Source organism: Taudactylus pleione, unplaced genomic scaffold, assembly GCF_031769625.1.
Source record: "Taudactylus pleione unplaced genomic scaffold, aTauple2 ptg001047l, whole genome shotgun sequence".
NCBI classification, from domain to species: domain Eukaryota; kingdom Metazoa; phylum Chordata; class Amphibia; order Anura; family Myobatrachidae; genus Taudactylus; species Taudactylus pleione.
The window spans coordinates 123057-267235 of record NW_028285448.1 but is presented as its reverse complement, the minus strand read 5'-3'; the positions used below and the strand labels follow the sequence as shown (position 1 = coordinate 267235).

Below are 144179 nucleotides of genomic sequence, written 5' to 3'. Positions count from 1 at the left end.
CTCTCTTTGTATGTTATGTGCTGTTCTCACAGTGCCAACACATCCCTGCCTCTCATTGTATGTTATGTGCTGTTCTCACAGTGCCAACACATCCCTGCCCCTCATTGTAAGTTATGTGCTGTTCTCACAGTGCCAACACATCCCTGCCCCTCATTGCATGTTATGTGCTGTTCTCACAGTGCCAACACATCCCTGCCCTTCACTGCATGTTATGTGCTGTTCTCACAGTGCCAACACATCCCTGCTCATCATTGTATGTTATGTGCTGTTCTCACAGTGCCAACACATCCCTGCCCATCACTGTATGTTATGTAATGTTCTCACAGTGCCAACAGATCCCTGCCCATCATTGTATGTTATGTGCTGTTCTCACAGTGCCAACACATCCCTGCCCCTCATTGTATGTTATGCACTGTTCTCACAGTGCCAACACATCCCAGCCTCTCATTGTATGTTATGTGCTGTTCTCACAGTGTCAACACATCCCTGCCCTTCATTGTATGTTATGTGCTGTTCTCACAGTGCCAACACATCCCTGCCCCTCATTGTATGTTATGTGCTGTTATGTGCTGTTCTCACAGTGCCAACACATCCCTGCCTCTCATTGTGTGTTATGTGCTGTTCTCACAGTGCCAACACATCCCTGCCTCTCATTGTATGTTATGTGCTGCTGTCACAGTGCCAACACATCCCTGCCTCTCATTGTGTGTTATGTGCTGTTCTCACAGTGCCAACACATCCCTGCCTATCATTGTGTGTTATGTGCTGTTCTCACAGTGCCAACACATCCCTGCCTCTCATTGTGTGTTATGTGCTGTTCTCACAGTGCCAACACATCCCTGCCTCTCATTGTATGTTATGTGCTGCTCTCACAGTGCCAACACATCCCTGCCCCTCATTGTATGTTATGTGCTGTTCTCACAGTGCCAACACATCCCTGCCCCTCATTGCATGTTATGTGCTGTTCTCACAGTGCCAACACATCCCTGCCCCTCATTGCATGTTATGTGCTGTTCTCACAGTGCCAACACATCCCTGCCCCTCATTGCATGTTATGTGCTGTTCTCACAGTGCCAACACATCCCTGCCCTTCATTGCATGTTATGTGCTGTTCTCACAGTGCCAACACATCCCTGCCCATCATTGCATGTTATGTGCTGTTCTCACAGCGCCAACACATCCCTGCCCATCACTGTATGTTATGTGCTGTTCTCACAGTGCCAACACATCCCTGCCCATCATTGTATGTTATGTGCTGTTCTCACAGTGCCAACACATCCCTGCCCATCATTGTATGTTATGTGCTGTTCTCACAGTGCCAACACATCCCTGCCCCTCATTGTATGTTATGTGCTGTTCTCACAGTGCCAACACATCCCAGCCTCTCATTGTATGTTATGTGCTGTTCCCTCAGTGCCAACACATCCCTGCCCCTCATTGTATGTTATGTGCTGTTCTCACAGTGCCAACACATCCCTGCCTCTCATTGTATGTTATGTGCTGTTCTCACAGTGCCAACACATCCCTGCCCCTCATTGTATGTTATGTGCTGTTCTCACAGTGCCAACACATCCCTGCCCCTCATTGTATGTTATGTGCTGTTCCCTCAGTGCCAACACATCCCTGCCTATCATTGTATGTTATGTGCTGTTCTCATAGTGCCAACACATCCCTGCCCCTCATTGTATGTTATGTGCTGTTCTCACAGTGCCAACACATCCCAGCCTCTCATTGTATGTTATGTGCTGTTCTCACAGTGCCAACACATCCCTGCCTATCACTGTATGTTATGTGCTGTTCTCACATTGCCAACACATCCCTGCCTCTCATTGTATGTTATGTGCTGTTCTCACAGTGCCAACACATCCCTGCCACTTATTGTATGTTATGTGCTGTTCTCACAGTGCCAACACATCCCTGCCCCTCATTGTATGTTATGTGCTGTTCCCTCAGTGCCAACACATCCCTGCCTATCATTGTATGTTATGTGCTGTTCTCACATTGCCAACACATCCCTGCCCTTCACTGCATATTATGTGCTGTTCTCACAGTGCCAACACATCCCTGCTCATCATTGTATGTTATGTGCTGTTCTCACAGTGCCAACACATCCCTGCCCCTCATTGTATGTTATGTGCTGTTCCCTCAGTGCCAACACATCCCTGCCCATCATTGTATGTTATGTGCTGTTCTCACATTGCCAACACATCCCTGCCTCTCATTGTATGTTATGTGCTGCTCTCACAGTGCCAACACATCCCTGCCCCTCATTGTATGTTATGTGCTGTTCTCACAGTGCCAACACATCCCTGCCTCTCATTGTATGTTATGTGCTGTTCCCTCAGTGCCAACACATCCAGGCCCTCATTGTATGTTATGTGCTGTTCTCACAGTGCCAACACATCCCTGCCCCTCATTGTATGTTATGTGCTGTTCTCACAGTGCCAACACATCCCTGCCCCTCATTGTATGTTATGTGCTGTTCTCACAGTGCCAACACATCCCTGCCTCTCATTGTATGTTATGTGCTGTTCTCACAGTGCCAACACATCCCTGCCCATCATTGTATGTTATGTGCTGTTCTCACAGTGCCAACACATCCCTGCCTATCACTGTATGTTATGTGCTGTTCTCACATTGCCAACACATCCCTGCCTCTCATTGTATGTTATGTGCTGTTCTCACAGTGCCAACACATCCCTGCCTATCACTGTATGTTATGTGCTGTTCTCATAGTGCCAACACATCCCTGCCTCTCATTGTATGTTATGTGCTGTTCTCACAGTTCCAACACATCCCCTGCCTATCATTGTATGTTATCTGCTGCTCTCAGTGCCAACACATCCCTGCCCCTCATTGTATGCTATGTGCTGTTCTCACAGTGCCAGCACTTCCCTGCCCCACATTGTATGTTATGTGCTGTTCCCTCAGTGCCAACACATCCCTGCCTTTCATTGTATGTTATGTGCTGTTCTCACAGTGCCAACACATCCCCTGCCTATCATTGTATGTTATGTGCTGTTCTCACAGTGCCAACACATCCCCTGCCTATCATTGTATGTTATGTGCTGTTCTCACAGTGCCAACACATCCCTGCCTATCACTGTATGTTATGTGCTGTTCTCACAGTGCCAACACATCCCTGCCTCTCATTGTATGTTATGTGCTGTTCTCACAGTGCCAACACATCCCTGGCCCTCATTGTATGTTATGTGCTGTTCTCACAGTGCCAACACATCCCTGCCCCTCATTGCATGTTATGTGCTGTTCTCACAGTGCCAACACATCCCTGCCCATCACTGTATGTTATGTGCTGTTCTCACAGTGCCAACACATCCCTGCCTCTCATTGTATGTTATGTGCTGTTCTCACAGTGCCAACACATCCCTGCCTTTCATTGTATGTTATGTGCTGTTCTCACAGTGCCAACACATCCCTGCCTATCACTGTATGTTATGTGCTGTTCTCACAGTGCCAACACATCCCTGCCTCTCATTGTATGTTATGTGCTGTTCTCACAGTGCCAACACATCCCTGCCTCTCATTGTATGTTATGTGCTGTTCTCACAGTGCCAACACATCCCTGCCTATCATTGTATGTTATGTGCTGTTCTCACAGTGCCAACACATCCCTGCCCCTCATTGTATGTTATGTGCTGTTCTCACAGTGCCAACACATCCCAGCCTCTCATTGTATGTTATGTGCTGTTCTCACAGTGCCAACACATCCCTGCCTCTCATTGTATGTTATGTGCTGTTCTCACAGTGCCAACACATCCCTGCCCCTCATTGTATGTTATGTGCTGTTCTCACAGTGCCAACACATCCCTGCCCCTCATTGTATGTTATGTGCTGTTCTCACAGTGCCTACACCTCCCTGCCCCTCATTGTATGTTATGTGCTGTTCTCACAGTGCCAACACATCCCTGCCTATCACTGTATGTTATGTGCTGTTCTCACAGTGCCAACACTTCCCTGCCCATCATTGTATGTTATGTGCTGTTCTCACAGTGCCAACACATCCCTGCCTATCATTGTATGTTATGTGCTGTTCCCTCAGTGCCAACACATCCCCTGCCTATCATTGTATGTTATGTGCTGTTCCCTCAGTGCCAACACATCCCCTGCCTATCATTGTATGTTATGTGCTGCTCTCACAGTGCCAACACATCCCTGCCTCTCATTGTATGTTATGTGCTGTTCCCTCAGTGCCAACACATCCCCTGCCTCTCATTGTATGTTATGTGCTGTTCCCTCAGTGCCAACACATCCCTGCCTCTCATTGTATGTTATGTGCTGTTCTCACAGTGGCAACACATCCCTGCCTCTCATTGTATGTTATGTGCTGTTCTCACAGTGCCAACACATCCCCTGCCTATCATTGTATGTTATGTGCTGTTCTCACAGTGCCAACACATCCCTGCCTATCACTGTATGTTATGTGCTGTTCTCACAGTGCCAACACATCCCTGCCTCTCATTGTATGTTATGTGCTGTTCTCACAGTGCCAACACATCCCTGTCTATCATTGTATGTTATGTGCTGTTCTCACAGTGCCAACACATCCATGGCCCTCATTGTATGTTATGTGCTGTTCTCACAGTGCCAACACATCCCTGCCCCTCATTGCATGTTATGTGCTGTTCTCACAGTGCCAACACATCCCTGCCTCTCATTGTATGTTATGTGCTGTTCTCACAGTGCCAACACATCCCTGCCTCTCATTGTATGTTATGTGCTGTTCTCACAGTGCCAACACATCCCTGCCTATCACTGTATGTTGTGTGCTGTTCTCACAGTGCCAACACATCCCTGCCTCTCATTGTATGTTATGTGCTGTTCTCACAGTGCCAACACATCCCTGCCTCTCATTGTATGTTATGTGCTGTTCTCACAGTGCCAACACATCCCTGCCCCTCATTGTATGTTATGTGCTGTTCTCACAGTGCCAACACATCCCTGCCCCTCATTGCATGTTATGTGCTGTTCTCACAGTGCCAACACATCCCTGCCCCTCATTGCATGTTATGTGCTGTTCTCACAGTGCCAACACATCCCTGCACCTCATTGCATGTTATGTGCTGTTCTCACAGTGCCAACACATCCCTGCCCATCACTGTATGTTATGTGCTGTTCTCACAGTGCCAACACATCCCTGCCTCTCATTGTATGTTATGTGCTGTTCTCACAGTGCCAACACATCCCTGCCCATCACTGTATGTTATGTGCTGTTCTCACAGTGCCAACACATCCCTGCCTCTCATTGTATGTTATGTGCTGTTCTCACAGTGCCAACACATCCCTGCCTCTCATTGTATTTTATGTGCTGTTCTCACAGTGCCAACACATCCCTGCCCATCATTGTATGTTATGTGCTGTTCTCACAGTGCCAACACATCCCTGCCTATCACTGTATGTTATGTGCTGTTCTCACATTGCCAACACATCCCTGCCTCTCATTGTATGTTATGTGCTGTTCTCACAGTGCCAACACATCCCTGCCTATCACTGTATGTTATGTGCTGTTCTCATAGTGCCAACACATCCCTGCCTCTCATTGTATGTTATGTGCTGTTCTCACAGTTCCAACACATCCCCTGCCTATCATTGTATGTTATCTGCTGCTCTCAGTGCCAACACATCCCTGCCCCTCATTGTATGCTATGTGCTGTTCTCACAGTGCCAGCACTTCCCTGCCCCACATTGTATGTTATGTGCTGTTCCCTCAGTGCCAACACATCCCTGCCTTTCATTGTATGTTATGTGCTGTTCTCACAGTGCCAACACATCCCCTGCCTATCATTGTATGTTATGTGCTGTTCTCACAGTGCCAACACATCCCCTGCCTATCATTGTATGTTATGTGCTGTTCTCACAGTGCCAACACATCCCTGCCTATCACTGTATGTTATGTGCTGTTCTCACAGTGCCAACACATCCCTGCCTCTCATTGTATGTTATGTGCTGTTCTCACAGTGCCAACACATCCCTGGCCCTCATTGTATGTTATGTGCTGTTCTCACAGTGCCAACACATCCCTGCCCCTCATTGCATGTTATGTGCTGTTCTCACAGTGCCAACACATCCCTGCCCATCACTGTATGTTATGTGCTGTTCTCACAGTGCCAACACATCCCTGCCTCTCATTGTATGTTATGTGCTGTTCTCACAGTGCCAACACATCCCTGCCTCTCATTGTATGTTATGTGCTGTTCTCACAGTGCCAACACATCCCTGCCTATCACTGTATGTTATGTGCTGTTCTCACAGTGCCAACACATCCCTGCCTCTCATTGTATGTTATGTGCTGTTCTCACAGTGCCAACACATCCCTGCCTCTCATTGTATGTTATGTGCTGTTCTCACAGTGCCAACACATCCCTGCCTATCATTGTATGTTATGTGCTGTTCTCACAGTGCCAACACATCCCTGCCCCTCATTGTATGTTATGTGCTGTTCTCACAGTGCCAACACATCCCAGCATCTCATTGTATGTTATGTGCTGTTCTCACAGTGCCAACACATCCCTGCCTCTCATTGTATGTTATGTGCTGTTCTCACAGTGCCAACACATCCCTGCCCCTCATTGTATGTTATGTGCTGTTCTCACAGTGCCAACACATCCCTGCCCCTCATTGTATGTTATGTGCTGTTCTCACAGTGCCTACACCTCCCTGCCCCTCATTGTATGTTATGTGCTGTTCTCACAGTGCCAACACATCCCTGCCTATCACTGTATGTTATGTGCTGTTCTCACAGTGCCAACACTTCCCTGCCCATCATTGTATGTTATGTGCTGTTCTCACAGTGCCAACACATCCCTGCCTATCATTGTATGTTATGTGCTGTTCCCTCAGTGCCAACACATCCCCTGCCTATCATTGTATGTTATGTGCTGTTCCCTCAGTGCCAACACATCCCCTGCCTATCATTGTATGTTATGTGCTGCTCTCACAGTGCCAACACATCCCTGCCTCTCATTGTATGTTATGTGCTGTTCCCTCAGTGCCAACACATCCCCTGCCTCTCATTGTATGTTATGTGCTGTTCCCTCAGTGCCAACACATCCCTGCCTCTCATTGTATGTTATGTGCTGTTCTCACAGTGGCAACACATCCCTGCCTCTCATTGTATGTTATGTGCTGTTCTCACAGTGCCAACACATCCCCTGCCTATCATTGTATGTTATGTGCTGTTCTCACAGTGCCAACACATCCCTGCCTATCACTGTATGTTATGTGCTGTTCTCACAGTGCCAACACATCCCTGCCTCTCATTGTATGTTATGTGCTGTTCTCACAGTGCCAACACATCCCTGTCTATCATTGTATGTTATGTGCTGTTCTCACAGTGCCAACACATCCATGGCCCTCATTGTATGTTATGTGCTGTTCTCACAGTGCCAACACATCCCTGCCCCTCATTGCATGTTATGTGCTGTTCTCACAGTGCCAACACATCCCTGCCTCTCATTGTATGTTATGTGCTGTTCTCACAGTGCCAACACATCCCTGCCTCTCATTGTATGTTATGTGCTGTTCTCACAGTGCCAACACATCCCTGCCTATCACTGTATGTTGTGTGCTGTTCTCACAGTGCCAACACATCCCTGCCTCTCATTGTATGTTATGTGCTGTTCTCACAGTGCCAACACATCCCTGCCTCTCATTGTATGTTATGTGCTGTTCTCACAGTGCCAACACATCCCTGCCCCTCATTGTATGTTATGTGCTGTTCTCACAGTGCCAACACATCCCTGCCCCTCATTGCATGTTATGTGCTGTTCTCACAGTGCCAACACATCCCTGCCCCTCATTGCATGTTATGTGCTGTTCTCACAGTGCCAACACATCCCTGCACCTCATTGCATGTTATGTGCTGTTCTCACAGTGCCAACACATCCCTGCCCATCACTGTATGTTATGTGCTGTTCTCACAGTGCCAACACATCCCTGCCTCTCATTGTATGTTATGTGCTGTTCTCACAGTGCCAACACATCCCTGCCCATCACTGTATGTTATGTGCTGTTCTCACAGTGCCAACACATCCCTGCCTCTCATTGTATGTTATGTGCTGTTCTCACAGTGCCAACACATCCCTGCCTCTCATTGTATGTTATGTGCTGTTCTCACAGTGCCAACACATCCCTGCCTATCATTGTATGTTATATGCTGTTCTCACAGTGCCAACACATCCCTGCCCCTCATTGTATGTTATGTGCTGTTCTCACAGTGCCAACACATCCCTGCCCCTCATTGCATGTTATGTGCTGTTCTCACAGTGCCAACACATCCCTGCCCCTCATTGCATGTTATGTGCTGTTCTCACAGTGCCAACACATCCCTGCCCTTCATTGCATGTTATGTGCTGTTCTCACAGTGCCAACACATCCCTGCCCATCATTGTATGTTATGTGCTGTTCTCACAGTGCCAACACATCCCTGCCCATCACTGTATGTTATGTGCTGTTCTCACAGTGCCAACACATCCCTGCCCATCACTGTATGTTATGTGCTGTTCTCACAGTGCCAACACATCCCTGCACATCACTGTATGTTATGTGCTGTTCTCACAGTGCCAACACATCCCTGCCCCTCATTGTATGTTATGTGCTGTTCTCACAGTGCCAACACATCCCAGCCTCTCATTGTATGTTATGTGCTGTTCCTTCAGTGCCAACACATCCCTGCCCCTCATTGTATGTTATGTGCTGTTCTCACAGTGCCAACACATCCCTGCCTCTCATTGTATGTTATGTGCTGTTCTCACAGTGCCAACACATCCCTGCCCCTCATTGTATGTTATGTGCTGTTCTCACAGTGCCAACACATCCCTGCCCCTCATTGTATGTTATGTGCTGTTCCCTCAGTGCCAACACATCCCTGCCCCTCATTGTATGTTATGTGCTGTTCTCATAGTGCCAACACATCCCTGCCCCTCATTGTATGTTATGTGCTGTTCTCACAGTGCCAACACATCCCAGCCTCTCATTGTATGTTATGTGCTGTTCTCACAGTGCCAACACATCCCTGCCTATCACTGTATGTTATGTGCTGTTCTCACATTGCCAACACATCCCTGCCTCTCATTGTATGTTATGTGCTGTTCTCACAGTGCCAACACATCCCTGCCTCTCATTGTATGTTATGTGCTGTTCTCACAGTGCCAACACATCCCTGCCTCTCATTGTATGTTATGTGCTGTTCTCACAGTGCCAACACATCCCTGCCCCTCATTGTATGTTATGTGCTGTTCCCTCAGTGCCAACACATCCCTGCCCATCATTGTATGTTATGTGCTGTTCTCACATTGCCAACACATCCCTGCCTCTCATTGTATGTTATGTGCTGCTCTCACAGTGCCAACACATCCCTGCCCCTCATTGTATGTTATGTGCTGTTCTCACAGTGCCAACACATCCCTGCCTCTCATTGTATGTTATGTGCTGTTCCCTCAGTGCCAACACATCCAGGCCCTCATTGTATGTTATGTGCTGTTCTCACAGTGCCAACACATCCCTGCCCCTCATTGTATGTTATGTGCTGTTCTCACAGTGCCAACACATCCCTGCCTCTCATTGTATGTTATGTGCTGTTCTCACAGTGCCAACACATCCCTGCCCATCATTGTATGTTATGTGCTGTTCTCACAGTGCCAACACATCCCTGCCCATCATTGTATGTTATGTGCTGTTCTCACAGTGCCAACACATCCCTGCCCCTCATTGTATGTTATGTGCTGTTCTCACAGTGCCAACACATCCCAGCCTCTCATTGTATGTTATGTGCTGTTCTCACAGTGCCAAAACATCCCTGCCTCTCATTGTATGTTATGTGCTGTTCTCACAGTGCCAACACATCCCAGGCCCTCATTGTATGTTATGTGCTGTTCTCACAGTGCCAACACATCCCTGCCCCTCATTGTATGTTATGTGCTGTTCTCACAGTGCCAACACATCCCTGCCTCTCATTGTATGTTATGTGCTGTTCTCACAGTGCCAACACATCCCTGCCCATCATTGTATGTTATGTGCTGTTCTCACAGTGCCAACACATCCCTGCCTATCACTGTATGTTATGTGCTGTTCTCACATTGCCAACACATCCCTGCCTCTCATTGTATGTTATGTGCTGTTCTCACAGTGCCAACACATCCCTGCCTATCACTGTATGTTATGTGCTGTTCTCATAGTGCCAACACATCCCTGCCTCTCATTGTATGTTATGTGCTGTTCTCACAGTTCCAACACATCCCCTGCCTATCATTGTATGTTATCTGCTGCTCTCAGTGCCAACACATCCCTGCCCCTCATTGTATGCTATGTGCTGTTCTCACAGTGCCAGCACTTCCCTGCCCCACATTGTATGTTATGTGCTGTTCCCTCAGTGCCAACACATCCCTGCCTTTCATTGTATGTTATGTGCTGTTCTCACAGTGCCAACACATCCCCTGCCTATCATTGTATGTTATGTGCTGTTCTCACAGTGCCAACACATCCCCTGCCTATCATTGTATGTTATGTGCTGTTCTCACAGTGCCAACACATCCCTGCCTATCACTGTATGTTATGTGCTGTTCTCACAGTGCCAACACATCCCTGCCTCTCATTGTATGTTATGTGCTGTTCTCACAGTGCTAACACATCCCTGGCCCTCATTGTATGTTATGTGCTGTTCTCACAGTGCCAACACATCCCTGCCCCTCATTGCATGTTATGTGCTGTTCTCACAGTGCCAACACATCCCTGCCCATCACTGTATGTTATGTGCTGTTCTCACAGTGCCAACACATCCCTGCCTCTCATTGTATGTTATGTGCTGTTCTCACAGTGCCAACACATCCCTGCCTCTCATTGTATGTTATGTGCTGTTCTCACAGTGCCAACATATCCCTGCCTATCACTGTATGTTATGTGCTGTTCTCACAGTGCCAACACATCCCTGCCTCTCATTGTATGTTATGTGCTGTTCTCACAGTGCCAACACATCCCTGCCTCTCATTGTATGTTATGTGCTGTTCTCACAGTGCCAACACATCCCTGCCTCTCATTGTATGTTATGTGCTGTTCTCACAGTGCCAACACATCCCTGCCCCTCATTGTGTGTTATGTGCTGTTCTCACAGTGCCAACTCATCCCTGCCTATCACTGTATGTTATGTACAGTTCTCACAGTGCCAACACGTCCCTGCCCCTCATTGTATGTTATGTGCTGTTCCCTCAGTGCCAACACATCCCTGCCTCTCATTGTATGTTATGTGCTGTTCTCACAGTGCCAACACATCCCTGCCTCTCATTGTATGTTATGTGCTGTTCTCACAGTGCCAACACATCCCTGCCTATCACTGTATGTTATGTGCTGTTCTCACAGTGCCAACACATCCCTGCCTCTCATTGTATGTTATGTGCTGTTCTCACAGTGCCAACACATCCCTGCCTCTCATTGTATGTTATGTGCTGTTCTCACAGTGCCAACACATCCCTGCCTATCATTGTATGTTATGTGCTGTTCTCACAGTGCCAACACATCCCTGCCCCTCATTGTATGTTATGTGCTGTTCTCACAGTGCCAACACATCCCAGCCTCTCATTGTATGTTATGTGCTGTTCTCACAGTGCCAACACATCCCTGCCTCTCATTGTATGTTATGTGCTGTTCTCACAGTGCCAACACATCCCTGCCCCTCATTGTATGTTATGTGCTGTTCTCACAGTGCCAACACATCCCTGCCCCTCATTGTATGTTATGTGCTGTTCTCACAGTGCCAACACCTCCCTGCCCCTCATTGTATGTTATGTGCTGTTCTCACAGTGCCAACACATCCCTGCCTATCACTGTATGTTATGTGCTGTTCTCACAGTGCCAACACTTCCCTGCCCATCATTGTATGTTATGTGCTGTTCTCACAGTGCCAACACATCACTGCCTATCATTGTATGTTATGTGCTGTTCCCTCAGTGCCAACACATCCCCTGCCTATCATTGTATGTTATGTGCTGTTCCCTCAGTGCCAACACATCCCCTGCCTATCATTGTATGTTATGTGCTGCTCTCACAGTGCCAACACATCCCTGCCTCTCATTGTATGTTATGTGCTGTTCCCTCAGTGCCAACACATCCCCTGCCTCTCATTGTATGTTATGTGCTGTTCCCTCAGTGCCAACACATCCCTGCCTCTCATTGTATGTTATGTGCTGTTCTCACAGTGGCAACACATCCCTGCCTCTCATTGTATGTTATGTGCTGTTCTCACAGTGCCAACACATCCCCTGCCTATCATTGTATGTTATGTGCTGTTCTCACAGTGCCAACACATCCCTGCCTATCACTGTATGTTATGTGCTGTTCTCACAGTGCCAACACTTCCCTGCCCATCACTGTATGTTATGTGCTGTTCTCACAGTGCCAACACATCCCTGCCCCTCATTGTATGTTATGTGCTGTTCTCACAGTGCCAACACATCCCAGCCTCTCATTGTGTGTTATGTGCTGTTCTCACAGTGCCAACACATCCCTGCCCCTCATTGTATGTTATGTGCTGTTCTCACAGTGCCAACACATCCCTGCCTCTCATTGTATGTTATGTGCTGTTCTCACAGTGCCAACACATCCCTGCCCCTCATTGTATGTTATGTGCTGTTCCCTCAGTCCCAACACATCCCTGCCCCTCATTGTATGTTATGTGCTGTTCTCACAGTGCCAACACATCCCTGCCCCTCATTGTATGTTATGTGCTGTTCTCACAGTGCCAACACATCCCAGCCTCTCATTGTATGTTATTTGCTGTTCTGACAGTGCTAACACATCCCTGCCCCTCATTGTATGTTATGTGCTGTTCTCACAGTGCCAACACATCCCTGCCTATCACTGTATGTTATGTGTTGTTCTCACAGTGCCAACACATCCCTGCCTATCATTGTATGTTATGTGCTGTTCTCACAGTGCCAACACATCCCTGCCTCTCATTGTATGTTATGTGCTGCTCTCACAGTGCCAACACATCCCTGCCCCTCATTGTATGTTATGTGCTGTTCTCACAGTGCCAACACATCCCTGCCTCTCATTGTATGTTATGGGCTGTTCCCTCAGTGCCAACACATCCCTGCCCCTCATTGTATGTTATGTGCTGTACTCACAGTGCCAACACATCCCTGCCCCTCATTGTATGTTATGTGCTGTTCTCACAGTGCCAACACATCCCTGCCTCTCATTGTATGTTATGTGCTGTTCTCACAGTGCCAACACATCCCTGCCCATCATTGTATGTTATGTGCTGTTCTCACAGTGCCAACACATCCCTGCCCCTCATTTTATGTTATGTGCTGTTCTCACAGTGCCAACACATCCCTGCCCATCATTGTATGTTATGTGCTGTTCTCACAGTGCCAACACATCCCTGCCTATCATTGTATGTTATGTGCTGTTCTCACAGTGCCAACACATCCCTGCCCCTCAATGTATGTTATGTGCTGTTCTCACAGTGCCAACACATCCCAGCCTCTCATTGTATGTTATTTGCTGTTCTCACAGTGCTAACACATCCCTGCCTCTCATTGTATGTTATGTGCTGTTCTCACAGTGCCAACACATCCCTGCCCCTCATTGTATGTTATGTGCTGTTCTCACAGTGCCAACACATCCCTGCCCCTCATTTTATGTTATGTGCTGTTCTCACAGTGCCAACACATCCCGGCCTATCACTGTATGTTATGTGCTGTTCTCACAGTGCCAACACTTCCCTGCCCATCATTGTATGTTATGTGCTGTTCTCACAGTGCCAACACATCCCTGCCCATCATTGTATGTTATGTGCTGTTCCCTCAGTGCCAACACATCCCCTGCCTATCATTGTATGTTATGTGCTGCTCTCACAGTGCCAACACATCCCTGCCCCTCATTGTATGTTATGTGCTGTTCTCACAGTGCCAACACATCCCTGCCCCTCATTGTATGTTATGTGCTGTTCTCACAGTGCCAACACATCCCTGCCCATCATTGTATGTTATGTGCTGTTCCCACAGTGCCAACACATCCCTGCCCATCATTGTATGTTATGTGCTGATCCCTCATTGCCAACACATCCCTGCCTATCACTGTATGTTATGTGCTGTTCTCACAGTTCCAACACATCCCCTGCCTCCCATTGTATTTTATGTTCTGTTCTCACAGTGCCAACACATCCCTGCCCCTCATTGTATGTTATGTGCTGTTCTCACAGTGCCAACACATCCCTGCCCCTCATTGTATGTTATGTGCTGTTCCCTCAGTGCCAACACATCCCTGCCCATCATTGTATGTTATGTGCTGTTCTCACAGTGCCAACACATCCCTGCCCATCATTTTATGTTATGTGCTGTTCCCTCAGTGCCAACACATCCCTGCCTCTCATTGTATGTTATGTGCTGTTCTCACAGTGCCAACACATCCCTGCCTATCATTGTATGTTATGTGCTGTTCTCACAGTGCCAACACATCCCAGCCTCTCATTGTATGTTATGTGCTGTTCTCACAGTGCCAACACATCCCTGCCCCTCATTGTATGTTATGTGCTGTTCTCACAGTGCCAACACATCCCTGCCCCTCATTGCATGTTATGTGCTGTTCTCACAGTGCCAACACATCCCTGCCCATCACTGTATGTTATGTGCTGTTCTCACAGTGCCAACACATCCCTGCCTATCATTGTATGTTATGTGCTGTTCTCACAGTGCCAACACATCCCTGCCTATCACTGTATGTTATGTGCTGTTCTCACAGTGCCAACACATCCCTGCCTCTCATTGTATGTTATGTGCTGTTCTCAAAATGCAAACACATCCCTGCCTCTCATTGTATGTTATGTGCTGTTCTCACAGTGCCAACACATCCCTGCCCCTCATTGTGTGTTATGTGCTGTTCTCACAGTGCCAACTCATCCCTGCCTATCACTGTATGTTATGTACAGTTCTCACAGTGCCAACACGTCCCTGCCCCTCATTGTATGTTATGTGCTGTTCCCTCAGTGCCAACACATCCCTGCCTCTCATTGTATGTTATGTGCTGTTCTCACAGTGCCAACACATCCCTGCCTCTCATTGTATGTTATGTGCTGTTCTCACAGTGCCAACACATCCCTGCCTATCACTGTATGTTATGTGCTGTTCTCACAGTGCCAACACATCCCTGCCTCTCATTGTATGTTATGTGCTGTTCTCACAGTGCCAACACATCCCTGCCTCTCATTGTATGTTATGTGCTGTTCTCACAGTGCCAACACATCCCTGCCTATCATTGTATGTTATGTGCTGTTCTCACAGTGCCAACACATCCCTGCCCCTCATTGTATGTTATGTGCTGTTCTCACAGTGCCAACACATCCCAGCCTCTCATTGTATGTTATGTGCTGTTCTCACAGTGCCAACACATCCCTGCCTCTCATTGTATGTTATGTGCTGTTCTCACAGTGCCAACACATCCCTGCCCCTCATTGTATGTTATGTGCTGTTCTCACAGTGCCAACACATCCCTGCCCCTCATTGTATGTTATGTGCTGTTCTCACAGTGCCAACACCTCCCTGCCCCTCATTGTATGTTATGTGCTGTTCTCACAGTGCCAACACATCCCTGCCTATCACTGTATGTTATGTGCTGTTCTCACAGTGCCAACACTTCCCTGCCCATCATTGTATGTTATGTGCTGTTCTCACAGTGCCAACACATCCCTGCCTATCATTGTATGTTATGTGCTGTTCCCTCAGTGCCAACACATCCCCTGCCTATCATTGTATGTTATGTGCTGTTCCCTCAGTGCCAACACATCCCCTGCCTATCATTGTATGTTATGTGCTGCTCTCACAGTGCCAACACATCCCTGCCTCTCATTGTATGTTATGTGCTGTTCCCTCAGTGCCAACACATCCCCTGCCTCTCATTGTATGTTATGTGCTGTTCCCTCAGTGCCAACACATCCCTGCCTCTCATTGTATGTTATGTGCTGTTCTCACAGTGGCAACACATCCCTGCCTCTCATTGTATGTTATGTGCTGTTCTCACAGTGCCAACACATCCCCTGCCTATCATTGTATGTTATGTGCTGTTCTCACAGTGCCAACACATCCCTGCCAATCACTGTATGTTATGTGCTGTTCTCACAGTGCCAACACATCCCTGCCTCTCATTGTATGTTATGTGCTGTTCTCACAGTGCCAACACATCCCTGTCTATCATTGTATGTTATGTGCTGTTCTCACAGTGCCAACACATCCATGGCCCTCATTGTATGTTATGTGCTGTTCTCACAGTGCCAACACATCCCTGCCCCTCATTGCATGTTATGTGCTGTTCTCACAGTGCCAACACATCTCTGCCTCTCATTGTATGTTATGTGCTGTTCTCACAGTGCCAACACATCCCTGCCTCTCATTGTATGTTATGTGCTGTTCTCACAGTGCCAATACATCCCTGCCTATCACTGTATGTTGTGTGCTGTTCTCACAGTGCCAACACATCCCTGCCTCTCATTGTATGTTATGTGCTGTTCTCACAGTGCCAACACATCCCTGCCTCTCATTGTATGTTATGTGCTGTTCTCACAGTGCCAACACATCCCTGCCCCTCATTGTATGTTATGTGCTGTTCTCACAGTGCCAACACATCCCTGCCCCTCATTGCATGTTATGTGCTGTTCTCACAGTGCCAACACATCCCTGCCCCTCATTGCATGTTATGTGCTGTTCTCACAGTGCCAACACATCCCTGCCCCTCATTGCATGTTATGTGCTGTTCTCACAGTGCCAACACATCCCTGCCCATCACTGTATGTTATGTGCTGTTCTCACAGTGCCAACACATCCCTGCCTCTCATTGTATGTTATGTGCTGTTCTCACAGTGCCAACACATCCCTGCCTCTCATTGTATGTGATGTGCTGTTCTCACAGTGCCAACACATCCCTGCCTATCACTGTATGTTATGTGCTGTTCTCACAGTGCCAACACATCCCTGCCTCTCATTGTATGTTATGTGCTGTTCTCACAGTGCCAACACATCCCTGCCTCTCATTGTATGTTATGTGCTGTTCTCACAGTGCCAACACATCCCTGCCTATCATTGTATGTTATGTGCTGTTCTCACAGTGCCAACACATCCCTGCCCCTCATTGTATGTTATGTGCTGTTCTCACAGTGCCAACACATCCCTGCCCCTCATTGTATGTTATGTGCTGTTCTCACAGTGCCAACACATCCCTGCCCCACATTGCATGTTATGTGCTGTTCTCACAGTGCCAACACATCCCTGCCCCTCATTGCATGTTATGTGCTGTTCTCACAGTGCCAACACATCCCTGCCCATCACTGTATGTTATGTGCTGTTCTCACAGTGCCAACACATCCCTGCCCATCACTGTATGTTATGTGCTGTTCTCACAGTGCCAACACATCCCTGCCCATCACTGTATGTTATGTGCTGTTCTCACAGTGCCAACACTTCCCTGCCCATCACTGTATGTTATGTGCTGTTCTCACAGTGCCAACACATCCCTGCCCCTCATTGTATGTTATGTGCTGTTCTCACAGTGCCAACACATCCCAGCCTCTCATTGTGTGTTATGTGCTGTTGTCACAGTGCCAACACATCCCTGCCCCTCATTGTATGTTATGTGCTGTTCTCACAGTGCCAACACATCCCTGCCTCTCATTGTATGTTATGTGCTGTTCTCACAGTGCCAACACATCCCTGCCCCTCATTGTATGTTATGTGCTGTTCCCTCAGTGCCAACACATCCCTGCCCCTCATTGTATGTTATGTGCTGTTCTCACAGTGCCAACACATCCCTGCCCCTCATTGTATGTTATGTGCTGTTCTCACAGTGCCAACACATCCCAGCCTCTCATTGTATGTTATTTGCTGTTCTGACAGTGCTAACACATCCCTGCCCCTCATTGTATGTTATGTGCTGTTCTCACAGTGCCAACACATCCCTGCCTATCACTGTATGTTATGTGTTGTTCTCACAGTGCCAACACATCCCTGCCTATCATTGTATGTTATGTGCTGTTCTCACAGTGCCAACACATCCCTGCCTCTCATTGTATGTTATGTGCTGCTCTCACAGTGCCAACACATCCCTGCCCCTCATTGTATGTTATGTGCTGTTCTCACAGTGCCAACACATCCCTGCCTCTCATTGTATGTTATGTGCTGTTCCCTCAGTGCCAACACATCCCTGCCCCTCATTGTATGTTATGTGCTGTACTCACAGTGCCAACACATCCCTGCCCCTCATTGTATGTTATGTGCTGTTCTCACAGTGCCAACACATCCCTGCCTCTCATTGTATGTTATGTGCTGTTCTCACAGTGCCAACACATCCCTGCCCATCATTGTATGTTATGTGCTGTTCTCACAGTGCCAACACATCCCTGCCCCTCATTTTATGTTATGTGCTGTTCTCACAGTGCCAACACATCCCTGCCCATCATTGTATGTTATGTGCTGTTCTCACAGTGCCAACACATCCCTGCCTATCATTGTATGTTATGTGCTGTTCTCACAGTGCCAACACATCCCTGCCCCTCAATGTATGTTATGTGCTGTTCTCACAGTGCCAACACATCCCAGCCTCTCATTGTATGTTATTTGCTGTTCTCACAGTGCTAACACATCCCTGCCTCTCATTGTATGTTATGTGCTGTTCTCACAGTGCCAACACATCCCTGCCCCTCATTGTATGTTATGTGCTGTTCTCACAGTGCCAACACATCCCTGCCCCTCATTTTATGTTATGTGCTGTTCTCACAGTGCCAACACATCCCGGCCTATCACTGTATGTTATGTGCTGTTCTCACAGTGCCAACACTTCCCTGCCCATCATTGTATGTTATGTGCTGTTCTCACAGTGCCAACACATCCCTGCCCATCATTGTATGTTATGTGCTGTTCCCTCAGTGCCAACACATCCCCTGCCTATCATTGTATGTTATGTGCTGCTCTCACAGTGCCAACACATCCCTGCCCCTCATTGTATGTTATGTGCTGTTCTCACAGTGCCAACACATCCCTGCCCCTCATTGTATGTTATGTGCTGTTCTCACAGTGCCAACACATCCCTGCCCATCATTGTATGTTATGTGCTGTTCCCACAGTGCCAACACATCCCTGCCCATCATTGTATGTTATGTGCTGATCCCTCATTGCCAACACATCCCTGCCTATCACTGTATGTTATGTGCTGTTCTCACAGTGCCAACACATCCCCTGCCTCCCATTGTATTTTATGTTCTGTTCTCACAGTGCCAACACATCCCTGCCCCTCATTGTATGTTATGTGCTGTTCTCACAGTGCCAACACATCCCTGCCCCTCATTGTATGTTATGTGCTGTTCCCTCAGTGCCAACACATCCCTGCCCATCATTGTATGTTATGTGCTGTTCTCACAGTGCCAACACATCCCTGCCCATCATTTTATGTTATGTGCTGTTCCCTCAGTGCCAACACATCCCTGCCTCTCATTGTATGTTATGTGCTGTTCTCACAGTGCCAACACATCCCTGCCTATCATTGTATGTTATGTGCTGTTCTCACAGTGCCAACACATCCCAGCCTCTCATTGTATGTTATGTGCTGTTCTCACAGTGCCAACACATCCCTGCCCCTCATTGTATGTTATGTGCTGTTCTCACAGTGCCAACACATCCCTGCCCCTCATTGCATGTTATGTGCTGTTCTCACAGTGCCAACACATCCCTGCCCATCACTGTATGTTATGTGCTGTTCTCACAGTGCCAACACATCCCTGCCTATCATTGTATGTTATGTGCTGTTCTCACAGTGCCAACACATCCCTGCCTATCACTATATGTTATGTGCTGTTCTCACAGTGCCAACACATCCCTGCCTCTCATTGTATGTTATGTGCTGTTCTCACAGTGCCAACACATCCCTGCCTCTCATTGTATGTTATGTGCTGTTCTCACAGTGCCAGCACATCCCTGCCCCTCATTGTGTGTTATGTGCTGTTCTCACAGTGCCAACTCATCCCTGCCTATCACTGTATGTTATGTACAGTTCTCACAGTGCCAACACGTCCCTGCCCCTCATTGTATGTTATGTGCTGTTCCCTCAGTGCCAACACATCCCTGCCTCTCATTGTATGTTATGTGCTGTTCTCACAGTGCCAACACATCCCTGCCCCTCATTGTATGTTATGTGCTGTTCCCTCAGTGCCAACACATCCCTGCCTCTCATTGTATTTTATGTGCTGTTCTCACAGTGCCAACACATCCCTGCCCATCATTGTATGTTATGTGCTGTTCTCACAGTGCCAACACATCCCTGCCTATCATTGTATGTTATGTGCTGTTCTCACAGTGCCAACACATCCCTGCCCCTCACTGTATGTTATGTGCTGTTCCCTCAGTGCCAACACATCCCTGCCCCTCTTTGTATGTTATGTGCTGTTCCCTCAGTGCCAACACATCCATGCCCCTCATTGTATGTTATGTGCCAACACATCCCAGCCTCTCATTGTATGTTATGTGCTGTTCTCACAGTGCCAACACATCCCTGCCCCTCATTGTATGTTATGTGCTGTTCTCACAGTGCCAACACATCCCCTGCCTATCATTGTATGTTATGTGCTGTTCCCTCAGTGCCAACACATCCCAGCCTCTCATTGTATGTTATGTGCTGTTCTCACAGTGCCAACACATCCCTGCCTCTCATTGTATGTTATGTGCTGTTCCCTCAGTGCCAACACATCCCTGCCCCTCATTGTATGTTATGTGCTGTTCTCACAGTGCCAGCACATCCCTGCCCCTCATTGTATGTTATGTGCTGTTCTTACAGTGCCAACACCTCCCTGTCCCTCATTGTATGTTATGTGCTGTTCTCACAGTGCCAACACATCCATGCCTATCATTGTATGTTATGTGCTGTTCTCACAGTGCCAACACATCCCTGCCTATCATTGTATGTTATGTGCTGTTCTCACAGTGCCAACACATCCCTGCCTATCATTGTATGTTATGTGCTGTTCTCACAGTGCCAACACATCCCCTGCCTATCATTGTATGTTATGTGCTGTTCTCACAGTGCCAACACATCCCTGCCTATCATTGTATGTTATGTGCTGTTCTCACATTGCCAACACATCCCTGCCCCTCATTGTATGTTATGTGCTGTTCTCACAGTGCCAGCACATCCCTGCCCCTCATTGTATGTTATGTGCTGTTCTCACAGTGCCAACACATCCCTGCCTCTCATTGTATGTTATGTGCTGTTCTCACAGTGCCAACACATCCCCTGCCTATCATTGTATGTTATGTGCTGTTCTCACAGTGCCAACACATCCCCTGCCTATCATTGTATGTTATGTGCTGTTCTCACAGTGCCAACACATCCCTGCCCATCACTGTATGTTATGTGCTGTTCTCACAGTGCCAACACATCCCTGCCTCTCATTGTATGTTATGTGCTGTTCTCACAGTGCCAACACATCCCTGCCTATCATTGTATGTTATGTGCTGTTCTCACAGTGCCAACACATCCCTGCCTATCACTGTATGTTATGTGCTGTTCTCACAGTGCCAACACATCCCTGCCTCTCTTTGTATGTTATGTGCTGTTCTCACAGTGCCAACACATCCCTGCCTCTCATTGTATGTTATGTGCTGTTCTCACAGTGCCAACACATCCCTGCCCCTCATTGTGAGTTATGTGCTGTTCTCACAGTGCCAACACATCCCTGCCCCTCATTGCATGTTATGTGCTGTTCTCACAGTGCCAACACATCCCTGCCCTTCACTGCATGTTATGTGCTGTTCTCACAGTGCCAACACATCCCTGCTCATCATTGTATGTTATGTGCTGTTCTCACAGTGCCAACACATCCCTGCCCATCACTGTATGTTATGTAATGTTCTCACAGTGCCAACTGATCCCTGCCCATCATTGTATGTTATGTGCTGTTCTCACAGTGCCAACACATCCCTGCCCCTCATTGTATGTTATGCGCTGTTCTCACAGTGCCAACACATCCCAGCCTCTCATTGTATGTTATGTGCTGTTCTCACAGTGTCAACACATCCCTGCCCTTCATTGTATGTTATGTGCTGTTCTCACAGTGCCAACACATCCCTGCCTCTCATTGTATGTTATGTGCTGTTCTCACAGTGCCAACACATCCCTGCCCCTCATTGTATGTTATGTGCTGTTATGTGCTGTTCTCACAGTGCCAACACATCCCTGCCTCTCATTGTGTGTTATGTGCTGTTCTCACAGTGCCAACACATCCCTGCCTCTCATTGTATGTTATGTGCTGCTCTCACAGTGCCAACACATCCCTGCCTCTCATTGTGTGTTATGTGCTGTTCTCACAGTGCCAACACATCCCTGCCTATCATTGTGTGTTATGTGCTGTTCTCACAGTGCCAACACATCCCTGCCTCTCATTGTGTGTTATGTGCTGTTCTCACAGTGCCAACACATCCCTGCCTCTCATTGTATGTTATGTGCTGCTCTCACAGTGCCAACACATCCCTGCCCCTCATTGTATGTTATGTGCTGCTCTCACAGTGCAAACACATCCCTGCCCCTCATTGCATGTTATGTGCTGTTCTCACAGTGCCAACACATCCCTGCCCCTCATTGCATGTTATGTGCTGTTCTCACAGTGCCAACACATCCCTGCCCCTCATTGCATGTTATGTGCTGTTCTCACAGTGCCAACACATCCCTGCCCCTCATTGCATGTTATGTGCTGTTCTCACAGTGCCAACACATCCCTGCCCCTCATTGTATGTTATGTGCTGTTCCCTCAGTGCCAACACATCCCTGCCTATCATTGTATGTTATGTGCTGTTCTCATAGTGCCAACACATCCCTGCCCCTCATTGTATGTTATGTGCTGTTCTCACAGTGCCAACACATCCCAGCCTCTCATTGTATGTTATGTGCTGTTCTCACAGTGCCAACACATCCCTGCCTATCACTGTATGTTATGTGCTGTTCTCACATTGCCAACACATCCCTGCCTCTCATTGTATGTTATGTGCTGTTCTCACAGTGCCAACACATCCCTGCCACTTATTGTATGTTATGTGCTGTTCTCACAGTGCCAACACATCCCTGCCCCTCATTGTATGTTATGTGCTGTTCCCTCAGTGCCAACACATCCCTGCCTATCATTGTATGTTATGTGCTGTTCTCACATTGCCAACACATCCCTGCCTCTCATTGTATGTTATGTGCTGCTCTCACAGTGCCAACACATCCCTGCCCCTCATTGTATGTTATGTGCTGTTCTCACAGTGCCAACACATCCCTGCCTGTCATTGTATGTTATGTGCTGTTCTCACAGTGCCAACACATCCCTGCCCATCACTGTATGTTATGTAATGTTCTCACAGTGCCAACAGATCCCTGCCCATCATTGTATGTTATATGCTGTTCTCACAGTGCCAACACATCCCTGCCCCTCATTGTATGTTATGCGCTGTTCTCACAGTGCCAACACATCCCAGCCTCTCATTGTATGTTATGTGCTGTTCTCACAGTGTCAACACATCCCTGCCCTTCATTGTATGTTATGTGCTGTTCTCACAGTGCCAACACATCCCTGCCTCTCATTGTATGTTATGTGCTGTTCTCACAGTGCCAACACATCCCTGCCCCTCATTGTATGTTATGTGCTGTTATGTGCTGTTCTCACAGTGCCAACACATCCCTGCCTCTCATTGTGTGTTATGTGCTGTTCTCACAGTGCCAACACATCCCTGCCTCTCATTGTATGTTATGTGCTGCTCTCACAGTGCCAACACATCCCTGCCTCTCATTGTGTGTTATGTGCTGTTCTCACAGTGCCAACACATCCCTGCCTATCATTGTGTGTTATGTGCTGTTCTCACAGTGCCAACACATCCCTGCCTATCATTGTGTGTTATGTGCTGTTCTCACAGTGCCAACACATCCCTGCCTATCATTGTGTGTTATGTGCTGTTCTCACAGTGCCAACACATCCCTGCCTCTCATTGAGTGTTATGTGCTGTTCTCACAGTGCCAACACATCCCTGCCCCTCAGTGTATGTTATGTGCTGTTCTCACAGTGCCAACACATCCCTGCCCCTCATTGTATGTTATGTGCTGTTCTCACAGTGCCAACACATCCCTGCCCCTCATTGTATGTTATGTGCTGTTCCCTCAGTGCCAACACATCCCTGCCTATCATTGTATGTTATGTGCTGTTCTCACATTGCCAACACATCCCTGCCTCTCATTGTATGTTATGTGCTGCTCTCACAGTGCCAACACATCCCTGCCCCTCATTGTATGTTATGTGCTGTTCTCACAGTGCCAACACATCCCTGCCTCTCATTGTATGTTATGTGCTGATCCCTCAGTGCCAACACATCCAGGCCCTCATTGTATGTTATGTGCTGTTCTCACAGTGCCAACACATCCCTGCCCCTCATTGTATGTTATGTGCTGTTCTCACAGTGCCAACACATCCCTGCCTCTCATTGTATGTTATGTGCTGTTCTCACAGTGCCAACACATCCCTGCCCATCATTGTGTGTTATGTGCTGTTCTCACAGTGCCAACACATTCCTGCCCCTCATTGTATGTTATGTGCTGTTCTCACAGTGCCAACACATCCCTGCCCATCATTGTATGTTATGTGCTGTTCTCACAGTGCCAACACATCCCTGCCCATCATTGTATGTTATGTGCTGTTCTCACAGTGCCAACACATCCCTGCCCCTCATTGTATGTTATGTGCTGTTCTCACAGTGCCAACACATCCCAGCCTCTCATTGTATGTTATGTGCTGTTCTCACAGTGCCAACACATCCCTGCCTCTCATTGTATGTTATGTGCTGTTCTCACAGTGCCAACACATCCCTGCCCCTCATTGTATGTTATGTGCTGTTCTCACAGTGCCAACACATCCCTGCCCCTCATTGTATGTTATGTGCTGTTCTCACAGTGCCAACACCTCCCTGCCCCTCATTGTATGTTATGTGCTGTTCTCACAGTGCCAACACATCCCGGCCTATCACTGTATGTTATGTGCTGTTCTCACAGTGCCAACACTTCCCTGCCCATCATTGTATGTTTTGTGCTGTTCTCACAGTGCCAACACATCCCTGCCTATCATTGTATGTTATGTGCTGTTCCCTCAGTGCCAACACATCCCCTGCCTATCATTGTATGTTATGTGCTGTTCCCTCAGTGCCAACACATCCCCTGCCTATCATTGTATGTTATCTGCTGCTCTCACAGTGCCAACACATCCCTGCCTCTCATTGTATGTTATGTGCTGTTCCCTCAGTGCCAACACATCCCCTGCCTCTCATTGTATGTTATGTGCTGTTCCCTCAGTGCCAACACATCCCTGCCTATCATTGTATGTTATGTGCTGCTCTCACAGTGCCAACACATCCCCTGCCTATCATTGTATGTTATGTGCTGTTCTCACAGTGCCAACACATCCCTGCCTCTCATTGTATGTTATGTGCTGTTCTCACAGTGCCAACACATCCCTGCCCCTCATTGTATGTTATGTGCTGTTCTCACAGTGCCAACACATCCCTGCCCCTCATTGTATGTTATGTGCTGTTCCCTCAGTGCCAACACATCCCTGCCCCTCATTGTATGTTATGTGCTGTTCTCATAGTGCCAACACATCCCTGCCCCTCATTGTATGTTATGTGCTGTTCTCACAGTGCCAACACATCCCAGCCTCTCATTGTATGTTATGTGCTGTTCTCACAGTGCCAACACATCCCTGCCTATCACTGTATGTTATGTGCTGTTCTCACATTGCCAACACATCCCTGCCTCTCATTGTATGTTATGTGCTGTTCTCACAGTGCCAACACATCCCTGCCTCTCATTGTATGTTATGTGCTGTTCTCACAGTGCCAACACATCCCTGCCCCTCATTGTATGTTATGTGCTGTTCCCTCAGTGCCAACACATCCCTGCCCTTCATTGTATGTTATGTGCTGTTCTCACATTGCCAACACATCCCTGCCTCTCATTGTATGTTATGTGCTGCTCTCACAGTGCCAACACATCCCTGCCCCTCATTGTATGTTATGTGCTGTTCTCACAGTGCCAACACATCCCTGCCTCTCATTGTATGTTATGTACTGTTCCCTCAGTGCCAACACATCCAGGCCCTCATTGTATGTTATGTGCTGTTCTCACAGTGCCAACACATCCCTGCCCCTCATTGTATGTTATGTGCTGTTCTCACAGTGCCAACACATCCCTGCCTCTCATTGTATGTTATGTGCTGTTCTCACAGTGCCAACACATCCCTGCCCATCATTGTATGTTATGTGCTGTTCTCACAGTGCCAACACATCCCTGCCCATCATTGTATGTTATGTGCTGTTCTCACAGTGCCAACACATCCCTGCCCCTCATTGTATGTTATGTGCTGTTCTCACAGTGCCAACACATCCCAGCCTCTCATTGTATGTTATGTGCTGTTCTCACAGTGCCAACACATCCCTGCCTCTCATTGTATGTTATGTGCTGTTCTCACAGTGCCAACACATCCCTGCCCCTCAGTGTATGTTATGTGCTGTTCTCACAGTGCCAACACATCCCTGCCCCTCATTGTATGTTATGTGCTGTTCTCACAGTGCCAACACATCCCTGCCCCTCATTGTATGTTATGTGCTGTTCCCTCAGTGCCAACACATCCCTGCCTATCATTGTATGTTATGTGCTGTTCTCACATTGCCAACACATCCCTGCCTCTCATTGTATGTTATGTGCTGCTCTCACAGTGCCAACACATCCCTGCCCCTCATTGTATGTTATGTGCTGTTCTCACAGTGCCAACACATCCCTGCCTCTCATTGTATGTTATGTGCTGATCCCTCAGTGCCAACACATCCAGGCCCTCATTGTATGTTATGTGCTGTTCTCACAGTGCCAACACATCCCTGCCCCTCATTGTATGTTATGTGCTGTTCTCACAGTGCCAACACATCCCTGCCTCTCATTGTATGTTATGTGCTGTTCTCACAGTGCCAACACATCCCTGCCCATCATTGTGTGTTATGTGCTGTTCTCACAGTGCCAACACATTCCTGCCCCTCATTGTATGTTATGTGCTGTTCTCACAGTGCCAACACATCCCTGCCCATCATTGTATGTTATGTGCTGTTCTCACAGTGCCAACACATCCCTGCCCATCATTGTATGTTATGTGCTGTTCTCACAGTGCCAACACATCCCTGCCCCTCATTGTATGTTATGTGCTGTTCTCACAGTGCCAACACATCCCAACCTCTCATTGTATGTTATGTGCTGTTCTCACAGTGCCAACACATCCCTGCCTCTCATTGTATGTTATGTGCTGTTCTCACAGTGCCAACACATCCCTGCCCCTCATTGTATGTTATGTGCTGTTCTCACAGTGCCAACACATCCCTGCCCCTCATTGTATGTTATGTGCTGTTCTCACAGTGCCAACACCTCCCTGCCCCTCATTGTATGTTATGTGCTGTTCTCACAGTGCCAACACATCCCGGCCTATCACTGTATGTTATGTGCTGTTCTCACAGTGCCAACACTTCCCTGCCCATCATTGTATGTTTTGTGCTGTTCTCACAGTGCCAACACATCCCTGCCTATCATTGTATGTTATGTGCTGTTCCCTCAGTGCCAACACATCCCCTGCCTATCATTGTATGTTATGTGCTGTTCCCTCAGTGCCAACACATCCCCTGCCTATCATTGTATGTTATCTGCTGCTCTCACAGTTCCAACACATCCCTGCCTCTCATTGTATGTTATGTGCTGTTCCCTCAGTGCCAACACATCCCCTGCCTCTCATTGTATGTTATGTGCTGTTCCCTCAGTGCCAACACATCCCTGCCTATCATTGTATGTTATGTGCTGCTCTCACAGTGCCAACACATCCTTGCCCCTCATTGTATGTTATGTGCTGCTCTCACAGTGCCAACACATCCCTGCCCCTCATTGCATGTTATGTGCTGTTCTCACAGTGCCAACACATCCCTGCCCCTCATTGCATGTTATGTGCTGTTCTCACAGTGCCAACACATCCCTGCCCCTCATTGCATGTTATGTGCTGTTCTCACAGTGCCAACACATCCCTGCCCCTCATTGCATGTTATGTGCTGTTCTCACAGTGCCAACACATCCCTGCCCCTCATTGTATGTTATGTGCTGTTCCCTCAGTGCCAACACATCCCTGCCTATCATTGTCTGTTATGTGCTGTTCTCATAGTGCCAACACATCCCTGCCCCTCATTGTATGTTATGTGCTGTTCTCACAGTGCCAACACATCCCAGCCTCTCATTGTATGTTATGTGCTGTTCTCACAGTGCCAACACATCCCTGCCTATCACTGTATGTTATGTGCTGTTCTCACATTGCCAACACATCCCTGCCTCTCATTGTATGTTATGTGCTGTTCTCACAGTGCCAACACATCCCTGCCACTTATTGTATGTTATGTGCTGTTCTCACAGTGCCAACACATCCCTGCCCCTCATTGTATGTTATGTGCTGTTCCCTCAGTGCCAACACATCCCTGCCTATCATTGTATGTTATGTGCTGTTCTCACATTGCCAACACATCCCTGCCTCTCATTGTATGTTATGTGCTGCTCTCACAGTGCCAACACATCCCTGCCCCTCATTGTATGTTATGTGCTGTTCTCACAGTGCCAACACATCCCTGCCTGTCATTGTATGTTATGTGCTGTTCCCTCAGTGCCAACACATCCCTGCCCCTCATTGTATGTTATGTGCTGTTCTCACAGTGCCAACACATCCCTGCCCCTCATTGTATGTTATGTGCTGTTCTCACAGTGCCAACACATCCCTGCCCCTCATTGTATGTTATGTGCTGTTCTCACAGTGCCAACACATCCCTGCCTCTCATTGTATGTTATGTGCTGTTCTCACAGTGCCAACACATCCCTGCCCATCATTGTATGTTATGTGCTGTTCTCACAGTGCCAACACATCCCTGCCCCTCATTGTATGTTATGTGCTGTTCTCACAGTGCCAACACATCCCTGCCCATCATTGTATGTTATGTGCTGTTCTCACAGTGCCAACACATCCCTGCCCATCATTGTATGTTATGTGCTGTTCTCACAGTGCCAACACATCCCTGCCCCTCATTGTATGTTATGTGCTGTTCTCACAGTGCCAACACATCCCAGCCTCTCATTGTATTTTATGTGCTGTTCTCACAGTGCCAACACATCCCTGCCTCTCATTGTATGTTATGTGCTGTTCTCACAGTGCCAACACATCCCTCCCCCTCATTGTATGTTATGTGCTGTTCTCACAGTGCCAACACATCCCTGCCCCTCATTGTATGTTATGTGCTGTTCTCACAGTGCCAACACATCCCTGCCCCTCATTGTATGTTATGTGCTGTTCCCTCAGTGCCAACACATCCCTGCCTATCGTTGTATGTTATGTGCTGTTCTCACATTGCCAACACATCCCTGCCTCTCATTGTATGTTATGTGCTGCTCTCACAGTGCCAACACATCCCTGCCCCTCATTGTATGTTATGTGCTGTTCTCACAGTGCCAACACATCCCTGCCCATCACTGTATGTTATGTGCTGTTCTCACAGTGCCAACACATCCCTGCCTCTCATTGTATGTTATGTGCTGTTCTCACAGTGCCAACACATCCCTGCCTCTCATTGTATGTTATGTGCTGTTCTCACAGTGCCAACACATCCCTGCCTATCATTGTATGTTATGTGCTGTTCTCACAGTGCCAACACATCCCTGCCCCTCATTGTATGTTATGTGCTGTTCTCACAGTGCCAACACATCCCTGCCCCTCATTGCATGTTATGTGCTGTTCTCACAGTGCCAACACATCCCTGCCCCTCATTGCATGTTATGTGCTGTTCTCACAGTGCCAACACATCCCTGCCCTTCATTGCATGTTATGTGCTGTTCTCACAGTGCCAACACATCCCTGCCCATCATTGTATGTTATGTGCTGTTCTCACAGTGCCAACACATCCCTGCCCATCACTGTATGTTATGTGCTGTTCTCACAGTGCCAACACATCCCTGCCCATCACTGTATGTTATGTGCTGTTCTCACAGTGCCAACACATCCCTGCCCATCACTGTATGTTATGTGCTGTTCTCACAGTGCCAACACATCCCTGCCCATCACTGTATGTTATGTGCTGTTCTCACAGTGCCAACACATCCCTGCCCCTCATTGTATGTTATGTGCTGTTCTCACAGTGCCAACACATCCCAGCCTCTCATTGTATGTTATGTGGTGTTCCCTCAGTGCCAACACATCCCTGCCCCTCATTGTATGTTATGTGCTGTTCTCACAGTGCCAACACATCCCTGCCTCTCATTGTATGTTATGTGCTGTTCTCACAGTGCCAACACATCCCTGCCCCTCATTGTATGTTATGTGCTGTTCTCACAGTGCCAACACATCCCTGCCCCTCATTGTATGTTATGTGCTGTTCCCTCAGTGCCAACACATCCCTGCCCCTCATTGTATGTTATGTGCTGTTCTCATAGTGCCAACACATCCCTGCCCCTCATTGTATGTTATGTGCTGTTCTCACAGTGCCAACACATCCCAGCCTCTCATTGTATGTTATGTGCTGTTCTCACAGTGCCAACACATCCCTGCCTATCACTGTATGTTATGTGCTGTTCTCACAGTGCCAACACATCCCTGCCTCTCATTGTATGTTATGTGCTGTTCTCACAGTGCCAACACATCCCTGCCTCTCATTGTATGTTATGTGCTGTTCTCACAGTGCCAACACATCCCTGCCCCTCATTGTATGTTATGTGCTGTTCCCTCAGTGCCAACACATCCCTGCCCATCATTGTATGTTATGTGCTGTTCTCACATTGCCAACACATCCCTGCCTCTCATTGTATGTTATGTGCTGCTCTCACAGTGCCAACACATCCCTGCCCCTCATTGTATGTTATGTGCTGTTCTCACAGTGCCAACACATCCCTGCCTCTCATTGTATGTTATGTACTGTTCCCTCAGTGCCAACACATCCAGGCCCTCATTGTATGTTATGTGCTGTTCTCACAGTGCCAACACATCCCTGCCCCTCATTGTATGTTATGTGCTGTTCTCACAGTGCCAACACATCCCTGCCTCTCATTGTATGTTATGTGCTGTTCTCACAGTGCCAACACATCCCTGCCCATCATTGTATGTTATGTGCTGTTCTCACAGTGCCAACACATCCCTGCCCATCATTGTATGTTATGTGCTGTTCTCACAGTGCCAACACATCCCTGCCCCTCATTGTATGTTATGTGCTGTTCTCACAGTGCCAACACATCCCAGCCTCTCATTGTATGTTATGTGCTGTTCTCACAGTGCCAACACATCCCTGCCTCTCATTGTATGTTATGTGCTGTTCTCACAGTGCCAACACATCCCTGCCCCTCAGTGTATGTTATGTGCTGTTCTCACAGTGCCAACACATCCCTGCCCCTCATTGTATGTTATGTGCTGTTCTCACAGTGCCAACACATCCCTGCCCCTCATTGTATGTTATGTGCTGTTCCCTCAGTGCCAACACATCCCTGCCTATCATTGTATGTTATGTGCTGTTCTCACATTGCCAACACATCCCTGCCTCTCATTGTATGTTATGTGCTGCTCTCACAGTGCCAACACATCCCTGCCCCTCATTGTATGTTATGTGCTGTTCTCACAGTGCCAACACATCCCTGCCTCTCATTGTATGTTATGTGCTGATCCCTCAGTGCCAACACATCCAGGCCCTCATTGTATGTTATGTGCTGTTCTCACAGTGCCAACACATCCCTGCCCCTCATTGTATGTTATGTGCTGTTCTCACAGTGCCAACACATCCCTGCCTCTCATTGTATGTTATGTGCTGTTCTCACAGTGCCAACACATCCCTGCCCATCATTGTGTGTTATGTGCTGTTCTCACAGTGCCAACACATTCCTGCCCCTCATTGTATGTTATGTGCTGTTCTCACAGTGCCAACACATCCCTGCCCATCATTGTATGTTATGTGCTGTTCTCACAGTGCCAACACATCCCTGCCCATCATTGTATGTTATGTGCTGTTCTCATAGTGCCAACACATCCCTGCCCCTCATTGTATGTTATGTGCTGTTCTCACAGTGCCAACACATCCCAGCCTCTCATTGTATGTTATGTGCTGTTCTCACAGTGCCAACACATCCCTGCCTCTCATTGTATGTTATGTGCTGTTCTCACAGTGCCAACACATCCCTGCCCCTCATTGTATGTTATGTGCTGTTCTCACAGTGCCAACACATCCCTGCCCCTCATTGTATGTTATGTGCTGTTCTCACAGTGCCAACACCTCCCTGCCCCTCATTGTATGTTATGTGCTGTTCTCACAGTGCCAACACATCCCGGCCTATCACTGTATGTTATGTGCTGTTCTCACAGTGCCAACACTTCCCTGCCCATCATTGTATGTTTTGTACTGTTCTCACAGTGCCAACACATCCCTGCCTATCATTGTATGTTATGTGCTGTTCCCTCAGTGCCAACACATCCCCTGCCTATCATTGTATGTTATGTGCTGTTCCCTCAGTGCCAACACATCCCCTGCCTATCATTGTATGTTATCTGCTGCTCTCACAGTGCCAACACATCCCTGCCTCTCATTGTATGTTATGTGCTGTTCCCTCAGTGCCAACACATCCCCTGCCTCTCATTGTATGTTATGTGCTGTTCCCTCAGTGCCAACACATCCCTGCCTATCATTGTATGTTATGTGCTGCTCTCACAGTGCCAACACATCCCCTGCCTATCATTGTATGTTATGTGCTGTTCCCTCAGTGCCAACACATCCCTGCCTCTCATTGTATGTTATGTGCTGTTCTCACAGTGCCAACACTTCCCTGCCTCTCATTGTATGTTATGTGCTGTTCTCACAGTGCCAACACATCCCTGCCTATCATTGTATGTTATGTGCTGTTCTCACAGTGCCAACACACCCCTACCTATCATTGTATGTTATGTGCTGTTCTCACAGTGCCAACACATCCCAGCCTCTCATTGTATGTTATGTGCTGTTCTCACAGTGCCAACACATCGATGCCTATCACTGTATGTTATGTGCTGTTCTCACAGTGCCAACACATCCCTGCCTCTCATTGTATGTTATGTGCTGTTCTCACAGTGCCAACACATCCCTGCCTATCATTGTATGTTATGTGCTCTTCTCACAGTGCCAACACATCCCTGCCCCTCATTGTATGTTATGTGCTCTTCTCACAGTGCCAACACATCCCTGCCCCTCATTGCATGTTATGTGCTGTTCTCACAGTGCCAACACATCCCTGCCCTTCATTGTATGTTATGTGCTGTTCTCACAGTGCCAACACATCCCTGCCCATCATTGTATGTTATGTGCTGTTCTCACAGTGCCAACACATCCCTGCCCATCATTGTATGTTATGTGCTGTTCTCACAGTGCCAACACATCCCTGCCTATAATTGTATGTTATGTGCTGTTCTCACAGTGCCAACACATCCCTGCCCCTCATTGTATGTTATGTGCTGTTCTCACAGTGCCAACACATCCCTGCCTCTCATTGTATGTTATGTGCTGTTCTCACAGTGCCAACACCTCCCTGCCCCTCATTGTATGTTATGTGCTGTTCTCACAGTGCCAACACATCCCCTGCCTATCATTGTATGTTATGTGCTGTTCTCACAGTGCCAACACATCCCTGCCTACCATTGTATGTTATGTGCTGTTCTCACAGTGCCAACACATCCCCTGCCTATGATTGTATGTTATGTGCTGTTCTCACAGTGCCAACACATCCCTGCCTATCATTGTATGTTATGTGCTGTTCTCACAGTGCCAGCACTTCCCTGCCCCACATTGTATGTTATGTGCTGTTCTCACAGTGCCAACACATCCCTGCCTCTCATTGTATGTTATGTGCTGTTCTCACAGTGCCAACACATCCCCTGCCTATCATTGTATGTTATGTGCTGTTCTCACAGTGCCAACACATCCCCTGCCTATCATTGTATGTTATGTGCTGTTCTCACAGTGCTAACACATCCCCTGCCTATCATTGTATGTTATGTGCTGTTCTCACAGTGCCAACACATCCCTGCCTATCACTGTATGTTATGTGCTGTTCTCACAGTGCCAACACATCCCTGCCTCTCATTGTATGTTATGTGCTGTTCTCACAGTGCCAACACATCTCTGGCCCTCATTGTATGTTATGTGCTGTTCTCACAGTGCCAACACATCCCTGCCCCTCATTGCATGTTATGTGCTGTTCTCACAGTGCCAACACATCCCTGCCCATCACTGTATGTTATGTGCTGTTCTCACAGTGCCAACACATCCCTGCCTCTCATTGTATGTTATGTGCTGTTCTCACAGTGCCAACACATCCCTGCCTCTCATTGTATGTTATGTGCTGTTCTCACAGTGCCAACAAATCCCTGCCTATCACTGTATGTTATGTGCTGTTCTCACAGTGCCAACACATCCCTGCCTCTCATTGTATGTTATGTGCTGTTCTCACAGTGCCAACACATCCCTGCCTCTCATTGTATGTTATGTGCTGTTCTCACAGTGCCAACACATCCCTGCCTATCATTGTATGTTATGTGCTGTTCTCACAGTGCCAACACATCCCTGCCCCTCATTGTATGTTATGTGCTGTTCTCACAGTGCCAACACATCCCAGCCTCTCATTGTATGTTATGTGCTGTTCTCACAGTGCCAACACATCCCTGCCTCTCATTGTATGTTATGTGCTGTTCTCACAGTGCCAACACATTCCTGCCCCTCATTGTATGTTATGTGCTGTTCTCACAGTGCCAACACATCCCTGCCCCTCATTGTATGTTATGTGCTGTTCTCACAGTGCCAACACCTCCCTGCCCCTCATTGTATGTTATGTGCTGTTCTCACAGTGCCAACACATCCCTGCCCCTCATTGTATGTTATGTGCTGTTCTCACAGTGCCAACACCTCCCTGCCCATCACTGTATGTTATGTGCTGTTCTCACAGTGCCAACACATCCCTGCCCATCACTGTATGTTATGTGCTGTTCTCACAGTGCCAACACATCCCTGCCCATCACTGTATGTTATGTGCTGTTCTCACAGTGCCAACACATCCCTGCCCCTCATTGTATGTTATGTGCTGTTCTCACAGTTCCAACACATCCCAGCCTCTCATTGTATGTTATGTGCTGTTCTCACAGTGCCAACACATCCCTGCCCCTCATTGTATGTTATGTGCTGTTCTCACAGTGCCAACACATCCCTGCCCCTCATTGTATGTTATGTGCTGTTCCCTCAGTGCCAACACATCCCTGCCCATCATTGTATGTTATGTGCTGTTCTCATAGTGCCAACACATCCCTGCCCCTCATTGTATGTTATGTGCTGTTCTCACAGTGCCAACACATCCCAGCCTCTCATTGTATGTTATGTGCTGTTCTCACAGTGCCAACACATCCCTGCCTATCACTGTATGTTATGTGCTGTTCTCACATTGCCAACACATCCCTGCCTCTCATTGTATGTTATGTGCTGTTCTCACAGTGCCAACACATCCCTGCCTCTCATTGTATGTTATGTGCTGTTCTCACAGTGCCAACACATCCCTGCCCCTCATTGTATGTTATGTGCTGTTCTCACAGTGCCAACACATCCCTGCCCCTCATTGTATGTTATGTGCTGTTCCCTCAGTGCCAACACATCCCTGCCCATCATTGTATGTTATGTGCTGTTCTCACATTGCCAACACATCCCAGCCTCTCATTGTATGTTATGTGCTGTTCTCACAGTGCCAACACATCCCTGCCTCTCATTGTATGTTATGTGCTGTTCCCTCAGTGCCAACACATCCAGGCCCTCATTGTATGTTATGTGCTGTTCTCACAGTGCCAACACATCCCTGCCCCTCATTGTATGTTATGTGCTGTTCTCACAGTGCCAACACATCCCTGCCTCTCATTGTATGTTATGTGCTGTTCTCACAGTGCCAACACATCCCTGCCCATCATTGTATGTTATGTGCTGTTCTCACAGTGCCAACACATCCCTGCCTATCACTGTATGTTATGTGCTGTTCTCACATTGCCAACACATCCCTGCCTCTCATTGTATGTTATGTGCTGTTCTCACAGTGCCAACACATCCCTGCCTATCACTGTATGTTATGTGCTGTTCTCATAGTGCCAACACATCCCTGCCTCTCATTGCATGTTATGTGCTGTTCTCACAGTGCCAACACATCCCTGCCCATCACTGTATGTTATGTGCTGTTCTCACAGTGCCAACACATCCCTGCCTCTCATTGTATGTTATGTGCTGTTCTCACAGTGCCAACACATCCCTGCCTCTCATTGTATGTTATGTGCTGTTCTCACAGTGCCAACACATCCCTGCCTCTCATTGTATGTTATGTGCTGTTCTCACAGTGCCAACAAATCCCTGCCTATCACTGTATGTTATGTGCTGTTCTCACAGTGCCAACACATCCCTGCCTCTCATTGTATGTTATGTGCTGTTCTCACAGTGCCAACACATCCCTGCCTCTCATTGTATGTTATGTGCTGTTCTCACAGTGCCAACACATCCCTGCCTATCATTGTATGTTATGTGCTGTTCTCACAGTGCCAACACATCCCTGCCCCTCATTGTATGTTATGTGCTGTTCTCACAGTGCCAACACATCCCAGCCTCTCATTGTATGTTATGTGCTGTTCTCACAGTGCCAACACATCCCTGCCTCTCATTGTATGTTATGTGCTGTTCTCACAGTGCCAACACATCCCTGCCCCTCATTGTATGTTATGTGCTGTTCTCACAGTGCCAACACATCCCTGCCCCTCATTGTATGTTATGTGCTGTTCTCACAGTGCCAACACCTCCCTGCCCCTCATTGTATGTTATGTGCTGTTCTCACAGTGCCAACACATCCCTGCCCCTCATTGTATGTTATGTGCTGTTCTCACAGTGCCAACACCTCCCTGCCCATCACTGTATGTTATGTGCTGTTCTCACAGTGCCAACACATCCCTGCCCATCACTGTATGTTATGTGCTGTTCTCACAGTGCCAACACATCCCTGCCCATCACTGTATGTTATGTGCTGTTCTCACAGTGCCAACACATCCCTGCCCCTCATTGTATGTTATGTGCTGTTCTCACAGTTCCAACACATCCCAGCCTCTCATTGTATGTTATGTGCTGTTCTCACAGTGCCAACACATCCCTGCCCCTCATTGTATGTTATGTGCTGTTCTCACAGTGCCAACACATCCCTGCCCCTCATTGTATGTTATGTGCTGTTCCCTCAGTGCCAACACATCCCTGCCCATCATTGTATGTTATGTGCTGTTCTCATAGTGCCAACACATCCCTGCCCCTCATTGTATGTTATGTGCTGTTCTCACAGTGCCAACACATCCCAGCCTCTCATTGTATGTTATGTGCTGTTCTCACAGTGCCAACACATCCCTGCCTATCACTGTATGTTATGTGCTGTTCTCACATTGCCAACACATCCCTGCCTCTCATTGTATGTTATGTGCTGTTCTCACAGTGCCAACACATCCCTGCCTCTCATTGTATGTTATGTGCTGTTCTCACAGTGCCAACACATCCCTGCCTCTCATTGTATGTTATGTGCTGTTCTCACAGTGCCAACACATCCCTGCCCCTCATTGTATGTTATGTGCTGTTCCCTCAGTGCCAACACATCCCTGCCCATCATTGTATGTTATGTGCTGTTCTCACATTGCCAACACATCCCTGCCTCTCATTGTATGTTATGTGCTGTTCTCACAGTGCCAACACATCCCTGCCTCTCATTGTATGTTATGTGCTGTTCCCTCAGTGCCAACACATCCAGGCCCTCATTGTATGTTATGTGCTGTTCTCACAGTGCCAACACATCCCTGCCCCTCATTGTATGTTATGTGCTGTTCTCACAGTGCCAACACATCCCTGCCTCTCATTGTATGTTATGTGCTGTTCTCACAGTGCCAACACATCCCTGCCCATCATTGTATGTTATGTGCTGTTCTCACAGTGCCAACACATCCCTGCCTATCACTGTATGTTATGTGCTGTTCTCACATTGCCAACACATCCCTGCCTCTCATTGTATGTTATGTGCTGTTCTCACAGTGCCAACACATCCCTGCCTATCACTGTATGTTATGTGCTGTTCTCATAGTGCCAACACATCCCTGCCTCTCATTGCATGTTATGTGCTGTTCTCACAGTGCCAACACATCCCTGCCCATCACTGTATGTTATGTGCTGTTCTCACAGTGCCAACACATCCCTGCCTCTCATTGTATGTTATGTGCTGTTCTCACAGTGCCAACACATCCCTGCCTCTCATTGTATGTTATGTGCTGTTCTCACAGTGCCAACACATCCCAGCCTATCACTGTATGTTATGTGCTGTTCTCACAGTGCCAACACATCCCTGCCTCTCATTGTATGTTATGTGCTGTTCTCACAGTGCCAACACATCCCTGCCTCTCATTGTATGTTATGTGCTGTTCTCACAGTGCCAACACATCCCTGCCTATCATTGTATGTTATGTGCTGTTCTCACAGTGCCAACACATCCCTGCCCCTCATTGTATGTTATGTGCTGTTCTCACAGTGCCAACACATCCCAGCCTCTCATTGTATGTTATGTGCTGTTCTCACAGTGCCAACACATCCCTGCCTCTCATTGTATGTTATGTGCTGTTCTCACAGTGCCAACACATCCCTGCCCCTCATTGTATGTTATGTGCTGTTCTCACACTGCCAACACATCCCTGCCCCTCATTGTATGTTATGTGCTGTTCTCACAGTGCCAACACCTCCCTGCCCCATCACTGTATGTTATGTGCTGTTCTCACAGTGCCAACACTTCCCTGCCCATCATTGTATGTTATGTGCTGTTCTCACAGTGCCAACACATCCCTGCCTATCATTGTATGTTATGTGCTGTTCCCTCAGTGCCAACACATCCCCTGCCTATCATTGTATGTTATGTGCTGTTCCCTCAGTGCCAACACATCCCCTGCCTATCATTGTATGTTATGTGCTGCTCTCACAGTGCCAACACATCCCTGCCTCTCATTGTTTGTTATGTGCTGTTCCCTCAGTGCCAACACATCCCCTGCCTCTCATTGTATGTTATGTGCTGTTCCCTCAGTGCCAACACATCCCTGCCTCTCATTGTATGTTATGTGCTGTTCTCACAGTGGCAACACATCCCTGCCTCTCATTGTATGTTATGTGCTGTTCTCACAGTGCCAACACATCCCCTGCCTATCATTGTATGTTATGTGCTGTTCTCACAGTGCCAACACATCCCTACCTATCACTGTATGTTATGTGCTGTTCTCACAGTGCCAACACATCCCTGCCTCTCATTGTATGTTATGTGCTGTTCTCACAGTGCCAACACATCCCTGTCTATCATTGTATGTTATGTGCTGTTCTCACAGTGCCAACACATCCCTGGCCCTCATTGTATGTTATGTGCTGTTCTCACAGTGCCAACACATCCCTGCCCCTCATTGCATGTTATGTGCTGTTCTCACAGTGCCAACACATCCCTGCCTCTCATTGTATGTTATGTGCTGTTCTCACAGTGCCAACACATCCCTGCCTCTCATTGTATGTTGTGTGCTGTTCTCACAGTGCCAACACATCCCTGCCTATCACTGTATGTTGTGTGCTGTTCTCACAGTGCCAACACCTCCCTGCCCCATCACTGTATGTTATGTGCTGTTCTCACAGTGCCAACACTTCCCTGCCCATCATTGTATGTTATGTGCTGTTCTCACAGTGCCAACACATCCCTGCCTATCATTGTATGTTATGTGCTGTTCCCTCAGTGCCAACACATCCCCTGCCTATCATTGTATGTTATGTGCTGTTCCCTCAGTGCCAACACCTCCCTGCCCCATCACTGTATGTTATGTGCTGTTCTCACAGTGCCAACACTTCCCTGCCCATCATTGTATGTTATGTGCTGTTCTCACAGTGCCAACACATCCCTGCCTATCATTGTATGTTATGTGCTGTTCCCTCAGTGCCAACACATCCCCTGCCTATCATTGTATGTTATGTGCTGTTCCCTCAGTGCCAACACATCCCCTGCCTATCATTGTATGTTATGTGCTGCTCTCACAGTGCCAACACATCCCTGCCTCTCATTGTATGTTATGTGCTGTTCCCTCAGTGCCAACACATCCCCTGCCTCTCATTGTATGTTATGTGCTGTTCCCTCAGTGCCAACACATCCCTGCCTCTCATTGTATGTTATGTGCTGTTCTCACAGTGGCAACACATCCCTGCCTCTCATTGTATGTTATGTGCTGTTCTCACAGTGCCAACACATCCCCTGCCTATCATTGTATGTTATGTGCTGTTCTCACAGTGCCAACACATCCCTACCTATCACTGTATGTTATGTGCTGTTCTCACAGTGCCAACACATCCCTGCCTCTCATTGTATGTTATGTGCTGTTCTCACAGTGCCAACACATCCCTGTCTATCATTGTATGTTATGTGCTGTTCTCACAGTGCCAACACATCCCTGGCCCTCATTGTATGTTATGTGCTGTTCTCACAGTGCCAACACATCCCTGCCCCTCATTGCATGTTATGTGCTGTTCTCACAGTGCCAACACATCCCTGCCTCTCATTGTATGTTATGTGCTGTTCTCACAGTGCCAACACATCCCTGCCTCTCATTGTATGTTGTGTGCTGTTCTCACAGTGCCAACACATCCCTGCCTATCACTGTATGTTGTGTGCTGTTCTCACAGTGCCAACACATCCCTGCCTCTCATTGTATGTTATGTGCTGTTCTCACAGTGCCAACACATCCCTGCCTCTCATTGTATGTTATGTGCTGTTCTCACAGTGCCAACACATCCCTGCCTATCATTGTATGTTATGTGCTGTTCTCACAGTGCCAACACATCCCTGCCCCTCATTGTATGTTATGTGCTGTTCTCACAGTGCCAACACATCCCTGCCCCTCATTGCATGTTATGTGCTGTTCTCACAGTGCCAACACATCCCTGCCCCTCATTGCATGTTATGTGCTGTTCTCACAGTGCCAACACATCCCTGCCCCTCATTGCATGTTATGTGCTGTTCTCACAGTGCCAACACATCCCTGCCCATCACTGTATGTTATGTGCTGTTCTCACAGTGCCAACACATCCCTGCCTCTCATTGTATGTTATGTGCTGTTCTCACAGTGCCAACACATCCCTGCCTCTCATTGTATGTTATGTGCTGTTCTCACAGTGCCAACACATCCCTGCCTATCACTGTATGTTATGTGCTGTTCTCACAGTGCCAACACATCCCTGCCTCTCATTGTATGTTATGTGCTGTTCTCACAGTGCCAACACATCCCTGCCTCTCATTGTATGTTATGTGCTGTTCTCACAGTGCCAACACATCCCTGCCTCTCATTGTATGTTATGTGCTGTTCTCACAGTGCCAACACATCCCTGCCTATCATTGTATGTTATGTGCTGTTCTCACAGTGCCAACACATCCCTGCCCCTCATTGTATGTTATGTGCTGTTCTCACAGTGCCAACACATCCCTGCCCCACATTGCATGTTATGTGCTGTCCTCACAGTGCCAACACATCCCTGCCCCTCATTGCATGTTATGTGCTGTTCTCACAGTGCCAACACATCCCTGCCCTTCATTGTATGTTATGTGCTGTTCTCACAGTGCCAACACATCCCTGTCTATCATTGTATGTTATGTGCTGTTCTCACAGTGCCAACACATCCCTGGCCCTCATTGTATGTTATGTGCTGTTCTCACAGTGCCAACACATCCCTGCCCCTCATTGCATGTTGTGTGCTGTTCTCACAGTGCCAACACATCCCTGCCTCTCATTGTATGTTGTGTGCTGTTCTCACAGTGCCAACACATCCCTGCCTATCACTGTATGTTGTGTGCTGTTCTCACAGTGCCAACACATCCCTGCCTCTCATTGTATGTTATGTGCTGTTCTCACAGTGCCAACACATCCCTGCCTCTCATTGTATGTTATGTGCTGTTCTCACAGTGCCAACACATCCCTGCCTCTCATTGTATGTTATGTGCTGTTCTCACAGTGCCAACACATCCCTGCCTATCATTGTATGTTATGTGCTGTTCTCACAGTGCCAACACATCCCTGCCCCTCATTGTATGTTATGTGCTGTTCTCACAGTGCCAACACATCCCTGCCCCTCATTGCATGTTATGTGCTGTTCTCACAGTGCCAACACATCCCTGCCCCTCATTGCATGTTATGTGCTGTTCTCACAGTGCCAACACATCCCTGCCCCTCATTGCATGTTATGTGCTGTTCTCACAGTGCCAACACATCCCTGCCCATCACTGCATGTTATGTGCTGTTCTCACAGTGCCAACACATCCCTGCCTCTCATTGTATGTTATGTGCTGTTCTCACAGTGCCAACACATCCCTGCCTCTCATTGTATGTTATGTGCTGTTCTCACAGTGCCAACACATCCCTGCCTATCACTGTATGTTATGTGCTGTTCTCACAGTGCCAACACATCCCTGCCTCTCATTGTATGTTATGTGCTGTTCTCACAGTGCCAACACATCCCTGCCTCTCATTGTATGTTATGTGCTGTTCTCACAGTGCCAACACATCCCTGCCTATCATTGTATGTTATGTGCTGTTCTCACAGTGCCAACACATCCCTACCCCACATTGCATGTTATGTGCTGTTCTCACAGTGCCAACACATCCCTGCCCCTCATTGCATGTTATGTGCTGTTCTCACAGTGCCAACACATCCCTGCCCTTCATTGCATGTTATGTGCTGTTCTCACAGTGCCAACACATCCCTGCCCATCACTGTATGTTATGTGCTGTTCTCACAGTGCCAACACATCCCTGCCCATCACTGTATGTTATGTGCTGTTCTCACAGTGCCAACACTTCCCTGCCCATCACTGTATGTTATGTGCTGTTCTCACAGTGCCAACACATCCCGCCCCTCATTGTATGTTATGTGCTGTTCTCACAGTGCCAACACATCCCAGCCTCTCATTGTATGTTATGTGCTGTTCTCACAGTGCCAACACATCCCTGCCCCTCATTTTATGTTATGTGCTGTTCTCACAGTGCCAACACATCCCGGCCTATCACTGTATGTTATGTGCTGTTCTCACAGTGCCAACACTTCCCTGCCCATCATTGTATGCTATGTGCTGTTCTCACAGTGCCAACACTTCCCTGCCCATCATTGTATGTTATGTGCTGTTCTCACAGTGCCAACACATCCCTGCCCATCATTGTATGTTATGTGCTGTTCCCTCAGTGCCAACACATCCCCTGCCTATCATTGTATGTTATGTGCTGCTCTCACAGTGCCAACACATCCCTGCCCCTCATTGTATGTTATGTGCTGTTCTCACAGTGCCAACACATCCCTGCCCCTCATTGTATGTTATGTGCTGTTCTCACAGTGCCAACACATCCCTGCCCCTCATTGTATGTTATGTGCTGTTCCCACAGTGCCAACACATCCCTGCCCATCATTGTATGTTATGTGCTGATCCCTCATTGCCAACACATCCCTGCCTATCACTGTATGTTATGTGCTGTTCTCACAGTGCCAACACATCCCCTGCCTCCCATTGTATTTTATGTTCTGTTCTCACAGTGCCAACACATCCCTGCCCCTCATTGTATGTTATGTGCTGTTCTCACAGTGCCAACACATCCCTGCCCCTCATTGTATGTTATGTGCTGTTCCCTAAGTGCCAACACATCCATGCCCATCATTGTATGTTATGTGCTGTTCTCACAGTGCCAACACATCCCTGCCCATCATTTTATGTTATGTGCTGTTCCCTCAGTGCCAACACATCCCTGCCTCTCATTGTATGTTATGTGCTGTTCTCACAGTGCCAACACATCCCTGCCTATCATTGTATGTTATGTGCTGTTCTCACAGTGCCAACACATCCCTGCCTCTCATTGTATATTATGTGCTGTTCCCTCAGTGCCAACACATCCCTGCCCCTCATTGTATCTTATGTGCTGTTCTCACAGTGCCAACACATCCCTGCACCTCATTGTATGTTATGTGCTGTTCTCACAGTGCCAACACATCCCTGCCCATCATTTTATGTTATGTGCTGTTCCCTCAGTGCCAACACATCCCTGCCCATCATTTTATGTTATGTGCTGTTCCCTCAGTGCCAACACATCCCTGCCTCTCATTGTATATTATGTACTCTTCCCTCAGTGCAAACACATCCCTGCCCCTCATTGTATGTTATGTGCTGTTCTCACAGTGCCAACACTTCCCTGCACCTCATTGTATGTTATGTGTTGTTCCCTCAGTGCCAACACATCCCTGCCCCTCATTGTATGTTATGTGCTGTTCTCACAGTGCCAACACATCCCTGCCTATCATTGTATGTTATGTGCTGTTCTCACAGTGCCAACACATCCCTGCCCCTCATTGTATGTTATGTGCTGTTCTCACAGTGCCAACACATCCCTGCCCCTCATTGTATGTTATGTGCTGTTCTCACAGTGCCAACACATCCCTGCCTCTCATTGTATGTTATGTGCTGTTCTCACAGTGCCAACACATCCCTGCCTATCATTGTATGTTATGTGCTGTTCTCACAGTGCCAACACATCCCTGCCTATCATTGTATGTTATGTGCTGTTCTCACAGTGCCAACACATCCCCTGCCTATCATTGTATGTTATGTGCTATTCCCACAGTGCCAACACATCCCAGCCTCTCATTGTATGTTATGTGCTGTTCTCACAGTGCCAACACATCCCTGCCCCTCATTGTATGTTATGTGCTGTTCTCACAGTGCCAACACATCCCTGCCTCTCATTGTATGTTATGTGCTGTTCTCACAGTGCCAACACATCCCCTGCCTATCATTGTAAGTTATGTGCTGTTCCCTCAGTGCCAACACATCCCTGCCCATCATTGTATGTTATGTGCTGTTCCCTCAGTGCCAACACATCCTTGCCTCTCACTGTATGTTATGTGCTATTCTCACAGTGCCAACACATCCCTGCCCCTCACTGTATGTTATGTGCTGTTCTCACAGTGCCAACACTTCCTTGCCTCTCATTGTATGTTATGTGCTGTTCTCACAGTGCCAACATATCCCTGCCCCTCATTGCATGTTATGTGCTGTTCTCACAGTGCCAACACATCCCTGCCCATCACTGTATGTTATGTGCTGTTCTCACAGTGCCAACACATCCCTGCCCATCACTGTATTTTATGTGCTGTTCTCACAGTGCCAACACATCCCTGCCCATCACTGTATGTTCTGTGCTGTTCTCACAGTGCCAACACATCCCTGCCTCTCATTGTATGTTATGTGCTGTTCTCACAGTGCCAACACATCCCTGCCTCTCATTGTATGTTATGTGCTATTCTCACAGTGCCAACACATCCCTGCCCCTCATTGTATGTTATGGGCTGTTCTCACAGTGCCAACACATCCCAGCCTCTCATTGTATGTTATGTGCTGTTCTCACAGTGCCAACACATCCCCTGCCTATCATTGTATGTTATGTGCTGTTCTCACAGTGCCAGCACATCCCTGCCTATCATTGTATGTTATGTGCTGTTCTCACAGTGTCAGCACATCCATGCCCCTCATTGTATGTTATGTGCTGTTCTCACAGTGCCAGCACATCCCTGCCCCACATTGTATGTTATGTGCTGTTCTCACAGTGCCAACACATCCCTGCCTATCATTGTATGTTATGTGCTGTTCTCACAGTGCCAACACATCCCCTGCCTATCATTGTATGTTATGTGCTGTTCTCACAGTGCCAACACATCCCCTGCCTATCATTGTATGTTATGTGCTGTTCTCACAGTGCCAACACATCCCCTGCCTATCATTGTATGTTATGTGCTGTTCTCACAGTGCCAACACATCCCTGCCTATCACTGTATGTTATGTGCTGTTCTCACAGTGCCAACACATCCCTGCCTATCATTGTATGTTATGTGCAGTTCTCACAGTGCCAACACATCCCTGCCTATCATTGTATGTTATGTGCTGTTCTCACAGTGCCAACACATCCCTGCCCCTCATTGTATGTTATGTGCTGTTCTCACAGTGCCAACACATCCCTGCCCCTCATTGCATGTTATGTGCTGTTCTCACAGTGCCAACACATCCCTGCCCCTCATTGCATGTTATGTGCTGTTCTCACAGTGCCAACACATCCCTGCCCCTCATTGCATGTTATGTGCTGTTCTCACAGTGCCAACACATCCCTGCCCATCACTGTATGTTATGTGCTGTTCTCACAGTGCCAACACATCCCTGCCCATCACTGTATTTTATGTGCTGTTCTCACAGTGCCAACACATCCCTGCCCATCACTGTATGTTATGTGCTGTTCTCACAGTGCCAACACATCCCTGCCTCTCATTGTATGGTATGTGCTATTCTCACAGTGCCAACACATCCCTGCCCCTCATTGTATGTTATGGGCTGTTCTCACAGTGCCAACACATCCCAGCCTCTCATTGTATGTTATGTGCTGTTCTCACAATGCCAACACATCCCCTGCCTATCATTGTATGTTATGTGCTGTTCTCACAGTGCCAACACATCCCTGCCTATCATTGTATGTTATGTGCTGTTCTCACAGTGTCAGCACATCCCTGCCCCTCATTGTATGTTATGTGCTGTTCTCACAGTGCCAGCACATCCCTGCCCCACATTGTATGTTATGTGCTGTTCTCACAGTGCCAACACATCCCTGCCTATCATTGTATGTTATGTGCTGTTCTCACAGTGCCAACACATCCCCTGCCTATCATTGTATGTTATGTGCTGTTCTCACAGTGCCAACACATCCCCTGCCTATCATTGTATGTTATGTGCTGTTCTCACAGTGCCAACACATCCCCTGCCTATCATTGTATGTTATGTGCTGTTCTCTCAGTGCCAACACATCCCTGCCTATCACTGTATGTTATGTGCTGTTCTCACAGTGCCAACACATCCCTGCCTCTCATTGTATGTTATGTGCTGTTCTCACAGTGCCAACACATCCCTGCCCATCACTGTATGTTATGTGCTGTTCTCACAGTGCCAACACATCCCTGCCTCTCATTGTATGTTATGTGCTGTTCTCACAGTGCCAACACATCCCTGCCTATCACTGTATGTTATGTGCTGTTCTCACAGTGCCAACACATCCCTGCCTCTCATTGTATGTTATGTGCTGTTCTCACAGTGCCAACACATCCCTGCCTATCATTGTATGTTATGTGCTGTTCTCACAGTGCCAACACATCCCTGCCTATCATTGTATGTTATGTGCTGTTCTCACAGTGCCAACACATCCCTGCCCCTCATTGTATGTTATGTGCTGTTCTCACAGTGCCAACACATCCCTGCCCCTCATTGCATGTTATGTGCTGTTCTCACAGTGCCAACACATCCCTGCCCCTCATTGCATGTTATGTGCTGTTCTCACAGTGCCAACACATCCCTGCCCCTCATTGCATGTTATGTGCTGTTCTCACAGTGCCAACACATCCCTGCCCTTCATTGCATGTTATGTGCTGTTCTCACAGTGCCAACACATCCCTGCCCATCACTGTATGTTATGTGCTGTTCTCACAGTGCCAACACATCCCTGCCCATCACTGTATGTTATGTGCTGTTCTCACAGTGCCAACACATCCCTGCCCATCATTGTATGTTATGTGCCGTTCTCACAGTGTCAACACATCCCTGCCCCTCATTGTATGTTATGTGCTGTTCTCACAGTGCCAACTCATCCCTGCCCCTCATTGTATGTTATGTGCTGTTCTCACAGTGCCAACACATCCCTGCCTCTCATTGTATGTTATGTGCTGTTCTCACAGTGCCAACACATCCCTGCCCCTCATTGTATGTTATGTGCTGTTCCCTCAGTGCCAACACTTCCCTGCCCCTCATTGTATGTTATGTGCTGTTCTCACAGTGCCAACACTTCCCTGCCCATCATTGTATGTTATGTGCTGTTCTCACAATGCCAACACATCCCTGCCTTTCATTGTATGTTATGTGCTGTTCTCACATTGCCAACACATCCCTGCCTATCATTGTATGTTATGTGCTGCTCTCACAGTGCCAACACATCCCTGCCCCTCATTGTATGTTATGTGCTGTTCTCACAGTGCCAACACATCCCTGCCCTCATTGTATGTTATGTGCTGTTCTCACAGTGCCAACACATCCCTGCCTATCATTGTATGTTATGTGCTGTTCCCTCATTGCCAACACATCCCTGCCTATCATTGTATGTTATGTGCTGTTCTCACAGTGCCAACACATCCCCTGCCTCCCATTGTATTTTATGTTCTGTTCTCACAGTGCCAACACATCCCTGCCCCTCATTGTATGTTATGTGCTGTTCTCACAGTGCCAACACATCCCTGCCCCTCATTGTATGTTATGTGCTGTTCCCTCAGTGCCAACACATCCCTGCCCATCATTGTATGTTATGTGCTGTTCTCACAGTGCCAACACATCCCTGCCCATCATTTAATGTTATGTGCTGTTCCCTCAGTGCCAACACATCCCTGCCTCTCATTGTATGTTATGTGCTGTTCTCACAGTGCCAACACATCCCTGCCTATCATTGTATGTTATATGCTGTTCTCACAGTGCCAACACATCCCTGCCTCTCATTGTATATTATGTGCTGTTCCCTCAGTGCCAACACATCCCTGCCCCTCATTGTATCTTATGTGCTGTTCTCACAGTGCCAACACATCCCTGCACCTCATTGTATGTTATGTGCTGTTCTCACAGTGCCAACACATCCCTTCCCATCATTTTATGTTATGTGCTGTTCCCTCAGTGCCAACACATCCCTGCCCATCATTTTATGTTATGTGCTGTTCCCTCAGTGCCAACACATCCCTGCCTCTCATTATATATTATGTACTCTTCCCTCAGTGCAAACACATCCCTGCCCCTCATTGTATGTTATGTGCTGTTCTCACAGTGCCAACACATCCCTGCACCTCATTGTATGTTATGTGCTGTTCTCACAGTGCCAACACATCCCTGCCCCTCATTGTATGTTATGTGTTGTTCCCTCAGTGCCAACACATCCCTGCCCCTCATTGTATGTTATGTGCTGTTCTCACAGTGCCAACACATCCCTGCCCATCATTGTATGTTATGTGCTGTTCTCACAGTGCCAACACATCCCTGCCCCTCATTGTATGTTATGTGCTGTTCTCACAGTGCCAACACATCCCTGCCCCTCATTGTATGTTATGTGCTGTTCTCACAGTGCCAACACATCCCTGCTTCTCATTGTATGTTATGTGCTGTTCTCACAGTGCCAACACATCCCTGCCTATCATTGTATGTTATGTGCTGTTCTCACAGTGCCAACACATCCCTGCCTATCATTGTATGTTATGTGCTGTTCTCAGAGTGCCAACACATCCCCTGACTATCATTGTATGTTATGTGCTGTTCCCACAGTGCCAACACATCCCAGCCTCTCATTGTATGTTATGTGCTGTTCTCACAGTGCCAACACATCCCTGCCTATCATTGTATGTTATGTGCTGTTCTCACAGTGCCAGCACATCCCTGCCCCTCATTGTATGTTATGTGCTGTTCTCACAGTGCCAGCACATCCCTGCCCCACATTGTATGTTATGTGCTGTTCTCACAGTGCCAACACATCCCCTGCCTATCATTGTATGTTATGTGCTGTTCTCACAGTGCCAACACATCCCCTGCCTATCATTGTATGTTATTTGCTGTTCTCACAGTGCCAACACATCCCTGCCTATCACTGTATGTTATGTGCTGTTCTCACAGTGCCAACACATCCCTGCCTCTCATTGTATGTTATGTGCTGTTCTCACAGTGCCAACACATCCCTGTCTATCATTGTATGTTATGTGCTGTTCTCACAGTGCCAACACATCCCTGGCCCTCATTGTATGTTATGTGCTGTTCTCACAGTGCCAACACATCCCTGCCCCTCATTGCATGTTATGTGCTGTTCTCACAGTGCCAACACATCCCTGCCCATCACTGTATGTTATGTGCTGTTCTCACAGTGCCAACACATCCCTGCCTCTCATTGTATGTTATGTGCTGTTCTCACAGTGCCAACACATCCCTGCCTCCCATTGTATGTTATGTGCTGTTCTCACAGTGCCAACACATCCCTGCCTATCACTGTATGTTATGTGCTGTTCTCACAGTGCCAACACATCCCTGCCTCTCATTGTATGTTATGTGCTGTTCTCACAGTGCCAACACATCCCTGCCTCTCATTGTATGTTATGTGCTGTTCTCACAGTGCCAACACATCCCTGCCTATCATTGTATGTTATGTGCTGTTCTCACAGTGCCAACACATCCCTGCCCCTCATTGTATGTTATGTGCTGTTCTCACAGTGCCAACACATCCCTGCCCCTCATTGCATGTTATGTGCTGTTCTCACAGTACCAACACATCCCTGCCCCTCATTGCATGTTATGTGCTGTTCTCACAGTGCCAACACATCCCTGCCCTTCATTGCATGTTATGTGCTGTTCTCACAGTGCCAACACATCCCTGCCCTTCTTTGCATGTTATGTGCTGTTCTCACAGTGCCAACACATCCCTGCCCATCGCTGTATGTTATGTGCTGTTCTCACAGTGCAAACACATCCCTGCCCATCACTGTATGTTATGAGCTGTTCTCACAGTGCCAACACTTCCCTGCCCATCACTGTATGTTATGTGCTGTTCTCACAGTGCCAACACATCCCTGCCCCTCATTGTATGTTATGTGCTGTTCTCACAGTGCCAACACATCCCAGCCTCTCATTGTATGTTATGTGCTGTTCTCACAGTGCCAACTCATCCCTGCCCCTCATTGTATGTTATGTGCTGTTCTCACAGTGCCAACACATCCCTGCCTCTCATTGTATGTTATGTGCTGTTCTCACAGTGCCAACACATCCCTGCCCCTCATTGTATGTTATGTGCTGTTCCCTCAGTGCCAACACATCCCTGCCCCTCATTGTATGTTATGTGCTGTTCTCACAGTGCCAACACTTCCCTGCCCATCATTGTATGTTATGTGCTGTTCTCACAATGCCAACACATCCCTGCCTCCCATTGTATTTTATGTTCTGTTCCCTCAGTGCCAACACATCCCTGCCCATCATTGTATGTTATGTGCTGTTCTCACAGTGCCAACACATCCCTGCCCATCATTTTATGTTATGTGCTGTTCCCTCAGTGCCAACACATCCCTGCCTCTCATTGTATGTTATGTGCTGTTCTCACAGTGCCAACACATCCCTGCCTATCATTGTATGTTATGTGCTGTTCTCACAGTGCCAACACATCCCTGCACCTCATTGTATGTTATGTGCTGTTCTCACAGTGCCAACACATCCCTGCCCATCATTTTATGTTATGTGCTGTTCCCTCAGTGCCAACACATCCCTGCTCATCATTTTATGTTATGTGCTGTTCCCTCAGTGCCAACACATCCCTGCCTCTCATTGTATATTATGTACTCTTCCCTCAGTGCAAACACATCCCTGCCCCTCAATGTATGTTATGTGCTGTTCTCACAGTGCCAACACATCCCTGCACCTCATTGTATGTTATGTGCTGTTCTCACAGTGCCAACACATCCCTGCCCCTCATTGTATGTTATGTGTTGTTCCCTCAGTGCCAACACATCCCTGCCCCTCATTGTATGTTATGTGCTGTTCTCACAGTGCCGACACATCCCTGCCCATCATTGTATGTTATGTGCTGTTCTCACAGTGCCGACACATCCCTGCCCCTCATTGTATGTTATGTGCTGTTCTCACAGTGCCGACACATCCCTGCCCCTCATTGTATGTTATGTGCTGTTCTCACAGTGCCGACACATCCCTGCCCCTCATTGTATGTTATGTGCTGTTCTCACAGTGCCGACACATCCCTGCCCCTCATTGTATGTTATGTGCTGTTCTCACAGTGCCGACACATCCCTGCCTCTCATTGTATGTTATGTGCTGTTCTCACAGTGCCAACACATCCCTGCCTATCATTGTATGTTATGTGCTGTTCTCACAGTGCCAACACATCCCTGCCTATCATTGTATGTTATGTGCTGTTCTCAGAGTGCCAACACATCCCTGCCTATCATTGTATGTTATGTGCTGTTCCCACAGTGCCAACACATCCCAGCCTCTCATTGTATGTTATGTGCTGTTCTCACAGTGCCAACACATCCCTGCCCCTCATTGTATGTTATGTGCTGTTCTCACAGTGCCAACACATCCCTGCCTCTCATTGTATGTTATGTGCTGTTCTCACAGTGCCAACACATCCCCTGCCTATCATTGTAAGTTATGTGCTGTTCCCTCAGTGCCAACACATCCCTGCCCATCATTGTATGTTATGTGTTGTTCCCTCAGTGCCAACACATCCTTGCCTCTCACTGTATGTTATGTGCTATTCTCACAGTGCCAACACATCCCTGCCCCTCATTGTATGTTATGTGCTGTTCTCACAGTGCCAACACTTCCTTGCCTCTCATTGTATGTTATGTGCTGTTCTCACAGTGCCAACACATCCCTGCCCCTCATTGCATGTTATGTGCTGTTCTCACAGTGCCAACACATCCCTGCCCATCACTGTATGTTATGTGCTGTTCTCACAGTGCCAACACATCCCTGCCCATCACTGTATGTTATGTGCTGTTCTCACAGTGCCAACACATCCCTGCCCATCACTGTATGTTATGTGCTGTTCTCACAGTGCCAACACATCCCTGCCCATCACTGTATGTTATGTGCTGTTCTCACAGTGCCAACACATCCCTGCCCATCACTGTATGTTATGTGCTGTTCTCACAGTGCCAACACATCCCTGCCCATCATTGTATGTTATGTGCTGTTCTCACAGTGCCAACACATCCCTGCCCATCATTGTATGTTATGTGCTGTTCTCACAGTGCCAACACATCCCTGCCCCTCGTTGTATGTTATGTGCTGTTCTCACAGTGCCAACACATCCCTGCCCCTCATTGCATGTTATGTGCTGTTCTCACAGTGCCAACACATCCCTGCCCTTCATTGCATGTTATGTGCTGTTCTCACAGTGCCAACACATCCCTGCCCATCATTGCATGTTATGTGCTGTTCTCACAGTGCCAACACATCCCTGCCCATCACTGTATGTTATGTGCTGTTCTCACAGTGCCAACACATCCCTGCCTATCATTGTATGTTATGTGCTGTTCCCTCAGTGCCAACACATCCCTGCCCATCATTGTATGTTATGTGCTGTTCCCTCAGTGCCAACACATCCCTGCCCATCATTGTATGTTATGTGCTGTTCCCACAGTGCCAACACATCCCTTCCCCTCATTGTATGTTATGTGCTGTTCTCACAGTGCCAACACATCCCAGCCTCTCATTGTATGTTATGTGCTGTTCTCACAGTGCCAACACATCCCTGCCCCTCATTGTATGTTATGTGCTGTTCTCACAGTGCCAACACATCCCTGCCCCTCATTGTATGTTATGTGCTGTTCTCACAGTGCCAACACATCCCTGCCTCTCATTGTATGTTATGTGCTGTTCTCACAGTGCCAACACATCCCTGCCCCTCATTGTATGTTATGTGCTGTTCTCACAGTGCCAACACATCCCTGCCCTTCATTGTATGTTATGTGCTGTTCTCACAGTGCCAACACATCCCTGCCCATCATTGTATGTTATGTGCTGTTCTCACAGTGCCAACACATCCCTGCCTCTCATTGTATGTTATGTGCTATTCTCACAGTGCCAACACATCCCTGCCCCTCATTGTATGTTATGTGCTGTTCTCACAGTGCCAACACATCCCTGCCTCTCATTGTATGTTATGGGCTATTCTCACAGTGCCAACACATCCCTGCCCCTCATTGTATGTTATGGGCTGTTCTCACAGTGCCAACACATCCCAGCCTCTCATTGTATGTTATGTGCTGTTCTCACAGTGCCAACACATCCCTGCCTCTCATTGTATGTTATGTGCTATTCTCACAGTGCCAACACATCCCTGCCCCTCATTGTATGTTATGGGCTGTTCTCACAGTGCCAACACATCCCAGCCTCTCATTGTATGTTATGTGCTGTTCTCACAGTGCCAACACATCCCCTGCCTATCATTGTATGTTATGTGCTGTTCTCACAGTGCCAACACATCCCTGCCTATCATTGTATGTTATGTGCTGTTCTCACAGTGTCAGCACATCCCTGCCCCTCATTGTATGTTATGTGCTGTTCTCACAGTGCCAGCACATCCCTGCCCCACATTGTATGTTATGTGCTGTTCTCACAGTGCCAACACATCCCTGCCTATCATTGTATGTTATGTGCTGTTCTCACAGTGCCAACACATCCCCTGCCTATCATTGTATGTTATGTGCTGTTCTCACAGTGCCAACACATCCCCTGCCTATCATTGTATGTTATGTGCTGTTCTCACAGTGCCAACACATCCCCTGCCTATCATTGTATGTTATGTGCTGTTCTCACAGTGCCAACACATCCTTGCCTATCACTGTATGTTATGTGCTGTTCTCACAGTGCCAACACATCCCTGCCTCTCATTGTATGTTATGTGCTGTTCTCAGAGTGCCAACACATCCCTGCCCATCACTGTATGTTATGTGCTGTTCTCACAGTGCCAACACATCCCTGCCTCTCATTGTATGTTATGTGCTGTTCTCACAGTGCCAACACATCCCTGCCTATCACTGTATGTTATGTGCTGTTCTCACAGTGCCAACACATCCCTGCCTCTCATTGTATGTTATGTGCTGTTCTCACAGTGCCAACACATCCCTGCCTATCATTGTATGTTATGTGCTGTTCTCACAGTGCCAACACATCCCTGCCTATCATTGTATGTTATGTGCTGTTCTCACAGTGCCAACACATCCCTGCCCCTCATTGTATGTTATGTGCTGTTCTCACAGTGCCAACACATCCCTGCCCCTCATTGCATGTTATGTGCTGTTCTCACAGTGCCAACACATCCCTGCCGCTCATTGCATGTTATGTGCTGTTCTCACAGTGCCAACACATCCCTGCCCCTCATTGCATGTTATGTGCTGTTCTCACAGTGCCAACACATCCCTGCCCTTCATTGCATGTTATGTGCTGTTCTCACAGTGCCAACACATCCCTGCCCATCACTGTATGTTATGTGCTGTTCTCACAGTGCCAACACATCCCTGCCCATCACTGTATGTTATGTGCTGTTCTCACAGTGCCAACACATCCCTGCCCATCATTGTATGTTATGTGCTGTTCTCACAGTGTCAACACATCCCTGCCCCTCATTGTATGTTATGTGCTGTTCTCACAGTGCCAACTCATCCCTGCCCCTCATTGTATGTTATGTGCTGTTCTCACAGTGCCAACACATCCCTGCCTCTCATTGTATGTTATGTGCTGTTCTCACAGTGCCAACACATCCCTGCCCCTCATTGTATGTTATGTGCTGTTCCCTCAGTGCCAACACATCCCTGCCCCTCATTGTATGTTATGTGCTGTTCTCACAGTGCCAACACTTCCCTGCCCATCATTGTATGTTATGTGCTGTTCTCACAATGCCAACACATCCCTGCCTTTCATTGTATGTTATGTGCTGTTCTCACATTGCCAACACATCCCTGCCTATCATTGTATGTTATGTGCTGCTCTCACAGTGCCAACACATCCCTGCCCCTCATTGTATGTTATGTGCTGTTCTCACAGTGCCAACACATCCCTGCCCTCATTGTATGTTATGTGCTGTTCTCACAGTGCCAACACATCCCTGCCTATCATTGTATGTTATGTGCTGTTCCCTCATTGCCAACACATCCCTGCCTATCATTGTATGTTATGTGCTGTTCTCACAGTGCCAACACATCCCCTGCCTCCCATTGTATTTTATGTTCTGTTCTCACAGTGCCAACACATCCCTGCCCCTCATTGTATGTTATGTGCTGTTCTCACAGTGCCAACACATCCCTGCCCCTCATTGTATGTTATGTGCTGTTCCCTCAGTGCCAACACATCCCTGCCCATCATTGTATGTTATGTGCTGTTCTCACAGTGCCAACACATCCCTGCCCATCATTTAATGTTATGTGCTGTTCCCTCAGTGCCAACACATCCCTGCCTCTCATTGTATGTTATGTGCTGTTCTCACAGTGCCAACACATCCCTGCCTATCATTGTATGTTATATGCTGTTCTCACAGTGCCAACACATCCCTGCCCCTCATTGTATCTTATGTGCTGTTCTCACAGTGCCAACACATCCCTGCACCTCATTGTATGTTATGTGCTGTTCTCACAGTGCCAACACATCCCTTCCCATCATTTTATGTTATGTGCTGTTCCCTCAGTGCCAACACATCCCTGCCCATCATTTTATGTTATGTGCTGTTCCCTCAGTGCCAACACATCCCTGCCTCTCATTATATATTATGTACTCTTCCCTCAGTGCAAACACATCCCTGCCCCTCATTGTATGTTATGTGCTGTTCTCACAGTGCCAACACATCCCTGCACCTCATTGTATGTTATGTGCTGTTCTCACAGTGCCAACACATCCCTGCCCCTCATTGTATGTTATGTGTTGTTCCCTCAGTGCCAACACATCCCTGCCCCTCATTGTATGTTATGTGCTGTTCTCACAGTGCCAACACATCCCTGCCCATCATTGTATGTTATGTGCTGTTCTCACAGTGCCAACACATCCCTGCCCCTCATTGTATGTTATGTGCTGTTCTCAGAGTGCCAACACATCCCCTGACTATCATTGTATGTTATGTGCTGTTCCCACAGTGCCAACACATCCCAGCCTCTCATTGTATGTTATGTGCTGTTCTCACAGTGCCAACACATCCCTGCCTATCATTGTATGTTATGTGCTGTTCTCACAGTGCCAGCACATCCCTGCCCCTCATTGTATGTTATGTGCTGTTCTCACAGTGCCAGCACATCCCTGCCCCACATTGCATGTTATGTGCTGTTCTCACAGTGCCAACACATCCCCTGCCTATCATTGTATGTTATGTGCTGTTCTCACAGTGCCAACACATCCCTGCCTATCATTGTATGTTATGTGCTGTTCTCAGAGTGCCAACACATCCCCTGACTATCATTGTATGTTATGTGCTGTTCCCACAGTGCCAACACATCCCAGCCTCTCATTGTATGTTATGTGCTGTTCTCACAGTGCCAACACATCCCTGCCTATCATTGTATGTTATGTGCTGTTCTCACAGTGCCAGCACATCCCTGCCCCTCATTGTATGTTATGTGCTGTTCTCACAGTGCCAGCACATCCCTGCCCCACATTGTATGTTATGTGCTGTTCTCACAGTGCCAACACATCCCCTGCCTATCATTGTATGTTATGTGCTGTTCTCACAGTGCCAACACATCCCCTGCCTATCATTGTATGTTATGTGCTGTTCTCACAGTGCCAACACATCCCTGCCTATCACTGTATGTTATGTGCTGTTCTCACAGTGCCAACACATCCCTGCCTCTCATTGTATGTTATGTGCTGTTCTCACAGTGCCAACACTTCCCTGTCTATCATTGTATGTTATGTGCTGTTCTCACAGTGCCAACACATCCCTGGCCCTCATTGTATGTTATGTGCTGTTCTCACAGTGCCAACACATCCCTGCCCCTCATTGCATGTTATGTGCTGTTCCCACAGTGCCAACACATCCCTGCCCATCACTGTATGTTATGTGCTGTTCTCACAGTGCCAACACATCCCTGCCTCTCATTGTATGTTATGTGCTGTTCTCACAGTGCCAACACATCCCTGCCTCCCATTGTATGTTATGTGCTGTTCTCACAGTGCCAACACATCCCTGCCTATCACTGTATGTTATGTGCTGTTCTCACAGTGCCAACACATCCCTGCCCATCATTTAATGTTATGTGCTGTTCCCTCAGTGCCAACACATCCCTGCCTCTCATTGTATGTTATGTGCTGTTCTCACAGTGCCAACACATCCCTGCCTATCATTGTATGTTATATGCTGTTCTCACAGTGCCAACACATCCCTGCCTCTCATTGTATATTATGTGCTGTTCCCTCAGTGCCAACACATCCCTGCCCCTCATTGTATCTTATGTGCTGTTCTCACAGTGCCAACACATCCCTGCACCTCATTGTATGTTATGTGCTGTTCTCACAGTGCCAACACATCCCTTCCCATAATTTTATGTTATGTGCTGTTCCCTCAGTGCCAACACATCCCTGCCCATCATTTTATGTTATGTGCTGTTCCCTCAGTGCCAACACATCCCTGCCTCTCATTATATATTATGTACTCTTCCCTCAGTGCAAACACATCCCTGCCCCTCATTGTATGTTATGTGCTGTTCTCACAGTGCCAACACATCCCTGCACCTCATTGTATGTTATGTGCTGTTCTCACAGTGCCAACACATCCCTGCCCCTCATTGTATGTTATGTGTTGTTCCCTCAGTGCCAACACATCCCTGCCCCTCATTGTATGTTATGTGCTGTTCTCACAGTGCCAACACATCCCTGCCCATCATTGTATGTTATGTGCTGTTCTCACAGTGCCAACACATCCCTGCCCCTCATTGTATGTTATGTGCTGTTCTCACAGTGCCAACACATCCCTGCCCCTCATTGTATGTTATGTGCTGTTCTCACAGTGCCAACACATCCCTGCTTCTCATTGTATGTTATGTTCTGTTCTCACAGTGCCAACACATCCCTGCCTATCATTGTATGTTATGTGCTGTTCTCACAGTGCCAACACATCCCTGCCTATCATTGTATGTTATGTGCTGTTCTCAGAGTGCCAACACATCCCCTGACTATCATTGTATGTTATGTGCTGTTCCCACAGTGCCAACACATCCCTGCCTCTCATTGTATGTTATGTGCTGTTCTCACAGTGCCAACACATCCCTGCCTATCATTGTATGTTATGTGCTGTTCTCACAGTGCCAGCACATCCCTGCCCCTCATTGTATGTTATGTGCTGTTCTCACAGTGCCAGCACATCCCTGCTCCACATTGTATGTTATGTGCTGTTCTCACAGTGCCAACACATCCCCTGCCTATCATTGTATGTTATGTGCTGTTCTCACAGTGCCAACACATCCCCTGCCTATCATTGTATGTTATTTGCTGTTCTCACAGTGCCAACACATCCCTGCCTATCACTGTATGTTATGTGCTGTTCTCACAGTGCCAACACATCCCTGCCTCTCATTGTATGTTATGTGCTGTTCTCACAGTGCCAACACATCCCTGTCTATCATTGTATGTTATGTGCTGTTCTCACAGTGCCAACACATCCCTGGCCCTCATTGTATGTTATGTGCTGTTCTCACAGTGCCAACACATCCCTGCCCCTCATTGCATGTTATGTGCTGTTCTCACAGTGCCAACACATCCCTGCCCATCACTGTATGTTATGTGCTGTTCTCACAGTGCCAACACATCCCTGCCTCTCATTGTATGTTATGTGCTGTTCTCACAGTGCCAACACATCCCTGCCTCCCATTGTATGTTATGTGCTGTTCTCACAGTGCCAACACATCCCTGCCTATCACTGTATGTTATGTGCTGTTCTCACAGTGCCAACACATCCCTGCCTCTCATTGTATGTTATGTGCTGTTCTCACAGTGCCAACACATCCCTGCCTCTCATTGTATGTTATGTGCTGTTCTCACAGTGCCAACACATCCCTGCCTATCATTGTATGTTATGTGCTGTTCTCACAGTGCCAACACATCCCTGCCCCTCATTGTATGTTATGTGCTGTTCTCACAGTGCCAACACATCCCTGCCCCTCATTGCATGTTATGTGCTGTTCTCACAGTACCAACACATCCCTGCCCCTCATTGCATGTTATGTGCTGTTCTCACAGTGCCAACACATCCCTGCCCTTCATTGCATGTTATGTGCTGTTCTCACAGTGCCAACACATCCCTGCCCTTCTTTGCATGTTATGTGCTGTTCTCACAGTGCCAACACATCCCTGCCCATCACTGTATGTTATGTGCTGTTCTCACAGTGCCAACACATCCCTGCCCATCACTGTATGTTATGAGCTGTTCTCACAGTGCCAACACTTCCCTGCCCATCACTGTATGTTATGTGCTGTTCTCACAGTGCCAACACATCCCTGCCCCTCATTGTATGTTATGTGCTGTTCTCACAGTGCCAACACATCCCAGCCTCTCATTGTATGTTATGTGCTGTTCTCACAGTGCCAACTCATCCCTGCCCCTCATTGTATGTTATGTGCTGTTCTCACAGTGCCAACACATCCCTGCCTCTCATTGTATGTTATGTGCTGTTCTCACAGTGCCAACACATCCCTGCCCCTCATTGTATGTTATGTGCTGTTCCCTCAGTGCCAACACATCCCTGCCCCTCATTGTATGTTATGTGCTGTTCTCACAGTGCCAACACTTCCCTGCCCATCATTGTATGTTATGTGCTGTTCTCACAATGCCAACACATCCCTGCCTCCCATTGTATTTTATGTTCTGTTCCCTCAGTGCCAACACATCCCTGCCCATCATTGTATGTTATGTGCTGTTCTCACAGTGCCAACACATCCCTGCCCATCATTTTATGTTATGTGCTGTTCCCTCAGTGCCAACACATCCCTGCCTCTCATTGTATGTTATGTGCTGTTCTCACAGTGCCAACACATCCCTGCCTATCATTGTATGTTATGTGCTGTTCTCACAGTGCCAACACATCCCTGCACCTCATTGTATGTTATGTGCTGTTCTCACAGTGCCAACACATCCCTGCCCATCATTTTATGTTATGTGCTGTTCCCTCAGTGCCAACACATCCCTGCTCATCATTTTATGTTATGTGCTGTTCCCTCAGTGCCAACACATCCCTGCCTCTCATTGTATATTATGTACTCTTCCCTCAGTGCAAACACATCCCTGCCCCTCATTGTATGTTATGTGCTGTTCTCACAGTGCCAACACATCCCTGCACCTCATTGTATGTTATGTGTTGTTCCCTCAGTGCCAACACATCCCTGCCCCTCATTGTATGTTATGTGCTGTTCTCACAATGCCGACACATCCCTGCCCATCATTGTATGTTATGTGCTGTTCTCACAGTGCCGACACATCCCTGCCCCTCATTGTATGTTATGTGCTGTTCTCACAGTGCCGACACATCCCTGCCCCTCATTGTATGTTATGTGCTGTTCTCACAGTGCCGACACATCCCTGCCCCTCATTGTATGTTATGTGCTGTTCTCACAGTGCCGACACATCCCTGCCCCTCATTGTATGTTATGTGCTGTTCTCACAGTGCCGACACATCCCTGCCTCTCATTGTATGTTATGTGCTGTTCTCACAGTGCCAACACATCCCTGCCTATCATTGTATGTTATGTGCTGTTCTCACAGTGCCAACACATCCCTGCCTATCATTGTATGTTATGTGCTGTTCTCAGAGTGCCAACACATCCCTGCCTATCATTGTATGTTATGTGCTGTTCCCACAGTGCCAACACATCCCAGCCTCTCATTGTATGTTATGTGCTGTTCTCACAGTGCCAACACATCCCTGCCCCTCATTGTATGTTATGTGCTGTTCTCACAGTGCCAACACATCCCTGCCTCTCATTGTATGTTATGTGCTGTTCTCACAGTGCCAACACATCCCCTGCCTATCATTGTAAGTTATGTGCTGTTCCCTCAGTGCCAACACATCCCTGCCCATCATTGTATGTTATGTGTTGTTCCCTCAGTGCCAACACATCCTTGCCTCTCACTGTATGTTATGTGCTATTCTCACAGTGCCAACACATCCCTGCCCCTCATTGTATGTTATGTGCTGTTCTCACAGTGCCAACACTTCCTTGCCTCTCATTGTATGTTATGTGCTGTTCTCACAGTGCCAACACATCCCTGCCCCTCATTGCATGTTATGTGCTGTTCTCACAGTGCCAACACATCCCTGCCCATCACTGTATGTTATGTGCTGTTCTCACAGTGCCAACACATCCCTGCCCATCACTGTATGTTATGTGCTGTTCTCACAGTGCCAACACATCCCTGCCCATCACTGTATGTTATGTGCTGTTCTCACAGTGCCAACACATCCCTGCCCATCACTGTATGTTATGTGCTGTTCTCACAGTGCCAACACATCCCTGCCCATCACTGTATGTTATGTGCTGTTCTCACAGTGCCAACACATCCCTGCCCATCACTGTATGTTATGTGCTGTTCTCACAGTGCCAACACATCCCTGCCCATCATTGTATGTTATGTGCTGTTCTCACAGTGCCAACACATCCCTGCCCCTCATTGTATGTTATGTGCTGTTCTCACAGTGCCAACACATCCCTGCCCCTCATTGCATGTTATGTGCTGTTCTCACAGTGCCAACACATACCTGCCCTTCATTGCATGTTATGTGCTGTTCTCACAGTGCCAACACATCCCTGCCCATCATTGCATGTTATGTGCTGTTCTCACAGTGCCAACACATCCCTGCCCATCATTGTATGTTATGTGCTGTTCCCTCAGTGCCAACACATCCCTGCCCATCATTGTATGTTATGTGCTGTTCCCTCAGTGCCAACACATCCCTGCCCATCATTGTATGTTATGTGCTGTTCCCACAGTGCCAACACATCCCTTCCCCTCATTGTATGTTATGTGCTGTTCTCACAGTGCCAACACATCCCAGCCTCTCATTGTATGTTATGTGCTGTTCTCACAGTGCCAACACATCCCTGCCCCTCATTGTATGTTATGTGCTGTTCTCACAGTGCCAACACATCCCTGCCCCTCATTGTATGTTATGTGCTGTTCTCACAGTGCCAACACATCCCTGCCTCTCATTGTATGTTATGTGCTGTTCTCACAGTGCCAACACATCCCTGCCCCTCATTGTATGTTATGTGCTGTTCTCACAGTGCCAACACATCCCTGCCCTTCATTGTATGTTATGTGCTGTTCTCACAGTGCCAACACATCCCTGCCCATCATTGCATGTTATGTGCTGTTCTCACAGAGCCAACACATCCCAGCCTCTCATTGTATGTTATGTGCTGTTCTCACAGTGCCAACACATCCCTGCCTCTCATTGTATGTTATGTGCTATTCTCACAGTGCCAACACATCCCTGCCCCTCATTGTATGTTATGGGCTGTTCTCACAGTGCCAACACATCCCAGCCTCTCATTGTATGTTATGTGCTGTTCTCACAGTGCCAACACATCCCCTGCCTATCATTGTATGTTATGTGCTGTTCTCACAGTGCCAGCACATCCCTGCCTATCATTGTATGTTATGTGCTGTTCTCACAGTGTCAGCACATCCCTGCCCCTCATTGTATGTTATGTGCTGTTCTCACAGTGCCAGCACATCCCTGCCCCACATTGTATGTTATGTGCTGTTCTCACAGTGCCAACACATCCCTGCCTATCATTGTATGTTATGTGCTGTTCTCACAGTGCCAACACATCCCCTGCCTATCATTGTATGTTATGTGCTGTTCTCACAGTGCCAACACATCCCCTGCCTATCATTGTATGTTATGTGCTGTTCTCACAGTGCCAACACATCCCCTGCCTATCATTGTATGTTATGTGCTGTTCTCACAGTGCCAACACATCCCTGCCTATCACTGTATGTTATGTGCTGTTCTCACAGTGCCAACACATCCCTGCCTCTCATTGTATGTTATGTGCTGTTCTCACAGTGCCAACACATCCCTGCCCATCACTGTATGTTATGTGCTGTTCTCACAGTGCCAACACATCCCTGCCTCTCATTGTATGTTATGTGCTGTTCTCACAGTGCCAACACATCCCTGCCTATCACTGTATGTTATGTGCTGTTCTCACAGTGCCAACACATCCCTGCCTCTCATTGTATGTTATGTGCTGTTCTCACAGTGCCAACACATCCCTGCCTATCATTGTATGTTATGTGCTGTTCTCACAGTGCCAACACATCCCTGCCTATCATTGTATGTTATGTGCTGTTCTCACAGTGCCAACACATCCCTGCCCCTCATTGTATGTTATGTGCTGTTCTCACAGTGCCAACACATCCCTGCCCCTCATTGCATGTTATGTGCTGTTCTCACAGTGCCAACACATCCCTGCCGCTCATTGCATGTTATGTGCTGTTCTCACAGTGCCAACACATCCCTGCCCCTCATTGCATGTTATGTGCTGTTCTCACAGTGCCAACACATCCCTGCCCTTCATTGCATGTTATGTGCTGTTCTCACAGTGCCAACACATCCCTGCCCATCACTGTATGTTATGTGCTGTTCTCACAGTGCCAACACATCCCTGCCCATCACTGTATGTTATGTGCTGTTCTCACAGTGCCAACACATCCCTGCCCATCATTGTATGTTATGTGCTGTTCTCACAGTGTCAACACATCCCTGCCCCTCATTGTATGTTATGTGCTGTTCTCACAGTGCCAACTCATCCCTGCCCCTCATTGTATGTTATGTGCTGTTCTCACAGTGCCAACACATCCCTGCCTCTCATTGTATGTTATGTGCTGTTCTCACAGTGCCAACACATCCCTGCCCCTCATTGTATGTTATGTGCTGTTCCCTCAGTGCCAACACATCCCTGCCCCTCATTGTATGTTATGTGCTGTTCTCACAGTGCCAACACTTCCCTGCCCATCATTGTATGTTATGTGCTGTTCTCACAATGCCAACACATCCCTGCCTTTCATTGTATGTTATGTGCTGTTCTCACATTGCCAACACATCCCTGCCTATCATTGTATGTTATGTGCTGCTCTCACAGTGCCAACACATCCCTGCCCCTCATTGTATGTTATGTGCTGTTCTCACAGTGCCAACACATCCCTGCCCTCATTGTATGTTATGTGCTGTTCTCACAGTGCCAACACATCCCTGCCTATCATTGTATGTTATGTGCTGTTCCCTCATTGCCAACACATCCCTGCCTATCATTGTATGTTATGTGCTGTTCTCACAGTGCCAACACATCCCCTGCCTCCCATTGTATTTTATGTTCTGTTCTCACAGTGCCAACACATCCCTGCCCCTCATTGTATGTTATGTGCTGTTCTCACAGTGCCAACACATCCCTGCCCCTCATTGTATGTTATGTGCTGTTCCCTCAGTGCCAACACATCCCTGCCCATCATTGTATGTTATGTGCTGTTCTCACAGTGCCAACACATCCCTGCCCATCATTTAATGTTATGTGCTGTTCCCTCAGTGCCAACACATCCCTGCCTCTCATTGTATGTTATGTGCTGTTCTCACAGTGCCAACACATCCCTGCCTATCATTGTATGTTATATGCTGTTCTCACAGTGCCAACACATCCCTGCCTCTCATTGTATATTATGTGCTGTTCCCTCAGTGCCAACACATCCCTGCCCCTCATTGTATCTTATGTGCTGTTCTCACAGTGCCAACACATCCCTGCACCTCATTGTATGTTATGTGCTGTTCTCACAGTGCCAACACATCCCTTCCCATCATTTTATGTTATGTGCTGTTCCCTCAGTGCCAACACATCCCTGCCCATCATTTTATGTTATGTGCTGTTCCCTCAGTGCCAACACATCCCTGCCTCTCATTATATATTATGTACTCTTCCCTCAGTGCAAACACATCCCTGCCCCTCATTGTATGTTATGTGCTGTTCTCACAGTGCCAACACATCCCTGCACCTCATTGTATGTTATGTGCTGTTCTCACAGTGCCAACACATCCCTGCCCCTCATTGTATGTTATGTGTTGTTCCCTCAGTGCCAACACATCCCTGCCCCTCATTGTATGTTATGTGCTGTTCTCACAGTGCCAACACATCCCTGCCCATCATTGTATGTTATGTGCTGTTCTCACAGTGCCAACACATCCCTGCCCCTCATTGTATGTTATGTGCTGTTCTCACAGTGCCAACACATCCCTGCCCCTCATTGTATGTTATGTGCTGTTCTCACAGTGCCAACACATCCCTGCTTCTCATTGTATGTTATGTGCTGTTCTCACAGTGCCAACACATCCCTGCCTATCATTGTATGTTATGTGCTGTTCTCACAGTGCCAACACATCCCTGCCTATCATTGTATGTTATGTGCTGTTCTCAGAGTGCCAACACATCCCCTGACTATCATTGTATGTTATGTGCTGTTCCCACAGTGCCAACACATCCCTGCCTCTCATTGTATGTTATGTGCTGTTCTCACAGTGCCAACACATCCCTGCCTATCATTGTATGTTATGTGCTGTTCTCACAGTGCCAGCACATCCCTGCCCCTCATTGTATGTTATGTGCTGTTCTCACAGTGCCAGCACATCCCTGCCCCACATTGTATGTTATGTGCTGTTCTCACAGTGCCAACACATCCCCTGCCTATCATTGTATGTTATGTGCTGTTCTCACAGTGCCAACACATCCCCTGCCTATCATTGTATGTTATTTGCTGTTCTCACAGTGCCAACACATCCCTGCCTATCACTGTATGTTATGTGCTGTTCTCACAGTGCCAACACATCCCTGCCTCTCATTGTATGTTATGTGCTGTTCTCACAGTGCCAACACATCCCTGTCTATCATTGTATGTTATGTGCTGTTCTCACAGTGCCAACACATCCCTGGCCCTCATTGTATGTTATGTGCTGTTCTCACAGTGCCAACACATCCCTGCCCCTCATTGCATGTTATGTGCTGTTCTCACAGTGCCAACACATCCCTGCCCATCACTGTATGTTATGTGCTGTTCTCACAGTGCCAACACATCCCTGCCTCTCATTGTATGTTATGTGCTGTTCTCACAGTGCCAACACATCCCTGCCTCCCATTGTATGTTATGTGCTGTTCTCACAGTGCCAACACATCCCTGCCTATCACTGTATGTTATGTGCTGTTCTCACAGTGCCAACACATCCCTGCCTCTCATTGTATGTTATGTGCTGTTCTCACAGTGCCAACACATCCCTGCCTCTCATTGTATGTTATGTGCTGTTCTCACAGTGCCAACACATCCCTGCCTATCATTGTATGTTATGTGCTGTTCTCACAGTGCCAACACATCCCTGCCCCTCATTGTATGTTATGTGCTGTTCTCACAGTGCCAACACATCCCTGCCCCTCATTGCATGTTATGTGCTGTTCTCACAGTACCAACACATCCCTGCCCCTCATTGCATGTTATGTGCTGTTCTCACAGTGCCAACACATCCCTGCCCTTCATTGCATGTTATGTGCTGTTCTCACAGTGCCAACACATCCCTGCCCTTCTTTGCATGTTATGTGCTGTTCTCACAGTGCCAACACATCCCTGCCCATCACTGTATGTTATGTGCTGTTCTCACAGTGCCAACACATCCCTGCCCATCACTGTATGTTATGAGCTGTTCTCACAGTGCCAACACTTCCCTGCCCATCACTGTATGTTATGTGCTGTTCTCACAGTGCCAACACATCCCTGCCCCTCATTGTATGTTATGTGCTGTTCTCACAGTGCCAACACATCCCAGCCTCTCATTGTATGTTATGTGCTGTTCTCACAGTGCCAACTCATCCCTGCCCCTCATTGTATGTTATGTGCTGTTCTCACAGTGCCAACACATCCCTGCCTCTCATTGTATGTTATGTGCTGTTCTCACAGTGCCAACACATCCCTGCCCCTCATTGTATGTTATGTGCTGTTCCCTCAGTGCCAACACATCCCTGCCCCTCATTGTATGTTATGTGCTGTTCTCACAGTGCCAACACTTCCCTGCCCATCATTGTATGTTATGTGCTGTTCTCACAATGCCAACACATCCCTGCCTCCCATTGTATTTTATGTTCTGTTCCCTCAGTGCCAACACATCCCTGCCCATCATTGTATGTTATCTGCTGTTCTCACAGTGCCAACACATCCCTGCCCATCATTTTATGTTATGTGCTGTTCCCTCAGTGCCAACACATCCCTGCCTCTCATTGTATGTTATGTGCTGTTCTCACAGTACCAACACATCCCTGCCTATCATTGTATGTTATGTGCTGTTCTCACAGTGCCAACACATCCCTGCACCTCATTGTATGTTATGTGCTGTTCTCACAGTGCCAACACATCCCTGCCCATCATTTTATGTTATGTGCTGTTCCCTCAGTGCCAACACATCCCTGCTCATCATTTTATGTTATGTGCTGTTCCCTCAGTGCCAACACATCCCTGCCTCTCATTGTATATTATGTACTCTTCCCTCAGTGCAAACACATCCCTGCCCCTCATTGTATGTTATGTGCTGTTCTCACAGTGCCAACACATCCCTGCACCTCATTGTATGTTATGTGCTGTTCTCACAGTGCCAACACATCCCTGCCCCTCATTGTATGTTATGTGTTGTTCCCTCAGTGCCGACACATCCCTGCCCCTCATTGTATGTTATGTGCTGTTCTCACAATGCCGACACATCCCTGCCCATCATTGTATGTTATGTGCTGTTCTCACAGTGCCGACACATCCCTGCCCCACATTGTATGTTATGTGCTGTTCTCACAGTGCCAACACATCCCTGCTTCTCATTGTATGTTATGTGCTGTTCTCACAGTGCCAACACATCCCTGCCTATCATTGTATGTTATGTGCTGTTCTCACAGTGCCAACACATCCCTGCCTATCATTGTATGTTATGTGCTGTTCTCAGAGTGCCAACACATCCCCTGACTATCATTGTATGTTATGTGCTGTTCCCACAGTGCCAACACATCCCTGCCTCTCATTGTATGTTATGTGCTGTTCTCACAGTGCCAACACATCCCTGCCTATCATTGTATGTTATGTGCTGTTCTCACAGTGCCAGCACATCCCTGCCCCTCATTGTATGTTATGTGCTGTTCTCACAGTGCCAGCACATCCCTGCCCCACATTGTATGTTATGTGCTGTTCTCACAGTGCCAACACATCCCCTGCCTATCATTGTATGTTATGTGCTGTTCTCACAGTGCCAACACATCCCCTGCCTATCATTGTATGTTATTTGCTGTTCTCACAGTGCCAACACATCCCTGCCTATCACTGTATGTTATGTGCTGTTCTCACAGTGCCAACACATCCCTGCCTCTCATTGTATGTTATGTGCTGTTCTCACAGTGCCAACACATCCCTGTCTATCATTGTATGTTATGTGCTGTTCTCACAGTGCCAACACATCCCTGGCCCTCATTGTATGTTATGTGCTGTTCTCACAGTGCCAACACATCCCTGCCCCTCATTGCATGTTATGTGCTGTTCTCACAGTGCCAGCACATCCCTGCCCCTCATTGTATGTTATGTGCTGTTCTCACAGTGCCAGCACATCCCTGCCCCACATTGCATGTTATGTGCTGTTCTCACAGTGCCAACACATCCCCTGCCTATCATTGTATGTTATGTGCTGTTCTCACAGTGCCAACACATCCCTGCCTATCATTGTATGTTATGTGCTGTTCTCAGAGTGCCAACACATCCCCTGACTATCATTGTATGTTATGTGCTGTTCCCACAGTGCCAACACATCCCTGCCTCTCATTGTATGTTATGTGCTGTTCTCACAGTGCCAACACATCCCTGCCTATCATTGTATGTTATGTGCTGTTCTCACAGTGCCAACACATCCCCTGCCTCCCATTGTATTTTATGTTCTGTTCCCTCAGTGCCAACACATCCCTGCCCATCATTGTATGTTATGTGCTGTTGTCACAGTGCCAACACATCCCTGCCCATCATTTTATGTTATGTGCTGTTCCCTCAGTGCCAACACATCCCTGCCTCTCATTGTATGTTATGTGCTGTTCTCACAGTGCCAACACATCCCTTCACCTCATTGTATGTTATGTGCTGTTCTCACAGTGCCAACACATCCCTGCCCATCATTTTATGTTATGTGCTGTTCCCTCAGTGCCAACACATCCTTGCTCATCATTTTATGTTATGTGCTGTTCCCTCAGTGCCAACACATCCCTGCCTCTCATTGTATATTATGTACTCTTCCCTCAGTGCAAACACATCCCTGCCCCTCATTGTATGTTATGTGCTGTTCTCACAGTGCCAACACATCCCTGCACCTCATTGTATGTTATGTGCTGTTCTCACAGTGCCGACACATCCCTGCCCCTCATTGTATGTTATGTGTTGTTCCCTCAGTGCCGACACATCCCTGCCCCTCATTGTATGTTATGTGCTGTTCTCACAGTGCCGACACATCCCTGCCCATCATTGTATGTTATGTGCTGTTCTCACAGTGCCGACACATCCCTGCCCCTCATTGTATGTTATGTGCTGTTCTCACAGTGCCGACACATCCCTGCCCCTCATTGTATGTTATGTGCTGTTCTCACAGTGCCGACACATCCCTGCCCCTCATTGTATGTTATGTGCTGTTCTCACAGTGCCGACACATCCCTGCCCCTCATTGTATGTTATGTGCTGTTCTCACAGTGCCGACACATCCCTGCCTCTCATTGTATGTTATGTGCTGTTCTCACAGTGCCGACACATCCCTGCCTATCATTGTATGTTATGTGCTGTTCTCACAGTGCCAACACATCCCTGCCTATCATTGTATGTTATGTGCTGTTCTCACAGTGCCAACACATCCCTGCCTATCATTGTATGTTATGTGCTGTTCTCAGAGTGCCAACACATCCCAGCCTCTCATTGTATGTTATGTGCTGTTCCCACAGTGCCAACACATCCCAGCCTCTCATTGTATGTTATGTGCTGTTCCCACAGTGCCAACACATCCCAGCCTCTCATTGTATGTTATGTGCTGTTCTCACAGTGCCAACACATCCCTGCCCCTCATTGTATGTTATGTGCTGTTCTCACAGTGCCAACACATCCCTGCCTCTCATTGTATGTTATGTGCTGTTCTCACAGTGCCAACACATCCCCTGCCTATCATTGTAAGTTATGTGCTGTTCCCTCAGTGCCAACACATCCCTGCCCATCATTGTATGTTATGTGTTGTTCCCTCAGTGCCAACACATCCTTGCCCCTCACTGTATGTTATGTGCTATTCTCACAGTGCCAACACATCCCTGCCCCTCACTGTATGTTATGTGCTGTTCTCACAGTGCCAACACTTCCTTGCCTCTCACTGTATGTTATGTGCTGTTCTCACAGTGCCAACACATCCCTGCCCCTCATTGCATGTTATGTGCTGTTCTCACAGTGCCAACACATCCCTGCCCATCACTGTATGTTATGTGCTGTTCTCACAGTGCCAACACATCCCTGCCCATCACTGTATGTTATGTGCTGTTCTCACAGTGCCAACACATCCCTGCCCATCACTGTATGTTATGTGCTGTTCTCACAGTGCCAACACATCCCTGCCCATCACTGTATGTTATGTGCTGTTCTCACAGTGCCAACACATCCCTGCCCATCACTGTATGTTATGTGCTGTTCTCACAGTGCCAACACATCCCTGCCCATCACTGTATGTTATGTGCTGTTCTCACAGTGCCAACACATCCCTGCCCATCATTGTATGTTATGTGCTGTTCTCACAGTGCCAACACATCCCTGCCCATCATTGTATGTTATGTGCTGTTCTCACAGTGCCAACACATCCCTGCCCCTCATTGTATGTTATGTGCTGTTCTCACAGTGCCAACACATCCCTGCCCCTCATTGCATGTTATGTGCTGTTCTCACAGTGCCAACACATCCCTGCCCTTCATTGCATGTTATGTGCTGTTCTCACAGTGCCAACACATCCCTGCCCATCATTGCATGTTATGTGCTGTTCTCACAGTGCCAACACATCCCTGCCCATCACTGTATGTTATGTGCTGTTCTCACAGTGCCAACACATCCCTGCCCATCATTGTATGTTATGTGCTGTTCCCTCAGTGCCAACACATCCCTGCCCATCATTGTATGTTATGTGCTGTTCCCTCAGTGCCAACACATCCCTGCCCATCATTGTATGTTATGTGCTGTTCCCACAGTGCCAACACATCCCTTCCCCTCATTGTATGTTATGTGCTGTTCTCACAGTGCCAACACATCCCAGCCTCTCATTGTATGTTATGTGCTGTTCTCACAGTGCCAACACATCCCTGCCCCTCATTGTATGTTATGTGCTGTTCTCACAGTGCCAACACATCCCTGCCCCTCATTGTATGTTATGTGCTGTTCTCACAGTGCCAACACATCCCTGCCCCTCATTGTATGTTATGTGCTGTTCTCACAGTGCCAACACATCCCTGCCCCTCATTGTATGTTATGTGCTGTTCTCACAGTGCCAACACATCCCTGCCCTTCATTGTATGTTATGTGCTGTTCTCACAGTGCCAACACATCCCTGCCCATCATTGTATGTTATGTGCTGTTCTCACAGAGCCAACACATCCCAGCCTCTCATTGTATGTTATGTGCTGTTCTCACAGTGCCAACACATCCCTGCCTCTCATTGTATGTTATGTGCTGTTCTCACAGTGCCAACACATCCCTGCCTCTCATTGTATGTTATGTGCTGTTCCCTCAGTGCCAACACATCCCTGCCCCTCATTGTATGTTATGTGCTGTTCTCACAGTGCCAACACATCCCTGCCCCTCATTGTATGTTATGTGCTGTTCTCACAGTGCCAACACATCCCAGCCTCTCATTGTATGTTATGTGCTGTTCTCACAGTGCCAACACATCCCTGCCCCTCATTGTATGTTATGTGCTGTTCTCACAGTGCCAACACATCCCTGCCCCTCATTGTATGTTATGTGCTGTTCTCACAGTGCCAACACATCCCTGCCCCTCATTGTATGTTATGTGCTGTTCTCACAGTGCCAACACATCCCTGCCTATCATTGTATGTTATGTGCTGTTCTCACAGTGCCAACACATCCCTGCCCCTCATTGTATGTTATGTGCTGTTCTCACAGTGCCAAAACATCCCAGCCTCTCATTGTATGTTATGTGCTGTTCTCACAGTGCCAACACTTCCCTGCCCATCATTGTATGTTATGTGCTGTTCTCACAGTGCCAACACATCCCTGCCCATCATTGTATGTTATGTGCTGTTCCCTCAGTGCCAACACATCCCCTGCCTATCATTGTATGTTATGTGCTGTTCCCTCAGTGCCAACACATCCCTGCCTCTCATTGTATGTTATGTGCTGTTCCCTCAGTGCCAACACATCCCTGCCTATCATTGTATGTTATGTGCTGTTCTCACAGTGCCAACACATCCCTGCCCCTCATTGTATGTTATGTGCTGTTCTCACAGTGCCAACACATCCCCTGCCTCTCATTGTATGTTATGTGCTGTTCCCTCAGTGCCAACACATCCCTGCCTATCATTGTATGTTATGTGCTGTTCTCACAGTGCCAACACATCCCTGCCCCTCATTGTATGTTATGTGCTGTTCTCACAGTGCCAGCACATCCCTGCCCCACATTGTATGTTATGTGCTGTTCTCACAGTGCCAACACATCCCTGCCTATCATTGTATGTTATGTGCTGTTCTCACAGTGCCAACACATCCCCTGCCTATCATTGTATGTTATGTGCTGTTCTCACAGTGCCAACACATCCCCTGCCTATCATTGTATGTTATGTGCTGTTCTCACAGTGCCAACACATCCCCTGCCTATCATTGTATGTTATGTGCTGTTCTCACAGTGCCAATACATCCCCTGCCTATCATTGTATGTTATGTGCTGTTCTCACAGTGCCAATACATCCCCTGTCTATCATTGTATGTTATGTGCTGTTCCCTCAGTGCCAACACATCCCTGCCCCTCACTGTATGTTATGTGCTGTTCTCACAGTGCCAACACATCCCTGCCTCACATTGTATGTTATGTGCTGTTCCCTCAGTGCCAACACATCCCTGCCCCTCATTGTATGTTATGTGCTGTTCTCACAGTGCCAGCACATCCCTGCCCCTCATTGTATGTTATGTGCTGATCTCACAGTGCCAACACCTCCCTGCCCCTCATTGTATGTTATGTGCTGTTCTCACAGTGCCAACACATCCCCTGCCTATCATTGTATGTTATGTGCTGTTCTCACAGTGCCAACACATCCCTGCCTATCATTGTATGTTATGTGCTGTTCTCACAGTGCCAACACATCCCCTGCCTATCATTGTATGTTATGTGCTGTTCTCACAGTGCCAACACATCCCTGCCTATCATTGTATGTTATGTGCTGTTCTCACAATGCCAACACATCCCTGCCCCTCATTGTATGTTATGTGCTGTTCTCACAGAGCCAGCACATCCCTGCCCCTCATTGTATGTTATGTGCTGTTCTCACAGTGCCAACACATCCCTGCCTCTCATTGTATGTTATGTGCTGTTCTCACAGTGCCAACACATCCCTGCCTCTCAATGTATGTTATGTGCTGTTCTCAAAGTGCCAACACATCCCTGCCTATCATTGTATGTTATGTGCTGTTCTCACAGAGCCAACACATCCCTGCCCCTCATTGTATGTTATGTGCTGTTCTCACAGTGCCAACACATCCCTGCCCCTCATTGCATGTTATTTGCTGTTCTCACAGTGCCAACACATCCCCTGCCTATCATTGTATGTTATGTGCTGTTCTCACAGTGCCAACACATCCCTGCCTATCACTGTATGTTATGTGCTGTTCTCACAGTGCCAACACATCCCTGCCTCTCATTGTATGTTATGTGCTGTTCTCAAAGTGCCAACACATCCCTGCCTATCATTGTATGTTATGTGCTGTTCTCACAGAGCCAACACATCCCTGCCCCTCATTGTATGTTATGTGCTGTTCTCACAGTGCCAACACATCCCTGCCCCTCATTGCATGTTATGTGATGTTCTCACAGTGCCAACACATCCCTGCCCATCACTGCATGTTATGTGCTGTTCTCACAGTGCCAACACATCCCTGCCTCTCATTGTATGTTATGTGCTGTTCTCACAGTGCCAACACATCCCTGCCTATCATTGTATGTTATGTGCTGTTCTCACAGTGCCAACACATCCCTGCCTATCACTGTATGTTATGTGCTGTTCTCACAGTGCCAACACATCCCTGCCCCTCATTGTATGTTATGTGCTGTTCTCACAGTGCCAACACATCCCTGCCCCTCATTGCATGTTATGTGCTGTTCTCACAGTGCCAACACATCCCTGCCCTTCATTGCATGTTATGTGCTGTTCTCACAGTGCCAACACATCCCTGCCCATCATTGTATGTTATGTGCTGTTCTCACAGTGCCAACACATCCCTGCCCATCACTCTATGTTAAGTGCTGTTCTCACAGTGCCAACACATCCCTGCCCATCATTGTATGTTATGTGCTGTTCTCACAGTGCCAACACATCCCTGCCCATCATTGTATGTTATGTGCTGTTCTCACAGTGCCAACACATCCCTGCCCCTCATTGTATGTTATGTGCTGTTCTCACAGTGCCAACACATCCCAGCCTCTCATTGTATGTTATGTGCTGTTCCCTCAGTGCCAACACATCCCTGCCCCTCATTGTATGTTATGTGCTGTTCTCACAGTGCCAACACATCTCTGCCCCTCATTGTATGTTATGTGCTGTTCCCTCAGTGCCAACACATCCCTGCCCCTCATTGTATGTTATGTGCTGTTCTCACAGTGCCAACACATCCCGGCCTCTCATTGTATGTTATGTGCTGTTCTCACAGTGCCAACACATCCCTGCCTATCACTGTATGTTATGTGCTGTTCTCACAGTGCCAACACATCCCTGCCTCTCATTGTATGTTATGTGCTGTTCTCACAGTGCCAACACATCCCTGCCTCTCATTGTATGTTATGTGCTGTTCTCACATTGCCAACACATCCCTGCCTCTCATTGTATGTTATGTGCTGTTCTCACAGTGCCAACACATCCCTGCCCCTCATTGTATGTTATGTGCTGTTCTCACAGTGCCAACACATCCCTGCCTCTCATTGCATGTTATGTGCTGTTCTCACAGTGCCAACACATCCCTGCCCTTCATTGCATGTTATGTGCTGTTCTCACAGTGCCAACACATCCCCTGCCTATCATTGTATGTTATGTGCTGTTCTCACAGTGCCAACACATCCCCTACCTATCATTGTATGTTATGTGCTGTTCTCACAGTGCCAACACATCCCTGCCTATCATTGTATGTTATGTGCTGTTCTCACAGTGCCAACACATCCCTGCCCCTCATTGTATGTTATGTGCTGTTCTCACAGTGCCAGCACATCCCTGCCCCACATTGTATGTTATGTGCTGTTCTCACAGTGCCAACACATCCCTGCCTCTCATTGTATGTTATGTGCTGTTCTCACAGTGCCAACACATCCCCTGCCTATCATTGTATGTTATGTGCTGTTCTCACAGTGCCAACACATCCCCTGCCTATCACTGTATGTTATGTGCTGTTCTCACAGTGCCAACACATCCCTGCCTATCACTGTATGTTATGTGCTGTTCCCTCAGTGCCAACACATCCCCTGCCTCTCATTGTATGTTATGTGCTGTTCCCTCAGTGCCAACACATCCCTGCCTATCATTGTATGTTATGTGCTGCTCTCACAGTGCCAACACCTCCCTGCCCCTCTTTGTATGTTATGTGCTGTTCTCACAGTGCCAACACATCCCGGCCTATCACTGTATGTTATGTGCTGTTCTCACAGTGCCAACACTTCCCTGCCCATCATTGTATGTTATGTGCTGTTCTCACAGTGCCAACACATCCCTGCCTATCATTGTATGTTATGTGCTGTTCCCTCAGTGCCAACACATCCCCTGCCTATCATTGTATGCTTTGTGCTGTTCCCTCAGTGCCAACACATCCCCTGCCTATCATTGTATGTTATGTGCTGCTCTCACAGTGCCAACACATCACCTGCCTATCATTGTATGTTATGTGCTGCTCTCACAGTGCCAACACATCCCCTGCCTATCATTGTAAGTTATGTGCAGTTCCCTCAGTGCCAACACATCCCTGCCTATCATTGTATGTTATGTGCTGCTCTCACAGTGCCAACACATCCCTGCCTATCATTGTATGTTATGTGCTGTTCTCACAGTGCCAACACATCCCTTCCTATCATTGTATGTTATGTGCTGTTCTCACAATGCCAACACATCCCTGCCTCTCATTGTATGTTATGTGCTGTTCTCACAGTGCCAACACATCCCTGCCTCTCATTGTATGTTATGTGCTGTTCTCACAGTGCCAACACATCTCTGCCCCTCATTGTATGTTATGTGCTATTCCCCCAATGCCAACACATCCCTGCCTCTCATTGTATGTTATGTGCTGTTCCCTCAGTGCCAACACATCCCTGCCCATCATTGTATGTTATGTGCTGTTCTCACCGTTCCAACTTATCCCTGCCTATCATTGTATGTTATGTGCTGTTCCCTCAGGGCCAACACATCCCTGCCCCTCATTGTATGTTATGTGCTGTTCTCACAGTGCCAACACATCCCTGCCCATCATTGTATGTTATGTGCTGTTCTCACAGTTCCAACACATCCCTGCCTATCATTGTATGTTATGTGCTATTCCCCCAATGCCAACACATCCCTGCCTCTCATCGTATGTTATGTGCTGTTCCCTCAGTGCCAACACATCCCTACCCCTCATTGTATGTTATGTGCTGTTCTCACAGTGCCAACACATCCCTGCCCATCATTGTATGTTATGTGCTGTTCCCTCAGTGCCAACACATCCCAGCCCCTCATTGTATGTTATGTGCTGTTCCCTCAGTGCCAACACATCCCAGCCCATCATTGTATGTTATGTGCTGTTCCCTCAGTGCCAACACATCCCTGCCTCTCATTGTATGTTATGTGCTGTTCTCACAGTGCCAACACATCACTGCCTCTCATTGTATGTTATGTGCTGTTCTCACAGTGCCAACACATCCCCTGCCTATCATTGTATGTTATGTGCTGTTCCCTCAGTGCCAACACATCCCCTGCCTATCATTGTATGTTATGTGCTGTTCCCTCAGTGCCAACACATCCCCTGCCTATCATTGTATGTTATGTGCTGTTCTCACAGTGCCAACACATCCCTGCCTCTCATTGTATGTTTTGTGCTGTTCTCACAGTGCCAACACATCCCTGCCTCTCACTGTATGTTATGTGCTGCTCTCACAGTGCCAACACATCCCTGCCTCTCACTGTATATTATGTGCTGTTCTCACAGTGCCAACACATCCCTGCCCCTCATTGTATGTTATGTGCTGCTCTCACAGTGCCAACACATCCCTGCCTCTCACTGTATATTATGTGCTGTTCTCACAGTGCCAACACATCCCTGCCCCGCATTGTATGTTATGTGCTGCTCTCACAGTGCCAACACATCCCTGCCTCTCACTGTATGTTATGTGCTGTTCTCACAGTGCCAACACATCCCTGCCCCTCATTGTATGTTATGTGCTGCTCTCACAGTGCCAACACATCCCTGCCTCTCACTGTATGTTATGTGCTGTTCTCACAGTGCCAACACATCCCTGCCCCTCATTGTATGTTATGTGCTGTTCTCACAGTGCCAACACATCCCTGCCCCTCATTGTATGTTATGTGCTGCTCTCAGAGTGCCAACACATCCCTGCCTCTCACTGTATGTTATGTGCTGTTCCCTCAGTGCCAACACATCCCTGCCTCTCATTGTATGTTATGTGCTGCTCTCACAGTGCCAACACATCCCTGCCTCTCACTGTATGTTATGTGCTGTTCTCACAGTGCCAACACATCCCTGCCCCTCATTGTATGTTATGTGCTGCTCTCACAGTGCCAACACATCCCTGCCTCTCACTGTATGTTATGTGCTGTTCTCACATTGCCAACACATCCCAGCCCCTCATTGTATGTTATGTGCTGTTCTCACAGTGCCAACACATCCCTGCCTATCATTGTATGTTATGTGCTGTTCTCACAGTGCCAACACATCCCTGCTTATCATTGTATGTTATGTGCTGTTCTCACAGTGCCAACACATCCCTACCCCTCATTGTATGTTATGTGCTGTTCTCACAGTGCCAATACATCCCTGCCCATCATTGTATGTTATGTGCTGTTCCCTCAGTGCCAACACATCCCTGCCCCTCATTGTATGTTATGTGCTGCTCCCTCAGTGCCAACACATCCCAGCCTCTCATTCTACGAAACAAGTTGTTTTCACAGTGCCAGCACATATATGTATCTTGTTACATGCTATGCACTGTCCAAATATTACCAACACATCCATATACCCTATAGCATGCTACGTGCTGTTGAAACAGTGCCAACACATCCATGTACCTTATTGCACGCTACGTACTGCTCAACCAGTACCTGCACTCCAGTGTAACTTATTGCACATTACAGACTATACAAACAGTGCCACTGATTACATGTACTTTGTGGCACGCTACCAAAATCTCACACTGTGTACCTAGCTGTGCCTAATGTGTTAAACACCTCAGTGTAAACAACGTCCAGCACCTCTCTTTGCAGCTATAACTCTTTCGATGTGTTAACGGTAGAAGCCAAATCCCAAGGTGTCACTCCGTACAGTATATGACTGGTAGAAGGAGAAGCGGATCATGGCAGAGCCCATACTGCTGTTGTCTTTTGAGGTTTCTGTCAGAGAACATAGGAGCTGTCCAGCTTGGTAATCGGTAATTGGTAATGCCACTGTAACTGCAAACAGCCACCTAAGTAACAATCTGTGTGCTTGCATAGTACATTTTACGGCAGTGGCGTAACTTCATCCAGGTGCCCGGAGGCAAGATAAATGTTGGTGCCCCCCCCCCCCCAAATTAAAATGTACCACCACCCCAGCACCTATGCCAGCCCCAGCTGCCGCCCCCCTATGCAGTTCCCCCAGTAGTGGTCCCCTTGTGCAGTGCCCTCTGTAGAGGTCCCCCTATGCAGTGCCGCCTATGTAGTGCCCCCCAGTAATGGTCCCCCTATGCAGTACCTCCACTAGTGGTCCCCCTCTGCAGTGCCCCAGTACTAAGGGCCCCTGTAGTGCTCCCAGTAGTAAGCCCCCTGCAGTAAGCCCCCAGTAATGTCCCCTGTATCAAGCCCCCTGTAATGCCCCCTGTAGAAAGCGCCCTGTAATGCCCCGTGTAGTACGCCCCCGTAATGCCCCCTGTATTAAACCCCCAGTAATGCCCCCTGTAGTGAGCCCCCAACAATGCCCCCTGTAGTGAGCCACCAATAATGCCCCCTGTAGTGAGCCCCCCCCGCGAGCGTACACACATACAAAAAATAAAAAAAATACTTACCTGAAACCCTGCTCCAGTCCTGCTGCCTTCCGTCCCCGGCGCCCGCTCCTCGGAACTATGGGAGCGACGTCATGATGTCACTCCCATAGTGCATTGCGGGACCCGGAAGCGGAGCTCAGGAGTGAGCTCCGTTCCCCCGGCTTTCGCCGGGGGGAGAGAGGGAGCCGGGCGCCCGCTGGTAATACACTCAGCAGGCGCCTGGCAAATAGGGGGTGCAGTCGTATTGACGCCGCTGGAGGTGGAGCGCCGATCAGCGGCACTCCATCTCCATGGCAGTGACCAGAACGGCCCGGGGGACAATGGAGCCAGGTGCCCCGTTAAGGGCAGGAGCCCGGCGGCAAATGACTCCATTGTCTCCGGGAGTTCCGCCACTGTATTACGGGTGTTAAGGTGAACACTAGAATGATATCGTCCCAGTTTGACGTTTCCGGGTAAATCAGAACGACAAATCGGGCATATTGTTAAAAGTGTGTATGCCCAATTCTTGTGCACCCGTGGTCGCATGCCATATCATCTGGTTGGCCATGCTGCAGGTCATTCAGAAGATATTGTGCATGACGCCATGCTGCATGGCATACTACATCACGCTCAGCCCTCTGCATGGCATACTACATCACGCTCAGCCCTCTGCATGGCATACTACATCACGCTCAGCCCTCTGCATGGCATACTACATACAGCTCAGCCCTGTGCATGGCATACTACATACAGCTCAGCCCTGTGCATGGCATACTACATACAGCTCAGCCCTCTGCATGGCATACTACATACAGCTCAGCCCTCTGCATGGCATACTACATCACGCTCAGCCCTCTGCATGGCATACTACATCACGCTCAGCCCTGTGCATGGCATACTACATACAGCTCAGCCCTGTGCATGGCATACTACATCACGCTCAGCCCTCTGCATGGCATACTACATACAGCTCAGCCCTGTGCATGGCATACTACATCACGCTCAGCCCTCTGCATGGCATACTACATACAGCTCAGCCCTCTGCATGGCATACTACATACAGCTCAGCCCTCTCCCTCGCCAAGCAATCCTTCTTCCAGTCACTCATCTCCTCTCAGTTCTCCAAACCCTGCTGCCTCTTTGGTACTTTCAACACTCTCCATCACCCCCCTCCTCCATCCCTTCCATCCTCCCTCACTGCAATTGACTTTGTCTCCTTCTTCTCTTCCAAAATTGAGGTGCTCCTTCAGCTCCACCAGGAGTAAAAAGGTCCATTCCCTCATCTTGTCCTCTCCCCCCCTCCACCTGTCCCCTTGACCCCTTCCCTTCTCGCCTAATACGCTCCCTTTCCACCACCGCTTGCTTCCACCTTGCTCACCTTTTCAACTTCTCTCTCCTCCCGCATCTTTCCCTCATCATTCAAACATGCTCTTGTCACACCTATTCTAAAATAATTCAACCTTGACCCGTCCTCACCTGCCAACTACCACCCCATTTCTCTTCTCCCTTTCGCCTCCGAACTACTTGAGCACAGCCGACTCACCAGCTATCTCTCTGACAACTCCATCCTTGATCCTTTCAAATCTGGCTCCCGCACACTTCACTCCGCTGAAACTACCCTGGCCAAAGTCACCAACGACCTGCTTTCACCCAAATCCAGGGGCCACTTCTCTCTGCTTATCCTTCTGGACCTCTCTACAGCCTTCAACACCATGGATAATCCTCTCCTCCTCCGAAACCTTCAGAGCTTTGGCACCTCTAACGTCGTCCATGCCTGGTTCACCTCATACCTCACCATCCGTTCCCTTTCTGTGTCTGCCTCTGGCTCCACCTCCCCTCTTCCATCCTTCCATTTGGTGTCCTACAGGGTTCTGTCCTGGGCCCCCTGCTCTCCTCCCTGTACACCTCTACTCTAGGAGAACTCATCAGCTCCTTTGGCCTCCAATACCTCCTCTATGCCAATGGCACGTAACTATACCTCTCCTTTCCTGAACTCTCCCCTTCTGTCCTCTCTCAGGTATCCAGCTGCCTCTCCACCATCTCTTCCTGGATGTCCGAGCGCTCTCTGAAGCTCAACATGGACAAAACCGAACTCATCATCTTCCCCCCTAACAGATTCTCCACTCCAACCAATCTCACTATCATGGTTGACAACACCATCATCTCCCCTGTCCCCCAACTTTGCTGCTTAGGTGTCACCCTCGACTCCACCCTCTCCTTCACCCCCACAGTCAATCTCTGGCTCAATCCTGTCGATTCCAGCTACGCAACATCGCTCGCATTAGGCCTTTCCTCTCTCAGAATTCTACCAAACTTAGTATTCATTCACTAATCATTTCTCGGTTCGACTACTGCAACCTTCTCCTTACTGGCCTCCCATGTTGCCATCTTGCTCCCCTCCAGTCTGTTCTCAATGCTGCAGCCAGACTTATCTTACTCTCCCGCCATTCCACTTCTGCTGCTCCCCTCTGTCAAAACTTGCACTGGCTCTCATTCCCCTACAGAATCCTCTTCAAACTCCTCACCTTCACATACAAGGCCCTCTCTAACTCTACTGCTCCCTACATCTCCAACTTGCATACTCCCTCCCGCCCTCTCCGGTCTGCCAATGACCGTTGCCCTGGTTACTTCATCTCATGCTCGTATACAAGATTTTGCCCGTGCTGTCCCCCTTCACTGGAAGGAGCTCCCTCCCTTTCTAATCCTTTGCAGTATTTGGACATATCTACCAACAGGAACCCTAGCTGAGGAATAGAAGAGAGCTTACTTCAATGTTTTATAGCTCCATATTATCTCACAACTAGCTGAAGTACCCAGCATTGCGCAGGTTTAAATCTTCAAGTTATTAAGTTTTGTTATTTTATGTCGTCCAAATCCATCCAGTGGAAGGCCCAGAACAGACTACTGGATCAAAGTTCTGCCCAGTGTCCCCGGGTCAAAATTCTGCCCAGGGTACACCAACGGGAGGTCCGACCGGAACCTCAACCCCCCTAAAACCTTGCCAGGATCCAACTGGTCCACCTCACTTTGGTTTCATTCCAATTGGTGCAGGGGTGTCCAAATGCATAACCGGACAGACAGCCAGACAAACAGACCAATTAAATATATATATATATGTATAACCCGTTCTTAAAGATTAGTTTAAAGTGCCTCCACCCAAACGTATTTTAATGTATAAGTGATGATTAGGCTAGCTTGGGAAATACTTAATATATGGATAACTGTAGTTACATGTAAAGGTATTAAGTACAACAACATTCATGGGATCAAACAAAGCATTCTATAGTATTAAATGTACCGTAATAATTGACACTTGCTTTCTCTATTCACCTTAGGTTCGGCTGGAACTGGATACTTTGCAGGTAAGAAATTTCAGGCAAGGTTAACTGCAGAATAGTTTTTCTTTTATACTCACAAGAGAAATAAACATTTCACAAAATATATATATATCTTACAGACAGTTTACAACATGACACATATATACAGTATACAGTGCATCTGGAAAGTATTCACAGCACTTCACTTTTTCCACATTTTCTTATGTTACATCCTTATTCCACAATAGAATAAATTAATTTTTGTCCTCAAAATTCTACACACAATACCCCATAATGACAACCTGTAAAAAGTTTTTTTGAGATTTTTGCAAATTTAATAAAAAAAAAAAAAAACTAAGAAATTACATGTACAGTACATAGGTATTCACAGCCTTTGCTCAATACTTTGTTGATGCACCTTTGGCAACAATTACAGCCTCGAGTCTTTTTGAATATGATGCCACAAGCTTGGCACACGGGTCTGCCGACCGCCCGTACGCACCTGTCGATGGACAGATATGTCTGGCAGCACAGCCAATGCGATATGTCGGTGAACGACTACATTCACTGACATATCGCGGGTACACACTGGCCGACATGCAGCAGATACATTGGTCGATCAATTGATCGGCCAATGTATCTGTCAGTGTGTACCCAGCATTAGTAGTAGACTGGAGTCTCCTATTTCTGACAATAAATTAACCCTGAACTAACGGAGATGTGTGAGCTGGGTAACTACAGTCAGCTTTACTCACTCATACTGACAGCTCTACTGCTGTCCCCCTCAGGCTTGATGCTGCATACACTTGCCGGCCTCAACCTCCTCAGTGAGCAATCATAGTCAGAGAGATTTACCAGCAGCCGGCTCTATATCACCCAGACATGAGAGAGAATAGGACCCTCTATGGCTCTCACTCCCCCAGCTCATCAGCACTCCACTGCGGTAGCCTCTATACCAGTGATTTTCAACCTTTTTCAACTCAAGGCAAACTACACAAGATTTTAAAATTGCCAAGACACACTATCCGGGGATACGGCGTGCATGACCAAAGAAAATTGGCTCCCACATAAAAAATACACCCGTTGGCCTCCACAGGAATAAAACACACTACATTGGCCTCCATAGGAATAAAACACACTACATTGGCCTCCTCAGGAATAAAACACACTACATTGGCCTCCTCAGGAATAAAACACACTACATTGGCCTCCTCAGGAATAAAACACACTACATTGGCTTCCACAGGAATAAAACACACTACATTGGCCTCCTCAGGAATAAAACACACTACATTGGCCTCCTCAGGAATAAAACACACTACATTGGCCTCCTCAGGAATAAAACACACTACATTGGCCTCCTCAGGAATAAAACACACTACATTGGCCTCCTCAGGAATAAAACACACTATATTGGCCTCCTCAGGAATAAAACACACTACATTGGCCTCCTCAGGAATAAAACACACTACATTGACCTCCACAGGAATAAAACACACTACATTGGCCTCCTCAGGAATAAAACACACTACGTTGGCCTCCACAGGAATAAAACACACTACATTGGCCTCCACAGGAATAAAACACACTACATTGGCCTCCACAGGAAAAAAACACACTACATTGATCTCCACAGGAATTAAACACAACACATTGGCCTCCACAGGAATTAAACACAATACATTGGCCTCCACAGGAATTAAACACAATACATTGACCTCCACTGGAATAAAACATACTATGTTGGCCTCCTCAGGAATAAAACACACTATATTGGCCTCCACAGGAACAAAACACACTACATTGGTCTCCACAGGAATAAAACACACTACATTGGCCTCCTCAGGAATAACACACACATACATTGCCCCCCACAGGAATAAAACACACTACATTGGCCTCCTCAGGAATAAAACACACTACATTGGCCTCCTCAGGAATAAAACACACATACATTGACCTCCACAGGAATAAAACACACTACATTGGCCTCCACAGGAATAAAACACACTACATTGGCCTCCTCAGGAATAAAACACACTACATTGGCCTCCACAGGAATAAAACACAATACATTGGCCTCCACAGGAATAAAACACACTACATTGATTTCCACAGGAATAAAACACACATACATTGGCCTCCACAGGAATAAAACACACTACATTGGCCCCCACAGGAATAAAACACACTACATTGGTCTCCACAGGAATAACACACACTACATTGGCCTCCACAGGAATAAAACACACTACATTGGCCCCCACAGGAATAAAACACACTACATTGGCCTCCACAGGAATAAAACACACTACATTGGCCCCCACAGGAATAAAACACACTACATTGGCCCCCACAGGAATAAAACACACTACAATGGTCTCCACAGGAATAAAACACACATACATTGGTCTCCACAGGAATAAAACACACTACATTGGCCTCCTCAGGAATAAAACACACTACATTGGCCTCCTCAGGAATAAAACACACTACATTGGCCTCCTCAGGAATAAAACACACTACATTGGCCTCCTCAGGAATAAAACACACTACATTGACCTCCACAGGAATAAAACACACTACATTGGCCTCCTCAGGAATAAAACACACTACGTTGGCCTCCACAGGAATAAAACACACTACATTGGCCTCCACAGGAATAAAACACACTACATTGGCCTCCACAGGAAAAAAACACACTACATTGATCTCCACAGGAATTAAACACAACACATTGGCCTCCACAGGAATTAAACACAATACATTGGCCTCCACAGGAATTAAACACAATACATTGACCTCCACTGGAATAAAACATACTATGTTGGCCTCCTCAGGAATAAAACACACTATATTGGCCTCCACAGGAACAAAACACACTACATTGGTCTCCACAGGAATAAAACACACTACATTGGCCTCCTCAGGAATAACACACACATACATTGCCCCCCACAGGAATAAAACACACTACATTGGCCTCCTCAGGAATAAAACACACTACATTGGCCTCCTCAGGAATAAAACACACATACATTGACCTCCACAGGAATAAAACACACTACATTGGCCTCCACAGGAATAAAACACACTACATTGGCCTCCTCAGGAATAAAACACACTACATTGGCCTCCACAGGAATAAAACACAATACATTGGCCTCCACAGGAATAAAACACACTACATTGATTTCCACAGGAATAAAACACACATACATTGGCCTCCACAGGAATAAAACACACTACATTGGCCCCCACAGGAATAAAACACACTACATTGGTCTCCACAGGAATAACACACACTACATTGGCCTCCACAGGAATAAAACACACTACATTGGCCCCCACAGGAATAAAACACACTACATTGGCCTCCACAGGAATAAAACACACTACATTGGCCCCCACAGGAATAAAACACACTACATTGGCCCCCACAGGAATAAAACACACTACAATGGTCTCCACAGGAATAAAACACACATACATTGGTCTCCACAGGAATAAAACACACTACATTGGCCTCCTCAGGAATAAAACACACTACATTGGCCTCCTCAGGAATAAAACACACTACATTGACCGCCACAGGAATAAAACACACTACATTGGCCTCCTCAGGAATAAAACACACTACATTGACCTCCACAGGAATAAAACACACTACATTGGCCTCCACAGGAATAAAACACAATACATTGGCCTCCACAGGAATAAAACACACTACATTGATTTCCACAGGAATAAAACACACTACATTGATTTCCACAGGAATAAAACACACATACATTGGCCCCCACAGGAATAAAACACACTACAATGGTCTCCACAGGAATAAAACACACTACATTGGCCTCCACAGGAATAAAACACACATACATTGGCCTCCACAGGAATAAAACACACACATACATTGGCCTCCACAGGAATAAAACACACTACATTGGCCCCCACAGGAATAAAACACACTACATTGGTCTCCACATGAATAACACACACTATATTGGCCTCCACAGGAATAAAACACACTACATTGGCTCCCACAGGAATAAAACACACTACAATGGTCTCCACAGGAATAAAACACACATACATTGGCCTCCACAGGAATAAAACACACTACATTGGTCTCCACAGGAATAAAACACACTACATTGGCCTCCACAGGAATAAAACACACATACATTGGCCTCCACAGAAATAAAATACATACATTGGCCTCCACAGGAATAAAACACACATACATTGGCCTCCACAGGAATAAAACACACTATATTGGCCCCCACAGGAATAAAACACACTACATTGGCCCCCACAGGAATAAAACACACTACAATGGTCTCCACAGGAATAAAACACACATACATTGGCCTCCACAGGAATTAAACACACATACATTGGCCTCCACAGGAATAAAACACACTACATTGGCCCCCACAGGAATAAAACACACATACATTGGCCTCCACAGGAATAAAACACACTACATTGGTCTCCACAGGAATAATACACTCTACATTGGCCTCCACAGGAATAAAACACACATACATTGGCCTCCACAGGAATAAAATACATACATTGGCCTCCACAGGAATAAAACACAGTACATTGGCCTCCTCAGGAATAAAACACACTACATTGGCCTCCACAGGAATAAAACACACATACAGGCAGCGCAGACGGCGTAATGGTTAGCATTATTGCCTCACAGCACTGAGGTCGTGGGTTAAATTCCCACTACGGCCCTAACTGTGTGGAGTTTGTATATTCTCCCTGTGCTTGCGTGGGCTTCCTCCGGATGCTCCGGTTTCCTCCCAGACTCCAAAAATATACTGGTAGGTTAATTGGCTCCAAACAAAAATTAACCCTAGTGTGCATGTGTGTGTGCGCATGTAATAGGGAACATAGATTGTAAGCTCCACTGGGGCAGGGGCTGATGTGAATGGGCAAATATTCTCTCTGTAAAGCGCTGCGGAATATGTGTGCGCTATATAAATAACTGGTAATAATAATAATAATAATAATATATTGGCCTTCACAGGAATAAAACACACATACATTGGCCTCCACAGGAATAAAATACACTACAGTACAAGTGCGCTGATCTGACCAACCGCTCTAGTGTACTGCGGCACAGTGGGTGAAAAACTCCGCTCTGTACAGTCCCTGCTCCTGATAACACCCGATGTGGTAAATAGGGGTGGAGCTTACTGAACAGCCTTATCACAGTACAGCCGGCACCAATCACTGCCCATTACTGGCCTCACTCTACAAGACTCTCCAGCGCCGTCCAAGTCTGCTAACACCGGCGAGTCAAGTAGGTGCGCTGTGAAGGGAGGAACTGCTCACTCCCTGGGCGCTAATCCTTATATATCCCTCCTATGTCTCGTGCCTCCCTCCAACCGCAGGTAGCACGAGCTACCATCTCTGGCACTTTCTAACTAACCTCGAGGACAGTCTCTCCCACCTAAACCTAACCTATCCATTACCCTGAGTGCTTTGCCAAGCCATTACAAATAACATTTCTTTTACCTATATGATATGCTATATTATGCTATTCATAATTAACACATTTATTGTCGATACATTTTTTTTAGATACTTATGTTATAGATATATATAATAAACAGCTTTGTATTAACCAGCATTTACGTAATAATCACCCTATTTAAATAACTTTGTCTGCCATTATATTAACTATGGCTACATAAGATTTATTCCAAACACCCTGCAGCAGGATAGCTTTAACCTAGGGGCCAAATGTAATAGGGTGAGAGTTTAGAAAAGTGAGAGTTTCAGACACTTTTTTAACTTTGCCAATGTAATAGATTCCAAAAACAAAGTAACAGAGAGAACTTGCATGTTTTTTTAGACTTAAAAAACTCTCACGATTTAAAATCTCATTCAGATGTTTTCCCATTTTGAAGATAAAACTCAACCAATGTGAGAGTTTACTGCTAAACTATCACATTTTCTAAACTCTCACCCTATTACATTTGGCCCTATATAACAAAACAACCTCATATTTGCCCTATCATTATGAAAGATAAGGTTCGGGGGCTTACAAGACAGGGCCCCCAACTCTGAAACCCGACGGGCCGAAGCCAATGCCAGGAGGAGAACCATCTTCCAAGACAAATAATTGATATCTACCGCATCAAGCGGCTCAAACATGGAAGACTGAAGAAACATAAGAACAAAATTCAGGTCTCAGGGAGCTATAGGAGGAACACAAGGTGGCTGCACCCGCAACACTCCCTGAAGAAAAGTCTGCACCTCAGGTATAAGGGCCAATTTGCATTGAAAGAAATGAGAAAGGGCAGAAATCTGCACCTTTAATGATCCCAAACGCAGACCAGCATCGAGCCCCGTTTGAAGAAAAAGCAATAACCTGGATAAATGAAAAATCCTAGACGGAAGGCCCCGACCGTCACACCATGCCACAGAAGACCGCCAAATATGGTGGTAATGCGCAGCCGTAACCGGTTTCCTGGCACGAAGCATAGTGGGTATAACAGATTCTGGGATACCTCTGCGTCTTAAGATAACGGCCTCAACAGCCACCCCGTTAAACGCAGCTGCGCTAGGTTGGGGTGCACGAATGGACCCTGTTGTAGGAGGTCCGGACGAAGTGGTAGTCTGCTAAGAGAGTCCGAGAACCAACTCCTCCGAGGCTAGTCTGATACCATGAGAATCACCGAGGCCGACTTGTGTTTTATCCGCTTTAGTAGACGAGGAAGTAGAGGAATTGAAGGAAACAGGTAAACCATGTCGTAGGTCCAAGAGCGTCCACTGCTACTGCAGCCAGATCCCGAGTTCTGGACACGTATAGCTGGCAGTTTAATCAAGATGCCATGAGGTCCAACTGAGGCTGACCAGAACGACTGACCAAGGTTTACAATACAACTGGGTGAAGCATCCATTCCCTTGGGTGGAGATCCTGGTGACTGAGATAATCTGCTTCCCAGTTGTCCACTCCCGGGATGAACACCGCCGACAGGATCACTGATTGACTCTTGGCCCACCGGAGAATCCAGGTGACTTCTCGCATTGCCATGCGAGTTCGAGTTTTGCCCTGTCAATTGATATAAGCGACGGCCATCGCGTTCTCCGACTGAACTCTTACCAGATGAGATCTTAGTAAAAGTGTGCAGCTTCGAGCAGAGCATTGTAAATTGCTCTGAGTTCCAACACATTTGTGGGCCACCATCTTTCCTGTGGAGACCAACGTCCCTGAAACTGATAATCTAGGAGCACTGCTCCCCATCCTCGGAGACTGGCGTCCATTGTCATGATTACCCAATCCCACACTCTGAATCTTCGACACGCCAGGAGGTTGTTAGGTTGCATCCACCAGAGAAGAGACACCCTGGTTGTCGGAGCCAACCCGATTATCCAATGTAGCAGTAAGTGAGACCCTGACCCATATGTTAGGAGGTCCAGCTGGAACACACGGGAATGGAATCGTCTGAATTGTAGAGCCTCGAAGGCAGCTACCTTCTTTCCCAAGAGACGAAAACAAACCAGTAAAGATACCCTCTTCTGTCTGAGGACTAGCTGAACTTCAGCTGAATGTCCTGGGCTTTTTCTTCCAGTAGGAACACCTTCTGTAAGCTCGTATCCAGGATCATCCCCAGAAACTGGAGTCTCTGAGACGAATTAGGTTGGATTTTTTAAATTGATCATCTAGCCTTGATGCGTCAGAGGCTTGTATGTCAGTAAGGCATGGTCCAAGAGAAGAGATTCCAATGGGGCATTGATCAACAGGTCATCTAAGTAAGGAATTATGGTCACACCTGATGTCCGAAGGTGTGCAATCATGACAGATATGACCTTGGTGAAGACACGGGGTGCCGAAGATAAACCGAATGGCAACACCCAAAACTGATAGTGTTCGTGCAAAATTGCAAAACGCAGGAAAGTTTGATGCGGTTCCCAAATCAGAACATGTAGATACGGTTCCTTTATATCCAGAGAAATTAGAAACTCCGCCGGTTCCAAGCTCGCAATGACTGATTGAATTGACTCCATCTTGAAGCGATAAACCAGCAGATACTGATTTAAAGACTTGAAGTTCAGGATAGGCCTGACAGACCCATCTGGCTTGGGTACCACAAAAAGGTTTGAGTAGATCCCCAGACCCTGTTGATGTACCAGAACCCAGAACCAGCACTGCTGATTTTTGTAAAGACTGATTGTCTCTTGAAGAACCTTGGCCTTGTCTGCTGACACCGGCAGACCCGTAGTGAAGAAACGATTTGTAGGTGAAACATCAAAATCTATCCTGTACACTACAGAGAGTAATCTGCGAATCCACGGATCCTAATTTGTCTGGTTACAAGCCTGTTGAAAAGTTAGACAGTCATGCCACCTGTTTTTCAACTGGCTTTTGTTCCTGTCGACGTGCGACCGTATGTGGGCAACCTCTACCTCTGCCACCTCAAGCCTGTGTGGAAGCACCTCTTGCTCTACCACAAAAGGGCTGTGGGGCACAAAAATAGTGAACGAGGGACCAGTGTAAGTCCTCCTGGGTGTCGGGGCAGTTGAAGGGAGGAAAGTAGACTTAACCCCTGTGGCTTGGGATATCCATTTGTACAGTTCTGGACCAAAAGGCATATCACCAGTGAACTTCAGACTTTCAACCGTCCGCTTTGATTCTGCGTCCACCTGCCAAGAGCGCAGCCAGAGAGCTCTGCGGGCTTCAATAGCAGAAGCGGATATACGTGCACTGATCTGGCTGATATCCATGGAAGCCTCGCCCAGGTAAACTGCTGATTCCCAGATGTGTTCTGCTAGTAGTCGTAGCTCAGCTCTGGACGTACAGCAGTCCAGGCCCATTATCAACTGCTCCGCCCAGCAGGCTACAGCCTTGTTAACCCAGGCACTAACAAACACTGGTCTGAGTTGAGCTCTTGCCGCAGACTACACAGATCGTAGTGTTGTTTCCAGCTTACAATCCGAAGGGTCATTGAGTGACGTAGAACCGGAGACTGGAAGTGTCGTTTTCTTTGATAGGCGAGAAACGGATGCATCCACTGAAGGAGGTGTTTCCCACTTTTACATCATAGATGATGGAAGTGGATAGCTGGAGGCGTAGAACCGTGGAATCTGGAAATGCTTATCCGGTTGCTTCCAGGCCACTGAAAGTTGATCTTGAAGCTATTGCGAGAAGGGAAAAACAACAGATCTCTTTTGCTGTTTACCAAGTAAATCAAACTCCTGATTTTCAGGTACTATGTCCTCAGGTAAATTAAGGACCTGTATGACCGCCCGGATTAATGGCTCCACCCCCTGAGAACCAGATTCTATATCTGGCGGTGCGGACTCATCATCTTCCAAAACCACCTCCAATTCACCTTCCTCATTTTCCATTTTTTGGACCGTGTTCTCCGTCCGAATCATCCGATTGGAGTACTGTCGGTAGTGGACGTTTTTGTAACGGCTTTTGATAGGAAGTAGAGGGCATGTTACTAGCGGAACCCATAATATGTACCAGGCTTTTCACCGATTTTCCTGTCGCCCAGGGGGGTTGTGACCTACGAGACTCGGCCAACTCTGACGTTAAGTCCACCATAACTCCCGCTAGGTCAGAGGCCCATGGCGCAGTAGGCGAGGTAGAAAGTGATGCAGTGATAGTAATAATACATCACAGTGTGGAGCCAGTAGCATTTGGCCGTGTTTGTTATAGCACTTTGAGCAAACAAACATTTTTTGTGTAACCTTGGTGGCCCTGCCCGTCATGTTATAGGCACACAGCTACTCACACAGAAACAGCAAATATACAGAAGAATCGGAAGGCCAATGGGACAATGAGGGGGAGAATCACACCACTCCCCTCCCAAATTACAGGATTCCCTGCAGCACCAGCCAATTTAGCACCCCAGTGTACTCACAGCCCTTTGAAAGGTGTTGTAGAAGGGATGTCAGGTGCCTTCTGTACACGATGCCTGTCTGCAGGCAGACACTTTGCTTCATTTAATCAGCAGCATCGCACATCCCTTTGCAGCGCAGGGAGTGAGAGCGAGAGCCTGCGCTTGTAAGTTCCGCCCCATTCTTCTTCCCTGGTGCTCAAGATGGCCCCCCTAGCTGGCAACTATAAATATACAGCGCCGCGCTGCCAGCGCTGTCCTCCCCAGGCCAGTAGGAGTGGGGGAACTTCTGAGAGCCGTGCTGTAATGCGGCTCCCTGTCGGCGTCTGGGAGGGGGGAGGGTGTGGATTTATACTCACTGCACTCCCTTGTAGAAGGGTATCCATGCTGCTTGCGGCGGTGAGGAGCTGTCAGGAGCTTTTAATATAAGCCCTGTGCACTCCTGCCTGAATGTAAGTCAGGTGGCCAGGGACCTGGACCCCAACCTTTTAGAGAGGTGGCGAAGGGTCCCTATTAGTGAATAAAAGATAAAATTATATATATATATATATATATATATATATATCATACACATATATATATATATATATATATTATACTGCAGGAGCACAGCATGTAGTGAACCAGCTCCCTTGCACTTTTTTCTAAACTGAGGGCTGGTGGGGAATAGAGGGGGAGGAGCTTCTCACTTCTAAATTATTTAAAGTGTCAGCTCCAGCTATCCACGCCCCCTATACCCCAATGTACTAGTCTCCGGTGTCCCCTATGCACTACCCACGCCCCTATACCCCAATGTACGAGCCTCCAGTGTCCCCTAGTGGATGTAAGAGAAAATTAACAAATATTCCCTCTTAGAGCGCTATGGACGGACTGCATACTAATGTTTATGCTAACAACTACATCTGCTAAAAGAAATTAACTACTGTACTTAAGTAAATTGCAATCTAATGGTGCATACACACCATCAGATTTGTCAGATGAACGATTTGCAAACGATTGAACTATTTCAGATTGTATTAAAATTAATGGAATCAACCAAATCTGACTACAAACACATCAGATGTCATATATCGTTATCTGACAAATGGGAACGCGCATCGTTCATCGGTCATCGTTGCCCACATCTCACATTTTTCTTTCAGATATGAACGTTTGAACGATTTTTAAAATCGTTATCGTTCAGATCTGAAGAAAAACCTGACCGTGTGTATGCACCATTATCTGACCGTGTGTATGCACCATTATCTGACCGTGTATATGCACCATTATCTGACTGTGTGTATGCGCCTTTATCTGACCGTGTGTATGCGCCATTATCTGACCGTGTGTATGCACCAATATCTGAACGTGTGTATGCACCATTATCTCACCGTGTGTATGCACCATTATCTCACCGTGTGTATGCACCATTATCTCACCGTGTGTATGCACCATTATCTCACCGTGTGTATGCACCAATATCTGACCGTGTGTATGCACCATTATCTGACCGTGTGTATGCACCATTATCTGACCATGTATATGCGCCATTAGTGAAACCGAAAGATTGCATAAGAAAAGAGGTGTGTTAAACCTCTAGGATGGGGGCCGGCATGTATGCAAATTACTGTTTAGAGTTAGCCTATCGTTAGCAGGGGCGGGTTTTCAATAGAGACATTATATAAGGGGCTAGAAGTGAGGGCCAAAGCCTCTTTGTTCCAGATTCCTCCAGGACAGGGAAGTGCATTTTGTCAGTTGTCATTTTCCTTAATAAAACTCTCTTAGTGCTTCTCCTTCTTCTCTTCTTCTCTCCTCCTTTTCCTTATTGTATTTAGTCTCTTTTCATTTACTTCATATCATTGCTTTTACTTTTCCTTTCTGTCCTCAATCACTGTCTTTTCTGATTTCTTGTTCTGCTGGGGGTGGGTGTAGCTATGTCCTGCCTAGTAATGAGCCTCCCCAGACCCTGGTCCCTGGCTCCACAGTGGCCCCATGTTATTAGGAGCTGCAGGTGTGGTTCCCCTATTGATAGTTCTATCCCCCCTCAGGCTGCAGCAGCTTTGTGGAAGGTGTGCCAGTGTGGGGGAGGGGTGCTTCCCTTTAGTCCTTAATGCCCCTGGTCAATATTATCTTTGTGGCTGCAATGGCCAGCACCATAGGCAAATGCAGGAGGGGTTTATGAGTGCCTTGCCTGAACCCCCCCTCAGCCCACACCATGATGACTACAATAGAAATAGCATATAATACTAAAGTTGCATGTTTTTTAGGATCCCCTCAGTGTCACAAATGAAATAACTAGCACTACAGTCCCTGTTGATCTTTTAAATGTGTCAGCCAGTAGAAAAAGTTAAAAAGCCAGTAATGAATATTGTTGTGCACCAACTAGATCTGGAAAACATGCACTGTACGGGGTGCACTGATATGGATCACCTATTGGATCAATTATTAATACTGGATAATACACCATCCAGTACATAGGGGGACCAATCTGTGCATCTATGTCCAGGACAGAGCATGGTTTCTTTTTCTGCCCTCTCCCAGATTCCCCAACTTGCTCATATGATCTGTAAAGGAGCCGGCACATGAAATAAAAAGATTCAGCTCAGACAGGATGGCTCTACTTCTACATATAATTACTTACTGTGTCTGCTGGTCCTGTATATGCCAGAATTATATCATTCAGTACATTCGTATGATGTATTTTATAGATGGTCTAAGTGCTGATTATGGCTCTTAATGGTAGAAAACAGTTGCAGCAAACAGTGTCAGTATTATGCTGGGCATTGAGGTATCATTGGGGGAATAGAATGCTTTAGTGATGCGTTATATGACAGTAAGGGGTAATGGCTTTGACTCTGCTTTATTTATCTATAGCACCTAAGATCTAGCTTTTATCTCCTTTGAATCATTATTATCAGCCAATAGAGGAGATTGTATTATATACTGTATTCTGAGCATTTAACTTACAAAATAGACAGAATACATGTGCTACAGTGAATTTCTACAGGGTGCACAGCTTATTATTGCAATCACTGCCCCAAGCAGCTATCACCGGGAAGCTCCATTCTCAGCTATGCTCCTACTTCCACAAATATACATTGCTGGAGGTCACGCAGCCTTCGCGTCCTGCCTATGAGGGGTACAACGCGTGCAAAGCAGCTAGTTCAGTTCGTCAGGGCTAACAGCAGGCGTCTGGGGAAAATGCTTCGCCTTTAATAATTCCACATTAAAATGTCGTTTTCGTCACCTCTGCTTGCGATGTGGTGGCAATCATCCAGTTGCCAAGTGTTTCAAGGGGGGTGCCCAGCAGCAGCCTGCACAGCCAGTAAAAGGCACAAGTGCTAAGTAAAGTTCCATCCCCTGTCCGTGTCACAGCGATAGCAAAATGGTTGAGTTGGTACCCGGTTCTGCAGGACGCAGAATTTTCGTTAAAAGGCTTCAGTTTTGGTTTTCGTTTACCTATTTGCAGGGATGTCGACACATATTCGCCTAGAAATTTGAAGTCTGCCTTTGAATTGCCTCACATTCTTAGGGAAAAAGTGGCTGGCGAGGTTAGCGCAGGCGCATTGCTGGGCCTTTTGCAGAACCCCCATTAGGGATCTTGTGAATTCCCCGGTGGGAGTGGTTCCCAAGAAAATTCCAGGAAAATAAGGGCTCATGCAACATCTGTCTTATCCGCCAGGCTCGTCAGTAAATTATGCCATACCAGTTGAGGTTTCCTCGGTGGTGTACCAGTCTTTTGACGATGCTTTGGACGTCATTAGGTGTTATGGTCCGGGCGCACTGATGGCTAAGATAGATGTTGAGTCAGCTTTTCGTCTACTTCCTTTGCACCCAGAGTCATTCCAGTTTATGGGTTTTTAGCTTGGACAACGGATATTGCATAGACAAATGCTTGCCTGTGGGGTGTTCTGTGTCCTGTGCGTTTTTCGAGCATTTTAGCACCTTCCTACACTGGTGCACGGAATTTATTTATTTAATTTTTGCGGTAGTCATGGAATAGCCCACTATCTCGATGACTTTCTGTGTGTCGGCCCTTCCGGTTCAGGCAGATGCAGTTATCTTTTGTTTTCTTTACGAGCGCTGTTTTTTCATTTGGAGTTCCCGTTGCTGTGGACAAAACGGAGGGCCCTTCCCCTTGTCATTCCTGGGTATCGAGATCTGTACCTCGGTGGGTTCTTGTCGCATTCCTCTCGATAAGCCTGTCAAGTAATGCCATAGCGGAATGCACGGCTTCCAGTAGAATTACCCTGCGGCAGGCGCAATCCCTCCTGGGCCTGTAAAGTAATTCCAATGGGCAGAGCTTTTTCACGTAAATTGGAAAGGGCCACGGCTGGTGTCACTAACCGAGACATTTGCTACGTTTATCCTCAGAGATTAAGCAGGACCTCTCTGTCTGGGTCTCGTTTCTTCGGGATTTTAATGGCGTTCGGTTGTGGATGTCTCCAGCCGCTGACAATTTGCAGCTGCAGCTGTTCACCGACGCAGCAGGCACCACGGGGTTCGGATGTTACCTTGATGGCTCCTGGTGCGTTGGCCGTTGGCTGGAAGAATGGGTGGGAAAGGGTTTGACTAAGGACTTACTCCTTCTCAAACTCTTTCCCATAATGGTTTCCTTGGAAATCTGGGGGGAATGGTTACGCAATCGCAGCATCATTATCAGGTGTGACAACCTGGGCATGGTCCATGCGATACAATCAGCAACATGCGGCTTCCCTGCTGGTTTTGCGCTTGCTAGCGCAGCTGTGCTCACATGTTTGCACTGTAACATCATGTTTAAGGCAAGACACGTTCCTGGGGTGGAGAATGAGATAGACGATGCGTTATCACGTTTCCAGTGGGCTAGGTCCCGATCTGTGGCCCTGGTGCTGACGTTGTGCTTTGCCCCTCTTATGTTTGGCAGGTGATCGAGCCGGCATGGAGGGCTAAGCAGAACAGTCTTTAGCCCCCTCCACGTTGCGAGCATATCGGCAGGCATGGAATGAATGGGAAGATTATTCCCGTAGCAGCAAACAGGCAGGTAAGAGTCAGCATCGTTCGATGCTTTCTTTTATTTGGAGTCTCCGTTTGGCTGGCAGATCCAGGGCTTCTGTTGCGCGCTCTTTGGGGGGCATTGCATTTTATTGTAAATTGAAGGGCCAACCTGACTTTACTAAAAGTTTTCTGATAGTGAAGGCTTTAAAGGGTTGGGCACGGGTCTCCCGGCCAGTAGCTGACCGTAGGAGACCTGTGGACGCTCATCTGCTTCCGGCAGTATTAGGGGCGGTTCTCGGAGTGGCTCTTACTGCGTATGAGGCGGTCCTGATTCAAGTGGTGTTTTCGGAGGCTTTTCACGGCACCTTGAGGGTATCGGAGCTGGTGGCATCATCCAAATGGGTTGATGCCGCCATGCTCCTCTCGGATATCCTGGTCAGTGAGAGGTCTGTTCTCTGTAGGATTCGGCAGTCGAAGACCGACCAGACTGGTAGGGGTAGGTGGATCTCGTTGGGTCCATCTAGGGACGAACAGATCTGCCCCGTGGCACTAGCTATGCGGTATGAGTTATTGCGGCCGGATGTTCCTGGTTCATGACTCATGCATATGGACAGGACTCCGCTTACCAAATACCAGTTTGGTTGGTTTTTGAAGAGGTGTGTATCAGTTTTAGGCCTCCCGCCTCAAGATTTTGGTACACACTCGTTTCTGATCGGAGCCGCAACTTCGGCGGCAGCTGCGGGTTTCTCGGCATCAGAAATTAAGGCCCTAGGACATTGGAAATCGGATAGTTATAAAGGTTACATTCGACCTAGGCATGAAGGCCCTTTGTTTAAAGTCATTTCACAGTCTGTTCCGGTTACGTTTATATTTTATGCTTGCCTGGTTTTTGTCTTGTCTCATGTACTGTCCTGTCTTGTCTGTTACCCCTGTCCGTCCTACTCGGGATTAGCTACTCGCCATTGCTGGCAATGGGAGTCTTGAGGGATTTTACAATTTTTACCTGAACTGACGGATTCAATTCGGCTATTCTCAATCATTTAATTAGGCCATAGTCCATCCCTCAGCAGGTTTTTATTTTACCTCTTGCCGAGTTCACCTGTTTTTTCCCAATTCCCCCCCACCCATTCTTCCCCTTTGTGTCTTCTGTTTGTCTCAGCCACTTCAAATAGTAAAGTCGGCGACCAATAGAAAATTTTTCTTTTTGGCAGATACTCACTTATGTTCTATCAGATCCCACTAATACACCATAAAATTTTATTGTTTTATGACAATTACTAATTTTTTATTTACTGCTTTCCTCCACCTTTAGGATTGCTCTTTGACACGCAGGACATTTGGGTTATAGGCCACTCATATATTTTCTGGGCTGCTAGGTTTGAGTTCAGATCAAGCTCCAATTTTTGAATATTCAGCTAGGGTCCGTTGCATAGGTTCCAGAGGTATGAGATGGCATTCCTTTTGTCCTAAACTGTTAGAGTATGCAAGGCTTTTTGGTAGGCCACGTATTTTGGTGGCTTATTTAGGAGGCAACGACTTAGGGCAGAGGTCCACTGTAGAATTACGAGTTGATATTGTCAACGATTTGGCGAGGGTGCTATCGGCCTGGCCCTTGTGTAAATTAATTTGGTCTTGCATTGTACCTCGACAGGTCTGGCGTGGGGTTAGGAGTTTTCCTGCTAATGACGAAGCTAGGAAGAAACTTAATTTCGCAGTTGCCAAATTTGTGATGGCCAATTATGGCCGTTTCATTTACCATAATAACATTCAATTTCGATTTAGTTATATGTATAGACCTGATGGAGTTCATTTAACAGAGGAGGGTGTGTCATTGTTTATTGGGGATCTTTTTGAGGAGTTGGCGTTATTGGGGTAGTACTTGGTATGGTGGCGGTGCGGCGGTTCTATAAGCTGAACCTTGCTGTGGCGGGAAAGAACGGCAGTTCACCAGTCCAGGTGCAATTATGAGTTAAGGGCGCTCCCTTTGTTGACTGGTAGTTGGCTGTACCAACCTAACGGGGGGCAGTATCATCACCTAAACGGGTGGGTAGTCAAGTTAGAGGGTGAGCGTTACCTTTTGTGTTTGACATGGTTTACATGGTTATGTGTATGCACTCTGGGCGATCTACGCCTGCTATGTCTTTTGTTGTTTGTGTGTGGGCATAGCAGATCTGGCTGATTTCTGGCCTTCCTTTCTTTGCCACCATACATCCTTAATTAATTTAAGAATTAATAAATAATATTAATTTCTCCAATAAATCGCCATCAAGTTATCTGCCAAATCCACGTCTCAGTGTCTTTATTTTATGTTAGTATGATAAGTGGTTTGCACACATGACAACACCTCATCCGATAGAAGGTTTATCTGACCGTATGTATGTGCCATTATCTGACCGTGTGTATGCACCATTATCTGACCGTGTGTATGCACCATTATCTGACTGTGTGTATGCACCATTATCTGACTGTGTGTATGCACCATTATCTGACTGTGTGTATGCACCAATATCTGACCGTGTGTATGCACCATTATCTGACCGTGTGTATGCACCATTATCTGACCGTGTGTATGCACCATTACAGCTATTGCTATACATATTGGACTGGTGCAGTAGCTTGTTTTGTGTTGAGATAATGGGCCTGATTCAGACCCACTCGCAAGCGGCTGTCCGCTCGCAAGCGGGTCGATGTTGTGCATGCGCACGACGGCGGGAGCTCCGTCGTGCGCATGCGCCAGACGCGACGAGCGAAGGACTTTCCTTCGCTCGTTGTGTCTGATCAAAGGGGGCGTGCTGTCGATGTTGATTGACAGCACGCCCCCTTTGGTGGGCATGCCGGGGGCGTGCCTCCCTGACGGGGGCGTTCCCAAGGGAACGCCTACCGTCAGATGCCGGCCCACTGACATCACTAGTGATGTCAGTGGGAGTGATTTTGGCTCTGATAGAGCCAAAATCACTCCGGGCCTTGCGGTTGAAAAACTCAACCGCAGGCTCCGGCTCACAGTGGCGATGGTCGCGATGGTCAAGACCATCGCGGCCATCAAACTGCACGCTCGTATAGGCTGTGGGTGGTGACCCACAGCTATACGAGCGTCCAGGAGGACGCTCCATAATTATGGAGGGCGGCACTCATTCAGAGCGTGCGCTCTGCTCAGAGCGTACGTCTCGGAATGAGGGCCAATGTCCTTAATTAGAAGCTGTTTGTAACGGTTTGGGTACAAGATGCCGACGCTCGGGATCCCGGGGTCAGAATCCCGATGCTGGCTTCTCAACAGGGTTAGGATACTGACACCTGTCCATAAGTATCCTAACCCTCCCTCCCCAGACGCTAAACCTAACCTCCCCTCTATTGCCTAATCCTAACCTCCCCCTAGTGCCTCCCCCATCCCTAATCTGCCCCCCTAGTGCCTAAACCTAACCCTCACCCCCCTAGTGCCTAACCCAAACCCTTAACCCTCCCCTTAACCCCACTATTTACCGCCAGGATGCCAGGGTTCTGACGGGTATCGGAAATCTGGCGCCAGCATCCTGCATGCCGGGATTTCAACTGCATCCAATTTGTAACTACTTATTAGCTTTAAGGGCTCCGATTACTGATTATTTACCAGTTCTCCACAAATCAATATTTTCATTTACTGTTGAATAATTAACAAAACCATTTCTTTACTTATAGGAAAAGAGAAAACAAGACCTCAATGTAATACAGGTAAGAGAGAAACAATGTAACACATACACAGGGGTGGGATCTATTATCCGGAATGCTGACTTGTCTATTATCCAGAATGCTGACTTGTCTATTATCCAGAATGCTGACTTGTCTAGTATCCGGAATGCTGACTTGTCTAGTATCCGGAATGCTGACTTGTCTAGTATCCGGAATGCTGACTTGTCTGGTATCTGGAATGCTGACCTGTCTAGTATCCGGAATGCTGACTTGTCTAGTATCCGGAATGCTGACTTGTCTAGTATCCGGAATGCTGACTTGTCTGGTATCTGGAATGCTGACCTGTCTAGTATCCGGAATGCTGACTTGTCTAGTATCCGGAATGCTGACCTGTCTAGTATCCGCAATGCTGACCTGTCTAGTATCCGGAATGCTGACCTGTCTAGTATCCGGAATGCTGACTTGTCTAGTATCCGGAATGCTGACTTGTCTATTATCCGGAATGCTGACTTGTCTAGTATCCAGAATGCTGACTTGTCTAGTATCCGGAATGCTGACTTGTCTAGTATCCGGAATGCTGACTTGTGGGGCTTCTGGATTTTGATTTGTTTTGTTTTTTTACACATCTTAGAGCATAGAGCCTAAAACATATTACTGAATTACAAGTTACCTCTGTCCTTTCATTTTAATTTTATTTTTTATAATGGTGATAGTGGAATGGTGATGTACAGTAATAGTGATATGGTAATGTACAGTAATAGTGGTATGGTGATGTACAGTAATAGTGGTATGGTGATGTACAGTAATAGTGGTATGGTGATGTACAGTAATAGTGATACGGTAATGTACAGTAATAGTGGAATGGTGATGTACAGTAATAGTGATATGGTAATGTACAGTAATAGTGGTATGGTAATGTACAGTAATAGTGGAATGGTGATGTACAGTAATAGTGATAGTGGAATGGTGATGTACAGCAATAGTGAAATGGTGATGTACAGTAACTGATAGTGGAATCATCATGTACAGTAATAGTGATAAAGGAATGGTGATGTACAGTAATGGTGATGTAAAGTTATAGCGATCGTGGAATGGTGATGTACAGTCAGAGGCGTCACCAGGGTTGGTGTCACCCGGTGCTGTAATGCACAGTGACCCCCCCCCCTCCACCCGAAAAAAAAAAATATCGGGATCAAGGTGCGCAGCTCCGCGAACTCTTCCCCCTTACAGGGTCAGCAGTCACACTGTGCTCCTCTCAGAATGCCAGGTGCACCAGGCGGGCGTGATGATGCCACGCCCGATATTCTGGGTAACACTGCTTAAAGTGGTCCTAGAGACGTGGTGGAACGACCCCCCCCTCCCTCCTGGCAATTTATCAATAAAAGGACAGCGTGCGCCTAAGGCGTGTCGTGCAAAAAAGGGGCGTGATCTTGAAAGAAAGGGGCATGGTCATACAATACTATACCCAATTAAAATTATGCCACACAGTAGCACAATCTTATCCACATTACACGGCAATTAGTGCCCCTGATGCACATTGCACCATAAAGTAGTGTCCCTTATTTATGTTCTGACACACAGTAGTGCCCATTTTACACAATGACCACATTATTGACCCTTATACACAATGCCCACAGTAGTAGTACCCCTTATTCAATGCCACCTGTAGTAGTGCCCCTTATTCAATGCCACCTGTAGCTGTGCCCATTATGCAGTTCCCCCTTTATTAGTGCCCCTTTATGCAATGCCCCCTGTATTTGTGCCCAATATGCAATGCCCCCTGTATTAGAGCCCATTATGCAATGTCCCCTGTATTAGAGCCCTTTATGCAATGCCTCCTGTATTAAAGCCCCTTATGCTGTGCCCCCAGTAGTGCCCCTTATACAGTGCCACCAGTAATGCCCCTTATGCAGCACCCCTTATGCAGTGCCCCCAGTAGTGCTCCTTATACAATACCCCCAGGAGCTCTTCTTATGCAGTGCACACAGTAGTGCCTCCAGACAGTAGTGATCTTATACAGTACCCCTAGTAGTGCTCTTATGCAGTGCCCCTTATACAATACCCCCAGGAGCTCCCCTTATGCAGTGCCCCTTATACAATACCCCCAGGAGCTCCCCTTATGCAGTGCCCCTTATACAGTACACCCCCAGTAGCGCCCCTTATGCAGTGCCCCCTATAGTGCTATTATACAATATTCCCAGTAGTGCCCCTTATACAATACCCCCAGGAGCTCCCCTTATGCAGTGCCCGCAGACAGTAGTACCCCATATGCTGTGCCCCCTATACAGTACCCCCAGTAGTGCCCCTATTCAGTGGCCCCAGAATGCCCCTTATGCTGTGCCCCCTCCCCTGTGCAATACTTCTTACCTTTCTTCTCGATGTCCAGGCTGGCTTGCACTAGGGCTGTCCGGGCGCACACCTCCTTCTTCTCCCTCCGTGTGCTGCATGCGTGATGACGTCACCGCAGCCATGTCCAGAGCCACACATAGGCACAGAAAGATGCTTTGTGCCTGTGTGTGGCTCTGGATGCCGGCCACGGTGAGAGAATAAAGTGACCCTCGGCGGCGGTGTGCAGGGCCAGCCCATTTGGGGTCGGCCGGGATGCGGTGGTGCCAGGGAAGGGGGTGTGCTGGTAGCAGACGTGTCTGTGGATGGGGTGCGGCCCGCGGGTGTGTGGCTGCTCTTTTTGGTGTCACCGCTTTGAAGGGTGACACCCGGTGCGAGCCGCACCCCCCTACAGTAATGGTGATAGAGGAATGGTAATGTACAGTAATAGTGTTAGTGGAATGGTGATGTACAGTAATAGTGATAGAGGAATGGTGATGTACAGTAATAGTGTTAGTGGAATGGTGATGTACAGTAATAGTGTTAGTGGAATGGTGATGTACAGTAATAGTAATAGAGGAATGGTGATGTACAGTAATAGTGTTAGTGGAATGGTGATGTACAGTAATAGTGTTAGTGGAATGGTGATGTACAGTTATGGTGTTAGTGGAATGGTGATGTACAGTAATAGTGATATTGGAATGGTGATGTACAGTAATAGTGATAGATGAATGGTGATGTACAGTAATAGTGTTAGTGGAATGGTGATGTACAGTAATGGTGATAGAGGAATGGTGATGTACAGTAATAGTGTTAGTGGAATGGTGATGTACAGTAATAGTCTTAGTGGAATGGTGATGTACAGTAATAGTGAGAGGAATGGTGATGTACAGTAATAGTGTTAGTGGAATGGTGATGTACAGTAATAGTGTTAGTGGAATGGTGATGTACAGTAATAGTGATAGTGGAATGGTGATGTACAGTAATAATTATGCTTTTTGTAAAGTGGAGCAGTGGTAATAATGTTTTATAGATAGGCACAAACCACCCCACAATTGAATTGCCCAGGTGCACAACAATATCACAACACAAGAAAGTGACCACACAGAATATACAAACAGAAGGCACTGAAATGAGACTTATTCAGACTTATCTTTAGCGAGGGCTTCAGCAGCGACGTTTCTCAGAATCACTCTCCTTTTTCAAGCTGAATAGAAGCTTCAAACTTACTTGTGCATATGCCCTGAGGACAATGGCCCTCATTCAGAGGCGGTCGCAAGAAGCGAGCGCTCGCTCTGAATGAGGGCGGCCGCTTGCCTTTTCAAGTGCGGCCTCCTGGTCGCTAGCTAAGCTGTGGATTACCACCCACAGCTTTAGCGACCAACCAGGTTGATGGTTGCGATGGTCAAGACCATCGCGACCATCAGGGCTTGCTACGAGACCCTAAGGTTATATGATGTATACACGCAGGCTACAGTATAGATATATGATGTATACACGCAGGCTACAGTATAGATATATGATGTATACACGCAGGCTACAGTATAGATATATGATGTATGCACGCAGGCTACAGTATAGATATATGATGTATGCACGCAGGCTACAGTATAGATATATGATGTATACATGCAGGCTACAGTATAGATATATGATGTATGCACGCCGGCTACAGTATAGATATATGATGTATGCACGCCGGCTACAGTATAGATATGATGTATGCACGCAGGCTACAGTATAGATATATGATGTATGCACGCAGGCTACAGTATAGATATATGATGTATACACGCAGGCTACAGTATAGATATATGATGTATACTCGCAGGCTACAGTATAGATATATGATGTATACACGCAGGCTACAGTATAGATATATGATGTATGCACGCAGGCTACAGTATAGATATATGATATATGCACGCAGGCTATAGATATATGATGTATACACGCAGGCTACAGTATAGATATATGATGTATACACGCAGGTTATAGATATATGATGTATACATGCAGGCTATAGATATATGATGTATACACGCAGGCTACAGTATAGATATGATGTATACACGCAGGCTATAGATATATGATGTATACACACAGGCTATAGATATATGATGTATACACGCAGGCTATAGATATATGATGTATGCACGCAGGCTATAGATATAATGTATACACACAGGCTATAGATATATGATGTATGCACGCAGGCTATAGATATATGATGTATACACACAGGCTATAGATATATAGACGCAGGCTATAGATATATGATGTATGCACGTAGGCTATAGATATATGATGTATACACACAGGCTATAGATATATGATATATACACGCAGGCTATAGATATATGATGTATGCACGCAGGCAGCTTTGCAATTCCGTCCTTGCCGATATGGTGATGCAGCATGAAGCATCACTCCCCCTACATGCGTTACTTATCTGAGCTGCGCTGTACAACTCAGCATCGGATAATATGCAAGAACATCGGCCGGCTAAGTGACCCATGAGGTCAAGCCGTCCGCTGCAGGTGAGAGACAGAGGCCAAGAAAACTCTATCAGCAACGGAGATCCTGACCTCTGCCCTCCGTCCTTATCAGCGGCAACATGCCTCCGTTTCAGGTAAAGGAGGTTGTCACCACCCCCAAACGGGAATGGGTATGTAATGGCGGCTGTCGGGACACCTTTTGTCAGAATACCGATAGCGGCATCCAGATGGTTGGTTTTCCGACAGGGGTCAGGTAAGTATACATACCTTCTCCCCCTAACCCTCCCCACCTCGCACTCTAACCCTAACCTCCCAAAGTGATGCCTAACCCTAACCTCCCCCCACCCAAAACCTAACCCCACTACGCTCCCTACACCTAACCTCTCCCACCCTCACGGCTAACTCTAAGGGAACCCCAGACTTACCTCGTTCGGGCTAGCGTTCTTAGGTGTTCTGGCTACGGGATTAAGCTAGACATCGGCATTTCTGAATCTGATGACGCACGCACGGGCCACCGTACACGCATGCACAGTATGCACACAGACAGAGCCCGTGCTCCGGCAAGAGATTCTTCCTAAATTTGCATGAAAATTGTAATAATGAATAATATTATTAATAATAATGAAAATTATCACAAAAACAATTGTCGGGATTCCCCTGTTGGTATTGAGGCCTCGTGGCCACCGGTCTCATAACTACATCCCCCCAAACTGCCAATCCAGATAAGCACCCCCAAACCACCACCCCTGATCACAATCACCCTCCACCCCCCATTCACATAAAGTACTGCTGGGTGTAGGAGCAATTCATATAAATGACCTTGTGTGGCTCTAACTCAGCATGGGGCCCATAGCACAATTAATAAATGCACCAGGTTGCGGGCCACAATATTGCGGTAGCATGTTACATTCCCCCTGGAGGCACATTCTTTTGTTGCCTCTAGGAGTTACCCCACTGCACCCAGACACTGTACTTCTTACTGTATGTCCCTGTGGTTTCCAGCTACCAACTTGTACTACCCACATTAGGGACCTGATTCAGACTCGCTTGCAAGCGACCGCTCGCTCATACGCGGTCCATGCTAAGTGACCGTGCATGCGTACGCTTCGTTCTGCGCGTGCGCAAACTATTCGGAGCGATCGGAATCCGCTCGCTCGCCAAGCAAAGACAGCCCAGTGTAATGAGTGACAGGGGAGGCCGTTTGTGGGTGGTAACAGGGGCAGGACACTAGTAACGGGGGAGTGGAGGCGTGAACGCAGGCGTGCCTGAGTGTTTCAACGCCGTTTCAGAGGCGTGCATAATTAACAGGCAGCGTCATAGTACACGTTACATGCCTGTTTTTTACACTGAAGTCCTCGCAGTGCTTGCGGTAGGGTAAGGCAACCACAAGCGCTGCGATCGCTTCCGATGGTGCTAGGTGTACCAGTGTTTTAATACACTTCCTGGAGATGACATGCGCTAGTGGGCGTCTCTACATAAGGTAAAGGGCGTCTATAGACACAAAGTAATCGCTCGCCAAAAAACAAAGTGGTCGTGCTTATGCCTTTCCGAGCGAGCGCCTGCCATGCCGTCACTTAGCCGAATTTGCATACGCTGGGGGCGAGCGATCGCATCTAGCGAGCGGGTCTGAATCTGGTCCCAGGTCCTGGGGGCAACAGAGGACCGGTGACCGCGTTGCGCTGTATGGAGAAAGTGGCTGCTCTGTGAAAACTAGAGACCATTCTATAGGTTTATACATGTACGGTGCAGCCATAACAGCAAGTGTCACTGGAATCCTGTACAGTATATCAGGCAGAAGCTCAAAGCAGCTAAATCATGAACTATGAAATGAAGTAATTATTATTCAGAGACACAAACCCTCACTCACTATTATAGTATAACATTTCCAGTATTATATTATGACTGCCCCGTTATATTTCCTCAGCTCCGGGAATGTATTCTGTCTCCAGGACCCTGCTCATCCTCAGCGCACTGATCGTCATCCTGAATGCTGTAGTCATTACACTGTTCTGATGTCACGGGTCACTCCAGACCTCAGCGCGGGATCCCTGCGCAGTCTATTTACAGGACATCACCGGCATTTATACCCCAATAATGAGCTATTATCAGCTATTTGTAATCTGACTGAATCGTCACATAATTAATTTAGCTAGTTCCTATAATATTTCACAATTATAAATCAATAATTGCAGAAATAATTTTGTTTTATATCAATTGTGTAATCAATGTATTCAATAACTGCTGTATTATTTTTTACTCGCTATAAATAAATATTTTTATTTGAACCGTGGGTGTGTCACTTGTGTGTATAATAATCACTTTATAATAATCACTGTGGGTGTGTCACTTGTGTGTATAATAATCACTTTATAATAATCACCATGGGTGTGTCACTTGTGTGTATAATAATCACTTTATAATAATCACCATGGGTGTGTCACTTGTGTGTATAATAATCACTTTATAATAATCACCATGGGTGTGTCACTTGTGTGTATAATAATTAGGGGTGTGCACCGGCCACTTTTCGTGTTTTGGTTTTGGATCTGGATCTTTCTTCGTGTTTTGGATCTGGATTGGTTTTGCCAAAACCACCCTTCCGTGTTTTGGGTTCTGGGTTTTGTGTTTTGGATCTGTATTTTTTTTTAAAAAAGCATAAAAACAGCTAAAATCACAGAATTTGTAGGTTTTTCTGCTCCTATGCTATTATTAACCTCAATAACCTTAATTTCCACTCATTTCCAGTCTATTCTGAACACCTCACACCTCACAATAGTGTTTTTATGTCCAAAAGGTTGCACCGAGGTAGCTGGATGACTATGCTAAGCGACACGAGTGGGCGGCACAAACACGTGACCCATCTAGGCGTGAAACTGCAGTGGCAGACAGGATGGCACTTTGAAAAACTAGGCCCCAAACTGTACATAATGCAAAGAAAAAAAAGAGGTGCAAGATGGAATTGTCCTTGGGCCCTCCCACCCACCCTTATGTTGTATAAACAGGACATGCACACTTTAACAAACCAATAATTTCAGCGCCAGGGTCTGCCACACAACCGTGGCTGAAATTATTGGTTCGTTTGGGCCCCCACAAAACAAGCTGGCAATTAATCTGTCCCTGCACAAACTGGCTCTACGGAGGCAAGATGTCATCCTCATCCTCCTCATCCACCGATTCCTCACCCTCTTCAGTGTGTACATCCTCATCCTCACAGAGTATTAATTCGTCCCTGCTGGAACCACAGGTCCCTCTGTACGTTCTGGAGGCTGGTCTCCCTGGAAGAGTTGATAATTCATTTTATGAACATCATCTTCTCCACATTTTGTGGAAGCAACCTCCTACGCCTTTCGCTGACAAGGTTCCCGGCTGCACTAAACACTCTTTCGGAGTACACACTGGAGGGGGGGCAACTCAGGTAAAATAGAGCCAGTTTGTACAGGGACCTGCAAATTGCTTCTTTTTCCTGCCAGTACAGGTACGGACTGTCTGACATGCCTACTTGGATGCTGTCACCGATGTAATCCTTTAACAGACAGACGCACGCTTGTCGCTGCTGCTTTGAGGATGCAAGTGCGGCTACAGCCCACACAATTCACAAAGACAGAAAAAAAAAAAAAAAAGAATATTTTTATTGTTTGTGGAGCGCACTTTGAGGGTTACACCACCCTTTAACAGACAGACGCACGCTTGTCGCTGCTGCTTTGAGGATGCAAGTGCGGCTACATCGCACACAAGTCACAAACACATTAAAAAAATAGTTTTTTATTTTTTGGAGCACTTTGAGAGTTACACCACCCTTTAACAGACAGATGCACGCTTGTCGCTGCTGCTTTAAGGATGCAGGTGCGGCTACAGCCCACACATTTCACAAAGACGGAAAAAAAAAGAACAATATTTTTATTGTTTGTGTAGCACACTTTGAGGGTGTCACCACCCTTTAACAGACAGATGCACGCTTGTCGCTGCTGCTTTGAGGATGCTGGTGGAATCTAGACGGGATTTGGAACCGAGGACACACTACCTCCATCAATTGTCTAAATCCCACTGCACTAATGGCGGATACCGGACGCACGTCTAACACCAACATAGCAGTCAAGGCCTCAGTTATACGTTTTGCTTCAGGATGACTGCTGTCGTACTTCATCCTCATCGCTAGGGACTGTTGGAGGGTCAATTGTTTAGTAAAAGTAGTGATGTTCCTACTTCCTCTCTGGGATGATGAACAACTCCCAGCAGCAGCAACAGCACTAGGAGGAAGTGGTTCTTGATCTTTCCCTATTTTATTTTTATCGGAGAAAGTTTGGTCCTCCATTTATGTTATATTGATATATACGTGCGGCTAAAGCGCACACAAACACAGAAAATATTTTTTTATTTTTGCTGGAGAGTAGTGCACTTTGTGGGTTACACCACCCTTTAAGAAATGAGCCAGCCGGCTCTTTACTTATGGGACACAGGCGCACGCTTGGCGCTGCTCCTTTGTTGATGCACGTGCAGCCACAGTGCACACAAGTCACAAACACAGAAAATATATATTTTTTTGTTTTGGAGTGTACTTTGGGGGTTACAGAACCCTTTAACGGTCAAGCCAGCCGGCCCTTTACTTATGACACAGGCGCACGCTTGGCACTACTTTGTTGATGCACGTGCGGCTACTGCGCACACAATTCACAAACACAGAAAATAATTTTTTTTTGGTTTGGACTGGAGTGTACTTTCGGGGGTTACAGCACCCTTTAACGGTCAAGCCAGTCGGCCCTTTACTTATGACACAGGCGCACGCTTGGCACTACTTTGTTGATGCACGTGCGGCTACTGCGCACACAATTCACAAACACAGAAAATAATTTTTTTTTGGTTTGGACTGGAGTGTACTTTCGGGGGTTACAGCACCCTTTAACGGTCAAGCCAGCCGGCCCTTTACTTATGACACAGGCGCACGCTTGGCACTACTTTGTTGATGCACGTGCGGCTACTGCGCACACAATTCACAAACACAGAAAATATATTATTTTTTTAGCACTTGGGGGGAGCACCCCTGATGGACAGAGCACCCCCTGGACAACACTACAGCACCCCTTTAGGACTGGGACACTGCACAGGACTTTGGAGTGGACACAGCCCCTATGGAGAACTGACTGCACAACACAGTCCAGCCAGCCCCTATGGACTTTGAAGTAGTGGACACAGCCCCTATTAACAACAGCAGCATAGCACAGCACAGCACAGCACAGCACAACACTACACTACACTACACAGCCCAGCACAGCACAGCACAACACAGCCAGCCCCTATGGACTTTGAAGTAGTGGACAACAGCAGCACTACACTACACTACACTACACAGCCCTAACTCCCACCCTCCCTCTTCACTGTCCACAGCCGAGTGAGAAAATGGCGCCGACGCGGGTACCTTATATAGGATCCAAAACCCGCGAGACTCGGAAGGCGGGATGATGACGTTTTGCCTCGATTTCAGATCCGAGTCAGGCGGGAAAAGTCGAGCCTGACTCGGATCGGACTCGGATCAGGGGGGCTCGGGGGGGTTCTGATTTCAGAAATCCGAACCCGCTCACCCCTAATAATAATCACTTTATAATAATCACTGTGGGTGTGTCACTTGTGTGTGTAATAATCACCATGGGTGTGTCACTTGTGTGTATAATAATCACTTTATAATAATCACCGTGGGTGTGTCACTTGTGTGTATAATAATCACTTTATAATAATCACTGTGGATGTGTCACTTGTGTGTGTAATAATCACTTTATAATAATCATCGTGAGTGTCACTTGTGTGTGTAATTATAATCACTTTATAATAATCACTGTGGGTGTGTCACTTGTGTGTATAATAATCACTTTATAATAATCACCGTGGATGTGTCACTTGTGGGTATAATAATCACTTTATAATAATCACCGTGGGTGTGTCACTTGTGTGTGTAATAATCACCATGGGTGTGTCACTTGTGTGTATAATAATCACTTTACAATAATCACCGTGTCACTTGTGTGTGTAATTATAATCACTTTATAATAATCACCGTGGGTATGTCACTTGTGTGTGTAATAATCACTTTATAATAATCACCGTGGGTGTGTCACATGTGTGTGTAATAATCACTTTATAATAATCACTGTGGGTGTGTCACTTGTGTGTATAATAATCACCGGGGCAGAGCCAGCCCTAGCCAATTTGGTGCCCTAGGCAAAATTTTGACTGGTGCCCCCTAGGAGATAATCCCACCACCAATCTAAGTGTTTATACACGGATGCCAGAAAACCCACATTGGCGTGTGTATATAACTATATATATATATAATATATATATATATATATATATAAAATATACGAAAGGTGTCATAAAAAGCATCTGAACTGTTGATATAAGCTGCTTGTAACAGTATTTATTTGAAATTCGAGGAGTGCCGCCCATATCGTGCATGTATTATTTGGAATATACAATTCCAAGGAGGGAGACCAGCTAACTCAGTACAAATTTAGTGGAGTGCCAGTCAAATTATGCTGTTTTATATGGGACGTGCAGTCAGGGTAGGCAGCGCCTCCCCTGTCATACACCTGAGATTTGATATAAAAATGTTTAGAATAATCCAAAGAAGCGGGGGTGGAGCCACACCAAGGGCAGTAAGCTGCACAAACAGATAGCTAATAGAGGCATGACTATGGGATACGCGCCGTGAGTACTGATGGACACCTTGGATGTGTCATGTGACCAGAAAGTGCACTGCAGTGTTTAGAGATCGGAGCTCAGTCAGGTCAGTAGCAAGAGAAGACACAGTGATGCAGGTAAGAGAATCAATGGACACTGAAGTTTAGTGTAGTGAGGGAAGAGTTACAGTAAGTAGGGGGTGAGAGGCTCCAAGCGCTCAGACCCATCTCCATGTGTGCCACCCTAGCCATTGACCTCACCGCATGTCACTGATTATATATCTATGTTTGGGGGATTCATTGGATCTAAATACCTGTGGTACCTGACATGCACATACACATATATATATATATATATATATATACACACACATATATATTATACAGACACATCCAGAGACCAAAGTTGACCCCTTTACAAAGACACAGAAGTGCAGCACTGCATGGAATTCAAGGAAATAACCACAGCACAAGGCTTCATTTTACCAACATGCTGTGGTTATTTTCTTGAAGTCCACAGAGTGCTGTCATTCTTCTGCATTATATATATATATATATATATATATATATATATCCACACATGACAGCTCCTCTGAGTCAGATGCAGCACCCCTCTCTTTTGATGTTTCTGCGGTAGACGCCTGGTCCGATGGCTGAGTGCTAGGCAGCAGCAGGGGGGCCTGAGGGGGTGGCCGCAGCTGAGCACGCACAGCATGCCCTCCCGTGGCCATCTTGTATCCTCCTGTAGCCAGAAGGGGCTTCTCTGACTTGGCTCACGGTCAGTGACAGGGCCGGATTAAGCCTTCGGGGACTTGGGGCATTTAAGACAGGGGGCCCTCTCCCTCTTGTCATCAACACCTCTGACTGTGCCCGCTGTGTGTACACCTCCTCCCCCTAAACCTCCATGCTGCAGGGGCACATTTTATAAATATATATATATATATATACAGAACGAGTGTAGTGCCACGTTTCGACGTTTCGGGACACAATCAGTCCCGTTTTCAGGAAATTATATATATATGTAATTTCCTGAAGACGGGATTGATTGTTTCCCAAAACGTCATATTAAAGTTTTCATATTTCCAAGCCCTGGAGTGACGCATTGTGTCTGCCACTGTGTGTGGCACTACACTCGTTTTGTGCATTTACTTTTGTGTGCGTGCACTCAGGCCATCATTATCGGGAGGAGCAGTGACTGCCAAACCAGGACATTGTATGTATGTATGTATATGTAATGTATGTATATGTGTATGTATATATATCATACATGCCTACCCTCCCGGTTTTCGCGGGAGGCTCCCAATTTTTCGGGTAACCCCCTGCACCCCCGGAAGGGTAGGCATTTCTCCTGCATTCTGCCCACTTCCTAGTGAAGTGGGCAGAATTAGGAGAATACCCGCGGCAATCGCGGGTCTCCGTGAAGGGGGCGGGGCTAAAGCTGTGATTCTGCATGAATCACAGCATTTGGCCCCCGCCCCCTATGTAAATTGTGCCCAATCGCGGCAATTTTACCGCGAGGGGGCGGGGCTTAATGGCGCGAATCGTCAAGCCCCGCCCCCGTCGGCCCCCTGCTGCATCTCTTACCCGGGCTTCTCCCGGGAAGAGAAAGTTAAAGGTTGGCAACTCTGATATATATATATCACAGTAAGCCATTAGATGCAGCAGTAGGGCATCCTGCCTGAGCTGAATGGTATTATATCAGATGTGGGCACCATTCCAGAGCATTGGAGCAAGTCCGGGAGTCTGGGGGAGTAGCAGAAGAACCTAGCACTGCCCTGGACATATATGTAGATGATATTGGGCTCTATAGCAGTGCATCCCTAACAGTGCATGTTTTCCAGATCTCCTTGTTGGTGCACAGGTTATTTATTACTGGCTGATACATGTTAAAAGATCCACAAGTGGTGCTAATTATTTAATTTATGATACTGAGAAGAACATGCAGCACTAGTAACATTCTATTATATTACTATTTCTACTGTGGTCATGGTATGTGCTGGGGAGGGGGGTTTCCAGGCAGACGGAAACCCCCCCTGCGTTTGCCTATGAATGCAATTGATCGATTATCGGTGGTCACAGCTGCAATGCGCACGTTCGGTGATTGAGTTGCGAATACAGTTGCAGTGAAGTTCCAATCATCACAAGTGACTGCTAGGAAGCAACGATTTGTGGGAGATACAGTAATGGGGAGTGACAGCTAAAATGGAGGCGTGTACCGGCTGTTTTCGGGACATGTTTCCAGCTGTGTCTGCGATCCAGTAAGCAGAAAATATGCCCCGGGCATCTCAGTTGCGGCGGCCATTCTGATTTACCTCAGACTCACTCAGCCGACGTTTGCATGGTCTGCGCTCGATACTGCTGATGTGTTCTGTATGTAGTTGCAGACAGCGGTGATGGCTCCTGCAGGCGTCTCAGTACAAGTCCCAACGTACCCTTGAAGCCTGAATCAGTGCCAATATTTACACAGTTAAGCAATTATCTGTAATCTGTGTAAGGCATCTGAGTCGCGCTGCTCTTGTTTCATTATCGAAGGCGGTCGCTGCGAGGATTTGGCTGCAATGTTATGGTCAGGAACATTTTGTGGGAGGTAATGGAGGAGTGGTGATGAAAACGCAGGTGTTTGTCGCAGACTGCAGCTGCGATTCTGTACACAGTTGCGAATGATGCTACGTCTCAGTTCCGGTGGCCATTTTGAGTAACCATAGGATTATTCAGAACTTTGATGATTGACTGATCTGAGACCGATTCTGCGTCTTTATACACAGTTAGATTTGCGTAGCCGTTGTTTTGGAGTTTCCATACAAATCTCGGCGGCTGTGAAATTCGCATGTTATCGCTCAGCCGCTGCGTACAAATCCGCAGCACCAATGCCATTAGCGTCTGTCTCTGAATCCGGCGCTTAGCGCGTACGGACCCATCCTCAAAACTGACTTATGTGTTACAGTCATATCACTTGCACTTAGTTATAGGGAACACACTTACTAAGGTTTTACACCCCCAAATCGCGTCTCACATGTAAATATCGCGTTGTCTGTAACGTGAGCACTGAGGTATAGCATCACCAATCAGGTAACGGCTACAATGATTAGGGGGTGACTTGTTATTAAACCTGCTCTCATAGTATAGAGAATTACACCACAGAGGGAACGCTGCTTATCAAATCAATTTCATTAAAGACAGAAAAAATTCAATCAAACATATACATAAAATATACCTACAGTAGTAATATCAATATAGCAGAAATAGAAATATATCCCTTTGATATTGTAATTAAATTATTAGTCCTGTGGCCATAGAAACCCTTTTTGTTTAATTAAGCGTAAACTTTCCATAGAGTCCTGTACATGTAATCGTTACCCATCTGCCCATCTGTTATTATTATTACACAGTTTTGTTTAATTACTGTTCTGTTCCCGTTCGTGAATACAATGGAAAAGCCTGGCGCTATATAAGTGGCCGTTAATGTATAAATAAACGAAATATTTTGTTGCTAGTAAGTCTGATTGGTGTAATATGTTAGATGGTGTATATTGGGGTGATACTGGAGTAATATTCAGGAAGGATGGACATCGGCAGGATAGACCAGCAAACATTTCATAAAACATACAATACAGCTAAATAGCATATAAAGCGCAATCGCTTCAATGTCCATCTCTAATGGCAAATGCAGTACTAGCAGACCGCCCGAACTTACTGTCCTAAAAAGAACCTTATCCCGGACAAGCAAATGTGTATGTCGTGCTAACGCATTTCTCCGCCTACTTTTGTGTCAGCGTTTTCTCCATTACAGAATATAAGTAAAATATTACATTTGGGATCATACCAGGCGCTTCCTGCCCCCACCGATGCCAAACTGTAAAACAAATTCTTGAAAAAAAGTTTCAGTATAATATATAGACGATACCTCCGATTGTGCTCAAATGACTCATGTGTGTTATAAAACAATCTATAATTTCCCTTTACAGAAGCCAAGTCCAGTTCTTGTGTGGAGAGCGGAGGTGAGACGGAAATGATTCCTTATTATCATATGATAAAGGAAAATACAGATATTCCCATAGGGTCTGAGATAGAGGTTTATGTGCTGATAATGTACTGTACATAGGGAAGAGACTAAACGCATTTACATTTTACAATACTAAACAAATTCAAGATACAAAAAGTATCATTAAATATAAATATCTGATGTTTTCATCTTTATAAAAGTTTATATGAGAATATTATTTCTTGCAGTAGCCCAAATGGAAATTTGAAGCGACAGCTGTGAGTCTTGCGACCTGATACAATATAACAGCCACAGTAATAACATAACACAACAGACGCAGCAATGACATAACGTAATATAACAGCCGCAGCAATGACATAACATTATATAATAGCCACAGTAATGACATAACATACCTGCAGTAGTGACATTACAGCTGCAGCAATGACATAACGTAATATAACAGCCCCAACAATTAAATAATATATAAAAAAAGCTGCAGCATTTACATAACAGCCACAGCAATGACATAACGTAATATTACAGTCACAGCAATGACATAACGTAATATAACAGCCTCAGTAATTACATAACATACCTGCAGTAATGACATTACAGCTGCAGCAATGACATAACGTAATGTAACAGCCGCAGCAATGACGTAATATATAAAAAAGCCGCAGCATTTAAATAACGGCTACAGCAATGACATAACATAATATAACAGCCGCAGCAATGACAACGTAATAGAACAGCCGCAGCAATGACATAAAGTAATATAACAGCCATAGCAATTACATAATATAACAGCTGCAGTAATGACATAACATAATATAACAGCCACAGCAATGATATAACGTAATACAATAGCCGCAGCAATGACATAACATAATAAAACAGCCGCAGCAATGATATAACGTAATATAACATCCGCAGCAATGACATAACGTAATATAATAGCCGCAGAAATGACATAACATAGCCGCAGTAATAACATAACAGCTGCAGCAATGACATCATGTAATATAACAGCCTCAGTAATTACATAACATACCCGCAGTAATAACATAACAGCTGCAGCAATGACATAACGTAATATAACAGCCCCAACAATGAATATATAAAAAAAGCCACAGCATTTACATAACAGCCACAGCAATGACATAAAGTAATATTACAGTCACAGCAATGACATAACGTAATATAACAGCCTCAGTAATTACATAACATACCTGCAGTAATGACATAACAGCCGCAGCAATGACATAACATAATATAACAGCCGCAGCAATGACATAACGTAATATAACAGCCACAGTAACAACATAACATAACAGCCACAGCAATAATATAACGTAATACAATAGCCGCAGCAATGACATCACATAATATAACAGCCTGAGCAATGACATAATGTAATATAACAGCCGCAGTAATGACATAACAGAACAGCCGCAGTAATGACATAACAGAACACCCATAGCAATGATATACTGTAATATAATAGCCGCAGCAATGACATAACATAATATAACAGCCACAGCAATGATATAACGTAATATAACAGCCGCAGCAATGACAATGTAATATAATAGCCGCAGCAATGACATAATGTAATGCAACAGCCTCAGTAATGACATAACATAGCCGCAGTAATAACATAACAGCCGCAGCAATGACATAACGTAATATAACAGCCGCAGCAATGACGTAATATATAAAAAAGCTGCAGCAATGACATAACGTAATATAATAGCCACAGTAATGACATAACATAACAGACGCAGCAATGACATAACATAATATAACAGCCACAGGAATTACATAACGTAATATAACAGCTGCGGCAATGACATAACGTAATGGAATAGCCTCAGAAAACACATTACATAATATAACAGCCACAGTAACAACATAACATAATATAACAGCCGCAGTAATATAATATAACAGCCACAGTAATGACATAACATAACAGCCACAGCAATGATATACTGTAATATAATAGCAGCAGCAATGACATAACATAATTAGAGATGTGCACTGTCCCCCGTGTTTTGGTTTTGGATCTGGATCTCCCCTGGTTTTAGATCTGAATCTGTTTTTTGGATTTTTTTCCTTGGTGTTTTGTTTTTCAGTTTTGGTTTTGGATCTGGATTTTTTTTCCAAAAATGATAAAAACACCTGTTAAAGTGAAGAAACATGACTCCATTTTGTGTTCAAATGCTAAGAAGAAATGATATTCTGTGTGAGACATTTGTGCCTGAGAAGGGCCTCATTCCTTATCTATCTATTCTAGCTCTTAGGAATGTATTCATTTAGAAATAACTTATGTTAGACAATTTAGACTATAGTAGAGTGTGTTCATCCTTTGTATTCAAGTCTGAGTTATAAGACAGGAAAGATAAGATATTATATGGTCCTATTGAGAACAATGGTGTATGTTGTCAAGAGACTGCCTTATACCAACGATGTATTGTCTCTAAGACTAGACATAGCTAATAAATCCCTTGAGAGATGTTATATAGATTTAAAGATATAGATAGTAGTACTAATATTCATTTATTGATAAGTTACGCAATACTGCCATCTACTGACGATGTATGTAATGCTTATAATATGCTAAATATATTCATATATATTTTAATTAGGTAGATAAGAGAATTAGTTGCACATGTGCAGACTGGATTTCTTTGTCTGTATGTAAATCAGAGTCCTATAAAAGTAGTGATTTTGGCAACACACAAGCTTGTTGTTTCCTATCTCTCTCCGGTCGACAGCTATGCATGCATCCTTAAGTGCATCTGAAGACTGACAACTTGCTTGAACTCAAGGAACAGAGGGGTTACAACAGCTTCTCACTTTATCACAGCTAAAATCACATAATTTGGGCCTTTTTTTGTCCCTACAGTATTATTAACCTCAATAACATTTATTTCCAGTCAATTTTGACCACCTCACACAATATTGTTCACCAACATAGGCATAGGCCAAACCAACTTACAAGTACGTTCAATAGAAAGTAACAATGCAACACAGAAATTTACTTAAAATTGACATTGTGCCTGGAATATCCTTGCTCAAAACAATTAGTCGCCCCCAGCACATGCCTATTCTCACTGCCCAATCTGTATTTTCCTCATGGGGGGTGCCGGGCCACCAATGACTGACCCTTGTAAAGCCCCGATCAATCAGACTTTTTCTTGAACAGTTCACCAAAATTTCCCGGACCATTAAAAACAGTGCTCTGTACCTTCCATACTTGTGAGTCAGAAACATTGCAGGTCGGATACAGTGTGGGTTACAGTGTGGGTCTAATATATTGCGGGATATGGTGTGGGTTGGATACAGTGCGGGTCTGATATAGTGTGGGATACAATGTGGGTTGGATACAGTGAAGGTTGGCTGCAGTGTGGGTTGAATACACTGCGGGATACATAGTGGGTTGGATACACCAATAGTGCACTTACTGTGACAGCAGTGTCAGCAGTGTGGGGTTGCTGACAATGCCCTCAGTACATAGGATGGGATGTCAGTACTGCAGTGCTGGCAGTGCCCTCAGTGAAGGGTACCGGTGGTGTTGGCAATGCGGGGGTGCAAGCGATGTCTTCAGTGCAGGTTTTTCTGGCTTTGTCTACAGTGCGGGGTTGCTGACGGTGTCCTCAGTACATGGAATGGCAGTGCTGCGGTGCTGGCAGTGTCCTCATTGAAGCGTACCGGTGGTGTTGGCAATGCGGGGGTGCCAGTGGTGTCTTCAGTGCAGGTTTTCTGGCACTGTCAGCAGTGCGGGTGTTGCTGATGGTGTCGTCAGTACATGGAATGGCAGTGTGGGAGGGCTGGCAATGTCCTCAATGCAGGGTACGGATGGAGTTGGCAGATTGGGGTTGCCAGCAGTGTCTTCAGTGCAGGTTTCCTGACTGTGTCGGCAGTGCGGGGGTTGCTGACAGTGTCCTCAGTACATTGAGTGGGAGTGCTGGCTGTGGCCTCAGTGCAGGGTACCGGTGGTGTCGGCAGAGCGGGCGTGCCAGCGGTGTCCTCAGTGCAGGTTTGCTGACTGTGTCGGCAGAGCAGGGGTGTTCTCAATGCAGGGTGGCGGCGGTGTCGGCAGCATTGGGAAGCCAGTAGTGTCAGCAGCGGGGCTGCCAGCGGTGTCAGCAGTGGGGGTGCTGACAGCTGGTGTGTCGGCAGCAGGGGGGGGTGCTGGCCACGGGAACCAGCGCCATCTTCTTTTAGTTGTTTTTTCCCCTGCATTCAATGGGCTTAACGCTGATTGGCTGAGAGTCGTGACAGATGGCTCTGTCAGCCAGTCAGCGCTTTGCCCATTGAAGGCAAAGGGATTTTCAAAAATGGCAGCTCGAGGCAAAACCTCGAGATCCGACAGCAGATCGCGAGGTTTTGCCTCGGAAGAGGGATCTGGTGCGGGCAGGGAGATCTGAGCTTTGCTCGGATTGCCCCAGATCCCCAAAATTTGTGTGGGTTCGGTTCTCTGAGAATTGAACCCGCTCATCCCTAAACATAATGTAACAGCCACAGCAATGACATAACATAATATAACAGCCGCAGCAATGATACAATGTAAAATAACAGCCTCAGAAAGGACATAACATAATATAACAGCCTCAGAAAAGACATAACATAATATTACAGCCGCAGTAATGACATAACATAATATAACAGCCGCAGCAATGACATACCGTAATCCTGTCAATCACTCTGCGATGGGTCTGCATAGTCACTGCAATCGCAGTGGAGTGTTCGCGCATGCGTACTGCAATGCATATGCATGTGCAGAACACAACAATTGGCAGATTGCGTGCGCAATCGCAGTTGCGATCCTTGCTGAATCAAGCCCAATGTGCGTTTATTTCACTAGAAAGAAAATATAACTTTATTTATATTACAGTAATAAAAATGTCTTCACTATTATCAGGAACAAGGATATTATCACCTTAGTCTGTCATATCTCTTCTGCTTTCTGGATTCGTCATCTCCACCAGTGACGTCCTGTGACGAGAAACTGCCAATCCAGGCCAATCCCTGGTGATCAGTGTACAATATACAGCTCAATCCCTAGTGATCAGTGTACAATATACAGCCCAATCCCTTGTAATCAGTGTACAATATACAGCCCAATCCCTGGTGTCCAGCATACAATATACAGCACAATCCCTGGTGTCCAGCACACAATATACAGCCCAATCCCTGGTAATCAGTGTACAATATGCAGCCCAATCCCTGGTGTCCAGCATACAATATACAGCACAATCCCTGGTGTCCAGCACACAATATACAGCCCAATCCCTTGTAATCAGTGTACAATATACAGCCCAATCCCTGGTGTCCAGCATACAATATACAGCACAATCCCTGGTGTCCAGCACACAATATACAGCCCAATCCCTGGTAATCAGTGTACAATATGCAGCCCAATCCCTGGTGTCCAGCATACAATATACAGCCCAATCCCTGGTAAGCAGTGTACAATATACAGCCCAATCCCTGGTGTCCAGCATACAATATACAGCCCAATCCCTGGTAAGCAGTGTACAATATACAGCCCAATCCCTGGTGTCCAGCATACAATATACAGCCCAATCCCTGGTAAGCAGTGTACAATATACAGCCCAATCCCTGGTAAGCAGTGTACAATATACAGCCCAATCCCTGGTAAGCAGTGTACAATATACAGCCCAATCCCTGGTGTCCAGCATACAATATACAGTCCAATCCCTGGTAATCAGTGTACAATATACAGCCCAATCCCTGGTGTCCAGCACACAATATACAGCCAGAATCCCCAGTGTCCAGCACACAATATACAGCCCAATACCCGGTGTCCAGCACACAATATAGAGCCAAATCCCTGGTGTCCAGCATTCAATATACAGCCCAATCCCTGGTGTCCAGCACACAATATACAGCCCAATCCCTGGTGTCCAGCATACAATATACAGCACAATCCCTGGTGTCCAGCACACAATATACAGCCCAATCCCTGGTAATCAGTGTACAATATGCAGCCCAATCCCTGGTGTCCAGCATAAAATATACAGCCCAATCCCTGGTAAGCAGTGTACAATATACAGCCCAATCCCTGGTGTCCAGCATACAATATACAGCCCAATCCCTGGTAAGCAGTGTACAATATACAGCCCAATCCCTGGTAAGCAGTGTACAATATACAGCCCAATCCCTGGTAAGCAGTGTACAATATACAGCCCAATCCCTGGTGTCCAGCATACAATATACAGCCCAATCCCTGGTAATCAGTGTACAATATACAGCCCAATCCCTGGTGTCCAGCACACAATATACAGCCAGAATCCCCAGTGTCCAGCACACAATATACAGCCCAATACCCGGTGTCCAGCACACAATATAGAGCCAAATCCCTGGTGTCCAGCATTCAATATACAGCCCAATCCCTGGTGTCCAGCACACAATATACAGCCCAATCCCTGGTGTCCAGCATACAATATACAGCACAATCCCTGGTGTCCAGCACACAATATACAGCCCAATCCCTGGTAATCAGTGTACAATATGCAGCCCAATCCCTGGTGTCCAGCATAAAATATACAGCCCAATCCCTGGTAAGCAGTGTATAATATACAGCCCAATCCCTGGTGTCCAGCATACAATATACAGCCCAATCCCTGGTAAGCAGTGTACAATATACAGCCCAATCCCTGGTAAGCAGTGTACAATATACAGCCCAATCCCTGGTGTCCAGCATACAATATACAGCCCAATCCCTGGTAATCAGTGTACAATATACAGCCCAATCCCTGGTGTCCAGCACACAATATACAGCCCAATCCCTGGTGATCAGTATATAATATACAGCCCAATCCCTGGTGATCAGCATACAATATACAGCCCAATCCCTGGTGTCCAGCATACAATATACAGCCCAATCCCCAGTGTCCAGCACACAATATACAGCCCAATACCCGGTGTCCAGCACACAATATAGAGCCAAATCCCTGGTGTCCAGCATTCAATATACAGCCCAATCCCTGGTGTCCAGCACACAATATACAGCCCAATCCCTGGTGTCCAGCACACAATATACAGCCCAATCCCTGGTGTCCAGCATACAATATACAGCCAGAATCCCTGGTGTCCAGCATACAATATACAGCCCAATCCCTGGTGTCCAGCACATAATATACAGCCCAATCCCTGGTGTCCAGCACACAATGCAGACATTGTTACCTGGTTACTAGTGTTACTTTTCTCTGCACTCCTGACAGATGCTTATGCTGTTACTGTTCTCTGCTGTGTTATTAGATATCAGCTGTGTTATCCCCCCTCCTCTACACTCCTGACAGATGCTTATGCTGTTACTGTTCCCTGCTGTGTTATTAGATATCAGCTTTGTTATCCCCCCTCCTCTGCACTCCTGACAGATGCTTATGCTGTTACTGTTCTCTGCTGTGTTATTAGATATCAGCTTTGTTATCCCCCCTCCTCTGCACTCCTGACAGATGATTATGCTGTTACTGTTCTCTGCTGTGTTATTAGATATCATCCTCTGCACTCCGGCACTCAGGAGACTCACAGCGCTGTATACATACTGGGTGAGACTGCATCTGCTCTACCCTGGGGGGGTCTGGCTGCTGTGTGTGGGGTACAGTCACTTTGGGGGAGGGGTATAAATGTGGCTTTATATTGCAGCACTTTTCCAATGTGTCCATCTGATCATGGATAACAAACACGCAGACTAATGCGCAGAGCACCCAAACAAATTAGAATAGGTGGAATGTGAGGGGATTCAGTGCACGCACGTGACGGGCACACGTGTCTTCTTACACGTATGTGCTGAGCACCGAGTCTCTGTATGTTGTATTAGTACATTCACTTCTCAGTTCTTTACTCCCAGTGTTTCTGAAATGTTCCGGGATCAGGACTCATCCCCTAATCTGCATGGTGCAGACTACACAGAGCCCAGAGTGGGGAGAGACAGCTCATCAGGGCCAGCGAGGGACAGTCTCTTCAGACAGCTCATCAGGGCCAGCGTGAGACAGTCTCTTCAGAAAGCTGTGGAAACACAATGTATAAATTAGATAAGGAGGGGGAAAGAAAAGTACTCTCTCTGGTCTGGGGCACCAGTTCTACCTGGTTAGTTATAAAATATAGCTTTTATTGGTTCTATTAATAAGCAATATATGCAAAGGACAGAACATGTGACAAAAATGGACAACACATAAAAAAATGGGGCCAAAAGAGTGTTTTGTATCATTGCTCCATGTATACGTGTACAGTAAATAGATACGCAAATATCAAATTGTCAGGAGGACCGCTGGACCCATCCACATAATAGTAGCACCAATAGAAAACCAAGGTGAAGTATTAGAAAAACAGATTGTAAGCTCCTAGGAGCAGGGTCCTCCTCCCCACTGTCTCACAGCCTCTTCTCTAGCACTTCTATGACAGCCTTCACCTTCCCAGCTGTACTGTGTATGGAGAATTGTGCTGCTAATTGTTACTTGTGCTCTGTTTATAAGTTGGTTACTGTATTGTAATGTAATGTTCTGTGCACCCTTTACTGTATGTACGGCGCTGCGGACCACTTCTGCCGCCCTATAAATAACATGTAATAATAATAATAATATATTTACAGGGAAAATATCCCACAGCGTTTTATCTGAACAATGTCAGCCAGAGCCTCTATATAAACCATCCGTCTCATAGATGTAGTTTAGCATATGCTGATCCTACTGCTGAATCAATGTATATAATCAATCAGATGTCCACATGGTTTGTGATCACAAAATGCATGAAATGTACATTAGAAGACCAGGGGGCCTATTCATCAATACTAAATTTACGTTTTTAAGGACATTTTCCTTAATTACCGTTATTTTAGTATTCATGAAGCCACTTAGCATAGGAGATATCACTGATATCATATATATATATATATATATATATATATATATATATATATAATCACTGATATATCCTTGCTAAATCCCCCTGCGTTAATTTCCACACTCCCCATACATTAGTATGGGGATATTAGTACATTAGTACATTAATATGGGGATATGGAAATTATGGTATTCATCAAATTCCGAAAATTATGTATTTTCGGAATTTGATGGAGTTACTATCCGCCACTGTGAGGTGGCGAATATCAGGTGAAACTTACCTGCTTACAGCTTGAGAGGTCCCCCGGCGTCTCCCTCCAGCGCTCTGGTGCGTCCTCCGGCTCCGTCCTGCTGGTCTGTCATGTGTTCTCCCAGCAGAGCACAAGAAAGTTTAGAAAGAAAAAAAAAGTTTTTTTTTTTTCTAATCTGTACTGTGGTGCGCTGGGAGACCACATGACAGACCAGCAGGACGGAGCCGGAGGCTGCTGCGCGGACAGGTAAGTGCGGGACGGAGGGGGTAGTGAGCGGAGAGGGCGGTTGGGGGGGCACACAAACTTACCGCATCTGTAGGTAGTGCGGCGCATGCGCTAGGTTTACGAATGTAACAGCGCATGCGCAGCACGGATTCCAGCTGCGGTAACTTAGAGTAGACAGGGAAAAGTATCTATTTCCCGAAAAGCTGTCATCGCAAAAATGTCAGCTACCGGAATAGATTCTTATGGAGAGGTGGAATGATGAATTCCCCGGTAATTAGGTAGAACTCCATGCCAGCTCTAAACCTAATTACCTCCATCGAATTTTAAGGTATGATGAATAGACCCCCAGGTGATATAAACATCAGAAATCAACACACGTTAAATGGCATACATACAATAATCCAATGTACCCATCATAAACGAGTAACATACTCATCAGCAGTAAGTGCCAAAATATATGTACAACAATATGTAACACCATAAACAGCTTCTTCAGCTCATTGATGTCATAATAATTGGGGTGTATATGTGAGGAATAGAGCAATGTAATATAGCGAATGGGTAAGATCTATAACATTGCATATGGTATCAGGTACAGTATCAGATAATGAGAAAGTAACAGCAAGGGGATAGGTGGCTGCTGTGCCCCATGTACTTAGAGTAGTGAATGGGGCACGAGCGGACCCTCCACATATACTATGAGGGTATGCAATAATAAGTGGCACCTACTGTTATTCCCTGTTGTTCCCTGTGAGTGTGAAGTCAGTGCAGGGTCACCAGTGAGTCAGATGAGAAATGAGAGTGCCTGAAAACACATACAGGATAGAGAGGTGGAGTATGAGTGTCCGTGGAGGCTGTAATCTGGTATGTGAGGTCATCCTCAGTGAATACTCAGGGCCTGATCCAGACCCGCTCGCGAGCGCATAGCGCTCGCAAGCGGGTTGATGGTGGGGTACTGCGCATGAGCGGTGCGAGCATGTGCAAGCCCCGGAGCGAGAGAGAAATTCTCTCGCTCCGGGACTCACTACAAAAGGGGCGGCTGTCGATGTTGATCAACAGCTCTCCCCGTTTTGTAGGCGGGGAGGGGGGGTGGCTACACAAACGGAGGTGTTCCCGAAGGAACGCCTGCCGTTTGTGGGAGGCACCACTGACATCACCAGTGATGTCAGTGGTGAGCTTCCGGCTCTGTTAGAGCAGGAAGCTCTCTGGGACTTGCGATGGACGAGACCCTACCACAAGGGTCTCGTCGCAAGCCCCGATGGTCACGACCATCACCTGGCCGCTCGCAAAAGCTGTGGGTGGTCACACACAGCTTAGCGAGCAGCCAGGAGGCTGCAACAAAATAAAACACCCTGATTCAGAGTGAGCGCTCTTCAAGAGCGTCCGGCTCTGAATCAGGCCCTCAGTACGGTATCCTTGGCACCACAACCCCCCTTGAAAAAGTCGAATGGGAGTCAGCCTATCCGCGTAGTCACTCTCACCCCACTGATGTATACTTACAGTGCAGTGGGAACATTGATGAGGTGGCGCGGGCAGCGTGTCCCAGAATAAAGAAAGTAACCTGAGAGAGGGTGGCGTGTAGCGGCAACAGTGTCCTGGATGGAGTCTCTTTTCACCGTGCACACCGGGGACTCCCGTCTACGTCAAGGTGCACGTTTCACCACATGCTGGCTTTTTCAATTGAGCTCCTTCACGTAATGGAGCTGGCCGGGGCTATGTATACCATCGGCCAATCGCGTGTGAGGGTGTGTGGGACTGAGCCTATCAAAGGTCTTGATAGGCGTAGTAAGTTTGCCTGAGGTAAAATGATCGATAGCTACTATCGGAGGGCTATGTTTCACTGGTTACTGTCAAGACATAGCTATGTAAATATCAAAAAGAGTCGGCTGACTCGAATCATTAGAGGAAAAAGGGATATACTCATTATCTATAGTCTTACTAAGGGGCATATGTATCAAAGCTTGGTGTGAGATAAAATTGTGAAATATATATCACCAACCAATCAGCTTCTAACTATCATTTCTTAAACACAGCCTGCAAAATGTAAGTTAGAAGCTGATTGGTTGGTGATATATATCTCACTTATGATGGACAGTTTTATTCTTAAGCTGGGTACACATTATACGATGGTGCGACCCAGCGACAGTGCAATGCGATGTATTGATTCATAGCGCGCACCATACACACTGCAAGATCCGGCGTACGACGGGGCAATGTACAGTTACACCGCATCGTTCATTGCTTCGTCCCAGGTGACGTGCAGGACAGCAGATGGGACAATGCCATCGGGCGTACAGAATATATAAAGTATACAATATATATTTCTGATCCACGTTGGAATGATCTATCGCCTGACACATCGTATAGTGTGTACCCAGCTTTACACTCCAATATAGATCTGAGCTACAAATCTAAAGCTGGGTATACACAATATAATGTAACATACAATATATCATCCTGACGCGGATCAGAATAATATATTGTACACTTTATATAGTGTGTACGCCCGATCGGTCGTTCCCCGCGGTCGTTCATTGCATCTTCCCCTATACCGTCCTGCACATCACATGGGACATTGCAATTACTGACGCGATGCTGTTAATGCTGCATGTAATGATACATCGCGATATCATACACCGGATTGTGTAGAGTGTATAGTGTGTGCGATGTATCATTACATCGCACCGTCGTATAGCGTGTACCCAGCTCACTTCCTACATCTCCCCACCTGCAGCGCGGCGATTTATGGTGGTGTTTGTGTCTGAATCTGGGGTCTGTGTGTGTTCAGAAATTAGAGTGTAAGCTCCAATGGGCAAGGCACTGATATGAATGACTAATATGCTCTGTACAGCGCTGCGTAATAATAATAATGCCCTAATTATATAATGTCATATGCGGTGTCATTTAGTGTAATGTAGACACAATGACACGGTGATCACCACAATGGGAGACGGTTCTTACCTGCGCTGCACACGGGGACGCTGCGCTTTTCCTCTGAAAGACAAATAATAATGGAAATAAGTTCACTTTATTTTCCGCAGTGTCACCTCCGTGGTATCGGCATAATGGCGCAGAGAGAGAGCTGCGGGCAGGTCGGCCTCATTGTGTACATGGGAATATTTATATTGGGTGTAATACAGTAGTGCACGTATGTGCGGCCTCACCGCCATCATCCATCCGTCTAAAACCATGCTTGCCGACATTCTGGCTGCTTCTTCCGGGAGGGAGTAGCCAGGTCGGCATGGCAGGGGGCGTGGCTGGCATAGTGGGCAGTACCCGGCATTTGTGGGTGGAGCAGGGGGCGTGGCCACGTGGGTGCGTTATTTTGGCCCCATCCTCGCTACACCATGCTGAGATTAGGGTCATTGTGAAGCAGGGGGCGGGGTTATGATGACGCAATTCAGAGTCAATCGCGCCATCGGCCACCCACGCTGCGAGGGGTTTCTATTGTAACCACGGGGGGATCCAGAGGGTTCTGTGGCCTGTCTTTCCGGCGGGCTGGGAGTGGCACCCGATTTTCGAGAGGCTACCGGCCGATTCGGGAGGGTAGGCAAGTATGCCTAAAATACATTTCTCTGCCTACATGCCCACGACACGCCTTCAGAACGCTTTGCTTATGCGCGAATGCCCCACTGACGCAGAGTTACACCTGTTCAGCCACAAGTAGGGGTATGACTCTGGATCTCCCATAAAAGCTCACAATTATGTACGCACGGGAACGCCAACAAGTCTTATTGCCAGCAGGGACCTGCATCAGCTATAGCAGCTCTCTCGCTGGCGCTAGCCCTGTGATGTATACAGATCATTATAAATACAGCCCAAAGTTTTTTAAGAAACTAAATAAGTGCAAAACAGGAATTTAAATATAGTTGATGAAAACCTGCAGGAAATAAATGTATCATTATTCTGTCCAACGTACTGTACATAGGCTGATATTGCACCGCGCCCGATGGCTAGCGTACATCTCCGATGGCAAATGGCCTGCCCCAGGAGGGACGAGGCCAGGGTCTGCGTCGGTGGACGCAGATTTCCTGGCCTCACAAGGGACCAGGACCTAGTTAGGCTTTGGTAAGCTTCAGCCTCCGCAGTCTGACTAAAGGAGCAACCATCGGTCGTGATGGTGGCAATGATCATCCCTGGTCCCTCAGTCGCAGCGCTGGGATCGCAGATGCCGGGAGGTGGTCTCTGTTGCCCACTGACCCCTACTGCTGCATCAGCAAATTTGATGGACAGAATAGTATAACCGCTTGTGTGCAGCTCTGCAGTTCCATCCACCTCTGAATCAGGCCCTTAGAACGCGGGGAATAACGTTTTATGCTAACGTACCTCCTAAATAAGCGCAGTTGAAGTAGCTGCAGAGTTCACAAGTGCTGTTCAAGATATAAATGTTCCCTTCTTTCCCCACATAATGGAACTTCTCCGCCACAGGGATTAGAACTTCTCGCTCTTTGGGGAAGGAAGAGATTTTGTGGATGTCGACTCCAAAGCAGGTTGTGATGTTGAAGAACATTCCTTCATTATATTCTTTTGCTACTTCTATATCCAGTGAGGAGGAGGTGAACCTCCCAAACCTCAGAACGCTTTCTGACACATGGTGAGAGTCCTCTGTCCCCCTGTAGGCACGGTGCCGCCTTCTGGAGTTCTTCTTCAGCACCTGCAGAGCTCTTGTTAGGTAGAAGTGCAGAGCCTTGAAGTGGAAGTTCTGCATGTAGTATCCTCTAGATCTTCCTGCCAACCTGACATTCCCATTAAATACTTTATAGATCGGGTTGTCTTTCGGCCAATCTCTTGTGTAGACAGCGATTGCTATCCCAAATTCATCCCTAAAGTCTTCCGGAAGACGAACGGTTGCTTTCACCTTATCCCACTGCAGCACCGCGCAATTCCATGCCGAGTTAAACGCAGAGCTCAAGGCCTTCTCCTCAGTTAGGACTTTGGGCATGACGTCTGTCTCCATTATTTCCGTGCACCCTTTGTACTGGTCATCAAACGCGTTAGGTATTAAGTCCAGATTCAGCAGATTACACTCCATCTAGGAAGAAGAGGAAGGAGATGGATCAAGCTAATTAATAGACTATAATTTTATTATTAACCACTAACCAAAGTATATAACAGGGATGCAGAGAGTAGAGTGTGCGCAGTGCGTGTCAGACGTCTGCCGCTCGAATTAAGCCCCAGGTTGTAGTATTGTGGTCTGACTCTAATTGTTATGTACGGGCGTGTCCTCACTAATCTATTCTCAAACCTCACCAAATAATCCCGTTTGGTACATCACTGATTATGCGACTAAGCCGCAGCATGTATCCGCCACGCAGTTTTGTACTGAAGGTGCGTCTGATTTATTTATTCATTTATTTATTAACCGTTTCTTATATAGCGCAGCATATTCCGTTGCGCTTTACAATTGGAAACATTTATAGAACAAAACTGGGTAATAACAGACAGATATATAGGTAGGAAGGCCCTGCTCGTAAGCTTACAATCTATAGGGAAATAGGCATTGATACACAAGGATAGGTGCTATATATATTGCATTTTGGTACGGCCAGAATGCAGAGTTTCTTGGTGGGCTGCATGATCCAGTCACACCGGAATGTCGGCCAAATGTCAGGAGGATGTGAGAGGAAGACGATGTGTGAGGTTATGTGAGGACTGTGAGAGGGGATGGAATAAGACATGGAAGCTATGAAGGTTATGTGGGAGGTTCTGGAATTTGATAAGCTTGTCTGAAGAGGTGAGTTTTCAGGGAACGCTTGAAGGATTGAAGACTAGAGGAAAGTCTTATTGTGTGTGGTAAGGCATTCCATAGAGTGGGTGCAGCCCAAAGACAATCCTGTAACCATAAATGGGAGCAAGTAATGCGCGGGGATGAGAGACGCAGATCTTGTGCTGAGCGGAGAGGTCGGGTTGGGAGATATTTTGAGATGAGTGAAGAGATATATGTTGCACCACAATTGCAACCAAAGTACAATGCACGAGTACCCTGAGCACTTCTGCTGGGATTGAATTTGGCACTTGTGTGTGACTCAGACGCTAACCTGGGAAAAAGGCAACAGACTGATGCAATATGAGTGAGCCGCCCCCCGCGTCCTGCCACGCAGCCCCGTGCTTGATCTGCAACTTTATACCAATTCCACTGTGATAAAAATACAGATCCTAAACACCCGCCCAGTACAGTGTCAGCAACTCTGGATGCAGCTGTGATGCAACATTTAGATATAGGGAAAAGTCCAAAAATCGCTACAGGTGGTCGAGCGTCTAGGTTGCGCCATGTATCTCACACCTTGGGCGGGACGCACTCATGCAGATATTGCGCTTGCTCACCGCATATGCACCAAGCGCCGGAATGCGCCACCGTGGTGTGTGTGTCACTTCATAGACCCGGAAGTCCTCCTATCATAAAGGAGAACTCTTACCGCGACAGCTGTCCTTTGTGATTTTATTCATGCACACCAGCGTTATTTACACCACCATGCATGCGTAGACCGGCGGGATGCGTCCAAATGCAAATTATTTGGACTGAGATGTAGAACCGAGTAACGTTGGGCCTGATTCAGAGATGTGCGCAGTGGCGATAAATATAAGGAGTTGAGCAATTATCGTAAGCTGCGCATTCATCTAAGATGCGTCAAGGTACATTACCGTAGCTGCTCACTGCGGCTTATTACTCGTATTGTGATTAACGTTTGGTGGAGGTAAGGGGGAGTGGCGCTAAAGTACACAGGCGTGTCGCAACTGTTTCAGGGGCGTGTCACAACCTGCGCCTGTGATCCCGTACGCAAGAAAAATGTTTCCAGCGTCTCAGTTCTTGCGGCCATTCTGCACGAACCATAGGGGTACTCAGAACTGTGATAATAGAATGTTCTGACTGGATATGCAAAGCCGCATGTGGGCGTCTCAAACCATTCCCCGGCGCCTGTGACATTTACATAGTTTTACATAGCAGTTGCGTACACAGACACAGCATACATCTGTGAATCAGGCCCATTGCGCTCAGGACTCAGGTGCCTAGTCATCATCGGAGGCCGTATGGCCCCTGACGATTATGTATTGATCTTGCAGCAGGGGAAAAACAGCTGTCCCTGTGGTTAGTAACGCAGCTACAGAAGTAGTTGCGTTACTTACCTCCTCCCCGTCGATGCTGCTACGCATACGTGGCCTCGGATCACGCACGCTCAAAGCCGCCGGGGAGGTAGTGAGGAGGCAGCGGAGGGATCCCTCTTTGCATCCCAGGAACTTCTTCCCATAGGAAAGAGCAGGGATCCGAGAACAATGATTGCCCCATGAAAAAGGGGCAATCACTTTGCCAGATGGGTACCATAGAATAATCACTGATTTCTCGCACAGTCCCTCTTATTGCAGATTTTGCACACAACTCCCCATAGCCTGTTTTGGTGATTGCAAAGCTACCGAATACAACCATTTTATAATTACAGGGGACCACGGACAGCGGAGAGAGCTGGTGCCATCCCCCATTTTCAATGGTTTCTATGGGGGCTGCTAAAATGGGAAATGTAACCATTTGAATTGATGAATCTAAAGTGCTAATAAACTGTAAAAGACGTTGATTGTGTGGTTATCATTCTGCACTGTTACTATCACACAATCTGCACAACATGGATTATCTGCACTGTTACCATCACACAATCTGCACAACATGGATTATCTGCACTGTTACCATCACACAATCTGCACAACATGGATTATCTGCACTGTTACCATCACACAATCTGCACAACATGGATTATCTGCACTGTTACTATCACACAATCTGCACAACATGGATTATCTGCACTGTTACCATCACACAATCTGCACAACATGGATTATCTGCACTGTTACCATCACACAATCTGCACAACATGGATTATCTGCAGACTGTTACTCTGCCCCTGTGAACACTGACATTTAGGGCCGAATTCAATTAGCCGTGAAAAGTGCCCTTTAGAGCAAAGTTTTGCCAATTTGTGCTTTTCGCCTGTTTTGAAAGTATCACCCTATTCAAATCCCCGGAGATTTCACCTAGGCGAAAACTCCATAGGCAAAATCAAGCGAAAAAGTTTCTCCGACAAAAGGCAGGAGAACAGAAGTGCAAAATTAATATTTTCAGGTACAAATGTGGGGACTTGGTTCAGAACCCCTTGGACAACCCCCCTAATGACTAATTAGTCGAAATAAATAAAAAAAAATCTTAATTCACTAAATACCTTTATTAGGGCTATTACTACTATTCTATATTGATTCCAAGGGTCACTGAAGCTTTTCATGGGGTACAGATTGATTGCCCCCAAAAAATGTCCTTTTTGCTTTGTAAAACATTCGCCTATCCACTTTTTTGCCTGTTTTACAATTGAATAGGGCGAAAAGCTGGGGTGCGCTGGGAGAAAACATTGCTTCAAAACAGGCGAATGAGGCAAATTCAGGGCCTGATGCAGACCCGCTCACGAGCGCTAAGCGCTTGCAAGCGGGCCGATGGTGGCACAGTGCGCATGCGCACGACGGAGCCGGCTCCGTCATGAGCATGCGTGAGACCTGGATAACGACGGGCAAGCCGTCGCTCCGGGTCTCGTACCAAAGGGGGCGTGCTGTCGATGTTGAGTGACAGCATGCCCCCTTTGGTGGGCGGGCCGGGGGCGTGGCTGCCCAGACGGAGGCATTCCCATGGGAACGCCTACCGTCTGGGGCCGGCCCCACTGACATCACAAGTGATGTCAGTGGAAGAGCTTTCGGCTCTGGTTGAGCCGAAAGCTCTCTGGGGCTTGCGGCAACGAGACTCTACCACAAGGGTCTCGTCGCAAGCCCGATGGTCGCGATGGTCTTGACCATCGCGACCATCATCATGGCCGCTCGCATAAGCTGTGGGTGGTAACCCACAGCTACGCGAGCGGCCAAGAGGCCTCAACAAAAAAAAAAAAACGCCCTGATTCAGAGCGGGCGCTCTGAATCAGGCCCTCAGTCTGCTGTTCGCAAGACGCCACTTTTCACTGCTAATTGAATACGGCCCTTAGGCTGAATACCCATGTGCTCAGGTGTAAGAATGGCGCAGTTGTGTAAAGTAAGGGCCTTCATAGAACAACACCTGCAGCCTGTAAATGCGCTTATTATGTGCTACTTACCTTGGGCCATAAGTTGTTGGTCTGGAACGGTATCTGTGTCCCGGCGTTTCTTTTCTTTCTACTCGGAATCTTTTCAGCAAGTGTTTTGTCGCCATTCTCTGCTTCACAGTAATCTGGGAAATCTGTAACCAATCAGATCACGGCAAATATTAAGGCTGGGGGTCATGAACGCAAAACCCTGGCCTGTGTGCAGCAGCCGCTCTAAAAATAGCGCATAGCGCACAGTGGTGAACAGTTTCGGACTGGGGCATGAAGGACCCACCAGGGGAATGCAGTGATAGGGGCCCCTACTTAGGGGTGTGGCCAGCCTTCAGAGGGGGTGTGGCTAACCATTAGAGAGTGCATGGTCTGGGCCCCTTTAAAAAAATAAAATATATATATATATATATATAAAATACTGCTAGTGCATGCATAATAATATACTATATTAATAGCATGCACTAGCATTGTAGAAAATACACCATACTCCTGTGCAATATAAGGTAACATATGTATAATGTATAATTCAAGTGCACAGTCTGGAACCTGATCCCTTAAGGAGGGGGAGGGCCCTCAAGCAGTGGGGCCCACCGGGGGTTTCCCCTGTACCCCTGTGGGCCAGTCCGACCCTGGTGGTGAATAGCCCTTATGTTGTAGGAGACAAAGGTTTCTGCTGCTAAAGGTCTTGTTACACTTTGCCGCACTGTGGCCATAAGGGGTGTAGTGATTAATGGAGACTGAGGACCTCATTCAGAGTCGGTCGTAGCGGCCGCACGGTCGTAAGGGAAAAGGGGCCGGATATGCAAATGATGCCCTCGCAAGTTGCGTCCTTAAGATCGGATCGTTAACTGGCCGACCAAGGGGAGGATGCGGCCGTAAGACAAAAAATACGCCCCCTTCTCGTACACATTACACGTCATCTCCGGCCATATAAGGATTAATCGAGACCATCGGAGCTGGTCGTAGATCTTAAGGTTGACCATACCCTCTCTTAAGCACTACGATCAGGTCAGTGTACAAACCTCCCATGTCACATGTGCCATGACACTACTTTGTTAATTATGCACTCCCATAAACCATATGCACTCCCATAAAACGCTGCTCGCATAGTCAGGCACGCCTGCGTTCGGATCTCCACTCCCCCATTTTCAAGCACCTTCCCCTGTTACCACCCACATACGCCTCAATCTGTCACTCAAACTACCGACCTGGCTGTGTTCAAGGAGAGAGAAATTTCTGATCGTAGCAGCTAGTTTGTGCACGCGCATTGCGAACTTTACGCATGCGCAGTTTAGCAAACATTGGTGGCGTATGACCGTGTGGCCGCTACGACCGACTCTGAATGAGGTCCTGAGGTCTGTTCCGTTAGTACCGGGTAACTTAAGTCAAACCTAACTGTCGCTTTCTTGTGATTTTAGTGGACATTTGCTTAATAAATACCGTAGGGCTTTAAATATTGACTTATCTTTCTACGAATTATATTCACAACTGTAAAAAAGAGAAAAATAACACATTAGTATTCGCTACATCACGAAAACCAAACAAGTGAAATTGTTATACACATAATATAAAGCTGTAAAATCTGCAATTTCGATTAAAATCACAAAGGACTTTGCGATTATACGACAACTGGTTTATGACTCGGGAGCTGCTCTGCACGTGCGCTGGGTGACGCAACATCTGGGTTTATGACTCTGGAGCTGCTCTGCACGCGCGCTTGCTGACGCGACATTGGGTTTATGACTCGGGAGCTGCTCTGCACGCGCGCTTGCTGACGCGACATTGGGTTTATGACTCGGAAGCTGCTCTGCACATGCGCTGGCTGACGCGACATTGGGTTTATGACTCGGGAGCTGCTCTGCACGCGCGCTTGCTGACGCGACATTGGGTTTATGACTCGGGAGCTGCTCTGCACGCGCGCTTGCTGACGCGACATTGGGTTTATGACTCGGGAGCTGCTCTGCACATGCGCTGGGTGACGCGACATCTGGGTTTATGACTCGGGAGTTGCTCTGCATGTGTGCTGGCTGATGTTACATTGGATTTATGACTCGGGAGCTGCTCTGCACATGCGCTGGGTGACGCGACATTGGGTTTATGACTCGGGAGCTGCTCTGCACATGCGCTGGGTGACGCGACATCTGGGTTTATGACTCGGGAGTTGCTCTGCACGTGCGCTGGGTGACACAACATCTGGGTTTATGACTCAGGAGTTGCTCTGCACGTGCGCTGGATACCACGCGCACTGCGGGGGTCACTGGGAGGGATCTGATTGGATCTCTTTTAGCGAACATTGCGGTGAGAAGCCCATTGGCTGCTATTAGGCAACGTCATCTAAAGATGGCGTCGCCTAACGGGTCCAAGCTCCAAAAATGTATGACATTGCAGAGCTTGGTACATATGGGGGATGCGACCAGCTTTGGTTGCATTTTCCCTTTAGTGCATCCCGCCCTGTACCAATTGCACTATGTATAGATGGCGTCAGTGCTTTGCTCCACATTAGAGCGCCAAGGCTACGCAAAAGAGAGAACCTCCTCTATAATCAGAAGCTACATGATGGAGGGACAGTTTCCAGGAGCTGACTATCTTACAGTAACTCAGACCTTTAGTCTTATCAGATCCCCAAACCACAGTCCTCACCTCTCTAGGCTGCTCTAGATACAAAGCTGAGCATACAAATAAAGACTAATAACAGATAATCACTAATAACAGATAAATACTGTAACTATAGCTGGGGACACACTGACAGGTATATCAATTGATCGGCCAATATATCTGGTGCCCGCGATATGTCTGTGAACTACGTCGTTCACAGACATATTGCGTTGGGTGTGCTGCACAGCCGATGGACAGATGTTACTGCAGATATATCTGTCCCCCGGCAAGTGTGTACGGGCAATCAGCCGATCGTCTGTACACATGCAGCAACAGCCGCGGGGAGGGGGGCGAACCCGCTCCCCAGCCAGCGGGATCCGCGGCTGCCTGGAAGATGATGGTCGGTCAGTGTACAGTATATAAACGACCTTCATCTACTGATATCTGATAGGTGTGTACCCACCTGTACATTCTTCCATGTAGGTTATTTTTTACCACCAGCTCGCGGACCTTTCTCTCTTAGGCCGAGATGTACTAAAGGAAAATGCTGTAAAAACCCAGTTTTCGGGGTTTTTACTACATTTCCATATGTACTAAGCTCGGCCGCTCTTTTATCGGTGCAGAGGGTAACGCCAGAAAAACCTGGCATTACCCTATAGAAGCCTATGGTCTTCTTACCGGCCCCTGGACACGACGCTTCGCCGCCGCCCCGCAGACGCCCAGCACTGGCCCCACTCACTTGCTCTCCATGTTTGCTGTCTCGTGCTCCTGCTGGGTCCTCCTCCTCCTCCTAATCTTCTTCTGGGTGCAGAGTGGAGGTGGAGGAGCCCGGGACTTCCTGCACAGGTCACCAGCAGGAAGCCCCCGGGGCTCGGGGGGGACAGGGTCCCATGGAGACCCCCTCACCTGGCGTCGGCTGCTTTGCAAGAGCTGTCCTTTGCGATACTAATCGCATATGTTAGTAGATATGCGATTAGTAAGGTTGCGGTGACTGGCGGGATTGTCACAGCAACCTTAGTACATCCCGCCCTCAAACACTTTCTCCTCCTCTAGTCTCCCCCTCCCATGTTATATATCCCCCTCTGTAATTCCCCCTCCCATGTCATTTATTCTCTTACCCCTCCCGGGGTCCTCAGGCAAACTGTGGGCCACAACCCAGGAGGTGTAGTCACGCCCCTTCACAAAAACAAAAAAATTTGAAAAATATTATGTGAGGCACCTCCGCAGCTCACCTGGCCCCTGCTGGGTCCATCTGACATTGCCAGGCCCCTCGAATATTGCTGGGCCCCAGGAATTACTCCTGCTCTCCTTCTCGGCACCTCACCCCCCCCCCCATGCCTGTTATTTAATCCCCACCCAATACTAACCTACCAATCAGGAGATGTCCTCACAGGACATTCCGCCCATGGGGACAAGTACGAGCCCAGCTGGGGGATTGGGCCTGAGGTCACCGCTTCCTTATTCTTACTTTCAGTATTGGCTTTGTAGGCAGCCCAGTGTCGCGGCCATTAAGTAATCCATTGTTTTATTGTAATGAAACCTTGTAACACAACCCTAAGCTAACTTATAAACTAAGAATAACCACACAGACACCAGTGCATTGGATTAAGGTCACAGCTTTATTCATTGAATGACCAGATATTAATGCCTTAAAGGGTGGCAAAGATGGCGCTACCAAACCCAGCTCTAGCCAATTAAAACCATTAATATGGGGGGGCAACTAATATGGTACCCCCCTGATTATAGGTGTAACCCGCGCTGCCTAGATCTTCAATATGGCACAGTCTGGGTGCTCCTGCAAGGAAGTTCCCATTGTCCCGCCCGCATGGGTGGGATATACCCGCCATCCTTCAAAAGGGCAAGTGCCACACAACGACCACTTACACCAGATGTGTCCCACAATGACCACTTACCTTACATGTGGCCACTGGTTAGCAGCGCCTTCCCGCCTAGTTGCTCCTATTTTTATTATAATTTATAAAAGACAAACAAACACATATATAGCGAGGCTTTGGGTGGGAGGTGGGACTTGCAACTGAAAAGAGGCTGGACTAAATTCAAATCGGCCCTTAAATACCCCTGCCAAGTGTACGCCCCCTCACTGTCTTCTAATTGGCTACCCGGCACCACTGCAAACCTGCTAACCCTGCCTAGCAACGGTTTACTTACATTAACCCATTACAAAAAAAGAGGACTCTTAAATAACCTCGTGCTAAATCAGCCCTCATCTAGTCTAATCATCCTCTTACCATCGGAGTCTCCGACAATGTCCTGGTACAAGAAGAAAGACGTCAGAAACAGGAGATTCATCAGAAATGGTTCCTTCTGTGAGGAGACCCCCAGTACGGTCTGCGGAAAGATAAATAGCACTGATTAGGAACTGCGCCCCCAAACTCAGCGCGCCTCATACCAGCGGCTGACAGGGGCGCCCCTTACAGAGAGGAAATAAGCAGAAGGGGGCCCTGTTTACAGACACAACAAAATGAAGGGGCGATAATAACACATAATAAGTATATATGTATGATACATTTTAGTTTACTTCCCCTTGAATTCAGTATATTTCATAGATAAATATTCTCATCAACTCTTTACTTTGTAACAAAATTGCATCTAAACATAGAGACGTGTTCTCCTATCATGAGGCCACAGATTTGGCAGCTGATAGACACAAAACTATTCAGAAAAACTTTTACTCTGAGCTGTGTGTTCAGCTGTGATAATTCTGTGTACAGTAATATGTATAATACCTCCTACATAGGGTACAGTAATATGTATAATACCTCCTACATAGGGTACAGTAATATGTATAATACCTCCTACATAGGGTACAGTAATATGTATAATACCTCCTACATATTGTACAGTGGTACTGTATGTAATATGTATAATACCTCCTACATAGGGTACAGTAATATGTAACATGTATAATACCTCCTACATAGGGTACAGTAATATGTATAATACCTCCTAGGGTATGTATTACACTGTCTGGTCACCCCCTGCCCCCTCCAGCTGACGTCTTTACTGACTTTTCATGTTAAACTTCGCACTACACCCTATTCTATCACACCCCATTCTATCACACCCACACTCACTGCCAGATGTACTGAGTGTCAGCTGCTCGGTTCCCAGGCTGCTGGCTCTGTGTCGGTGTCTGGAGGCCTTTGCCAGTAGTTGGGGGGAGACCTGTCCCTGGCAGGGAAGTTGCTGGGTTCCTGTATCACAATGAAGAGGAAGTTGATTACTGGAGACTGTTACTGTAACCTCACACATCGCACTTAACCCTTTCACTGTATACACACAGGGCAGGCCAGTCATACAGTGTCACATAGCACTATATACACACAGGGCAGGCCGGTCATACAGTGTCACATAGCACTGTATACACACAGGGCAGGCCAGTCATACAGTGTCACATAGCACTATATACACACAGGGCAGGCCAGTCATACAGTATCACAAAGCACTGTATACACACAGGGCAGGCCAGTCGTACAGTGTCACATAGCACTATATACACACAGGGCAGGCCAGTCATACAGTGTCACATAGCACTGTATACACACAGGGCAGGCCGGTCACACAGTGTCACATAGCACTATATACACACAGGGCAGGCCAGTCATACAGTGTCACATAGCACTGTATACACACAGGGCAGGCCAGTCATACAGTGTCACATAGCACTGTATACACACAGGGCAGGCCAGTCATACAGTGTCACAAAGCACTATATACACACAGGGCAGGCCGGTCATACAGTGTCACATAGCACTGTATACACACAGGGCAGGCCAGTCATACAGTGTCACATAGCACTATATACACACAGGGCAGGCCAGTCATACAGTATCACAAAGCACTATATACACACAGGGCAGGCCAGTCGTACAGTGTCACATAGCACTATATACACACAGGGCAGGCCAGTCATACAGTGTCACATAGCACTGTATACACACAGGGCAGGCCGGTCACACAGTGTCACATAGCACTATATACACACAGGGCAGGCCAGTCATACAGTGTCACATAGCACTATATACACACAGGGCAGGCCAGTCATACAGTGTCACATAGCACTGTATACACACAGGGCAGGCCAGTCATACAGTGTCACATAGCACTGTATACACACAGGGCAGGCCAGTCATACAGTGTCACAAAGCACTATATACACACAGGGCAGGCCGGTCATACAGTGTCACATAGCACTGTATACACACAGGGCAGGCCAGTCACACAGTGTCACATAGCACTATATACACACAGGGCAGGCCGGTCACAAAGTGTCACATAGCACTGTATACACACAGGGCAGGCCAGTCACACAGTGTCACATAGCACTGTATACACACAGGGCAGGCCGGTCACACAGTGTCACATAGCACTGTATACACACAGGGCAGGCCGGTCACACAGTGTCACATAGCACTGTATACACACAGGGCAGGCCGGTCACACAGTGTCACATAGCACTGTATACACACAGGGCAGGCCGGTCACACAGTGTCACATAGCACTGTATACACACAGGGCAGGCCAGTCACACAGTGTCACATAGCACTGTATACACACAGGGCAGGCCGGTTACACAGTGTCACATAGCACTGTATACACACAGGGCAGGCCGGTCACACAGTGTCACATAGCACTGTATACACACAGGGCAGGCCGGTCACACAGTGTCACATAGCACTGTATACACACAGGGCAGGCCGGTCACACAGTGTCACATAGCACTGTATACACACAGGGCAGGCCGGTCACACAGTGTCACATAGCACTATATACACACAGGGCAGGCCGGTCACACAGTGTCACATAGCACTATATACATTACACACAGGGCAGGCCAGTCACAAAGTGTCACATAGCACTGTATACACACAGGGCAGGCCGGTCATACAGTGTCACATAGCACTATATACACACAGGGCAGGCCAGTCATACAGTGTCACATAGCACTATATACACACAGGGCAGGCCAGTCATACAGTATCACAAAGCACTATATACACACAGGGCAGGCCAGTCATACAGTGTCACATAGCACTATATACACACAGGGCAGGCCAGTCATACAGTGTCACATAGCACTATATACACACAGGGCAGGCCAGTCACACAGTGTCACATAGCACTATATACACACAGGGCAGGCCAGTCATACAGTATCACAAAGCACTATATACACACACGGCAGGCCAGTCATACAGTGTCACATAGCACTATATGCACACAGGGCAGGCCAGTCATACAGTGTCACAAAGCACTACATACACACTAGGGGTGTGCACCGGCCACTTTTCGTGTTTTGGTTTTGGATCTGGATCTTTCTTTGTGTTTTGGATCTGGATTGGTTTTGCCAAAACCACCCTTCCGTGTTTTGGGTTCTGGGTTTTGTGTTTTGGATTTGTATTTTTTTTTTTTAAAAAGCATAAAAACAGCTAAAATCACAGAATTTGTGGGTTTTTCTGCTCCTATGCTATTATTAACCTCAATAACCTTCATTTCC

General features: G+C 47.0%; 1 protein-coding gene and 1 long non-coding RNA gene across 2 annotated transcripts; one reads left to right on the top strand and one right to left on the bottom strand.

Annotated features, from left to right (window-relative positions):
- Positions 1 to 83669: 83669 nt before the first annotated feature.
- Positions 83670 to 109074, top strand: LOC148453974 (uncharacterized). Its single transcript, XR_015874855.1, has 3 exons — positions 83670 to 83701; positions 102153 to 102185; positions 108891 to 109074. It is a non-coding gene; the product is annotated as an uncharacterized LOC148453974 (long non-coding RNA).
- Positions 109075 to 124609: 15535 nt separating this feature from the next.
- Positions 124610 to 141845, bottom strand: LOC148453973 (ecto-ADP-ribosyltransferase 5-like). The gene is made up of 6 exons (XM_088461434.1): positions 141757 to 141845; positions 140911 to 141010; positions 136088 to 136209; positions 131298 to 132003; positions 129933 to 129965; positions 124610 to 125662 (listed from the first exon to the last, which is right to left on the bottom strand). Exons 2-6 carry the CDS (start codon positions 140969 to 140971, stop codon positions 125655 to 125657), a joined length of 930 nt encoding a protein of 309 aa, XP_088317560.1. The 5' UTR covers positions 140972 to 141010; positions 141757 to 141845; the 3' UTR covers positions 124610 to 125654.
- Positions 141846 to 144179: the final 2334 nt, after the last annotated feature.

Excerpts from the sequence above, each read along its gene's own strand:
- LOC148453973 (XM_088461434.1), bottom strand. The coding sequence starts at position 140,971 with ATGAATCTCCTGTTTCTGACGTCTTTCTTCTTGTACCAGGACATTGTC. Across the intron at positions 132,004-136,087 it reads CCAACAACTTATGGCCCAAG|ATGGAGTGTAATCTGCTGAA; the intron begins GTAAGTAGCACA and ends TCTTCTTCCTAG. Across the intron at positions 129,966-131,297 it reads CAACTGCGCTTATTTAGGAG|AGGAAAAGCGCAGCGTCCCC; the intron begins GTACGTTAGCAT and ends TTTGTCTTTCAG.